Here is a 121,896-nt window from a genome sequence, read left to right on the forward strand (position 1 = left end):
TTCTGTCTGGGTGGTCTCCAACCTTATGGTATGAACATCGATTTCTCATACTGATAAAAAAAATTCCAGCCCCCTTCCTCTATTCCCCGTTCTGACCTTTTACATGCTGTCTGACCTGTTGAGTTCCTCCAGCATTTTGCGTGTAAACCTTTTAAAGCAGCCGCGTTTTAAAATAGTAGGCATATTTCATAAGGCCACTTTCACATTTAAAGTTGGAATTTGCATACAGTTTGGATCTATCCTCACTTTTACAGCAAGCTTTTCCAGAATCACTGTTCACCAGCTTCACTCCTACCAAAGGAACTTGGAATTCTTTTCACATGTTCTGCAGAAAGTTTTCCAGTAAATGTCACTACAGTGACAGCTACAAGTGCAAACACCTAGTTCTTGAATTTTTTTTCGCAGTTCAATTGTTGATTTGTGATTATTTTATCTCTGCCTTACACATTATATATTTGTCCAGCCCATTGAATTTCACATTTCCTCTGGGGATCAATTACATTACTCCATGTCAAGAGGTATTTGTTTCGCAAATCTAAACTGATTAAAAGGGAGTGGGGACAAACCAGACCAGATTAACACATTCCTGTGTGAGCCATGGAAAGAATTTAGATACAGTCTTGACCCTCTACAGTCACATAATGCTAATGTCATTAGAAATAAATATTTTGCTGACAGAATCATTGGGTTCTCTCTCTTCTCTACATCCAGGACATATACCATAAGACCATAAGAAGCAAGAGCAGAATTAGGCCATTCAGCCCATTGAGTCTGCTCCATCATTCCATCATGGCTGATGCCAGAGCCCACTTAACCCTAAACAGCTGCCTTCTTGCCATATCCTTTGATGCCCTGACCGATCTAGAAGCAATTAACTTCCGTCTTAAGTATACCCACAGACTTGGCTTCCACCACAGTCTGTGGCAGAGCATTCCACAGATTCCCTACTCTCTGGCTAAAAAAAAAATCCTCCTTACCTCTGTTCTAAAAAGTCATCCCTCAATTTTCAGTCTGTGCCCTCAAGTTCTGGATACTCCCACCATAGGAAATATCCTCTCCACATCCACCTTATCTAGTCCTTTCAATGTTCGGTAGGTTTCAATGAGACCCCCCCCCCCCACATCCTTCTAAATTCCAGTGAATACAGGCCCAAAGCTGCTAAGCGCTCCTTATATGTTAATCCCTTCATTTCCAGAATCATCCTTATGAACCTCCTCTGGACTCTATCCAATGACAACACTTCCTTTCTGAGATACAGGCCCCAAAACTGTTGACAATACTCCAAGTGTAGCCTGACTAGTGCCTTATAAAGATTCAGCATTATCTCCTTGTTTTTACATCTATTCCTCTTGAAATAAATGTCAAAATTGCATTTTCCTTCTTTACTACAGACTTGGCCTATAAATTAACCTTCTGGGAATCTCGCTCGAGGGCTCCCAAGTCCCTCTGCACCTCTGATGTTTGAATCTTCTCCCCATTTAGATAATAGTCCACACTATTGTTCTTTTTACCAAAATGCATTATCATACATTCCCAACACTGTTTTCCATCTGCCACCTTTTTGCCTAGTCTTCCAATTTGTCTACCCCTCCACCTATCTTCGTATCATCCACAAACTTTGCCACAAGGCCATCAATTCCTTTATCCAAATCATTGACAAACAATGTGAAAAGTAGTGGTCCCAATACTGACCCGCGAGGAACACCATTAGTTACTGGCAGCCAACCAGAAAAGGTCCCTTTATTCCCATTCCCTTCCTCCTGCCTATCTGCCAGTCCTCTATCCATGCCAGTATCGTTCCTGTAACGCCATAGGATTTTATCTTGTTATGCAGTTTCATGTGGTACCTTATCAAATGCCTTCTGAAAATCCAAGTAAATGACATTCACTGCCTCTCCTTTGTCCATCCTGCTTGTTACTACCTTGAAGGACTCTAATAGATTTGTCAAGTAAGATTTCCCTTTACAGAAACCATGCTGAGTTTGACTTATTTTATCATTAGCCCCCAAATACCCCGAAACCTCATCCTTAATAGAAGACTTCCACACTCTCCCAACCACTGAGGTTAGGCTAACTGGCCTATAATTTCTTTTCTTTTGCCTTCGTCCCTTCTTAAAGAGTGGAGTGATGAAGTGATTCTTGAATGATCACAACCAATGCATCTGTTTTCTCTTCAGCAACCTCTGTCAGAACTTTGGGATGTAGTCCATCTGGTCCAGGTGACTTATCCACCTTAAGACTTTTTCCTTTGTAATAGCAAAGGCAATCACTCCTGCTCCCTGACACTCAGAGACCTCTGGCACACTGCTCGTGTCTTCCACAGTGAAGACTGATGCAAAGTACCAATTAAATTCATTTACCTTACCAGAAATGCTGTGTTCAATGTGGCCACAGCATTGTCAAGGACTGCTCCCCTCCATCCCACAATCTCTTTGATCTCCTACCATCAGGCAGAAGGTATCATAATCTAACAACAAGGACTGTTAGGCTGGGTAGCAGCTTCTTCCCCAGACTGTGAGACTTCTGAGAAGGGTCTCAGCCCAAAACGTTGACTGCCTATTCATTTTCAGAGATGCTACCTGATATGCTGAGTTCCTCCAGCATTTTGTGTGTGTTGCTCCCACCCAGTACACATAACTTATGATTTATACTGTTTACATATTTAACCATATGTTGTATTTACACTTTATGTTTGTGTGTACATCTACAGAATGTTTTTTATTACCTGTTAATATTATTTTATTAGAATCAGAACCCAAATCTTGTTAATTATCACTGGCATATGTCATGAAATTTGTTCTTATGTAACAGTAGTACATTGCAATACATAATATAAAAACTGTAAATTACAGTGAGAAATATATATATGGATAAATAGATGATAGATAGATATATATAAGGTTAGATTAAATGAGTAGTATGAAAACAGAAATAAAAAAGTAGTGAGGTGGTGTTCATGGGTTCAATGTCCATTCAGAAATCTAATGCCAGACAGGAAGAAGCTGTTCCTGAAACGTTGAGTGTGTGCCTTCAGGCTCTTGTACCTCCTCCCTGATAGTAGCAATGAGAAGAGGGCAATATATGATATACGTACTATGTTTTGCACCCTGGTCCTCAAGGAGAGGAGTGTTGCTTTGTTTAGCTGTATACATGTGTATGGTTGAATGGCAAATAAACTTGAACTTGAACCTGAACTTCTTAAGGCGTCATTGTGATAATCTTCCACAATGATTATTCAGACGTGCTAGAGATTGGCAGCAAATTTGCACACATTAATTCCTCATCTGGAAAGGCTTTTAACTGAAACTTATTTTGCTCTTTCTTTAAGAAGCAGATCATTGGCAGGAGTTGGAGAAAGCCACCTTCCTGACTCCTGGCTATGAAATGATGTCTTCAATAAGGAAAGAAAAAGGGGAAGGAAGAAAGTAAAAATGAAAATAGCAAATGAAAAGTAAAATTACAGGGAGGAGAAGCCACGATGGAATGGCAGAGCAGACTCGATGGGCTGAATGGCCTAGTACGACTCCTATGTCTCATGGTCTTGCGGAAAAAAATGTTAAGGCCAACAAAAGCCAACTCAAAACGGTTTATAAAATACTGGAAGGAATGAAATATGAGTATTAGTTGATGGAATAATGGTTCCTCTTACTTTAAAAGTTGATACAGTATAACAAAAATATATTTTCAATTCCACTGTTCGGCTCTAAGTACTTGCATGCATTTGATGTTGACTTTTCATAACAGAATGCTAACATTGCGCAAGTGTTTAATTTGCATACAATGCATGAAGTGCTTCTATGCACATGCTGAGAGTATAGTAGAAATTTTCAAGGCATAGAGAGACATTTATGTTATGAAAAGGCTTTTATTGAAAGCCAACGTGAGGATAAATTAGACAACGTAACTAATTCAGGTTAGTAGCTGTAATGAAAAGAAACCAGTGAGAAACAGTAGCTGTTTAATGTTAAAGAAATGGCTTTTACTTTATTGTGACATTAGCTAAACTTAAAGGTTGGGCTTCTTCCTGAACCACTTCTGTTCTGCTACAATACCTCAGCGGAAATGTGACCGTTTACTTTCTAACATATCCATGGAGAAGTTTTGATCATGGACGTCAGAGAAAATCCAAGGAAATACTTGATCGATTAAGTGACTGATCAAGATATTGAGTCCAAGTCCACAAAACTAGAGTTGTAGTCATAGAACACTACAGCACAAGAAACAAGCCCATCAGCCAATCCAGTCTATGCCAAACTATTATTCTGCCTAGTCCCATCAACCTGCTCCAACCATGGACCCTCCATATAACACCCACCCCCATCCATGTACCTATCCAAATTTCCCTTAAATGTTGAAATCAAACCTGCAGCCACCACCTCTGCTGGCAGCTCGTTCCACACTCTCACAAGACTGAGTCAAGAAGTACCCCTTTATGTTCCCTTAAACATTTCACTTTTCACCTTTAACCCATGACCTCTCGTTCTAATCTCCTTGAACATCAGTGAAAAAAATCTGCTTGCATTTAGCCTCATTTACCCCTCTTAATTTTACATACCCCTATCAAACCCCCCCCCTCATTCTTCTATACTCTAAGGAATAAAGTTCTAACCTATTCAGCCTGTCCCTGTAAATTAAGTCTTGAAGTCCTGGCAATGTTCTTGTAAATTTTGTCTGCTCTCTTTCAATATTATGAAAATCTTTCCTGTAGGTAGGTGAGCTGAACTGCGCACAACATTCCAAATTAGGCCTCACCAATGTCTTATACAACTTCAAGATACCATTCTGCACTCTGTACTTTGATTTATGAAGGCTAATGTGCCAAAAACTCTCTTTATGACCCTTTCTGCCTATGATGCTACTTTCAAGAAACAGCGGATCTGTATTCTGTTCCACTGTGCTCCTCAGCGATTATACCACTCACTGTGACAGTTCTACCCTGGTTTCTCCTTTCGAAGTGCAACACCCAACACTTGTCTACGTTGACTTCGGTCCGCTATTTTTCAGCCCATTTTTCCAGCTGGTCCAAGCTATAACTTTGAGCACCTTATAAAAAGCCTCATAAAATTTTGAAGTTACAGAACTTTGCACGCAGTCGCCTTCCTGCTCTCTTAGTGAACACCCAGCATTTTGTGACCCCTTCTTTTGCTAGGTGCTGCCAATCATGTCTAAGTCATGCTGAAGTCTTTAGAGATATGATTGTGGTTGAACATCAAGATTCAAGTTTAAGTTTATTGAAACATACAGTGAAATCTGTCATTTGCATCAATAACCAACACACCCGAGGGCATACTCCAAGTGTTGCCACACATTGCAACACCGACCTAGCATGCCCACAACGATGAAGGGTCTCGGCCGACAATGATGAAGGGCATTCAGGACAATGATGAAATGTCGACTCTTTATTCCTCTCCACAGATGCTGCCTGACCTGCTGAGTTTCCCCAGCATTTTGTGCATGAGCCCAGTGCTCATCTGAACAACGTAGAAGACAACAAGCAACAGAACACCACCATCCCGTTCCTCCATCCCTCCCACGCACACCCATACACGGTCCTCTAACCTCAAGCCTGGCCGTCTTCTTTGTTCACCAACCTCCACTGAGCTCGGATTCAGATTTGGACACACAGAAATTGGACCTTTGGCTACCACAGCAGATTCGTAGGGATTCGCAGACCTGGGTCTCCTGACAGCCTGCCTCAGTTTCTAGGGCTTGAACAGAGACAAGTGTTAGATTCCCAACATGGCAGCTGGGATATTTAATTTCAAATTATTAATTAAACAAATTCTGGATTTTCAACTAAAAATTGAGCCTTGATAATCAGGCTTAGAACTATTTTGGTCTAAACCCCTCTGGTCTGCTAAAGTCCTTCAGAAAAGGACTTTACATTCCTGCCCTAAGTCTGACTCAGGTCCATTAATGTGTTACTTTTTAACTACATGGGTGTTTTAAAAAAATATATACTGTAATCATAATATACTTGGCAAATATAACAGGGACATGCCTGGCTCTGTGCTCATTGTACTATCAGTTTATTATTGTCTCTTGAAATGTGTCAGCACCAACTCACTCTTCCTCCTTCAACAGGTAAAGATAAAGATTAGCTTTATCTGTCACGTACATTGAAGCAGACAGTGAAACAGGTTGTATTGGTGCAAGCAGAGCTTGCCCACAACTCACAGACCTAACCCGTACGTCTCTGGAATGTGGGAGGAAACTGGAACATCATGAGTGGTCATGGGGACAACACATGAACTCATTACGGACAGCAAATCATAAACATGAGCGGTTCTGCAGATGCTGGAAATCCAGAGCAACGCACACAAAATGCTGGAGGAACTCAGCAGGTCAGGCAGCACCTATGGAAGTGAATAAACAGTGGACATTTCGGGTCGAGACCCTTCATCAGGACTGGAAAGCAGGGCCAGAATAAAAAGGTGGGGGGGAGGGGGAGGAGGATAGCTAGAAAGTGATAGGTGAAGCCTAGGTATAACAAGGATGTCTCGAAGAGATACCTACGTAAACAGTCAGAAGATAGAAATCACAAGATCACAAGACAAAGGAGCAGAAGCAGGCCATTCGGCCCATCGAGTCTGCTCTGCCACTCCACCATGAGCTATACTATTCTCCCATCTAGTTCCAATTTCTGGCTTTTTCCCCATATCCCTTGACACCCTGACTAATTAGATACCTATCAATCTCCTCCTTAAACACCCTCAATGATCGGGCCTCCACAGCTGTATATGGCAATGAATTCCATAAATCCACAACCCTCTGGCTAAAAAAATTTCTCCTCATCTCAGTTTTAAATGGGTACCCCCTAATTCTAAGACTGTGGCCTCTTGTCCTGGACTCACCCACCAAGGGAAACAGCCTTTCCACATCTACTCTGTCCAGCCCTTTCAACGTTCGAAATACAGGCTTATGACCACAAAGGGATCACAATGCAGACAAAGGTGAATTCTAAATGAGGCCTTTTGAATCAGGCTTTACCAAGGAAGAGAATGCTCTCAAAATCTCATTGGTGTCCACATAGCTTGGATAGTGTGTGGGTGAAAATTGTTTAGGAAGAGGTATTAGAAACACCTTGAGTTTTTTATATTCATTGAGACACAGTGCAGAATAGGCCCCTCTGATCCTTTGAACCACACCACGCAACAATCCCCTGATTTAATCCTAGCCTAATCACAGGACAATTTACAATGACCAATCAACCTACCAACCGGTATGTCTTTGGACTGTGGGAGGAAACCAGAGCAAGCCGGAGGAAACCTAAGCGGTCACGAGGAGAACGTACCAACTCCTTGAAGGCAGCAGCAGGAATTGAACCCAGGTCGCCTGCATTGTAAAGCTCTGTGCTCACCGCTATACTACCGTGCCACCACAAAAAACTGTCACGAAAACTCTTACGGATTTCTATGGTGGGAAGCGTTCTGACTGGTTGCATCACAGGCTGGCATAGAGGCTCCAACGCACAGGATTGAAAGGGGCTGCAGAGGGTGATGGCTCAACCAGACCCACCATGGGCACAACCCTCCCCACCACTGAGGAGATGGCCAAGAGGTGGTGTCTCAGTAAGGGAGTATCCATCATTATCAACCCTCACCATCCAGAACGTGCCTGTTCTCATTACTACCATTGGGGAGGAGATACAAAGACCCATACTCATTGAGTCAGGAACATTTTCTTTCCTCTGCCCTCAGATTTCTGAATGGTCCATGAACCCCAAGAACATTACTTCAGTGTGAAACCTGCGAACACAACCTCGTTACTCCTTTATTTTGCACTATTCATTTACTTTTGTTATTTATAGTAATGTTATATTTTTACTCTGTTATTGTCGCTAACAAAAAATGGGTTAAGTGGCAGCACGAGTAAAAATAGACTAAAAGAGGGAAATCATGGTAAAACATTGTATTTGACAGGCAGCGGTGTTTCGCAGGGATCTGTGCTGGCACCAGTGCAGTTATTTACACATAAAAGATACAGTGCATCCATAATTTTGCAGATGTTACAAATTTGTGAGCAGGTAAACAGCAGACTGCAAAAGGACACAGATCAGCAGAACATGGGAGATGGAAGTTAGTACAGAAAAGTATGAGATATAATGTCATTAAAAAAAATAGAAGTAGGCCATTTGGCCCATTCACATTTACCTAAGTCCTTCTGCAATAACCGACCCTCTACTTATCTTTGCAAACTAAGTACAATATATTTGACGAATTGGCTTCGACTGTTTTCTGTTGTAGAGAATTCCACAGGTTTACCAGTGATTGAGAAAAGAAAGTTCTGCTCATCTTAATCTTTTTTAAAATCTTATTTAAAATAGGAGGAGGAGTAGGTCACCTTGCAGGCATTCGCAGTTAAGACAAAGAAACACAATAGAACCAATATAAAGATGCACACAGAGACAGACAATCACCATGCAGAAAACAACAAACTGTGCAAATACAGAAAGAAAACAAAAGCCCAAAATAATTATAAATTATTAAGTAATAGATATGGAGAACGTGAGTAGCAGAGTCCTTGAAATTGAGTCCATAAACCGTAAAATCAGTTCATTGTGGGGGTGAGTGAAGTGAAGTTATCCACTCTGGCTGAGGACCCTGATAGCTCAGGGGTAATAACTGTTCCTGAACCTGCTAATGTGAGGCTCCTGTACCACTTTCCTGACGACAGCAGCAAGAAGAGAGCGTGGTTAGGATGGTGGAGGTCCCTGATGACGGATACTGCTTTCCTCCCACAGTACTCTATGTAGATGTGCTCAGTGGTGGAGAGGGTTTTCCTGTGATGGGCTGGGCTGTATCCACCACCTTTTGTAGGCTTTAAGCTTGTCCCTAGCAAGAATCATCCCTACCAATACTACAGTATATGCTTCTGCCTACGCCAGATCCAAGCCTTATTCTTTCATAATTCTAGAGTAATACAAAGGATAAAGAGACATAGCAGCATAGGACATTGAATTGTACATAGGACATTTACTTTACAAATTAGTTTAAAATGATCATGTACGAGAGGTATGTATTTTTAGATATATAATGGGGTCTTTTGCAAGCCTGTAATACTTGTGATGTATCATATTTCTGAGTTTGTTGCTGGGATTTGAGAACATGAGTTATAGGGAAACGATTAATAAGCTAGGACTTTATTCCCTGAGGCATAGAAGAATGAGGTGAGAATTGATAGAGAAATATAAAGTTATGAGGGGTTTATATAGGGTAAATGCAAGCAGGCTTTTTCCACTGAGGTTGGGAGATACTAGAATTAGAGATCATGGGTTAAAGGTGAAACATAGAAACATAGAAATTAGGTGCAGGAGTAGGCCATTCGGCCCTTTGAACCTATACCGCCATTCAGTATGATCATGGCTGATCATCCAACTCAGAACCCTGTACCATCCTTCCCTCCATATTTAAAGGAAACATGTGGGGAAACTTCTTCACTCAGAGGATAGTGAGCATGAAGAGAAAGCTGGCAGAAGTGGTGGACACGGGTTCAATTTCAGAAGTTTGGACACGCACGGGGATGGGAGAAGTATGGAGGGCTATGGTCCAGGTGCAGGTCGATGGGAGTAGGCAGATCAATAGATTGGCATTGATAAGTTGGGCTGCAGGTTCTGTTTCTGTGCTGCGGTGCTCTATGACTTTAAGTAGTTCAAGCAAAGTAATATAATTTAAAACATGAGACACTTTTCCCACTGTGATCTAATTTCTGTATCTTTTTTTTTGGTAGAAGAACGGTACAGAGCTGCACTGAACTGAAATGCTGCTGTCACATGTGATCTAGACTGAAACTAAACAATTACGTGAAATACACATAGGTATTTGTTTAAATCTGTTAGTTTAACACACACTATATTGATGCAGGATAATGTGACTACTGAACCATGAATCAAATTTTGGAACTCTTTCCAGTCTAGACTGAAAATACAAATGGGGATAAAACTAAGTCTCAAAGGGAAATGGATGTTTCTGAGGTGTGATGTCATCATGCAACCAGTACTGCCTTCCTAATTCATTGCATTCAAAATGACGGATCAAGTAATGTAAAGTTTGGAACTGCGTCTATTTGTCCAATTTTGATTTTCAAATGTAACATGCACACTGTTGGGAAGGACAATATTGAATTAGGCTTATGAATTGCTTCCAGAGGTATGAAGCTGTTTTGTGTTTCTCATTCCCAAAGGTTAAGGTTGGAGTCGAATTGATGGAAGGCCGACTTCAATAACATGCAACAGGACCTGGCAAAAGCAGACTGGGAACCCTAGCCAGGGGGAAAGACAACATCTGATAAGCGGGAGATATTTAAAAGCAAAGTTGGTTTAAAGTCGTCACATGTACAGAGGCGCAGTGAAAATCTTGATTTTCCATGCCATCTGTAGAGATCATTTCACAGCATTAGTACACTGAGGTTGTACAAGGGAAAAGTAATAACAGGGTACAGAATACAGTCACAGTTACAGGAGAAAGTCCAGTGCAGACAGACAATAAGGCTCAATTTCATGATACAGCTTGATATTTTTACTTTATTAAAAGTGCTGTTGTTAAATTGGACCAGTGGGGTGGAGTTACATCTCCACCAAAGGAGGTGTGAGGTGCTCCCTCCCTCCGTTTGCCTGCAGGTCACCCTTGGGCAAGGTGTAGCACCTGCTTAGCCTTCCCGATCAGGGTCACATGTCCTGGTTACGTGATCACTGACACCAAGCAGACAGTCTCTGAAGAGGATTAATAATGGTGAGCATGAAGAGGGAGCTGGCAGTCTCACTCGTCTTGTAAAGGCACTGCCCAGGAGAAGGCAATGGCAAGCCACTTCGGTAGAAAAATTTGCCAAGAGCAATCATGGTCATGTAAAGACTAGGATGGCCCACGTCATACGACATGGCACACTATGAATGAATGATTGTTAAATATCTCAGTTCCTGTATTAAAATGATGGACAACTAGTCCATCAACAGGGCAAATAGAACTGATGTAAATCCATGTTTCTTCGGGCATTCAGCTTTTAAAAATAATATATGGAAGGTGTGTATTTGACAAAGCCAATACTTATCGTCTATCCGTAAGTACCTTCAACTCTGCCATGGACGGTCCCAAGCCCGGCTGTGAAGGGAGGAGGGTTAGACGTGGGCTAGCAACCCTGTCCTGTAAAAACCCAGAAAGGCCAACAGAAGCTCTAAAGACCTCATCCCTGGGAGAGGAAGGATACACCAAGAAGATGGGCTGCACCTGGGAAAACTTGAAAGATGAGCAAAGAGCAGAGGACACTGGTGAGCTGCCCTCAGTGGCCTACGCCCCAGTAGGGATAATTGGCTTAAGAAGAAGAATGAGTACCCTTGAAAAGGAGGTGGTGAAATGCTGCTCTCCTGGTGAAGGTTCCTTTACGATGTTATTGGATAGACATTTAGATCCAGTAGCAATGAGGATATATTTCCAAGCCAGTCCTGCAGAATGGTGCTGTTCCTACATACAGCTGCTGTTTTCCTGAATGACATCAAATTCCCTGAATGTTGTTGGAGCCGCATGCATCTGGGCAGGCAAGAACATTCAAGAGAAAATCTGCAGATGCTGGAAATCCAAGTAACACACACAAAATGCTGGAGTAACTCATCAGGCCAGGCAGCATCTAGGAAAAGAGTACATTCAACGTTTCAGAATCAACGCTTCGGGCCAAGATCCTTCGTCAGGACTGGGAAAAAAGATGAGAAGTCAGAGTAAAGTGTTCTTCCTTCGTATGATGTATGACATCAAATATTTCTCTTTAATGCCCGGTCACTTCAACGTTACTGCCGCTTTGTTTCCACAAAGTGACAAATGCTAATGTTGTTAATGTTCCTGCTACATTTTGTTTGTGGGAACAGGGACTTTGAAAGCTTATACTGGGGTAGGCAACCTACGGCCCGCGGGCCAGATCCGGCCTGCGAGCAAATATTGGGATACTACGCTTATACGGCCTGTGAGCGATTTTTCCTTATTCTGAGTGTTTCATGCGATCACACTGATGGACATGCATGGCGTCTTGTTACACTGGCCTCAGGTTCCGTTTTGTTCCAAACCAAACACTGGTATATACGAATGACGGGAAGGCAGACTACCTTACTAATATGTAATAGATAATCTCCACGCACGCGCAGGTTTTCAGATGGGATCGTTCAACTTTGTAAACAGAAACAGTGTCACTGTGTCTTAATAAGAAATCCATGCAGATATTTACATGTGCTACGATACTTGTTGAATAACTCGCGTTTCGAAATAAAATCGAAGAAAAAAAATTCCAATGGCAATGAATGCAAAACGCAGGAAAGTAGACACTGAGTGCTGAAATTTCCAAGACACTTGGACACTAGATTAGTTCTTCATTGAGCAAGATGGGAAACCAGTTTGTTTCATTTGCCTAGAAAATGAGACAAAGGTCTAAGAATTGAGAAAAGAGTTTTCATCTCATTTTGCTGATTTTCGCTTGCATGCAAATGAGTTCAAGCTGTTTGCTACTCCATTTGATGTGGAAGTGGACACTGCATCAGAAATTTTTCAAATGGAATTGATTGAGATACAGTGTGATGACATATTGAGATCGAAATTTCATTCTGAAGATGTGTCAGTGCTTGACTTCTATAGAAAATATATTCATCCAAGTGGGAAATATCCTAACCTAGTGGACCATACAAAAAAGATGGCATCGTTGTTTGGCAATGTGTGAGCAATTATTTTCAAAAATGAAGCACAGCAAGAACCATTTGAGAACAAGATTGACTGATGCCCATCTGGATAATGTCTTGCTCTTGGCATCAACAAGTCTGACGCCCAATATTGAGAAGCTTTCAAGCGACAAACGGCATCAAGTTTCACATTGACTTATCGACTGCTTGCATTAAAATTTTCTTTTTCATTATACTTAATTTACCACCATTCAATGCATCATGTTCATACATTTTATGTTTAAAGATTCTTTGTGTTCTTTTAATAGATTCAAAAGATGCCTTGATTGAAACAAATTGCAACTAAACTGAGTTCTTTGATTACTAATTGGCATCCTTGGTTAAGCACAAATTATTTTCTAGCATGTGTTATTCATTAACTTGAGGCAAAACATAACTAGATGTACTTAAATGGATAATTCCCAAAATTCAAGTTTTTTATGGCATTTATCTGGGCTACCATCCGCTCATTAATACGCAATCTGGCCCACAGAAGCAAAAAGGTTGCCAACCCCTGGTGTATACAATGCTGCAAGTATTCTGGTAGTACTTATCACTAGACTCAAGGAGATCTTCTACCCACTGGTATAACACTATTGAATGAGAAGGAGGATCCTTGACCTTACGATCTACCTCATTATGATCTTGCAGTTTATTATCTATCTGCACTGCACTTTGTAGATATTCCGCATTCTTGTATTGTTTTGCCTTCTGCTACCTCAATGCACTGTTGTAATGAATTGATCTGTATATGTAACAACCATAAGTAATTCCAAGTTCAGAGAACATATTAAACATAAGTATTGCCATTATAGTATTACTTATCCCATCACCCCACAAGACCATAAGACATAGGAGCAAATTAGGCCATTTGGCCCATCAAGGCCGCTCTGCCATTCAATCATGGCTGATTTATTATTCCTTTCAACCCGACCTTCCTCCTACTATAAGGATGAAATGTACACTCAGTGGCTGCTTTATTAGGTACACCAGTACACCTGCTTGTTTATCCAAATATCTAATCAGCCAATCATGTGGCAGCAACTCCATGCATAAGAGCATGCAGACATGGTCAAGAGGTTCAGTTGTTGTTCACACCAAACATCAGAATGGGGAAGAAATGTGATCTAAGTGACTTTGACCCTGGAGTGATTGTTGATGTCAGACGGGGTCGTGTGAGTATCCCAGAAACTGCTGATCTCCTGGGGTTTTCACACACAGCAGTCTCTGAAGTTTCCAGAGAATGGTATGAAAAGCCTAGAATATCCAGTCAGTGGCAGTTCTGTGGACGAACAATGCCTTGTTAATGAGAGAGGTCAGAGGAAAATAGACAGAATGGTTCAAACTGACAGGAACGCAATAGCAACGCAAAGAACCACGTGTTACAACAGTGCTGTGCAGAGGACAACCTCTGAACGCACAACACGTCGTACCACAGCAGAAGACCATGAACTCAGTAAGTCCAGGAGGTACCTAATAAAGTGGCCACTGAGTGTACTACAGTGAGTCATTGCCATGTTTGGGAAGACCAGTTAAGTCTTACCACAGCATTAGGATTATTGACTTGTATTGTCCAGACCTTACAGTCAGAGATGGAATGAATGTATTGTGGTTTTAAAAAAAAGTTTAGCAAAACTATCCGCTGCGTTAAAAGTGCTGATGCTCGATTACAGTTGCATTTTCACTCATGTCACAGTCCCAAACAATGGTGCCAAGTGACAGCCCGCAGCTGTCTGCGACACCCGCGTTAGCTGACAGATAGACGCACACACAGCACACATTGATCCAGGTTCGACGCCACAACCGCTGATTCTCTCTCTCTATTCTCCCAAGTGACCGGGGTTGCGTTTGAAATCTCCCTCTCGTGTTATTCACGTACTCGATTACCACCACTATTTCCTCCGCCTCTTTAATTGGGACCCGAATTAGCACCGGGATCCGGCAGTCCGCTGCGGACACTTTCGCTAGCCGGCCCCTGTGTAAGAGCTCACGGGCCGCTCGGATTGTACGTTTTTATATTTTGCGAGAGGACTTAAATCGATTTTTTTTCTCTCTCTCTCCGTCTGGCAAGCTTCACTGACGTCAGGAGTCGGAAGCCTCCGAGTGGACCCGGGCTTGTGGATATATATAAATATAATCTCGGTCCGGTGACCGGAGATCGCGGCGTGTGCCGGACGGGGTCAGCGGTGTCGGTGTGGTCGGTCAGCAACTAAACGCTGACAAAGGGAGAGTAAAGTTCACCGCCTCCAGTCCCGGGCTACCGGTTCAGCTCGCCACTAGTTTCTTTGTTGTCCGGCTCGAAAGAACTATGAATAAATCGCGCTGTCTGCTTCCCGCTTTGGGTCGGCTGCCAACGCAGTAATAAATCATGTAAGTTATAGAGGCAGACCTGCCGATGGACGGTGGTTTATTTTGCGTGTGTGTGTTGACTGAGCCCCGATCGATGCAAAACTAAAATCAAGGCTGTGTGGCTGGATGTCAGGGGACGGGAGCACAAAGCCCCGGCCGGCCGGCCGGCTGCCCGGCTGGCTGCCCGCGGCGCGGTGCACCGCAGTGTCTACTGGCTTGGTGTTGGTTCCGCTCACTCCCTGTAACCTCTTCGCTCCTGCAGGTCGGTTCGTATCGTGGCGCTGGGGAACGAGAAAGGGGGATTTGACGAGAGTCTCCAGCAGCCGGATCTGATCACCACCTATTTCGGCAGGCATGCGATCGTCCGGCACACCGAGGAGAGGCGGCTACTGAGCTTTGCTACCCACCTCACCTTCCCTGCGTTCGTCGAGTACCAAGCGTACGTCTTCGGCAGAGTCAGGGTGCTGATTCACGACTGCCCAAGTTGGGTAAGGAGGCAAGGAGTACCGAACGGGACTCGTTTAGTGTCATCTGAAACCCGGGAGGGTTGTGTACGAACGTCCCGTGGAATAATTTCTGCTCACCTTCCCTGAACCCCTCCACATCCCACCCTACCACTAAAGTTCACTATTTCCCTTGTTCCACTGTAGGAGTCCATTTGACCATCCACTTACCTGAGTTTGCAACAGTTTTGAAGTTTGCAGTGTCAAAATGTGATTTTTTTAGGGCCTGCCTGGTTAATTGTGAGAACCGCAGACATTGTCTTTTTTAACCATCTGGGAAACTGGCTGTTCGGCCCATCTAACTCGTGCTGTGCCTGTCCTTGCCTTTTTTGAAACATTATTTTACGCTATTTCTCCAGTCTTATTTACCATTCAGTTCACATCACTCACAAACACGGAAGTCTTGTGCCCACCCCCACAGTCTAGATGTCACAAGTGTCAAAGCAACGAGAGATGGGTATAGGGCCTGGTTCCCCATCTGTCCCCACGGAGGGGGGGGGTTACCCCCTTCATTAAGATCATGACTGATCTATTTTCACCCCGGCACTGCAAAATGCACTAACTCCATATTCATTGAGTTTCCTAATATCTATGAAATATGAAATCCCCATTCTGAAAGAGCTCTTGCACCTGTGTTTCCACGCAATCATTTTAGATAGACAAATTGGTAAGGTTTACTACCCTTTGAGTGGAAAAAAATCTCATCTCCGACTGAAATACTGACTCCTTATTTCCCTCTGTTTATAGACGCCACAGCCAGAGGAGTCAACTCCACATCAGCCCAGCCAAGCCCCTTACGATGTTTGTATCTTTTCTGAGATCTTCTCTCAACCTTCCAAACTCCTGAGAGTAAAGGGAGAGTCTGCTTAAACTTTTCACATTCTAACATAAATCATAAAACAATGTGTTATCAAGACCCATATGACATTGGAGCAGAATTAGGCCATCTGGCCCATTACGTCTCCTCCGCCATTTCATCATGGTTGATACATTTCCCTCTCTCCTGCCTTCTGCCTGTAACCTTTCATCCTTGATTAGTCAAGAACCTATCAACCAAATATTCCCAATGACCTCCACAGCTGCTTGTGGCAATGAATTCCACAGATTCACTACCGTCTGACTAAAGAAATTCCTCTTCTGTTCTAAAGTGATGTCCCTCTATTCTGAGGCTGTGCCCTCTGCTCCAAAACTCTCCCACCTTAGGAAGCATCCTCTCCACATCCACTCGATCTAGGCTTTTCAACATTTGATAGGTTTCAATGAGATTCCCCCTCGTTCTTCTAAATTCCAGTGAGTACAGTCCAGAGCCATCAAACACTCCTCATATTCAATCCTGGAATCATTTTTGTGAACCTCCTGTGAACTCTCCCAAATATCAGCACATCCTTTCTAAATAAGGAGCCCTAAACTGCTCACAGTACTCCAAGTGTGGCCTCACCAGTGCTTTATAAAGCCATATTTAGAGAGAAGATTTGAAAAACAGTTATTTCAAATCTTCAATGGAAGATGCTCTCTCACTGCTCCCCCTCTGTGGTGTCTGCTGCTGTCTGACTCTTTGACCTCTTAGTTTATACTCCTTCCCCTCCCCTCATCTTCTTATTCTGGCTTCTTCCCCTGTCCTTTCCTGTCCTGATGAAGGGTCTTGTCTCAAAACGTTGACTCCTCATTCCTTTCTCGAGATGCTACCTAACCTGCTGAGTTCCACCAGCATTTTGTGTATGTTACTCTGGACTTCCAGTATCTGTAGAATCTCGTGTGTTTATTATTTTATACCTTTTCTGATTTTATTTCTTCCAAAATAACATTTATAAGGGCTGCAACTCTTAAGAAGCTCCCCTTTATAATTTCCAAAGTTCAAAGTAAGTAATTTATTATCAAATTTGTTACATGTATGTCACCATATAAATGCTTTTTCTTGTGGGCATACTCAATAAATTCAATAACCAGATTAGAATCAATCAATCAATCAATCAATGACCGCATCAACAGGGTAGACAACCAGTGTGGAAAAGCAAACTGTGCAAATTCAAAAGGAAAGAAATAATAACAGATAAATAAATAAGTGATAAATATCAAGAACATGAGATGAAGAGTCCCTGAAAGTGAGTCCATAGGTTGTGGGAACATCTCAATAATTGAAATCGAGTGAAGGTATCCCCTTTGGTTCAAGAGCCTTCTGGTTGAGAGGTAATAACTGTTCCTGAACCTGGAGGTGTGAGTCCTGAGGCTCCTGTACCTCCTTCCCGATGACAGCAGCAAGAAGAGAGCATGCCCTGGGTGGTGGAGGTCCCTGATGATGGATGCTGCTTTTCAAGGCAATGCTTGTGTAGATGTGCTCAATGGTGGGGAACACCAGTGCCATGATGGACTGGGCCGTATCCACTACTTTCTTTGTAGGATTTTCCTTTCAAGGGCATTGGTATTTCCATTCCAGGCTGTGATACAGCCAGTCAATATACTCTGCACGTAACGAACATGGAAGTTTGTTAAAGTTAGTCATTAGTTGCCTTTGTACATTACTCAGCCTCCACTTCCTATCAAGATATCGTCTGGTGACATTAAAGAGTTATGCCTGGATTAGCCACTCCTTTTAAAGATAAGTAGCACAAACATGCTGGGAAGAACACATTGGAAAATCAACATTTGCTATTATAATACGTAATCATACTTAATTACTTACCACCTGTTAGGCCACTGGTGTTTGGGGCAGCCATGAAGATCCTCCATCTCTGGTGGTGTTCAGGGCTTCCTTCATTATGTCAGTAGCTTCCTCTCAGTTTTCACTACTGTCAGTCACGCAGATCCCAGGTTGAGACTCAGGAATACTGTCGTACTCACGTAGTGGGATTCTTCTTGACTGTTTCGGTCACAATTTTGTTTCACCAGTCAGGGTTGTTAGCCCTGAGCTGAACCCCTGAACCTGCAGGGCACACAATCATAACACACATCTTTAGAAGAACCAGATTTGGCTACTGAAATTTTGATTAAGGGAGTAAGGAATTAATTAAAAGACAACTAAAGAATTTTCAAATTGTCATCCAGAATTTATTGAAATAAAAATATTGGTTTTGGCTACATAACGATAAGATGTAGTCAAAACACAAGTTTTTGCTTATCTATATTCATGTTAGGTGTTTAAATATCCAGGGGAAGAAATGGTACATATAATATTTTAGTAACTATAGAGCAGACGGTGCTACTTAATATCCAGGTCACTTTTCTTGGGTAGTAATTATTTAGAAGTAAGTCAATCAGAATGTACTGTACCATTTGGAGAATTGCTGGGGCAGCTATTATTAGCTTGTGCAACTGAGGTATAAGTTGCACGTAACAAACAACAGGATTATAACAGTAACTGAGAAAGTTTATTGTTCCCTTGACATAGCTAATACTGACAGTGTTCATTCTTTCCACCAAAAGGGAAGAGTACAAATATTAAGGGCAATATGTGAATAGATTATTGTGTTTGGTGCATCACTGGTGCCTGGCAATTGGTACACTGGTGCCTATCAGCTCTGACGCTGTCACTCAGGATGATGGGCAGCACAGAATTCTGTTCACAAGACCTTCCATGGCACAGTTGAGCCAGACACTCAATGACATATGTGATCATGGTGACCATGATTGTCCTTGGGAAATTTTTCTACAGAAATGGTTTGCCATTGCCTTCTTCTAAGATGAACTATAAATGACAAGATATATATATATATATATATACACACACAGCTGCTTATTTGGGACGACACTTAAAGAACAAAAACTAATCGGGAAAATGGCAAGAATTCCCTTTGTTTATTTGGGACAGGAGACTCTCGCCATACAGTTTCTAATGAGCGTCAGTTGCATGCCCTTGCTTGGCGGTTAGATACTACACTATGCTTTGTGCAAACAGTTTTTAAACGGTGTCAGTTGCATGTGTTTGTGTTCAAGAAACAGTCCTGCCGAAGGGTTTCGGCCCAGAACGTCGGCTGTACTTTCTCCCGTAGATGCTGCCTGGCCTGCTGAGTTTCTCCAGCATCTTCCGTGTGTTGCTCTGATTTCCAGCATCTGCAGATTTTCTCTTGTTAGTGATTTTCGTCACTGTTTGTTGGCAAGAAGTAAGTAATAACACAATTCAGAACTGTTTGGCATGCTGCAGTTTCAAGCATTCAGGGTTGGACATGCCAGAAATGGCCCGGAGTGAAAATGAAACAATTTCACTGCCTCAACACATAAGGAACTATGAAGAATTTGAGGGCATCAGCAATCATATTGAATGTTACAATGAAAATGAAGAATTAGAGGATGTAATCATTGAACCCATTGTGTGATGGCAGTCAATTATTTGCCCAGGTGTCTGCACTGACTTTGTTCATTTACAGTCAATCAAAAGGACACGGCAGCATACACTGAATTAATTCCTCCATCAATAATTATTAGGAACTAATACAGTTTGTAGCACTGTAGGTTCAATAGGTACATTTAATGTTAGAGAAATGTATACAATATACATCCTGAAAATCTTTTTCTTTGCATTCTAATTTGTTATGTATTTCATTTAAATACTTCATTTGTTGCTCTGTTAAGTGGTAAATTGTCTTTGTTATACCTTTTTAATTATTTCCATAAAACTTCAGCTAATTGAAACAGTTGCTTAATTGAGCCAAAATGTACTGATTCCAATTAACCAGAATCTATCTATGTATTCATCCATCTGTACAGTATATGAAAAAAGAGTCTCTGCTACTGCTGTCATACAATCAGTTTAGGGCCCCTTTGATCCTCTGAACCCTCTGGATGGGTCTGTAGCCACCAGTCCTCTGCCTTTTGCCTGCTGTGCACCCAATCAATTCAATTCCAAGTTGCACATCTTTGCTACTGAGATCCTCTATTGTTCCTCGTTGAAATACTGGTTGGAGAACTGCAACCATCTTACATTTTCCTTTGAATGGATTAATCTTAGAGATTAGCTGCTGTTTGATTGCTTTGTTGGCATTTCTTCAAAATTTAATAGATCTGTATGTGAACTTCCAAACTCAAGGGTGGTAAAAGTTTCTTCAACGAATTTTAAATTCATATCAAATTAATGCCCCAAGCTCAAAGATGCTTCTTTAAAACATACAAGTCTGATATCAGGCCTTTGTGACTTATTTTTTCTCTCCGTAGCTAGCACATCTTCCCTGTGGAATGGACTTGTCAGAATAAATTGATAATAACATTTTTAAAAGTTATGAAAAGGATGTGTTCTTATTACAAGCATGAAGCAGGAATGTTCACACAACTGGGTGACTGTGAGTTTGTTTATTTTGAATCCTCGGGCGAGGTTGTCAAACTCAATAATCTTTATAATAAAAATACTGTTAGAACTTCAAAATAGAAACAGAAAAATCTGAAAATCACAGCCTGGTCAATTATATGGAGGAAGAATATTATTAGATTATAATAATAAGGTATTAGAAAACAACTATTTTTAACCTTTCTATTATTTGCACGATCCGTCTTCTTTTACACGTTGGTTATTTGGCTGTCTTTGTTATTTATAGTTTTTCATAAATGCTGTAGTATTTCTTTATTTTCCTGTGAATGCCTGCAAGAAAATGAATCTCAATGTATTTTATGGTGACTTATTCATAGTTTGATAATAAATTTACTTTGAACTTGGGATAATGACCTATAATATTAAGGTTTGCCATGAGCAGATTTAATGACGTTTGCCGATGGGTTGGTCAGCACAACACGTATTCTTATATACCAGTGCATCATTTAGAAGTAGTTCACTCAAAAAATCGTACAACTTTTGGTCATTTTTAAATTGCAGTATTAAAGAAGTAAATACGAATTTTAATATGAAAAGTTACGTACATAAAAATAAAACTGCCATTTAATGCAATCAAAAGAGAATTCCTAACAGGCAGCCCTTGGTAGCACTAGGAATTAATTCAATATGATTTGTGAGTCCATTAGATGACTCACATTTAATTTTCCAATGTGTACAGGCTTTACAGAAGGGAATTATAACCATGGTACAGACACAACCACTACTCTGAATCTGGTGACATGCTCATAAAGAGTTAGAATCATTTCTCATCCTGTACGTCCTTAGCTTTGCTTGGTAATGTAGATCTGTAGGGCCATCTATAAGAGGTAGGTTTCAATGAGAAAGCTATCGAATATTGAAAGGCCCAGATAGAGTGGACATGGACAGGATGTTTCTTATAATGGGGGGAGTCTAGGACCAGAGGGAACAGCCTCAGAATACAAGGGCAAAACTTCAGAACAGAGGTGAGAAGAAACTTTTTAGCTAGAGGGTGATGAACTTGTGGAATTCATGACCACAGACGGCTGTGGAGACCACATCATTGGGTATATTTAAACTGGAAGTTGATGGGTTCTTGTTTAGTTGGGGTGTCAAAAGTTACGGGCTGAAGCAGGAAAATGGGGTTGAGAGCGAGAATCAGCCATGATGGAACGGTGGAGCAGACTCGATGGGCTGAATGGCCTAAACCTGCTTCATTGTTTCATGGAGTTAACGTATGGTGCTGGTTGTGCTACGGTGTGGAACGTTGTTTTGGGTTTGAACAATACACGGGGAAAATTCTGACGACTCAATTTTGACTTCTGGGTGCCAATGAAAATTCTCAACATTTCTTTGTCAGGAATTATTCGACAACGACTGGTATCAGTCACGGAATATAGTTGGGCTGGCAGACATCATTGTTCTCAAATACTCTGTCAATGACAAAACTTCGTTTCAAGAAGTGAAGGATAACTATGTCCCTATGATCAAGAGGATACTGAACCAGTGGACAGTTGCAGTCATTGTTGCTGCTATTGGTACAAGAGAAAATGGTAAGTGAGAAAGCTGTGCACATTTCTCCTGAGTAGACGAGGTAACGGCCACTCTGGAAATAGAATGATCTTTAGTTAATTGAAAATGGAAGAAAACACCTCATCATTATTTTCAGCTAGTGAAATCTACTTTATTACGTAACAGTCTGAAATGCTCAACAGATTCAAGGTGCATTATTATCAAAGTATGCGTGCAATTTACAACCCTGAGGTTCGTCTTCCCCACAGACAACTGCAAAACAAAGAAACACCATGGAACCTGTTCAAAGAAAACACCAAATCCCCGAATCGCAAGAATAAGAACAAATCGTGCAAACAACAAAAAAATGAGTGAGGCACTGAGCATATGAGTCATATCAAGTCAGAATCAGAATCGGGTTTTTTATAACCGACATGTGTCGTGAAATTTTTTTAGCATAGCAGCAGCAGTTCAATGCAATACATAATATAGAAGAGGGAAAAATAATAAAAATAATAATAGTAATAAATAAATAAGTAAATCAATTACAGTATACGTATATTGAATAGATTAAAAATCATGCAAAGAAACAGAAATAATATATACTAAAAAAGTGAGCTGGTGTTCACGGGTTCATTGTCCATTTAGGAATTGGATGGCAGAGGGGAAGAAGCTGTTCCCGAATTGCTGAGTGTGTGCCTTCAGTCAAGTCTATTGTCAATAACTATATACATGCATACCATCAAATGAGATGAGGTTTCTCCGAACACAACACTCAGAGCACATAATAACTTATGAAAGTTTAAGGATGAAATCTACAGATGGATTACACATAAATAAACAAACTAGAGTGCATAACTTAAATGTTGTGAGGTACAGAACAGACTATCCAGTGACATTTTGAATGTGATGTGGCAGGGTGTTCAGAAGCCTAATGGCCTGAGGGAAGAAACTATTTCCCATTCTGACTGTTCTTGTTTTTATGCATCGGAGTCTGCGGCCTGATGGTAGAAAGTCAAAGAGGATGCTGGCTGGATGGGTAGAATCGTTATAATACGAAGGGCCCTGCCTATGTAGTGCTCCTGATAGATGTCCCCAGTGGATGGTAGGGAGACCTCTCTGGTCCTCTCAATCCTCTACAGGGACATCCAGTCCGGTGTTCAAGTTTATTGTATGAAACACCAAAGCACAAGGACGTCAAACAGTACAGGCATATTCAGTTCATCTCAGTTTAGTTTAATCTAGCGCTGTGTTGTTCTTTAACTTCAGGCTGCAGAACCAGTCTGCCCCGACCAAAATTGCATGAAATAGCAGCTAAAAAGGATTGACCAGAAACCAGGAACGAATCATAACATAAACTATGGTCCAAACCACAATCATGTCGATTAGACTTTGCTCAACACCTCAAATAAAACAAGGCGTGTTTCCATTGATTGTTCACAAACCAAACGTTACGCGACAGAGCAAAATGATTCCTGGTTTGATGTCAGGCGTAATGAGTTAGCTGAACTCTGCCGACATAGTGGTGAGGGTTAATGGTGGAAAGGAAGTCACAGAGGTTGTTTGTTTCTCGTTGCTGTCAGTTGTCCTACGATTCCTGTTGGAAAGAATAATGTATGTCATCTGGTATAGAGGGGCCACTGCACAGGATCAGAAAAAGCTGCGGAAAAAACTGTCAACTCAGCCATGAGCACTAGGCTCCCCAGCATCAAGGACTTATTAAAAGACGATGCCTCAAAAATGTGGCATCAGTCATTCAGGACCCCCATCAGCCAGGACGTGGCCCCCTTCTCATTGCTACCATCAGGGAGGAGGTACAGGAGCCTGAAGACACACGCTCAATGTTTCAGGAACAGCTTCTTCCCCTCCACCATCAGGTTTCTAAATGCACAATGAACCATGTACTCAAATATTTTTTCTTTTTTTGCACCCTTTTTACACTACTTATTTAACTTATATTTTTTGTACATATTTCTTATTGTAATTTATAGATTTATTGATCATGTATTCCAGTGCGCCGCTGCCACAGAACAACATATTTCATGTCATATGCCTGTGATATTAAACCTGATTCTGAATTCTGGGCAACAGCTTCCTCCTGCAGGCTGTAGATTTTTTTAACACCTTGCTGGCAGAAGGACACACGTACACCCTGTCTGAACACCCTGCCACCACATCACCCCCTCTCCACTCCCCAACTCACAGACGCACTCTCATCCTGCACCGGTCGCTTTTCATCTTTTATTGCTGCTGTTTCACACATTCATACGACTCCTTGTTTTTTAATAATGGTGCCAGTAACATTATATTGTCTTACGTAATCACATACCTCACACTCTGTCAACCTGTCAATCTTCAGGCCATGTCACTTAGGGACTTGCACTAATATTATATTGTGACTGGATCATAACTATATGTACTGTGTGTGACTGTATGTGCTGTGTGTGATTGTATATGCTGTGTGTAACTATACTGTGTGTAACTGTATGTGCTGTGTGTGATTATATTTAATGTGTCTGACTGTATGTGCAGTGTGTGCCTGTATGTGCTGTGTGTGACTAAATGTGTTGTGTGTGACTATTTGTGCTGTGTGTGATTATATTTACTGTGTCTGACTGTATGTGCAGTGTGTGACTGTATGTACTATGTGCTGTGTGTGACTAAATGTGTTGTGTGTGACTGATTGTGCTGTGTGTGATTATATTTACCGTGTGTGACTGTATGTGAGGTGTCCGACTGTATGTACTGTGCTTTGCAACTTGGCCCCAGAGGAACAATGTTTTGTTTAGCTATATACATGTATATGGTTGAATGACAGGAAATCTGAACTTGAACTTGAAGTATGTGTATTGGAAGTAACACGTGACCTTATTTAAACAGGCCATGTTAGACCTAGTGTTGAGTAATAAATTTGAATTAGTTATTTATCTGACAGTAAAGAAACAGCCAGGTAACAGTGAATTAAATTGAATTTGATTTTGGATTTGAAAAGAAAAGGAATGAGTCACCAAACAGGGCTGACATTGGAGGGGCGTGGCCGGTAATAGCCCTGATAGATAAGCAAACAACACACTGTAGCCACTTTATTATCTCTGCTCCTGTACACCCGCTCGTTAATGCAAATATATAATCAGCCGATCATGTGGCAGCAACTCAATGCATAAAAGCATGCAGACATGATCAGTTGTTGTTCAGACCAAACATCAGAATGGGGAAGAAATGTGATCTAAGTGACTTTGACTGTGGAATGATTGTTGGTGCCAGATGGGCTGGTTTGAGTATCTCAGAGACCGCTGATCTCCTGGGATTTTCATGCACAATGGAATCTGAAGTTTGCAGTGTGACAGTATATTGACTGATAGCTCGTGCCTTGTGCCTTGTGCTCTGTGTGACTATTGGTGCTGTGTTTTGCATTTTGGCCCTGGAGAAATGCTGGTTGGTTTGGCTGTGTTCATGGGTATTCATGTCTGGCTGAATGACAATTAAACGCAAACTTGAACATGAATACTGTATATAATTATTGGTTGTCCTGCGAGAAATTGGGGAATAAATCGTAACAAAAGCGCTGAATTGAAATAATTTAAAAATGATAGAAAAACACAACATAATGCTGCACTTTATTGAAATGTGCTGAGGTCTATTTATTTTTCTAATTAACTCTCTTCTGTGAGAACAAGTTAGCTGGTTTGACAGTAAATTATAGAACATAGAATGTTACAGCACAGTGCAAGCCCTTCGGCCCACCGTGTTGTGCCAGACTTTTAATCTACTCAAAGATCAATCTAACCCTTCCCTCCTACATAGCTTTCCATTTTTATTTCATCCATGTGCTTGTCTAAGATCCTCTTAATTGGGCCTAATATATCTGCCTCTAGCAACACCCCTGGCAGGGTACTGCAGGCACGCACCACCCCTTGTGTAAAAAAACCTCCCTCTGATATTTCCCCCCATTCTTTCCTCCAGTCACCTTCAAATTACACCTCCTCTAATTTTTCGTAAATTTATATTAAATTTGTTTCTGTTTTGTGCCATGAATAGAAGCTTTACCAGTGGCTTAATTTGGAATGAAACAAGTGTTTCAAGGACTGTTAATGTTTAAATGGCACTGTGGTTTAGGTGGCGGGTTGGAGATATTTCTCCACCAAGGAAGGTGTAAGGCATTCCTTCCCTGCCTTGGGCAAGGTGTAGCACCTGCTTAGCCCCCGGATCAGGGTCATGTGAAGCCATGGGAGCAGGTGGTGGATGGTCGTACGAGCAGCCGGTGCACATCACAAGTCCTGGTCATGTGACCACTGACACCAGGTAGACAATCTCTGAAGAGCATTGATAATGGCTGGGGTCACCCATCTTGTAAAGACACTGCCCAGAAGAAAGCAACAGCAAACCACTTCTGTAGAAAAATTTGCCAAGAACAATCAACGTCATGAGACCATGATCACCCATGTCATACAACATGGCACATAACTATCGTTAACATTTGTTCTCCAACACACAGATCAGGTGATGGCTATTTATGATGGAGATATCTTAAATAAGCTAATTTAAATATTTGAGTCATAAATCTGCAAATTCAGGTTTAATAATTACTAACAAAATTGCCAACAAATATATACTCAGTGGCCACTTTATTAGGTACCTCCTGTAACTAATAATGTGGTCTCTGAGTGTACATTTGTGGTTTCTGCTGCTGTAGTCCATCCATTTCAAGGTTTGACGTGTTGTGTGTTCACAGATGCTCTTCTGCGCATCACTGTTGTAATATGTGGTTATTTGATTTACTGTTGCCTTCCTGTCAGCTAGAACCATTCTGGCCATTGTCCTCCAACCTCTTTCATTAACAAGGTGTTTTCACCTACAGAACTGCCACTTCACTGGATGTTTTTGTTTTTTGAAACATTCTCTGTAAACTCTAGAGACTGTTGTGCATGAAAATCCCAGGAGATCAACAGTTTCTGAGATACTCAAACCACCTTGTCTAGCACCAACAACCAATCTACGGTCAAAGTCACTTAGATCACATTTCTTCCCCATTCTGATGTTTAGGTCTGAACAACAACTGAACCTCTTCACCATGTCTGCATGCTTCTTATGTTTTGAGTTGCTGCCAGATGATTGAATGATTAAGTATTTCCATTAACGAGCAGGTATACTAATAAAGTGGTATAAGGGATCCTAATACTATGAACATCCATTTACCAATGTTCTGCTCTATCTGTTTTCACTACTAAACGCCAAGCAGTATGCTTCCTGAAAGTATGTTTATTGTTTGAGTCAAGTACCTTGTGAAAGGTACTCGAAGTTTGTGAAATCAAGTACCTTGAGCTCTCAGCTATTACCCTTACTAACCTTTCACCAACTTCATGATTTGCATGTAACTGAATGGCAAAACTCTAGTGCCTTAGTTACCTCTCATCTTTAAGTTTAGCAGAATATGTTTTAAAAATAATCCATAATAATAGACAAACAAAGCAACCACATTCAATGCTGCTGTACTCTTAACATCCCAAATAAATTCACTATTGATCAGAACAAGTTCATTTAGGTTATGAAGACACGCAGTCCTCTTTTATTGTCATTTAGTAATGCATGCATTAAGAAATAATACATTATTTCCTCCGGTGTGATATCACAAAACACAGGACAGACCAAGACTGAAAAAAACTAACAAAACCACATAATTATAACCTATAGTTACAACAGTGCAACAATACCATAACTTGATGTAGAAGTCCATGAGCACAGTAAAAAGTTCAAAGTCTCTCAAATGTCCCACATCTCACGCAGAAGGGAGAAGGAAGAGAAACTCTCCCTGCCATACCCGACCACGGTCCGACTCTGAGTCATCCGAAAACTTCGAGCTCTGATCAGCTCTCCGACACTGAGTACTGAGCGCCATCTCTATCCGAACGATTCAACCTCCATCTCGGTCGCCAACAGCAGGCAAAGCCGGGGATTTTGAGGCCTTCCCTCCGAAAGATTCCCGATCACGCAGTAACAACAGCAGCGAACTGGCGTTTCAGAAAATTTTCCAGATGTTCCTCTGTGCTTTCACATCCATCTCCATCAAATCAGAATTGTCCATGGCCCCTATTTAACGGATACAGTATCATTTTTCACTGGAGGGCTGCGCACCATGATAAAGTGATTAGTGAAAAACCTAATAAAATTCCACATTCGGAGCACACTCAATGATCACTTTATTAGGTACACCGGTATACCTGCTCATTAATTCAAATATCTAATCAGCCAATCATGTGGCACCAACTCAATGCATAAGAGGTTCAAAAGGTTCAGTTGTTGTTCACACTAAATAGTAGAATGGGGTAAGAAATGTGTTCTAAGTGACTTTGACTGTGGAATGATTGGTACCAGATGGGGTGTTTAGTATATCTTAGAAATTGCTGATTTCCTGGAATTTTCACATACAGCAGTCACCAAAATTTATAGAGAATGGTGTGATAAAAAACATCCAGTTAGTGCCGTTTCTGTGGGCAAATACAGCTTGTTAATGAGGGAGGTCAGGAGAGAATGGCCAGACTGATTCAAGCTGACAGGAAGACAACAGTAACTCAAATAACCACATGTTACAACAGTGGTGTTCAGAAGGGCATCTCTGAACATACAACACGTCGAGCCTTGAAGTGGACGGGCTATAGCAGCATAAGACATAGGAACAGAATTAGGCCATTCAGCCCATTGAATCTGCTCCACTGTTCCATCATGGCTGATCCTGGATCCCACTCAACCCCACACACCAGCCTTCTTGCCATATCCTTTGATATCTGACTGATCAGGAAACTATCAACTTCGGCCTTAAATATACCCACAGACTTGGCCTCCATCGCGGTCTGAGGCAGAGCATTCCACAGATTTACTACTCTCTAGCTAAAAAACATTCCTCCTTACCTCTGTTCTAAAGGGTTGCCCCTCAATTTTGAGGCTGTGCCCTCTAGTTCTGGATACGAAACATCCTCTCCACATCCACCCTATCTAGTCCTTTCAACATTTGGTTGGTTTCAGTGAGATCCCGCCACATTTTCTAAATTCCAGTGAGTATAGGCCCAAAACTGTCAAACGCTCCTCATATGTTAACCCCTTCATTCCTGGAATCATCCTCGTGAACCTCTGCTTGACTCTCTCCAATGACAACACATTCTTTCTGATATATGGGGCCCAAAACTGTTGACAATACTCCAAGTGTGGACTGACTAGTGTCTTCTAAGGACTCAGCATCATCTCCTTGTTTTTATATTCTATTCCCCTTGAAGTAAATGCCAACATAGCACTTGCCTTCTTTACCACAGACTCAACATGTAAATTAACCTTCTGGGAGTCTTGCACAAAGACTCCTAAGTCCCTCTGCACCTCTGATGTTTGAATCTTCTCCCCATTTAGATAATAGTCTGCACTATTGTTCCTTTTACCAAAGTGTATTATCATGCATTTCCCAACACTGTATTCCATCTGCCACTTTTTTGCCCATTCTTCCAATTTGTCTAAGCCCTGCCACAAATGCATTGCTTCCTCAGCACTATCTTCGTATCATCTGCAAACTTTGCCACAAATCCATCAATTCCATTATCTAAATCATTGACAAGCAATGTGAAAAGCTGCGGTCCCAATACTGACCCCTGAGGAACATGGCTAGTCACTGGCAGCCAACCAGAAAAGACCCCCTTTTATTCCCAATAGCTGCCTCCTGCCTGTCAGCCATTCCTATATCCATGCCAGTATCTGTCCTGTAACACCATAGGATTTTATCTTGTTAAGCAGCCTCATGTGTGGCACCTTATCAAACGCCTTCTAAGATCTAAGTTAATGACATCTACTGCCTCTCCTTTGTCCACCCTGCTTGTTACTTCCTTGAAGAACTCTAACAGATTTGTCAGGCAAGATCTGGCTTTACATAAACCATACTGACTTTGGCTTATTTTATCATTAGTCTCCAAGCACCTCAAAACCTCATTCTTAATAATACACTCCAACACTTTCCTAACCACTGAGGTTAGGATAATTGGCCTATAATTTCCTTTCTTTTGTCTTCCTCCCTTCTTAAAGAGTGGAGTGACATTTGCAATTTTCCAGTCCTCTAGGACCATACCAGAATAAAGTGATTCTTGAAAGATGATAACCAATGCATCCATTATCCCTTCAGCAACCTCTCTCAGGGTTCTGGAACGTAGTCCATCTGGTCCAGGTGACTTTTCGACCTTAAGACCTTTGAGCTTGCCTAGCATTTTTTCATTTGTAATAGCAATGGTACTTGCTCCTGCTCCCTGACACTCACTGACCACTGGCACACTGCTAGTGTCTTCCACAGTGAAGACTTGATGTTCCCATGATGTTCATGTGCCATTTACTCTTTATATAACTGAAAAAAAAATTTGGTATCCTGCAGTATATTATTGGCTAGCCTGCCTTCATCTTTAATCTCTTCCCTTTTTATAGCTTTTTTTGTTGCCTTTTGTTGGATTTAAAAAGCTTCCTAATCATCCAACTTCCCACTCACTTTTCTACCTTATATGTCCTTTGCTTGGCTTTTATGCGGTCCTTAACCTCCTTTGTCAGCCACAGTTGCCTACCCCTGCCATTTAAGAACTTCTTCCTCTGTGGGACCTATCTGTCCTGCACCTTGTGAACAATCCCAGAAACTTCAATGGTCTCTGTTCTGCCATTAATCCTTGCCAGTATTCTCCTCCAGTCCACCTGGGCAATCTCCTCTCTTATGCCTCTGTAATTCCCTATATTCCATTGTGATACTGATACATCTGACTTGTGCTTCTCCCTCTCAAACTGTAGTATGAATTCAATCATATTGTGATCAGTGCCTCCTTAGAGTTCCTTTATGTTAAACTCCCTAATGAGATCTGGGTTTTCACACAACACACAATCAAAGATAGATTGACCATGGACATACACTCAGTGGCCACTTTATTAGGTACAGGAGGTATTGTTTATTTCAATATAGCTTTCAAGAGCAGAATATGACTGAAGTGTTATAATAATGAGTACAGTAATATTTTCCCAATAGTTGCAATGATACACAAAATGCTCTGTACCTTTATTTTTTATTCTCATCCCTTTATTTCAGGCATTCCTTTAAATAATGTTTGAATCCTTTTCTTTTGGAGCATTACATAGAGCACAGAAACAGACCCTTCAGCCCTTCTAGTCTCTGCTAAACTGTTGTTCTGCCTAATTCCCATCAACCCGCTCTCTGAACCCCGTATATGAAACATTTACAGGAAAGAAATGCCAAGAGGATGAAAGTGGTATGGGATTTTGATTCTTAGAAACTATCAGAGAAATGGAGAAAACAAGTATGTGATGAGCTTTGATAACCCTTGATTACAGCTATTGTTAAATCAGTAGCTGGGAGGCAGGGCCACAACACCTTTAAAATATAGGTGCAGAATTAGGCCATTTGGCCCATTGAGTCTGTTTTGCCATTCGTTTATAGCTGATTTATTTTCCGTCTCGGCACCATTCTCCTGTTTTCTCCGTCTGACCTTTGACACCCCTACTAATTAAGAACTCATCCACTTTCAATATACTCAAAGACTGGGCCTCTACAGCCGTCTGGCAATGAATTCCACAGATTCAGCACCCTCTGGCTAAAGGAATTTCTCTTCATCTCTGTTCTAAAGGGACATCCTTCTATTCCAAGGCAGTGCCTTCCGGTCCTTCTCTCCCCCACTATAGGAAACATCCTCTCCACATCCACTCTATCTGGGCCTTTCAATATTCAGCAGCTTTCAATGAGATCCCTGTCAGGCTTCTAAACTCCAGATAACGCAGGCACAGAGCCATCAAACACTTTTAACGCTTTCATTTCTGGGATCAGTCTCGTGAACCTCCTCAGGACCCTCTGGAGAATTATTCAGGCATTTAATTTTTCTTTTAATAAATCCTTTGAATAAATATTTCATGAATAAGATACAAGGGAGAATAAAGGCAACAACACTTAATAGGTACATCATTCATCCAGCTGGTATCAAAGACTGAATGGCGTTGTTCTCTGCTCAGCTGCACTGTTAAATGGTGCTGAATCTACAGAGTGGAGCAGACAGCCTACTGAATGCTGTGGGCAGTACTGAGTGGTGCTGACTGAGCTTGAAGTGTCAAATTAATCAAATTGAAAGCTGCTTGGAAATTCAGTACCTTTGAAGTAAATATGTCTTGTTATGTGTATGTAATTGTGCAAAAAGCCTGAGGCACGTATATATACTGTAGCTAGGGGTGCTGCAGACTTTTGCACGGTACTGTGAATGTCAAGGTGGCACGGAGAGTGAGTTTGTAAATTGGTGGGAGCAAACAGTGTTGGGAATGGAGAGGGTGGAATGCTGTGGGATGGGTGTGGGACAGTTGGCAGAGAAGGAGTGTCAGGGCTGCTGGGTTGGTGGTTGGTGCAGGTGCAGACACACCCAGCCTGAGACACCGGGCAAGGACATTTGATTCCAAATAATTGGCATATTGATCATTACAGAATGTGTCTCTGGTGCTTCTCACTCCCTTCCCTCTCCCTTCCCCCTTTTCCCAACCATGATTTCCCTCTCTCTGCCCCCTTCCCTCTTTCAGTCCACAATAAAGACTCATTGTCAGAATCAGGTTTATCATCACTTACATATGTCATGAAATTTTTTTTGTGCCAGCAGGACAGTGCAATACATAAAATTACTACAGTCCTGTACAAAAGTCTCAGGCACAATAGCTGTATGTATGTTCCTAAGACTTTTTGCACAGTACAGTATATCCTGATGTACACATAGATAACCTTCACCATTATATACTGCACCTGCAACGTTCATGTCATTCACAGATTTACCATTCATACCTCCCATGTACACATGAAAATCATTAATGTATGTATCAGAATCATAGTCACAGTCAGAATCAAGTTTATTATCACAGATACAGGGGATTCTGCAGGTGATGGAAGTCCAGAGCAACACACACAAAATGCTGGAGGAACTCAGCAGGTCAGGTAGTATTTATGGAAAAGAATAACCAATGTTTTGGACGATATCCCTTCATCAGGACTGGAAAGGAAGAGGGAAGAAGTGAAAATTTGACGTGTGGTGTGAGATTTGTTGTTTTAAGGCAGCATTACAGTACTATACATAAAACCATTACCTCAAGGTTCAATAAGATAGATAAAAAGAGTGCAAAGAGAGAGCGACGTAGTGAGATAGCGGCCGTGGGTTTGATGGCGGAGGGGGAAGAAGCTGTCCCTAAAACATGCAGTGTGTGTCTTCAAGCTCCTGGACCTCTGGTGTGATGGTAGTGATGAGAAAAGGGTGTGCCCAGGGTGGTGAGTTTCCTGAATGATGGGTGCTGCCTTCCTAAGGGTGTCCTGGATGCTGGGGAGGCTGGTGTCCATGATGGAGCTGGCTGAGTTTACAACTCTCTGCAGCCTTTTCCGATCCTGTGCATCACCCCTCCCCCCGTACCCGACAGTGATGCAACCAATTACAATGCCCTCCATGGAACACCTGCAGAAACTTGGTGACATATCCAATGTTCTGAGACTCCACAAGAAATACAACTGCTCGTGTGCCTCCTTCATCAGTGCATCAAATGTTGACACGTTTTATATATCAAGGACATCCAGCAGTAATCCCTGTAATACATCAGTGGTAACAAACTTCAGACAGAAACACGTCCTTGCACAACACTCTGGCTTCTATCACCAAGCTGTTTTGGGATCCATTTGGACAAGCCTACCATGCAAGACCTTATCAAGTGCCTTACTGATGTCCATATAGATAATGTGTATAATCCTGACTTCATCTATTTTCTTTGTTACCTTCTCAAAGCACTCAAATCAGATCAGAGTTGGAGGAGTTCTCCTGCACAAACCCATGCTGATTATTCCTGTCTTTCCAAGCATACCATGCCCTGTCCCTTTGGATTTACTCCAGTAATTCCCTTCAACCCGCCAGAAGGCTCAATGTCCTTTCACTACTGTCCTTCTTAAATAAGGGAACAATATTAGCTTTCCTCAGTCTTCTCGCAATCACCAGTGGCTAACAAATACAGGTTTCCCCCGCCATCCGAAGGTAGAGCGTTCCTATGAAACGGTTCGTAAGCCGAAATGTCGTAAATCAAAGAAGCAATTACCATTTATTTATATGAGAAAATTTTGTGAGCGTTCGCAGACCCAAAAATAACCTACCAAATCCTGACAAATAACACATAAAACCTAAAATAACAGTAACATATAGTAAAAGCAGGAGTGATATGATAAATACACAGCCTATATAAAGTAGAAATACTTCTCTACAATGATTGCCTGCACTGATCTCCATAGCGGAAATCTCACGCAAGCGCTGTTGGCATAAATGCGTTCTCCAGTAACCTTTAAACTATGAGGCTGCCAAATCTACCAAATAACACGTAAAAATACACAGCCTATGTAAAGTAGAAATAATGTATGTACAGTGTAGTATCACTTACCGGAATTGGGAAGACAGCTTGCCGAGCAAACTGATGATGGTGTGTTAGGCTGAGTCGTCGCAGGTTGGGTGGTGCAGTGGCCCCCACCCTCTGGGCCACCGACCCGATACATTGCCGCGAAGAACGCAGCAGTAGTCGGGAGGCACACAGCACATCTTTAAGATAAAAGTCGAAATAAACATGCTAATTAATTAGGTGCCGCCGACACGTAATTGTCGGCCCAGATCAGAGGCGATGCAATTGGAAATTGGCACTGATCTGGGCCGACAATTACGTGTCGGCGGCACCTAATTAATTAGCTTGTTTATTTCGGCTTTTTTCTTAAAGATGTGCTGTGTGCCTCCCGGCTACTGCTGCACTCTCTGCAAAACGGTACAGTATCTGTCCGGGGCCCGGGTGTTAGGGTGGTGTGTCACGGGGTGTGTCATCTCATCGTCGATCAGGGCAGGCAGCTCATCTTCTCCTAATACTGCTCGCCTCGATGTCGAAGATCGAGGTTCATCGTCTGCTGTGGCTGATGTGGAAGGCTTGCTTGACTGCTGAGCCTCACGCATTTTTCTATCATACAGTTGTTTGTAAGGACTCAAACCATCCTGCAAATATCCCCTAAACCTACGTACCCTTTCAAAATTAAAGTCGTACTTTATCATTGCAGTGAAAATCTCACGCAGTTGCTTCACGTTCAGTTCGCTACTGCATTCGGTTTCAATTGTTATCCTTTCCTCTTCCAATTGCATCAGCTCTTCATCTATCAGTTCTTGGTGATGGGATGCCAAAACCTCTTCAACATCATCTTTGTCAGCTTCCACAAGCCAAACTCACTTTGTCCTTGCTTCGTTCACCATGATCGAAACACTTAATTATGTCTAGTTTTACGCTAAGTGTAACACCCTTACGAGCTCTTTTAGGCTTTTCCAATACCTCAGAACTCATCTTGCTAACGGCTGCTCACAGGCGCGTGTTTAAGCAATGCCGTTCCGAATCCGGGGAGGGCGGCTGCTCGGGACGCGCGCTGCCTTTTATCGCGCGCTGATTTTTATTGCGCGCTGCCTTTCTTCGTAACAGTGAAAACACCTTCTGAAAGTGAAAACAGCGTACTAATGTAGGTCTTTCGTAACAGTGCGGTTTCGTAAAGTGAACGTTTGAAAAGCGGGGGACACCTGTATGTAAAAATCTCCAGTTCTCTTCCCCTTAGTTTCCCATAGCAATGTAGGATTCATCTTATTGGATCCTGGGAAATTATCAACACTTATGGAATCTAACACCTTCTCTTTCTTAATACTGACCTGCTCTGGATTATCCATGCATCCCTGACTGAACTCATTATCTCCCACATCCTTCTCCTTGGTGAATGTACAGTACTGTAAAAAAGTCTTAGGCACCCGAGATTTTCTATATGGTTTCAGATGGTATGGCCTTCATAGAGCCCTGATCTCAACATCATCGAGGCTGCCTGGGATTACCCAGACAGACAGAAGCAAGTAAGACAGCCTGCAGAAGAACTGTGACAAGTTCTTCAAGATATTTGAACCAACCTATCAGCCAATTTTCTTATAAACCTGCATGACAGTGTACCTAAGGGAATTGATACAGTTTTAAAGGCAAGGGATGGGTCACAACAAATATTGCTTTGATCTAGTTTGTTACCGTTTACTGCTCTTTAGAATAGTTTTTAAAATATATTTCTAAACAATTAATTTCATTATTTTTGAAAGCATCTTTGCTTTATAGAATTTCTTTATATATGCCTAAGACTTTTGCACAATTTAGAATGGTGGTGAATACTCACAGCCGTTGATATTGTGGTGTTCACTGAGCTTGCAGACGTTTCATTACCAGTGGAGGTGACACCCTCAGTGCGCAGTTGTTGGTGTTTCTTTCTGGGGGTGGTCACGTTTATATAGCCGCCCCACCCCCGGTTTGCTTGCGTCAGTCCTGATTGGCTACCCCTTCAGCTGATCTTTGAATTCTCTTGCCTTGCATCTCTTTGGCTCTTGGGGATTTGTAGATGGCGTTTGTTTCGATATGCTTATTTACGGAGTTATCAGAAAACCACGCTTCTAAAAATTCTCGTGCCTGCACCAGAACCACTGCGGTGTCCCGGTTAAAGTGCTGTCCTCCATGGTCTTCATGTAGCGAGATCAGAGATACTGTAGCGGATCATGTCTCCGTACTGCCAGTTTGTATTCTAAGTGAGTTTAAGTCCTGCCTAGTCGATGTAGTTCCTGTTGCAGTCTCCACGGGTGATTCTACACACCACATTGGTTGTGTCAGTTTCTTTACTGATACCTTGGTTCTAGAGACAAGCTTCCTTAAAGTATCCGTTGGTTTATGAGCGATTGTGATGGCCATGGAATTCGAGCAGTCAAGCTGTCATTCTGAGATATTCTTGATGTAGAGCAAGGTTGTATGTTTCAATGTGTGTTGAGTAAAGTCTGCGCGACTTCCTCTCTGTAGGAGAATGGACAACGAAGTGGCAGATGGAATACAGTGTCAGGAAGTGTATGGTCATGCACTTTGATAGAAGAAGTGAAAGGGTTGACTATTTTCTAAATGGACAGAAAATACATAAATCTGAGGTGGAAGGGGACTTGGGAGTCCTTGTGCAGGATTCCCTAAACATTAATTTGCAGTTTGAGTCTGTGGGGAGGAAGGCAAATGCAATGTTAGCATTAATTTTGAGAGGACCAAAATATAAAAGCAAGGACGTAATGTTGAGACTTTATTGGGCACCGGTGAGGCATCACTTGGAGTATTGTGAGCAGTTTCAAAGGTACATTTAATGTCAGAGAAATGTATACTATATACATCCTGAAATGTTTTGGGCCCCTTATCATAGAAATTATGTGAAACCTGAGAGGGTTCAAAGGAGGTTCCAGGATTGAACAGCTTAGCATATGAAGAGTGTTTGATGGCTGTGGGCCTTTATTTACTGGAACTTAGAAGAATGAGGGGTGACTTAATTGAAACCTGTCGAACGGTGAAAGACCTTGATAGAGTGGAAGAGGAGATGATGTATCTTATGGTGAGAGAGTCTAAGGCCAGAGGACATAGGCTGAGAATAGAGGGGTGTCCTTTTAGAACGGAGATGAGGAGGAATTTCTTTAGCCAGAGAGTGGTGAATCTGTGGAATTATTTACCACAGGCAGGTGTGGAGGCCAAATCTTTATTTAAGGCAGAGGTTGATAGATTCTTGATTGGTCAGGGCATGAAGTGATATGGGGGGGGGGTGTGGGGGGAATTCTGTGGGAAACTGTTATTCTAAAACAGTTTGAATAAGTACTTATTTTCCCTGGTCTGACATTCGTTGGTGCTGCAGTGTGTTTGTGCTCCCTTAAATATGGAATGCAGTTTGGGTGGTTGCTGTGATAGTTCAATTCTTGGTCCGTGTGTGTACCCTTCCAATAGACGGATATCTTCAATGTACCGCCTGTCCTTCCTGTGACAAGTAGATTCACGAATGCTCAGTACTGGGGTGAGAGGTATTCAATTTGGACCTTACCCGCATGGCCACATTCCACACATTGTTTACTTCTCCGGCTGACAAGGTTCTATTTTGTCCACTACAGAATAAAAGCTAAATTTTACAAGTAATTTGCTGTGAAATGCTTTGAAAGGTGAGGAAGATGTGAAATGTATTCTATAATTACAAGGTCACCCATTCTTTTCTTTATTTGGAACAAAACTATCATTTTAGTAAGATGTAGTTATCACATCAACTGCCGAAGGTAATTGGGCCACGCGAGACTGGAAATCTTGAGCAACACACACAAAATGCTGGAGGAACTCAGCAAGTCAGGCAGCATCTGTGGAGGGGAATAAACTGTCAACGTTTCAGGCCAAGACCCTTCATCAGGACTGGAAAGGAAGGGGGAAGAAGGCAAAATAAGTTGGGGGAGGGGAAGGAGAACAAGCTGGCAGGTGATGGGTGATAGGTGACAGGAGATTGTTTTGGCTTAGTACTTGATCACAGAAAATGCATCAGTTCACCAGAGAGTAGACATGGTAAAAACAAACTGACAATACTAAGAATTTATTTTGATAAGGCTGTCAACATCCATGTGAAACAATTTTCTTTAAATGTACAGTCTGCGATGGAAATAGTGTCTCAGAGTGGAGAAAGAGCATTTGGAATGTATTGAGAACCTCAGGGTCATGAACCAGGAGGATACAGAAACCCACCTCATAAACTACCAACACACCTGCTCCATTCACTGCAGAAGAAATACTTAGAGAATAATTGGATAACAGGAGAAACCTTAATTTCTTGACCTGGAATTTGGTTTTAGACAGTACTATGCAAAAGTCTGAGGCACAAATATAGCTAGGGTGCTTAAGATTTTTGCACAGTACTGTATTTGTCAATGTGGAGTAGAGAGCGAGTCTGGTGGGAGCAAAAGGTGTTGAGAATGGTGAAGGTGGGAGGGGAGTGGGGCAGATGGCAGATAAGGAGTGCCAGGGGCAGGGGTTGGCATGGGTGCAGACTCACCCAGCTGTGACACACCAGGCAAGGTCATTTAATTCCATTTGAAGGCTTATTGATCATTACGGAATGTCTCCCTGGTGCTTCCTGCTCCCTCCCCTCTCCCTTCCCCTTTTCCCAACTATGATTCCTCTCTCCCTATACACTGAGTACTTACGCAGTCAATTATTTTGTGTTTTATATTTGTAATTAATTTAGATCACTTTGTAGTGATCTATTTTCATTTTGACACGAAAGAGTCCTTTTCTGTTGATCAGTGTTAAAAAAGCCAAATTAAATCCAGTGTGGTTCAATGTTGTAAATCAATAAAACATGAAAATTTCCAAGGGGGGAGGGGGGGTGAAGACATTTTATAGGCACAGTATGTGTCTAAGACTTTTGCAACAGGGCTGTCCATTTACTTTCTACAAAACCACACACGTAAGCACGTTGTATTTTGTTAGAAGAAGAATCTTTAGATCCTAAACTCCTGGTTTTCCTAGCTCTGTGTACAAATAGGCATGTCAAGTTCATGAAAGAATGATCGACAAGTATCCAGGGGTGGGGGGGGGCAGAGTCTGGCTGTCCACTCCTCAAAGTGTGTGCAAGGTTCCCCATTGATCTCTGACCTGAGCCCATATCCAACTGGCCTGTCAAGTTGGAACTTTAATGAGTATGCCTGGCTGTTATCCCAGTGTGTCCGGGTTCCTTTCATTCTAACATTTGGGTGTAAATCCCCGAGTAGATGGTGCGGAAGCTGGAAGGAATTTGTAAAGTCGTGTTCAACTATTTGTGTAGAACAAGTCACTCTGAGGCAGGAGGTTGGTGGAGCTTTTCCTTCTGGTGGTATCTTCCATGGGGTGGGGTCAGTCCCAACAGATCATCTTTGGCAGATTCAGATTCAGGCGTATTTATCACGTGTGTGGGCACGTGGCCAAGTGATTAAGGCATTGGACTAGCAATCTGAAGGTCGTGAGTTCAAGCCCCAGCCAAGGCAGCGTGTTGTGTCCTTGAGCAAGGCACTTAACCACACAGTGCTCTGCGACGACACTGGTGCCAAGCTGTATCGGCCCTTGCCCTTCCCTTGGACAACATCGGTGTCGTGGAGAGGGGAGACTTGCAGCATGGGCAACTGCTGGTCTTCCATACAACCTTGCCCAGGCCAGCGCCCTGGAGGGTGATGACTTTCCAGGCGCAGATCTGTGGTCTCACAAGACTAACGGATGCCTTATTTTATTTTTTTTATCGAAACATACAGTGTGGTGAGGTGCTCCATTTGTGTTAACAACCAATACACCTGAAAATATGCTGGGGGCAGCCCCCAAGTATCACCACACATTCCAGCACCATTGTCGCAGGCCCACAGTGTTTGGCAGAGCAACACAGAACACAAGAAAACTGGGCACACTAAGTGACAAAACAACAGTAGCAAAACACAACCCATTCCTTCCTCCTACCCACTGTCCTCCAATCCAACAGGCTGGCTTCAGCCTCAAGCCTCCAGCGGACATTGCTTTATCTGGTGTCCCTTCCCTGTTGATTTGGCTTGGGCAATTAAAATACTGAAGAAGTTCTGTATCTGCAATGTGTAGAAACAAAAATGTCCAGAGATTTCCCACTAGCACACCGCCCCAAACAAAAACCAGTAGTTCTCCATAAGAGTGACAGTGAATCAGCCATATTGCCAAGGTTGTATTAGCATTACAAGAAATCAGAATCAGGTTTATTATCTCTGATGTATGCCATGGAATTAGTTGTGTAACAGTACAGTGTAATCCATAAAAATAATATGAGATGGTACAGTAAGAAATAAAATTAGTCGTGCAAAAAGAGCGCAAAATCATGAGGTAGTGTTCATGGGTTCTTGGATTGCCCAAAAATTTGATAGTGGAGGGGTGTTCCTGAAACATTGATTGTGTGTCTTCGGGCTTCTGTAGCATCTCCCTGATGGCAGTAATGAGAAGAGGGCATGTCCTGGGCAACGATGGTCCTTACTGATGGGTGGCGCCTTCCTGAGGCGCCATCTTTTGAAGATGTCCTCGATACTGGTGGAAATGATGCAAAAGCTCTATATGAAGATTTGTGGCCGAATTATCCATAGCAATGCCAGCATTATTGTCCCACATTGAGATATTGTATGCCTTCTGCCCTTGAACACCCAGAGGCTTACGAAGATGGCAAGCAGTATGGGACGATCATGAGGAAAATGGCCCTGCACTTCAATGCAAGGAATACCTTATTGTCTGAAATTGTTGCTTTCTTGCTTCTTTTTGTGAGAGATACTTAACGCTAAGGAATGAGCTTAACTCTCTTATTGTGGACCTATTTCAAAATTGCTAATGTAGGCTTGAAATATATGACATTTGTGAGCTGTTTAACAGCATCTTCAAACAAAAAACCACTTGTCTGCAGAAACTGGTGAGATGAATATAAATGTAATGTGTCTGTATTCTTTGTCGAGAACTTTGTCACTAAGCGTGACTTTCCCACGGGAAAGTATTCTTAAAAGCTTGTTTTCTTACAATACAGAGCCAGGACCACATATTTCTTCCAAACAGTTCTCCCAGAATAGGGAAAAAAAAATTCTTCAATCCTGAGGCACATACATGCATTTTCCAGGCCATCCTGGACAGTCCTCATGACAAGACTTTAATGAGTTTCTTGCACCTTCTAGGAAGATGTACAGATTGCCTTCTGTACATCTGGACCAGTCTAAGGAGCAATGTGTCCAGAGGCTAAGATTTTCACAAGCAAGGGCACGGAAGATCTGTCATATTCTGCAGATGAGGCTTTGTGACTGATTTCTCTGCTTGTAGAAGTGAAGGTTGCTGTCACCCCGTGCTTTGTACTATTTAGATTGTGTCGGCCAATGATGACTGATATGTGTCATGTCTCAGAGCTTTCAGTTTACTGCTGCATGAAAAGCATCTCAAATGCTCTTTACATAACAATATAGACTTCAGATCTGTCTCTTCAAATGGAAATCAACAAGGAGTCTGGGTACGTAGATTGTCTGGACTTCCATCACTTTACAGATGGTTGAGAGTAGTCCAAATGGACGGGAATTAGCTGGATTTATCTTGTCTTTTATGGATGGGAATTACCTGGTCAACATTCTGTGCCTTTGCCACATTAATGGTCGTTGGGTATATTTAGGGCGGAGGTTGATGGGTTCTTGATTGGTAGGGATGGGTGGGTGGGGGAAGGCAAGAGAATGGTGTTGAGGAGGATAATGAAATAGCAGAGCAGACTCAGTGGGCTGAAAGCCTAATTCTGCTGCTATGTCTTCCGGTCTTAATGGTTTCCTGAAGGTGCTAGAAGAGCATGAACTGAGGGCGGTGGTAGTGGAAGGCAGGAGGCCGTGTCCTTGGGTCATGGTGTCAAGTGTTCAGCTCTCTGCTCACCTTTTCTACATTGGCACAATATTTTGTCGCTCAGTGACTTCCTGGTTCCTCAAGCATATGGGAGTGCTCTCCAGGTAACTCTACATTACCTGGGGCTGCAATAGAACGGGGCGTCTGCCTCCAGCTCATTCTCCAAGCTCCTGTGTTTATTTGACTGTGTCCTCACATCCCCTTTAAGAAGTGCAGGCATACCATGAACTACTGCAGGTTACATAAGAACATAAGAAATAGGAGCAGGAGTAGGCCATCCGACCCATCAAGCCTGCCCCGCCATTCAAGAAGATCATGGCTGATCTGTCCGTAAACTCAGCTCCATCTACCCGCCTTTTCCCCATAACCCTTAATTCCCTTATTATGTAGAAACCTATCTAACTGTTTCTTAAATATATTTAGTGAGGAAGCCTCAACTACTTCCCTGGGCGGAGAATTCCACAGATTCACCACTCTCTGGGAAAAACAGTTTCTCCTCACCTCCGTCCTAAATCTTCTCCCCTGAATTTTGAGGCAATGTCCCCTAGTTCTAGTCTCACCTACCAATGGAAACAACTTTTCCACTTCTATCTTATATATCTTTCAAAATTTTGTACATCTAGTGCATCAATGATCTACTTATGCCTTATCACCCCCACTGAGGCATAGGCCGCCAACGGCAGCTTTCTAGAGTCCTCTGTCCTGGGCAGTCTTACATGTTGTCTCCAGATGTAGCCTATCTTTAAAGATCTTTCCTCTCCCAGCAATGAAGTCTTTGGAGCTTCTGTAGGTGTTTCTGTAGCTCTGGATTTTTACGTGATAGGATTGCTAAACTGACTGAGCTCAACTATGGTAAAGTTTTGGTGATTTCATCTTGTGTATAAAGTCCTCCACCAGACTTCAAACTGTGCTTTGCTGAGTCTGTTAGCTGCAAAATCAGCTCCTGCTGCTTCATTTTGATTTCCTTTCACTTTACCAGTGATTTATTTCTCCCTCTGGCTGTTAATTATTTTGAGTTGTATAAAAAGGTGCAAAAATGCTTCCTCTCCTTTTCTACAGGTGTTTCCTTTTATGTAGCTTTGTCTCTCTTAAATTGTGCTTGAACTTGTATTTTGTTTCCAGTCCCTCAATGAATCTCCCTTACTCTTCAAGGCCAAGATGTACATGAGCTAATTGTATACAGTACTGTGCAAGAAGTCATATAGCTTTACACGTGGTTAAGACTTTTGCACAGTCCTGTAGGAGACATGATCCATGGGTAATTCTTTAAATTCACATTCCTGCATGATGCCCTGAAGCCCCTTTTCTCCACATCCTCCCAATTGAACATTTTTAAGAATATTAACAGCGTCTTCTTAAGCCCATCACTCCTACCGCCAACAGCAGTTCACCGGAGTTCTCTGTACTGGGCCAGTCTCTCAAATTGTCCCCAGATGTAGCTGATCTTTGAAGATCATTCCCCTCCCAGGGATGAGGTCTTTGGGGTTTCTGTACCACTGGGTTTTTGTGAGATGGGGTTGCTAGCCTCATGTTAGCCTCCTTTCACAATCAGGCTTGGGACCGTCCATAGCGGAGTTATCTGGTGCATGGTATTCCTGAAATTATCAGTGCTTTATTATTTATTTATGGTTCCACACCACCCAGCAACCCCTGACTTAACCCTTGCCAAATCATGGGACCATTTCAATGACCAATTAACTGTCTGTGGACTGTGGGAGGAAACTGGAACACCCGGAGGAAACCCACGCAGTCACGGGGAGAACATATAAACTCCTTACAGGCAGCGGCGGGAATTGAACCTGGGTCACTGGTACTGTAAACCATTGTGCTAACCACTATGCTACCGTGCCGTTCCATTAATGTGTTTAATAGGTTAAACACAATGATTGGCCATCTTTGGATCTCCCCCTCCCCCTCCAACTCTCAAATCCCTTACTCACTCTTCCTTCAGTTAGTCCTGACGAAGGGTCTCGGCCTGAAACGCCGACTGCACCTCTTCCTAGAGATGCTGCCTGGCCTGCTGCGTTCACCAGCAACTTTTATGTGTGTTGCTTGAATTTCCAGCATCTGCAGAATTCCTGTTGATTGGCCATCTTGCTAGGAGGTTTCTCTCTGTTCACCCAACAAGCCAAACTGACGTGTTTCTGCCATGCATCAGCCTTTCAGTGCATGATTTTGGGGGAAATGGCAGAAGTCTGTGACCTTTGCTCTGTTTTATTAGAGGTTTCCCCCAGACGGCAGCACCAAATTGATTCCAGGGCAGTAAATGTTCATGCTATCCATTAGCTTTTGTGTACTTACGCTTTGGTCCCAGAATTCATTCCATTGATTGCAGGGAGATAATGCCACCCTGTACTCTTAGTGGCCACTTTACTAGGTGGAGGAGTGGAACTGGTTTGGTCTTTAGTTAGTATAGTCCATCCACATCAAGGTTCGACATGTTGTGCATTCAGAGATGCTGTTCTGCACACCACTGTTGTAACACGTGGTTATCTGAGTTACTGTCGCTTTCCTGTCAGCTTCAACCAGTCTGAATATTCTGACCTCTCTCATTAACGAGGTGCTTCCCTCCACAGAACTGTTGCTTACTGGATGTTTATGTTTTTCAAACCATTCTCTGTAAACTCTAGAACAGAGGTTCCCAGCAGTCCATGGACCCCTTGGTTAATGGTCGGGGTCCATGGCATAAAAATGTTAGGCAGCTCTGCTCTGGAGACTGTTGAGCGTGAAAATCCCAGGAGAAACTCAAACCACCCCGTCTAGCACCAGCAATCATTCCACAGTCAAAGTCACTTGGATCACATTCCTCCCCCATTTAGTCTGAACAATAACTGAACCTCTTGATCATGTCGGCATGCTCCTATGCATTGATTTGCTGCCTGGTGATTGGCTGATTAGGTATTTGCAGGTGTACCTAATAAAGTGGCCACTGAGTATCGTGTGCAATACATACCAACCCAGGACGAATTCGTCAGCAGCAAGAGAATGCCACATCTCTGAACTTTCCGAGATTAGATCTCCAGAGACTATACTCAGTAAGCATTGTCACATTTCAGGCTGATATTTCTCAGGGAGGAAGGGAGGCAGGCAGCCAAAGAAGCTAGTTGTTGAGGAAGGATGTGTGTGTGTGTGTGTCATTGTCTGGTATTGCTGAGTCATTTTGTGGTGGTAATTCATCCTCGAGGTTGACTGCACAATGACACTCGGTTCATCCACCATTCAGATCGTGACACAAGCAGATTTGACATTTTCAATATCATGGGACAAAAAGGAACAATGTTAGGTGGTACTTGACTCAGTACATCCCTCCACTTTCCCTTTTTACCATTCCACATTCTGTCCCCCCGTTTTTACCCCTTCCCTTCTCCTCACCTGCCCATCTAGTGCCCCTCCTCTTTCCCCTTCTTCCCGTGGTCCACTCTCTCTTCCTACCAGGTTCCTCCTGCTACAGCCCCTTACCTTTTACACTTATCACCTCCCAGTTTCACACTTCACCTCCCCTCCCTCACCCACCCACCATCCCCAACTCCTGGTCTCAGCTATCCCCCTGCCTCCCCCCCCACCACCTTCTTATTCTGGCTTCGATCCCATTTCCAGTCCCCAAAAAAAATCGACTGTTTACCCTCTTCCATAGATGCTGCCTGACTTGCTGAGTTCCTCCAGTGCTTTGTGTGTGTGTGTGTGTTACTGCAGATTTTCAGCATCTGCAGGATCTCTTGTGTTTAAGCTTCCAACTTACTTTTGCTCAATTGTTGATCATTACCGTATTCCTGAACAAGCACAACAATATCAGCAAGATTACATTAATTCTGTATGCCAGGTCATATTTATTCATCTGATCAAGGCAACCAGGATAGAAACATGAACCAATTAGTCTTGTGCATCGCTGGTCTTCCACTTGGCATTGACTGCCTGCCCTCCTACCGCTACACAAAGCTCTCCCAGCCACCATCGCTTGGCTGGCAGAGGACTCTCCGCTTACTGAAGAGGTCAACCATCTCGTACTGTGGGGCGCCACGGTAGCGTAGTGGTTAGCATGACGCTATTACAGCTCAGGGCGTTAAGAGTTCGGAATGCAGTCTGGTGTCCTCTGTAAGGAACTGGTACACGTAGGTTTAGTCTGGTTTCCTCCTACAATCCACAGACATACCGATGATTAGGCTAGGGTGGGTTGCTGGGCAGTTTGGCTCATTGAGCTAGAAGAACCTGCTCCACAATGTATCTCGAAATTAAAAAAACTTCTTAAAAATCACCATTGCATTTTGTGAGGGCAGTGACCTAGGCCCATCCACTTTCAGCTGTTTCTTTAATGACTTTCCCTGTAGCATAAGATCAGAAGTGGGAATTCCGTTGATAATCCCTCAGCAGTGAGGCAATCTATACCTGTCTATAACAAGACCCAGGTAATATTTAGACTAGGGTTGATTAGTAACTTTTTCAAATACCAGTTGTTACTTAGCAGAGCAAGACAGACAATGGGGCAGCAGGGCTGAACGTTCTTACTGAGTTTTTACATGCTGGGCAGCGTAGAGTGCGGAAAGAACGAACGAGGCCCATATACAGTGCGGGAGGGACTGAACCAGACCTGCCAAGCGGAAAAACGTGGACTAGAAGCCTGTGCCAAAGGAGAGAGCCCCCCCCCCATGCGTAGGAGGCCCAGTTGATCCACCACACGATCAATCTGCCACATGTGCACTTGTCACATTTTCACAATTGACCTGATACGGTCAGCAGGCAGTGATCAGCTTCAGCAGGAAAGAGTCTGACCAGCTACCTTTAATATTTAGTGCCATTACTGTGGATAGTCCTCCACAATCGACACTCAGGAGAATACATTTACTCTGCCACTGGTAATGTACACTGACTATAGCTGCTCACTTAGATTGGTTTGGCAATGCCTCTCAACCCCATGATCTTTACCACCAAGAAGGTGTTATAAGAGTCTACCCCTTAGTAACAATGATCAGAGAGAATCTGTACTTACTGAGAAGTAACCTTTATCGCCTCAACTAAAGAGCACGTGGGTTCACAAACTAACTAGCTGTGTGCACCCCCACTAGAATTCGCTGACCCTCCATGAACAATCAATGAAGAGAAACGATATTACCTGGGAAAGGAGTCTACACTAGCCAGGCATTCCTTGTGGTCCTGATCTCCATGTGTCCATGGGGTCTTCCTCATCCATGATGGTTGGTCTCTGGTTGCTGAGGAGTCATCATTGTAATGTATTTGGAGCTCCTGTCTCTTCTAGTGTTCCTCATCAATTGAACCATTGGAACTCCTTCCCATTGGCTCAAGGTCGCCTGACCTACCTGGGTCATCATCTTACTGGCTCTAGTCCAGGGCTACAACCAACATTGTTTCATGGCTTCTACCACCCAACCTTGCTCCTTTCAACTCTGACTAGTTCAAACTAATCAAAACTAGGTGACCCAGACACGGAATCTAACGAGATTACAGATCACCTCTCCAGCAAGTCTGCCACTTTACATGACATATGGCTACTTGTCTGAGAATGGACTCAGGTTTAGCAGGTCGTGACCTGAAGCTCCTTGAGTCCACATTCAATTGCTCTGATTGGATTATCCCAGAGCAAGAATCAATTCAGAGTTCACAAAATGGGGGGAAATAAAGACACACATCAAAGTTGCTGGTGAACGCAGCAGGCCAGGCAGCATCTCTAGGAAGAGGTACAGTTGACGTTTCAAGCCGAGACCCTTCATCAGGACTCTGCAGAATTCCTGTTGGAAACAAAGACAAATAGTTTCTCTGCTCCCCCTGTCCTTGATTTATCCAAATCCACTGATTTGTTTGACTGTAGTTCTTTTTGTCTGCTTCTCCTGTGCTTGATTTATCTGAATCCACTAATTTGTAGACTGCAGTTCCTTCTGGCTAACAAAGGACAAGGGTTTCAGGCACCTGGGAGGACTGTCACACAGCAGCCTCTGTCCTGACGTGGAAATATTATATTACTCCTTCATTGCCATTTGACCTGAATGCTGGCATTCTCTGTACAAAAGCGTAATAGGAGAACCGTCACCAGAAGGACTGCAGCGGTTTAATGCTGTGGTTCACTGCCACCTTCTTGAGGGCATTTATGGAGGGGTATTAAATTCTGGCCTGGCCAGTGATCAGCCACCCGGGGACGGAGGTGCAGAGGTGGTGTGGGAGAGAACAGAGGCACAGAGTGTGTGCTGAAATCCGCACGGGACTTGGGGCTGGCCCCTGCAGGCTGGCTCACCCATTGGTGCTGCTCTCCAGCGCTTGCTCCCTGGAAGACATTGCTGGATTGCCTTCATCTGCGGCTGACTCAGTGCGAGATGAGGAACTGCTGCGTACATGTTCTTGTGGAAACGTGGCTTCAGAACGACATCGTAGGCATCATCACTCTCCTGGCCATTCCACTCACGGACTTGTGTCGATATTAATCTGTGACTCTTTAAGTACTTTGACCCAGGGGGATAATGTTTCATTTAGCTGTATACATGTGTATGGTTCAATGACAATTAAACTTGAACTGGATGCCCACATCCTGATGAATAAATAAATAAATATAAAATATTCTGACTCGCCATATTCTTTCAGATGACAAACTCTTGGCTTATTATCAGTTCAAAGTACTGTATACTAACAGCAAAATTCCTCTGTCAAATATAATTTGATTTAATGGTCTAAATAAAATTAAGCTGAATTTATTTGATTGAACTTGATATTCCCACACTGCACATCAATCACTATTGCATAAATTCAAATTAATGTTATTTATGTTAATAGATTGAAGAGGCTGGGCTTGTTCTTGGAATAGAAGAGGTGGTAAAGAGATCTAATAGAGGCATTTTAACCAGTTGCATCTGGTATGGAGAGGCCACTGTGCAGGATTGGAAAAAACTGCAGAAATTTGTAGACGCAGCCAGCTCCATTATGAGCAGGAGTCTCCCTTCAAATAGAGATGCCTTAAAACAGTGGCATCCATAATTAAGGACCCCCATCATCCATAGCATGCTGGATGTTACCATCAGGGAGGAAGTTCCGGAGCCTGAAGTCTCACACTCAATGATTCAGGAACAGCTTCTTTCCCTCTGCAATCAGATATCTGAATGGACAATGAACCCGCCCATGAACACTACCTCACTATTTTTGCATATGAATATCATCATTATCATTATGTGCCATGTTTTATGATGTGGGCGATCATGGAGATCATGATTGTCCATGGCAAATTTCTGGACTGGAGAGGTTTGCCATTGCCTTCGTCTGGGCAGTGTCTTTACAAGACGGGTGACCCCGGCCATTATCAATACTCTTCGGAGATTGTCTGCCTGGCATCAGCGGTCACATAACCAGGACTTGTGATATGCACCAGCTGCTCGTACGATTATCCACCACCTGATCCTATGGCTACACGTGAAACTGATTGGGGGGTGCTGAGCAGGTGATACACCTTGCCCAAGGGTGAGAAGGAGTACCTTATACTTCTTCTGCTAGAGATGTATAAAAAATAAAAAAAATAGACATCCGTTAGTCTTGTGAGACCATGGATCTGCGCCTGGAAAGTCTTCACTCTCCAGGGCGCAGGCCTGGGCAAGGTTGTATGGAAGACCAGCAGTTGCCCATGCTGCAAGTCTCCCCTCTCCACGACACCAATGTTGTCCAAGGGAAGAGCACTAGGACCCATACAGCTTGGCACTAGTGTCATTGCAGAGCAATGTGTGATTGTGCCTTGCTCAAGGACACAACACGTTCCCTCGGCTGGGGCTCGAACTCACGACCTTCAGGTCGCTAGTCCAATGCTTTAAGCATCTGGCCACGTGCCCATAGAGATGTATACGTATATATATATCTTATTGAAATTTATAGTTTTTTTAATGTATCGTACTGTACTGCTGCTGCAAAACAACAAATTTCACAACATACTATGTCAATGGTAATAATCCTGATTCTGATTCTATTTAACGTCATAGAACATAGAACAGTACAGCACAGTACAGGCCCTTCGGCTCACAATGTTGTGACAACCTTTTAACCCACTCCAAGAACAATCTAACCCTTCACTCCCACATGGCCCTCCATTTCTCCATCATCCAGGTGCCTTTTCTTTCACCAAGGTTTGCCGAAAACTATCATTCCTTAACAGTAAGTGTCTTACATAATGTGTTACACATCCTTTTGCTTTTTGTAAAAATGAAGTATGAAATCACTGTCAGAAATCATATAGCTGTAAAAGCCCTTTGAACAAACTTGTTTGCTCTCTTTCCACAGAACTAAGTAAGCAAATTTGATCCTCAATCTCCAGTTTCAAACTGTCTCAGATCTTAGAAGCTCACTCCAATGCTTTGTGCTTTACTCATATACCTCAGCAGTTATGACACCACAGCATTAAATAATGACATTGACAGGAATCACAAGCAGTTAGATCAATGAAGGGTAAAGACAGGGAGGAACAGTTCCCATTGCCCGGGGGAGCAGAAGGAAGGGTCAGGAACCTCGGACATAGGATAAAGGTAATTGACTAACGAGCTAAATGTGATACAAGTAAAATTTATTTTTAAACCCAGCAGATTGTTGCAAATTGGAATTCAGTGCTTCAATTAGTAAAGGATGAAAATCAACTGCAGTGTTCAAATGGGAGTTGGATAGATATCTGAAAGGAAAGGATTTGCAAGGTTATGAGGATGCAGTTCGGGAGTGGGATTAGTGGTACACACAAATTGGCCCCTCTCCACTCTGCAACCAGCTTGTGAATCTGTGAAATTTTTGTGAGTCTCAACAGTGGGAATGATACTCAAATTTTTCTCACAGTGGATCAGAGATTCCCCTCGTAATTCTGATTAACACTTGTCACTTGGTTAACATCGGCAAAATCAGATTATTTATTTTTTCACCTTTTTGCTACTTGCTAGATTTTACTGTGCATTTAAATAATTGGAGTGAAGTGCTGTGACAGAATTGATAAGATACTCTATAAATCAACTGAAGTTGTTATATAATAAAGGTTGAGTTTCCCGCAGAGATGTAAATTACAGAAAGTGTATCGGACATGACATTATTCTATTTATTTTTGGAATTTGTATAATACTTAGAGCAATATTTTTAAATTAAATTCATGACATTTTGAACTTCTCAACAGAAGAGAGTCCAGCTTGTTCATGTCCACTGTGTGCATCAGATAAAGGGAGCTGTGTGCCTTTCTATGAGGGGTTGGAACTGTCAAAAGAAATTGGAGCAGCCTACTTGGAACTTCAGAGTCTCAACGATTTCAATGTGGGGAAATATTTCGGCGGAGTGGTGAGCAAGATTGTTATGCTTTCACAACATAGTTATTTCCTATAATATAATACTTTAAGATTATATGTCATTTGCTTCGCAATCTACTGTAAAACCAAATAATTATAGAGAGACTGATTTTGGAAATTATTACCCAGCATTTGGCTTCTTTTTGTTTACAATTGAAGATGAATGTGCACCACTGTAGCATAGCGGTTAGCGTGAAGCTATTACAGCTTGGGGCGTTGGAGTCTGGATTTCAGTCCCGGCGTTCTCTGTAAGAAGTTTGTTCATCCTTCCCATGAGCACATGGGTTTCCTCCAGGTGCTCCAGTTTCCTCCCATGGTCCAAAGATGGACCGGTTAGTAGGTTAAGTGGTCATTGTAACTTGTCGTGAGATTAGGTTATAGTTAAATAGTTAGGTTCCTGGCTCTAGGTGGGCCGAGATGGCCTGTTCCATGCAGTATCTATAAATAAATAAATAGATATGTTGGTCAGAAAGAACTACAATCGGTGAACAGGAAGGGATTTGACCATTTTGTGAGACTGTCCTTGCAGCTGCCATTTTGTGAACTTTTTGATGAACCGATTCTTGCTCTGGGGTAACTTAGTCAGAGCAATTGAACGTGGGCATGAGGAGCTTCTGTTAATGATCTGCTAAAACTGAGATCAGAAGCAGTTTATTGTGTAAAATAGCAGGTTTGCAGAAGCAGTCTTGTTATCTGGGCCCAGTGTCTGGCTGACCCAGTTTGACTGGTTTGAACCAGTCAGAGTTGAATAGAATAAATATCACCACCTCAGGCATGAGGTTGAAGGCAAAGGGCATAAAACAATACTACTTGTAGCCGTGGGCTACATCCAATGAGAACAGATGCAGGTCAGTCAGGTGATCTTGAGCCAATGAAATTGAAACATCAGTGATCAATCTGATAGGGGAATGAATAAGAATGAAAGATTTTGGGAGCTGAGGCAGCAACAATTTTCCAGGGCCCAACCAGCACGTATGTGGAGGACACCACATTGGACATATGGAGATCATATTGGGACCACGAGGAATGCCTGGCCAATGTAGACTATTTCCTGAGTATCACATTTTCTATTCTTTGACTGTTCATGGAGGGTCAGCAACACCTAGTGGATATGCACACAGTTAATGAACCCGTATACTTTTTAGTTGAGACAATAAAGGTACTTATCAGTAAATGTAGATTCTCTCTGTGCCTCTCTGATCATTACTACTAAGGGGTAATTCTTGTAATGGTTGGATAGATAGGTGCTGTGTTGAACGATGTGGGTGATCACAGTCCATGACCATGATAGTTCTTGGTAATTTTCTCTCCAGAAGTGGTTTGCCGTTCATTGCCACCTTCTGGGCAGTGTCTTTACAAGATGGGTGCCCCCAGCCATGATCAATACTCTTCAGAGATTGTCTGCCCGGCATCAGTGGCCACATAACCAGGATTTGTGATAGGTACCAGTCGCTGATACGACCATCCACCACCTGTTCCCACAGCTTCACGTTACCTTGATCAGGTGGGGGGGGGGGTGCTAAGCAGGTGCTACACCTTGCCCAAGGGTGACCTGCAGGCTAGCGGAGGGAAGGAGCACCTTGCATTTCCTTGGGTAGAGACGTACAGTATCTCTACCTCGCCACCCCTGAAAAATAGATGACTACTGAGGGGGAGCATCTGCTATTGACATTGCTGGAGTCAAAGGCCTGAGCATGTTTATACCATTACAGACACAATTCAGAGCATCTACCCATGCAATTTGCTTTCATCTGTAAGAGTGCTGCTTTTGAGAATGAAACACCATTTACATAAAACCTTCGGTGGACCAAAAGAGTACTGAGAAAGTTTACAAGGATGTTGCTGGAAACTGCGAATCGGATTTATAGGGATAAGTTGAATAGGTTTGAATGTTATTCCCTAGAGTGTACAAAAATGCGGGGAGATTTGGTAGAGATATACAAAATTGTGAGGGTGTAGATAGGGAAAATACAAGCAGGCTTTTTCCACTGAGGTTGGGCGAAATTAGAACCGGAGGTCATGGGTGGAAGATGAAACGTGAGGGGGAATTTCTTCACTCCCCCTGGTGGTGGGAGTGTGGAAAGGGATGGCAGTGGAAGTGGTGGCTGCAGGTTCGTATCAGCATTTAAGAGAAGTTTTGGATAAGTATCTGGATGGGAAGGTTTGGAGGGCCATGGTCCAGGTTCAGGGTGATGGCACCAGGCAGAATAATAGTTCAGTACAGACTAGACGGGCCGAAGGGCATGTTTCTGTGCTGTAGTGTTCTACAGATTTCTGCCAGAACCTGAACAAATGGCCATTGCCACCATTCAGAATCAAATTCAATTCAAATCAAGTCAAATTCAGATTTAATTATCATTTAACCAAACATGAATATAGTTAAACGAAACACCGTTCCTCTGGGGCCAAGGTGCAAAGCGTGCACAGCACGTTCAAGATAGCGATCACATATACAGTCACGCAGAAAACCAATCTATATAGCCCAAGTCCCTGAATGACACGTCCTTCAAATTGATGGTGCAGTTCCCGCGAGTCCGTAGACAGACACACGCACACAGTCCAGCTTGTCATTCAACCAATTGAGCACTTGAGGGCAGCACTGATGGGAGAGGCCAGTCCCCAGTCGAGCATGGACGTTATGCTACACCGCCTCCAGCATCCCCTCTCCTGGGCTGCAGCAGCGGGAAAGCCCCTGGCTTGAGGCCTAGGTCTCACTACAGCCGATTCCACTCAGCACCCCTGCTGCATGTCGCGTCACCAAGCAAGGGAAATAGGCCTGTGGCATCTTACATTATCGATGTCCAGCAGGGTCTCAGGATTGCAAGAAAAACATCCAAGACAATCACCCACAGTTACACTGCCTGTCGTCTTTGCACACCAACTCTGAACCCTTCGATGCCTACCGTAGCAGGCAGCAACGCGGGCTGCACCAAGTTCAGCTCCACCACAAATGAGCAGCTTACTGATGGGGTCAACCTGCAGTACCCAGAGTTCTTGGAGTCCAGCGTTGTCTTGAGATCGTAAAAAAAAAAGACATTCAAAAAATAAAAAACACCTTTGGTTGACCCGTGAGAGGCCTCTGTGTTCGAGTGCGCCGCCATCTTACCAAACGATACTTTACCAATTAGCTCAGAAGGAATTTGTTTGCTGATAATGTTAAGGAGTCGAATACTGAGCAGATCCAATTATTGATCTTATATCTGGCCTTTCATAATTTACTTGCACTGGATTTCGAGAAAGTCTTCGTCACCATAAAATTGACTTGCAGTGTTAAAGGTCTCACCCATAATTACGCTCAACTTATTTGGACCTTGGAGGTAAATCTTACATCCCAAAGTTAATTTTTAACATAGAAGATAGGAAGAGAAACCTTAAATGGTGCAAGACTTAATTTGAAAGGCCGAAACAGCTAGCAGGCAGTCCTGCATTAATCTGAGCAATGTCAGGTTAATGTTTGAAGGAATGGAGGTTTAACGAAGGGCTGTAATTAAAATTTTAATAAGCATTTTCTTTTTTGAGAAACTCCCTGTGCAGCTTGCTCATAGTTTAAGATTTTAAAAAATATTCTTGGAGGTTTAGAGAAAAGGTTGGTAAGCTGACTTTTGTAAGCCTATTGAGACTCGACATATACAGTACACACGAGATTCTGCAGATGTTGGAAAATGCTGGATAAACGCTGTAGGGCAGGCATCATCTATGGAGAGGAATGAACAGTGGCTGTTTTGGGCCGAGACCCTTCATCGGGACTGGAAGAAGCCAAAATAAGAAGGTGGGGGAGAAGTACAAGCTGGAAAGTGATAGGTGAAGCCAGATGAGGAGGAAGGTAGGTGGTTGATAGAGAGGGGAATGAAGTAAAAAGCTGGGAGGTGATAAGTGCAGACATCCCACCGTGCAAAAGCTCATTTCTGGGAGGTAGCATCATCAATTTGCGGGATACTCCCGGAACTGCCGGGAGAGGTGGGATGTCTGCAATAGAGTAGCTCCTGAGCAGCTAGCCAGCTAGTTTAAATAACATTAGCTATACTAATGAATGAATGACACCTGTTAAAGTCACCTCAATGTGTCTTTTACAGTCTTAACCCACCATGGGCAATAGAAAAGTCACTGTTGCAAACAGTGCAGCAAGCAACACTGTCATTATTTTGACCCCTATTAGGCAGGGGTACACTTTAGTGTAGTCTGGGGTGACGTACGTTTTATATTTTCTTTTTTTGGAACACTGTGCCTTGGTCGCTCTCTTGCTCTCGCGCGCTCTCTCTCTCTCGTGGTCGCTATCACGCTTGCTCTCAAAAAACGTGATTTCTGGGACATTGTATATAATTTGCGGGCATCAAGGAGCCACTATCAATATGTGGGAGACTCCCGGAACTCCCAGGAAAGGTGGGAAGTCTGTAGGTGGAAGAGGTATAGGGCTGAATAAGAAGGAATCTGATAGGACAGGAGAGTTGATGATGGGAGAAGGGGAAGGAGAAGGGATGCCAGAGGGGGGTGATAAGCAGGTGAGAAGAAGAGAAGGGCTAAGAGGGGAGCCAGAGTCGGGAATGGAAAAGGAGAGAAGGTGAGGTTGGGGGTGGGGGGGGCAAATCACCGACTTCACCTAAGTCAAGAGTTTCGAACGAGGTGGCTTGGTTTGGCCGTCAATTCGTATTAATTGCCATTTAGTGTGTACAGCTGGAGGCTGCTGCTTCAGTTAGCTGTGCACTGGGAGCTTAGGAGGTGCTTGTGTCCCAAGCTTTCTGGCCATTTGTGCAGACTCCCTTGTAGTTAGAATGAAAAGTGTAGCATCACCCCTGACTCTGTTGCACACTTTCCAGCAACCACATGTTGAACCCACACCCCAGAGGCACGGGCTTGGGGCATTTTCGATAACGACTGCGGGGGAGAACGCAAAAGGTCATGTAGTGACAAGTGGGTGGATATTGGTGTCCATGATGCAGAAGGGTCCGATGGGCTGGAAGAGTCTACTCTGCACTGAAATGCTAACTAAATTAATTAATTAATTAGCTGATCAGGTCCATCGATTGCATTTCAAGGAGATATCATCGGGGCGGGGGGCAGGTTTAGAAATGTAGGTCACACTTGCACAATTCTGTGCTACTAAAAATATAAAATTAATGTTTGAGAACTATATTTCCTAGTAATATTTTTGGTACAACTTGGAAGAATTCTGCTTGGTTTCTGCTCAGAAGTATTATTCGTAAAGGCAGACATGGAGCATCATTTAAGCAGCATTCACAAGAAAAGTTTCTTTAAACACAATTTTTACAAGAAAGCACAATTGGAACAAAGAAATCGGTTTCAGTGTAAGGATCGAAGTGGTCATAGTGTTGTTACACTGTAATGATCAGGACTATGTCAGCTGCTGGTTCAAGAACCAAATGTTTGAAGGGAAGCAACTGTTATTGAACTTGGAGCTGTGGGACTTCAAGTTTCTGTACCTCCTGCCTAGGAGTTGGGTGAGGTTTGGAGTGGAGTTTGTGGCCCATAATTGACTATATTGCGTCACCCCATTTGAGGCATTGAGCAAGGTTACAGTGCAGGAGTCTGTTATAAGTTTAAGGCTTATGTTACAAGTGTTTCTGGATTCTGGTTTTTTTTCGCTGTTTTTGACTGGTTTGATTGAGGTGATCGATGCAGACTGGGGCACTTCGGGTGAAGAATAGCACCCCCCACCCCCGCCTGCAGTGGGCCAGCAGCACGGCGCTGGACTGAACTAAACTGAAGACTACTGGACTCCTTGTTTGATGTTGGGCATTCTACGTGCTGCTCGCTCGCTTTTTGCCATTCGCGAAGTTTGCTCTTTCTTTGCACGTTTGGTGTTTGATGTTGACTTGAGCGGGTTCCATGGTTCCACAGCTGCCTGTGGGAGGACGAATACCCACTTTGATAATCAATGTATTTGAGTCTTTGAGAAGAGGGCATGGCCCTGATGGTGAGGATCCTTAATGATGGATACTGCCTTCCTGAGACACCACATTTTGAAGATGTCCTTGGTGGAGAAGGTTGAGTGTGCAACCCTGTGTGGCCTCTGCGCATCGAGTTTCCGTACCAGATGGAATGCTCTCCACAAAACATCTGCAGAAGTTGAATCATTAAATGGTTACAATATAAAAGGAGCCATTTGGACCACATAAAAACATTTTCCTCATGTAATTTTTAATTATTTTCCATCCAGTTTACATCTGTGACTTCTTGTACTCTTGTCATCCATGAATAGGAGCAGCCTCTACCATCCACTCTTGACTAATCAGTTAAAAAGAGTGGAGCCAAGCCAAATCCTTCAGTCTGCCCACATCGGCCTGGCACTGACAAGACATTTTGGTGGTTGTAATCGCTTTCCTCATTTAAGCTTCATTGCTTTTATTCAATGAAGGCACTGTCAATCATATGTCAAAACTTGGATTGCAGTCAGAGACCTCCTTGGTGGCAGCAACAGCTTTAATAACTACAGAGAATACCAAAGAGGTTGCTCTCCAAACATCATCCAACCATCACCTTTTCAAACTCCCATTCTGTTTGCGACCGCACTGACAGGGAGCCCTGAAGAATTCGATCTAATGAGGTGAAACTGAACCCAGAGTTAGAAAGAGAAGAAAGAGGAAGATGAAGTTCAGCTCTATTTGCCAGATGTACTTCGAGAAACACAGTGAAAAGCGTCGCTTTGCATCAAGTCAGATCAGCGAGGGTTGGTCTCAGCAGCCCGCAGGTGTCACCGTGCTTCCTGTACCCGTTGCTTACCCTGACCGTACGCGCTTGGAGCGTGGGAGGAGATGGAGCACCCGGAGGAAACTCACGCGGTCACAGGGAGAACATGCGCACTTCTTACAGGCTGCGGCGGGAACTGAGCCCTGCTTGCAACTGCTGCCGCTGTAATCGTGTCGCACTGACCACGCTGACCCACAATATGGAATTTTATATGAACTCAATGAAAGGAATTTCTTTGCCGGTGAAGCAAACACAGTGAGATCATGATTGCACAAATTTTAAACAAAATTGTAGATTATTAAAACAATAAAATAGTTTCATGTGTATCTATAGCTGCTGAAACCATCATAACAGTGGGTTTATATTCAACAACAATGGCATTCTTTATGTCTACAGAGCAGAGCTTCCCACAAGCTCTGAGGGTTGACTTGAATGTTTTGTATATTTGCATATCGCCATGAGATTTCTCCCCTCTCTGTGGTCGTTTGTGGGCGTACCGCTGCATAGATATAAATGCCTGCATTCAGCGCTTTGTTAACTTGTCAGCTTTTGAAAGAAGTTCTCAAAGGAATTTATTGTGGAGGAAAAATTAGTGCCATGGCCAGCATTAATTGCCCAAGCCTAACTGCCCGTGATGAAGTGCTTGTGAGGCACTTTCTCGAACTGCTGCGTTCCTCCATGTTGAGGACTGTGGGCAGTGATTTTTAGGATTTGAACCCAGTGACAATGAAGGAATTTACCTCAGTATCTACTTTGTTACCTAATAACGTGGCCACTGAGTGTGTGTCCGTGGTCTTCTGCTGCTGTAGCCCATCCACTTCCAGCTTCAACATGATGTATGATCAGAGATGCTCTTCTGCACACCACTGTTGTAACACCCAGTTACTTAAGTTGCTGTCAACTTCCTGTCAGCTTCAACCAGTCTGGCTATTCCCATCTGACCTTTCTCATTAACAACTGTTTGCACCCACAGAACTGCCACTCACTGGATGTTTTTTTCCTGTTTTTTTTCACTATTTTCTGTAAACTCTGGAGACTGCCATGCATGAAAATCCCAGAAGATCGGCAGTTTCTAAGTTACTCAAACTACCCCATTTGGCTGCAATAATCATTCCTTTGGTCAAAGTCACTTAGGTCACATTTCTTCCCCCATTCTGATGTTTGGTCTGAACAACAACTGAACCTCTGACAACTGACCGTTTCTGCTTGCTTTTATACATTGAGTTGTGCCACGTGACTGGCTGATTAGATATAGGCATTACTGAGCAGGTGTACAGGTGTGCCTGATAGTGACTACTGAGTGTATCTCCACAATACTTGCCCTTCCAGCACTTCCTTCTTAAAAGCTGCTTTTAAATTTGAATTAACTCTCCTCGTTCCACTCCCCACCAGTCTCTCAAGCAGTGCATTCCAAATACTAATGATTAATGCAGAAGCAAGTATTCCTGCAAAAAGTTCTAAGTTTACAGTAAGATTTATTATCTGAGTATATACACGTGTAGCCCCTTGGTAAGCCTCAGGCTCGCTCAGCTCGCTTTCGTCTAGGGAGAGCAGCCTTTGGCTCCGCCAAACTGGGTAATCAAGTTTGTGTGGATGCTGTGTGATGGACCCCACCCCGCCAAATAACAGACAATACACCATATGCGATTAAATGATTACACTTTATAGATCTTACTGGAACTATGTAATTAATAGAGATACAATATAAAAGGAAAGTAAAAGGCGCCGAACTTATCAGAGTTCAACCACTTCGTGCACAACCGTTGTAGCTCAATGGACAGGGTCTTCTTTCCACCATGCGATCTCCTCCGACCCCCTCAACCCGCCGCCTGGGACCAGCCACGGTGGTCGGCCGGAGCGTGTCCAGCATGTCCTTCCTCTTCGGTTCTCCTCCCGAAAACCCTGGGCCTCAGACTCCCGCTCGGGGTCCGTTCCGTCGCCCAGCTTACAGCATCGTGTCTCCTCTGTCTGTCCCCATCACGCCTTCTCCCCCAACGCCTGCGAAAACAATAGCTTACAGTTACACAAGAAAGAATAGCATCTATCCCAATTGGTTAGCAAATGAATACAATTCTCAATATCAGTAATATAACCCAAACAAGCTGCTATAGAGAAGCACTTTCTCAGCAGTTAACATAACAAAGAAGCCATTTTTATTAGCCTTAGCAGTAACATAAAAGAAGAAACCCTTACACATGTCACCACAAATAATCTTGGGGTTCTTTTCTGCAGGCATGCTTAGCAAATCTATAGAACAGTAACTGTAAACAGGATTAATGGCCAATGAACTGTGCAAATGTAGATATAAATAAATAACAAGCATGAAGTAACAAGATAGAGTCCTTAAGTGAGTGTAGTTATTGCCTTTTGTTCAACAGTCCGACGGTTGAGGGTTAGTAATTGTTCTTGAACCTGGTGGTGCGAGTCCTGAGGCTCTTGTACCTTCTACCTGATGGCAGCAGCGAGAAAAGAGCATGGCCTATGTGGTGAGGATCTTTGATGATGGAAGCTGCTTTCCTCTGGCAATGTTTCATGTAGATGTGCTCAACGGTTGGGAGGGGTTTACTCGTGATTTACTGGGCTGAATCCATGACCTTTTGTGGGATTTTTCATTCAAAGACATTGGTGTTCCCATTCCAGGCCATAATGCAGCCAGTCAGAACACTTAACAACCCACATCTACAGACGTTTGCCAAGGTTTTTGATGACAAGCCGAACCTCCGCAGACTCCTGAGGAAGTAGAGGCACTGTCGTGCTTTCTTTACAATAATATTTATATAATATATTTATATTCAGGTCCTCTGAGATAGTGACACCCAGGAATTTAAAGTTACTGATCCTCTCTACCTCTGATCCTCCGATGATTACTAGCTCATGGATCTCTGGTTTCCCTCTCCTAAAGTCTACAATTTGTTCCTTAGTCTTATTGACCTTAAGTGGGAGTGTGTCATTACACCATTCGGCCAAGTTTTCAACCTCCCTCCTGTGTGCTGATTCATCACTGCATTTGATACAGCCCACAACAGTGGTGTCGTCAGCCAACTTGTATATAGTGTTGGAGTTGTATTTAGCCACACAGTCATAGGTGTAAAGTGAGTACAGCAGGGGGCTAAGTACACATCCGTGCGCTGCTCCTGTGCTGATGGAGGTGTGGAGAAGATCTTTTTGCCAATCCAAACTGACTGGGATCTACAAGTGAGGATATCTAGGGTCCAATTGCATGAGGGGGTATTGAGGCCCAAGTCTTGAGTTTACTGATTAGTTTTGAGGGGATGATGGTGTTAAATGCTGCGCGGTATTCGACAAAGAGCATCCTGATGTGTGCACTTTTGCTGTCCAGATGTTCCAGGGTTGTGTGAAGAGCCAATGAGGTAGCATCTGCTGTAGACCTGTTGCTTCGGTAGGTAAGTTGGAGTGGATCCAAGTCAGCATTCAGCCAGAAGCTGATATGTTTCAACACCAGCCTCTCAAAACACTTCATCACTGTGGATATAAGTGCCATAGGGCGATAGTCACTGAGGCAGATTACCACACTCTTCTTGGGCACAGTTTGATTGAAGCCTGCTTGAAGCTGGTGTGTACCATACACTGCTGGAACGAGAGATTGAAGATATCTTATGAATACACCAGCCAGTTGGTCAGCACAGGTCGTCAGTACTCGGCCAGGTACTCCGTCCAGACTGGATGCTTTCCTTGCATTCACTCTCTTAAAGGCAGCCCACACGTCACCTTCAGATACTGAGACCAAAGGGACATCGGGAGACATGGGGCTGTACGATGGTTCCTCCCTGCTCTGGTGATCAACGGGAGCATTGAGCACATCTGGAAACGGAGCTCTGCTGCCCCCTTTGTTGCAAGATTTAACTTTGTAGGAGGTTATGGCAATCAAACCCTGCCACAGCTGTCGAACATCCCTCGTTGATTCCAGTCTTGTCCAGAATCTCCACTTCACCCGAGAGATGGCTTTCCGGAGATCATACCTGCACCTCTTGTAGCATTCCTGATCTCCAAACTCGAATGCCTCTGATCTGGCTCTCAACAACTTCTGATTTCATTGGTCATCCAGGCCCTCTGATTGGGGAAAACCCTGAACAATTTCACGGAGATACACTCTTCTGTAGATGTTTTAATGAAGTCTGTAACGACCCTGGTGTAGTCATTCAGGTCCAATGAGTTCTTGAGCACAGTCCAGTCCACGACTCAAGGTGATCCTGTGACCGTTCCTCTGCCTCCCATGACCACCTCTTAGTTGTCTTGATCTCCAGAGCCTTGATCTTTAGGCTCTGTATGCAGGTAGCAGTACAGCCGAATGATCCGACGTCAAAATGCAGTCTCAGGAAGGAAAGGTAGGCATTCCTCATCGTAGTGTAGCAGTGATCGAGTGTGTTTGGACCTCTAGAAATAATGGGAAAATAAATTAAACCTGCCAGTACTGGAATCTGAAACAAAAACAGAAATACTGGAAGAACTTATGGATCAGGCAACATCTGTGGAAAGAGAAAAAGGTGAACTGTTTCGGTTTAAGATTTTTGCTGCTGCATTTTGAACAAGCTGCAGGCGATTTATATCTTTCTTGGGCAGGCCTGAGAAGCGTGCATTGCAGTAGTCTAATTGGCTAAAAACAAAAGTGTGTATCAATTTTTCTCCATCTTGAAATGTTTTAGGAAATTGAACTTTGCAATATTTGTTAAATGAAAGAATGCAGTCTTAGTAATATGGTTAAGTGATTTAAAGTTTAGCTCAGAGTCAATAATAATGCCTAAATCCTTTACTTCTAGCTTGACTTGTAAGATACTGGACCAGAGGGATAGAGCCTCGGGGTTGTCTTGTGTAATAGACAAATACAATTGTGTGTTGTCTGCATAGCTGTGGTAATTCACCTTGTGTTTTGAAATAATCTAACCTAATCGAGCATGTTGAGTGAAAATAACAATAGGCCAACAACTGGCCCTTGAGAAACACCAAACACAATAACATGGATTTTGGACATGCAATCTCTACAGCTAACAAAGAAATGTGCAGTTGTGAAACAATAAGCCATTTATGCATTGTTTAATTTACCCTAAGACATTGGAACAGAATTAGGCCATTTGGCCCATTAAGTCTGCTCTGCCATTTCATCATGGCTGATCCATTTTCCCTTCTCAGCCCTAGTCCCCTGCCTTCTCCCTGTATCCCTTCATGCTCTGACTAACCAAGAATCTATCAAACTCTGCCTTCAGTATACATAAAGACTTGGCCTTCTCAGACACTTGTGCCAACAAATTCCACAGATTCACCACTCTCTGGCTAAAAGAATTCTTCCTCATCTCCATTCTAAAAGGATGCCCCTCTATTCTGAGGTATGTCTTTTGGTCTTGGACTCTCCCACCGTAGGAAACATCCTATCTACATCCACACTTATTGAGACCGTTTGACGTGTGATAGGTTTCAATGAGGTCACCCCTGCAAAATATTCCATGACATTTTTGGAAAATGAAGTTAGTACTGTGTAACACAAATGGCTCATAGACTGTGGTCACCTCATAAGTGATCTATCCTCCTCAGGGTTAACTGCTTTGATTTAATCAGAGAGCATTTATGTGGAAGAATTGAGGGAAGTCTCATATTTAGCAACAGAATATGGATTGAGATGGGAAGGAATTTCCAAAATCTTTTCCCAAGAGGCCAGTCAAGTATGGTATTCTGAAACTTAGCCAAAACACTATATCATGAAGATTAATGGGTAAGATCTCTTCGATTTTGGTGCAGGGAAGAAAATGGATAAATATAGCAATGTTCAGCACACGCAACTCTCATGCACTTGGAGGGAATTGGATATATCGTTTGTACAAAGTGATTTTCACTTAATTTTTGAACTTCGTTCTCCAGCTAAACAACTGTGTGTGATTTTGATTTTTGTGCTTATGCTGTGCATAATTTTACAGTTGGAATACTTCATCGTCCAATGTTTAAAGCAGAAGTCTTCACAGAAAAAAAAGAAAAGGACAAGCAGAACACGTCTAATTCCACCACCTAGACTTAAAGAGCCTGGTAAGGGAAGATGACGAAGGAGTGTGTCTTTACTTGGTGTTGGTGGTGGTTTGTCAGTGTCACATTTTCCGAGGTACAGTGATACGCTTATCCTGCATGCTGTTCATACAGATCAAATCTTTACACAGTGCATTGAGGTAGAACAAGGTAAAAATAACAGTGCAAAATAAATTTCAAAGTAAATTTTATTATCAAAGTCCATATATGTTACCACAAACAACCCTGAGATTCATTTCCCTGTGGTCATACTCAATAAATCTATAGACTAGTAACTGCAACAGGATCAATGAAATATTAACCAGCGAGCAGAAGACAACAAACTGTGCAACTGCAAATATAAACAAATGGCGATAATTAACGAGAACATGAGATAATGTGATAAAGGGTCTTTAAAGTGAGATCATTGGTTGCAGGGACATTTCAATGATGGGACAAGAAAGGGTAGTTATCCCCTTTCATTCAAGAGCCTGATGACTGAGGGGTAGTATCTGTTCTTGAACCTGTCCTGAGGCAGGTGTATGTCCTGAGGCTCTTTTACCTTCTACCTGTTGGCAGCAGCAAGAGGAGAACATGACTTTGGGTGGTGGGGATCTCTAATGATGGATGCTGCTTTCCTATGACAGCATTTCATGTCAGATGTGCTGGGTGGTTGGGAGGGCTTTCTCGTGATGTAACGTAAAAGCTACAGGGAAAGTGCATGGCAGATAAACAATAAACCACAAGACCGTAACAAGGTAGGTTGTGAGACCAAGAGTGAGTCTTATCATACAAGAAATCCATTCAGTAGTCTGACAGCAGTGGGATAGAAGCTGTCCTTGAGCCCAGTGGTAGGTGCTGTCAGCATTTTGCCCGATGGGAGAGGGAAGAAAAGAGAACGTCCGGAGTGGGTAAGGTCTTTGATCATGCTGGCTTCTTATGATGTAGTGGGAATATGGAAAGCTCTCAAACTATCGATTAACACCAGGAAAATAAATTGTATTTACATTGTCAAAGATTCCATCACTAATATTTCATCATTAGATTTGAATGGTCACTCAGCGCAAGGGTCAGTCGTGGGAATAAGCACCAAAGTGTGTCACAGCATCATCTATTTCTGGAAGTTGGCGTGAATCCAATCCACTGAAAGACTCCTTCAGCTCACGGGAGGAGTGAAATAAACAGCCTAAGACAGGCACAGTCGTAATTGCCAGGCTGAGCTCCTCCAGCATTTTGTGTGCGTTGCTTGGATTTCCAGCATCTGCAGGTTTTCTCTTGTTTGCGACAATCATAGTTACTTAAGGCTCAGATTATAAAACTGTCTCTAAATTAGTAGTTTAAGAATTAATGATGTAATTTGTTAATGCATCTGTTAACATTATATTCCACTGTTTAAAAGGTGCTGTCCTTAGAAACAGTGAAATGGGATCAAGTGTGGAGTGGTGGGAAGCATGAGATTTATTCGTAGAGATACAGTATTGCGCAAAAGTCTTAAGCACATATATATAGCTAGGGTGCCTAAGACTTTTGCACAGTACCGTAATAATTTAATATATTGCACTGTACTGCTGCTGTAAAAGAAAAACTAATTTCATGGCATATTTGAATGATGATAAACCTGATTCTGATATGTGTCTGTTGTGGGAAGGGGGCAGGGAGAGGGGAATCATGGTTGGGAAAATGGGGAGGGAGCAGGAAGCACCAGAGAGACATTCTGTAATAATAAACCAATTGTTTGGAATCAAGTGACCTTGCCTGGTGTCTCACAGTTGGGTGTGTCTACACTTGTGCCACCCCAGCCCCGGCCCCCCTTCTCTGCCACCTGTCCCACACCCCTCCCACAGCACTCCACCCTTGCCATTCCCAACATCCTTTGCTCCCACTGGATCTACAAACTCACTCTCTGCTCCATGTTTGACAAGTAGAGTAGTCTGTGCAAAAGTCTTCAGCACCCTGGCTCTATATAGATACACACCTAAGACTTTTGCACTGTACTGCATAGCATGGTAACAGGTCCTTCTGGCCCAGAAGGGTTTAGGGAGGTGGTTGCGATCCAGTACAAGGCACTTACCAGAGATAGTGAATTTAGTGCGAGGTTTTAATGTCAATAGTTTTAGAGTGCAAGTCACTGTGAATGTAAAAGGACAAACCCCATTTTGCGTTCATGGAAGTTGTTAAAATGATCGACAGAGGTGACGTTCTGTTTGGGAGATGTAAGAGGAACAATCCAGAAATAGGTCGGTGTATAAGGCCAGAAGGAATCGATAATGGAACAGTTTTTGGAGAGTGTCAGAGAGGGCCTTCTTGATCAGTCGTCCTTCTGGCCTAATGAGGTAGATGGCATTGTTGCAGAATGAGCCAGGCCAGGTGGAGAGGGACAAGGAAGCTCAGCACGTTATTATAGAGATGAGCGATCAGAAAAAGGCAACAAGGAAAATGTAATTTATAAGACCATAAGGCACAGGAGCAGAATTGGTCCATTTAGCCCATCGAGTCCCATATTTAAGGTTGCCGACGACACCACTGTGTTGAATCAACGGTGGTGATGAACCAGCATGTGGGAGGGAGATTGAAAATCTGTCTGAGTGATGCCACCACAACAAACTCTTACACAGCATCAGAAAGACCAAGGAGCTGATTATTGACTTCAGGAGGAAACCAGAAGTCCATGAACCAGTCCTCATCAGGGGGTCAGAGGTGGAGCGGGTTAGCAACTTTAAATTCCTCAGTGTCATCATTTTGGAGGATCTGTGCTGGGCCCAGCACGTCAATGCCATTATGAAGAAAGCACAGCAGCACCCCTGCTTCCTTAGGGATTTGTGGAGATTTGGCATGGCATCTAAAACTTTGACAAACTTCGACAAACTTCTGTAGATGTTTGGTGATGGAAACACCAACACCCTTGATTCAAGATTCAGGATTCAAGGTACATTTATTATTAAAGTACAGTTTGTATCCAGTACACAACCCTGGGATTCACCTTCCGATAGACCACCAGGAAACAAAGAAAACCGTGGAACTCACTGAAAGAAAAAGGTCATACCCCAGTGCCTAAAAAAGCAACAAATTGCACAAACAGCAAAAAACATAACGCAGAATTTAAAGCATCAACCATAAAGTCAGCGGAACAATCCAGGAGTGTTCAGTTTGAGCTCAATTCAGTTCAGTCTAGTGCTGTGTTGTTCAGTGACTGCAGGCTGCAGAGCTACTCCACCCCAATCAAAATCACACAAATAGCAACAAAAACTGAGGAATCAGAAACCAGAAACACTTCATAACCCAAACTACAGAGTCCAATCCATAACCAGATCGATTAAACCTTGCCCAAGAGCCGGCACTATCCTTCAGCAGCAACGAGTGAGAAAGAGAGACAGAATGATCGAACGCAGTCAGAGCGGCAAATGGGAGGGAGAGGGGGAGACCAGGCACTCACAGGCAGACGGCACTGAACACCTGCTTGCCGTCCGCTCGTGTCCTTGTTGATTTCAGTCTAGCCTGAATGCTTTAATGGGTGAGAAATCGATCATGGGTTCGACTTCGTTGGCTCCAGGACTTTCGGCCTGCAGGCCGCACACTTCACTTGAAATCTCACCAAACTCCCTCAGAGACAGCAAAGTGCCAGATCACTCAATTGGCCCGTACACACCATCAAGCTGCAGATCACAGCCTCCGTTATCAACCGAATCATATTTGAAAGAAGAAGAAGTGAGGGAACGAAAGGAAGTAATTTTGTGAACTGTCTGAAGGATGATGCCTTTGGTCAGATTGTTTGCTGGCGCCATCTTCTCCAGAACTTGAGTGGAAAATGGTATTAAAAAGTAGTGGATGCAGTTCAGTCTGTCACGGGTAAGGCCCTCCCCACCATTGAGCATATTTACTCAGAGCGCTGTCACAGGAAAACAGCATCCATCATCAAGAACCCCCACCACCCAGGTCATGCTCTCTTCTCGCTACTACCATCAGGAAGAAGGTACAAGAGCCTCAGGACCCACACCACCAGGTTCAGGAACATTTATTACCCCTCAACCATCAAGCACTGGAACCAAAGGGGATAACTTCACTGAGCTTAACACTAAAGTGTTCCCACAACCAATGGACTTAAATTTCAAGGGCTTGTCATCTCATGTTCTCCCTATTTATTGCTTATTTATTAATTATTATTTTTTCTCGTTTGTATTTGTATGGTTTATTGTCTTATGCACGTTGGTTGTTTGTCCGTCCTGTTGTGCGCAGTCTTTCACTGATTCTGTTGTGTTCCTTTGATCTACTGTGAAGGTCCACAAGAAGACAAATCTCAGAGTTGTATATGGTGATATATATATGTACTTTGGTAAGAAATTTACTTTGAACTTTGAGTCTGCTCGGCCAAATATCTATTATCCCTCTCAGCTGCATCCTCCTGTCTTCTCACAGTCACCTTTGACACTGTTACTAACCAAGAGCCTGTCAACTTCTGCTTTAAATAGTTAGATGTTTGCATTGATGTACAGTAGACATCTGTTAGTCTCATGAGACCATGGATTTGTGCCTTGGAAGGTTTCCAGGGCACAGGCCTGGGCAAGGTTGTATGGAAGACCGGCAGTTGCCCATGCTGCAAGCCTCCCCTCTCCACGCCACCAATGGTGTCCAAGGGAAGGGCATTAGGACCCATACAGCTTGGCACTGGTGTCGTCGCAGAACAATGTGTGGTTAAGTGCCTTGCTCAAGGACACACACACTGCCTCAGCCAAGGCTCGAACTAGTGACCTTTAGATAACTAGAGGAACGCCTTAACCACTTGGCCACACAGCAACACATATATTTATATTTATACACATATAGCTAAGTGTGCTTGAGATTTTTGCACAATACTGTATTTGCCAACGTGGAGCAGAGAGTGAGTTTGTAAATCTGGCGGGAGCAGAGGGTGTTGGGAATGGGAGGGGTATTGGTCAAGTGGCAGAGAAGGAGTACCGGGGTGGGGGTGGTGCGGGTGCAGGCCCTGAGACACCAGGCAAGGTCAGATGATTCCAAACATTTTTTTTTTATCGAATATTTCTCCGGTGCTTCCCACTCCCTCCCCTCTCCCTTCCCCTTTTCCCAACCATGGCTCCCCTCTCCCTGCCCCGTTCCCACTCTCAGTCCACAATAGGGACCCATATCAGAATCAGGTTTGTGTCATGTTTACTCACGTATATCATGAAATTTGTTTATTTTTGCGGCAGCAGAGGGCGCAATATATAAAATTACAGTACTGTGTAAAAGTTTTAGGCACCCTGGCTGTAGGTGTCTAAGACTTTTACACAGTACTGTGTATAAATACACACAGATTTTTAGTCTTGTGTAGAAGTTGACAGTGATTATCGACTTTTGTTTTTCCTCTAGCCAAGCTGCCGTGTTTAAAGGTTGAGGTATCCCGGTACCACTGTGACTTGCTGAGGCTTTTCTCCAGCTCTCTGTGTGCTGATGTGGTCTTCTTCACCAGTGACGGACAAGAGGTGGCGAGGGCCCACAGGCTTGTGCTGTGCACGGCAAGCCACGTCTTCATGCTGCTGTTTGGTGTGGAGGTTCCTGGCCGCCCTGGAGAGTTACCTGGGAAGATTGCTCACCGTCTGTTTGTAATAGAAAAAGACTTTGCATTGAACTGCAGCCAAACTTTCCTTCAGAACAGCCAGCCAGTAAGGGTCATCATTTTAGACTCTGTGCTCTGTGCCTGCTTCTCAGAGGTCTTGAAGTTCATTTATGCAGGTATAGAACCTGTACTGCTGGAGAGTAACCGTGCAGCTTTACCTTCCCGGGAAGTTATACAGAGTAGCGTTGCTTAACACGCACAAAATGCTGGGAGGAACCCAACAGGTCAGGCAGCAGCCATGGAGAGGAATAAACAGTGGACGTTTCAGGCCGAGCCCCTTCATCAGGATTGCAAAGGGAGGGGGAAGAAGCCAGAATAAGTGGGTGGGGCAGAGGGGAAGTTTGTACCAGCTGAAACTTCTTCCCCTCCCCCCTGCATACCATCCCTGGTTTCTTTTCCCTTCCTCTCCAGTCCCGGAGTGTCTCGGCCCAAAACATCAACTATTTATTCCGCTCCCTAGATGCTGCCTGGCCTGCTGAGTTCCTCCAGCATTTTGTGTGTGCTGCTTTGGATTTCCGGCATCTGCACAATCACTTGTGTAATAATTTTGTTTAAATTGTTTTCTTGAATATCCATTCTGGAGCAGCTTGTGCATGGTCCCAAAGGATGAAATTAAAAAGAAATGTGATTACATTGTTATTGTGTATGCATGGGAAACCAGCGAAAGGTCACCGTACTAATTATGCACCTCTGGGACTCAGCCAAGACCAAATCAATTGTTTGCTCCTCCCATTAATGTACTACACAGGAAGGTGATGACTGTGATGGCAATACCTAGTCATGCCTCATATTGTAAACACAGGAGATTCTGCAGATGCTGGAAATCCAGAGGAACACACACACACACACACACACACACACACACAAAACGCTGGAGGAACTCAGCTGGTCAGGCAGCATCTATAAAGGGCAATAGACAGTCGATGCTTTGAGCTTAGACATCAGTCTTGATGAAGGGTCTCAGCCTGAAACATCGACTCTTTATTCCTTCTCCATAGAAGCTGCCTGATTTGCTGAGTTCCTCCATCATTTTGTGTGTGTACTTCTTAATATCCCCATTCTATTTCTGAGTCTAGACAAAGAAAAACCTTCTGCTCATTGTAACGTATTTTCCAATTCTCCAAACCTTTCTTCAGGCCACCTATTATTACCTGGCTTGTGGTATTTTTTTTGCAAACCCATTGTGCTCTTCCCCTTCTTCAATCTCTCCCAGTGTTCTTCTGAATATTGCACAAGATTGTGATGTTGATGCAATACCGGGAGTGCTCTAGCTGGGCTTAATTTGTGCAGTCACAGTGTTGCCCCCAGTTTTTAACTAGGACCTCAAAATGATATTCTGCTGTACATTATCAATATGAAAACTTAACTTTAGTAATGACTTCCAAATAGCATATCAGTGATTTAAAACGTTAACATCACCTAACACAACGTAACCTCATTTGTGCTCTGGTGGTTGTCCATCGTGTCCGGCGATGACAGAAAACCTGTGCAGGAGAGTTTTTAGAGTGGAATGGCTGTTACACTGGAGCAGTTGCACTATCTCAGCCTCAGAAGTCTGGGTCCCGTGGTACAAACAAGCATCACAAACTGGGGTCTTCCTTGTGAGTTCTGCATTAGATAAAATGGGAGAGCTCTGATTCAAATATCTTGTAAGGATTCCTGGTTTTTGTGACCTTTCAATCAATCTACTAACATGTGTGCTCTAAAGGAAGAGTATCAGGTTGCGAGGAGAAATTGTGTTGGCCCACCCTTCACTCTCCCAATAATGGTGCCCACTGAAAAAGCTGCACATTGACTTTGACCCGTATCTCAAACACACACCCACACATGCCTCCCAACTTTCCAAACTAGTATGTAAATGGTAGAGCCTATCTGAACCCTGTGCTTGAAGAATAATTTATACTTAACAAAAAAATTACAGCTTGCTTTTCATTCCAGCGTGCTGTGCCAAGACTTATGAATAATTTAGAAGATGTTTAATTTGTTTTAACAGTCACTAATTTCTGGTGGTTTAGAACAGGATAATAAAAATAAATCAGAATAAGGTTTAATATCACTAGCATAGAGTATGTCATGAAATTTGTTGTCTTTGTGGCAGCAGTACAATACATGATAATAGAGAAAAAAACACGAATTACATTAAGTGTATATACATACATATAATATTTATATATATTGAATAGTTAAATTAAGTAAGTAGGACAAACATTGATCTAAAAAGTAGTGAGGTAGAGTTCATGGGTTCAATGTCCATTCAGAAATCAGATGGCAATTTTGCTTTAAGAGCAATGATTTTAGCCCTAAGGGCTTAAAATTTATAAAATTAAGAAGTCAGTCAAAAATATGTATTAAATATTACAATTTGTAATTAGGTTTGGCAATGAGTTACTAAAGAGTTTTATCTGTGACTAGGGACTGACAGCTGGGATGAACTGAAATCGGTGCTCTGGAAGAAGTTAAACAACCTAGAAGAAATGAGGCAAGTGTTGGAAACACTCAGTCTCCTCTTCAAATGCAACTCCAAGGTATGTTAGTACAAATATATAGCCTGGAACTGAGACACTTACTTGTGATCTATTTTAGTATTCTTTATTTAAAATAATGGACTACTGGTACAGAAAGTGATAGCAAATAATATCTACTCCATAACCACGTGTTTCAATGTTCTAATTCTCTAATATTCAAGCTCGTCCTTTCCATACCCTTCGCCCTTTCTGCTCTCTCTTCTCTTCCACCCTATGGTAGGTCTTTTTGTTTTTTCATCCTTTTCTGCTTCTCTTCTCTGGTGTTCATATAAGACCTTTAACTGTTCCAAAGTTCACAGTAAATTTATTATCAATCTACGTTTATATCACTATATAATACCCTGAGATTCATTTTCTAGTGGGCATGCACAGTAAATACAAAGAAATGTAGTGGAAGTAATGAAAAACTACACACAATAAAGATGGACAAATAACCAATGTGCAAAATACAGCAAATTGTGCAAATACAGTACTGTACTGTGCACAAGTCTTATGCACATATACAGTATATAGCTACGGTGTCTAAGACTTTCACACAGTACTATATTTGACAATGTGGAGCAGAGAGTGAGTTTGTAAATCTGGGAGCGAAGGATGTTGGGAATGGCAAGGGTGAAGCGCCGTGGGAGAGGTGTTGGACAGGTGGCAGAGAAGGGGGGCCAGGGCAGTGCCACGGGTGTAAACACACCCAGCTCTGAGACACCTGACAAGGTTATTTGATACCAAACAAAAGGCTTTTTGATCATTACAGAATGTCGCTCTGGTGCTTCCTGCTCTCTCCCTTCTCCCTTCCCCTTTTCCCAACCATGATTCCCCTCTCCTTGACCCCTTCCCCACTCTCAGTCCACATTTGAGACCCATATCAGAATCAGACTTAGCATACATGAAATTTGTTTTTATTTTTGCAGCAGCACAGTGTAATACATAGAATTACTCCAGTACTGTGCAAAAATCTTTGGCACCCTAGCACTATATATTTGCCTAAGATTTTTGCACAGTAATGTGCAAAAAGAGAAAAATCTAAATTAATAATAAATAAATAAGCAATAAATATGGAGAACATGAGTCTTTGAATGTGATCCTCTACTGATAGAAAGTCATAGACCTGAATCGTTACTCTTTCTTCTCTCTACCAATGTTCCCTGACCTGAGCACTTTGGGCATGTTTTCTTTTTATTTCTGTTCTCTTTCCTTCAAGGAGGATGAGGGCGAGCGCCTTCGTCAGTCAGAGTTGGCCACGGATATTGTGTACTAGCTGTCTAGATACACAAGCCAGGGCAGTACAATGTGGAGAGCAAGCTGTTGCCCGTGTAGCAATCTCCCCCTCTCCATGCATCTGATGAAATTGTGCAGAAAATACGAAGAGCCTGCAGAGGGATATTGATAGGTTAAGTGAGTTGACAAGGGTCTGGCAGATGGAGTACAATGTTGGTAAATGAGAGGTCATCCACTTTGGAAGGAAAAGTGGAAGACCAGATTAGTATTTAAATGGTAAAAAAATTGTAGCATGCTGCTGTGCAGAGGGACTTGGGAGTGCTTGTGCATGAATCACAAAAGGTTGGTTTGCAGGTGCAGAGGCTATCTAGAAGAGAAATGGAATGTTGGCCTCATTGCTAGAGAGATTGAATTTAAGAGCAGGGAGGTTATGCTGCAACTGTACCGGTCTACTGGTGAGGCCGCACCTGGAGTACTGTGTGCAGGTCTGGTCTCTTTACTTGAGGAAGGATATACTAGCTTTGGAGGCGGTGGAGAGGAGGTTCACCAGGTTGATTCCAGAGATGAGGGGGTTAGACTATGAGGAGAGATTGAGTCATCTGGGACTGTACACGCTGGGATTCAGAAGAATGAGAGATCTTATAGAGACATATAAAGTTATGAAAGGGGTAGATAGGATAGAGGCAGGAAAGTTGTTTCCACTGGTAGGTCAGACTAGAACTAGGGGACATAGCCTCAGGATTCAGGGAGTAGATTTAGGACGGAGATGAGGAGGAACTGCTTTTCCCAGAGAGTGGTGGAATTCTCTGCCCAATGAAGCAGTGGAGGTTACCTCAGTAAATATACCTAAGATAAGGTTGGATAGATTTTTGCATAGTAGGGGAATTAAGAGTTATGGGGAAAAGGTAGGTAGGTGGAATCCATGGCCAGATCAGCCTCGACCGGTCAGATGGCCTACTCCTGCTCCTGTTTCTTATGTTCTTATGTTATGAAACCAATGGAATGGCAGAGACCAATACAGTTTGGTACCAGCAACTTCGTAGGAGTTGTCAGTCAGCATTGGACAGAATGTAGGATGGCCTTAGAGATTTCATCTCCAGATTTTTCCCTCGGGGTTTACTCCTGAAGCCTTCCCCATGAGTGGGTATAGCTGCAAGGCGGAGATTTGAGATAGGAGTTTTCCTTCCCATAGATGAGCTGCCAACCACGGCTGACGAGTCCAATCTGCCCATGGAGACTGGTTTTAAGGCACCAATAACCCACCTTTGCCCCGTCTCCTGTTAGCAGAAGCAGTTCCACTGGACTTAGTAGCTAAGCCACACTGGACAGGAGCTGGACTTGAGACTATTTGAGGCACACGTCATTGGGAGCATTTAATGGGTGGTGGGAGCTTGTCCCCATTACCGCCCCAGCTATAACAAACTCATGAAACCTCAAGGAGGGTATATAGAATGGAAAGATGGAAGGTGGACAAATCAACTTAAGCTGCTGTCTGTGTCCAGCTCTTGACATGCACCTGGCCTGGATGAGGACAGACATTCTGCCGATATTCTGAATTCCTGTACTGTTTTCCAGCTGCTTTTCCCAGCTAGCATCTTCCAAGTTGTAGTGCCAGGAGATAAAGCCTGCAACGGGACACTTGAGGAACTGGGAGTGCAACTAGACAGTCGGTGATTGAGAGTGCAAGAGAAATTAGTGGTCAGAAGCCCCAAATGGGATGGGAGACAGAGAGACAATGTGATAAGGAGAAGAAGAATGAGGCCGAGGTCAGGAGAGGAAGATTGCACTCAAAGAGCAAACTAAATTCTTCCATTGGGGATAGAGGCACTTCTGCTTTTGCTGGCACACAAGGGTTGCTCCTGCTTCCCCTTCCCTGCTCCGCGTAGAACATGGAACATCCCAGCACAGATCAGGCCTTTTGGCTGAAAGTGTTGTGCCAACCCTTTAACCTAACCTAAGATTAATCCAACCCTTACCTCCAACATAGTCATCCATTTTTTTATCATCCTTGTGCCTTTCTAGGGGTTTCCCAAATGTTCTTAACGCATCTGCCTCTACCACAACCCATGCACCCACCATTCTCTCTGTTTAAAAAAAACCTCTGATGTCCCCCCCTATTCTTTCCTCCAATCACCTAAAAATTATGCTCCTCATATTAGCCATTTCCACCGCGGGCTAAAGAACCTGATTATCTACTCAGTTTATGCCTCTTATCATCTTGTACACCTCTATCAAGTCACCTCTCATCCTCCTTCACTCCAAAGAGAAAAGCCCAAGCTTGCTCAACCTATCCTCATAAGGCATGTTCTCTATCCTAGGCAGTTTCCCGGTAAATACCTTGCACACCTTCTTGAAAGCTTTTACATCCTTCCTATAATGCGGTGATGAGAACGGAGCACAATATTCCAAGGGTAGTCTAACCAGGGTTTTATGGAGCTGCGACATTACCATATTGAAGGCCAACACACCATAGGCCTTCTCAACCACCCTGTCAACATGCACGATAACTTTGAGGGATCTATGGATGTGGATCCCAAGATTCCTCTGTTCCTTTATCTACAGAAACACCTGCACTGCAGCAAAAGGTTTTAGATAGGTCAGCCGATACAATACAGTAATGAGGAACAATCGGACTCCCTCACTTCTGCTACTGTAAGTTGGTAGCAGGTATTTTCATCGATCTGTATTAAAAAATTATCCAGCTATTTTCTAAATCGTAGGAAGTTTGAAACTTCTGCAGAATAAAGAGAATCAGGTGCTCAGGCACTGAAATTATTGAAGGGAGTGGGCAAGTGTGAAGAACAACTAAATGATTTCCTGGGTGGGCACCAAGAAAAAGTCTGTTTTGCTATTGATTGCCTTTGAATATAAGTTAATCATTTTAGCTCCAAAACATTTCTGTTAAATTTTGAAAGCCTCTGCATACATAAACTTTTCATATAGACAGTTGTTCCATGCAATGTTCAAACAATTTATTATCATACAGAATACTACAACTTTTCAATTTCAGGGGTATTCTGGCCAGTAGGTAAGGTTTCCTCATTTATTAATATACTTTATGCAAAGGCCCATGGTAAGCTCGACTTGTGCACCATTATGTCAGAAGAAGGTGAGAATGTAACTATTTTCTGTGTAACTTACAGTGAAGGATAAATTGGTCCTTCACCCCTCCAAAGCAAGAGTTAATAGGTAAAGTCTGCACACCCAGTACACTGTACTGATAATGTTTTCTCTGTTCTATAAACTCACACAATAGACACAATTGTATCACATCGACTTCCATTCAGTACCTCAATCACCAACTGGATCGAAATCAATAGTTCATTAATGTTCCCATTCAAAGCAATTATCTTCATCAGGGTACATGTACTGGTAATAATTTTTTCAGTTGTTTAAGCTCACACAATAGACACAATTGTATCGCATCAGCTTCCATTCAGTGCTTCATAATCACAAATTGGGTGGAAACCAATAATTTATTAATGTTCCCATTCAAAACAAATATACTTTCAAAAGATCTCCTCTTTTTGAGAATGACCTGCAAACAGTAAATTGATAAATGCAGATATTGAAACATTGGCTGTATGTCAGTTGGTTTGAATTTTAAATATTAAGAATTTGTCACCTCTCATTGTTAAGCACAGATTGCATCCCATGTGAATAAACTTCCAAATAGGATGCACTGGAGCAAGAAAAACAAATATTCAGAGTTCTATAATGATGCACATCAGAATCAAATTTAATATCACCAGCATATGTTGTGAAATACATTAACTTTAGGGCAGCAGTACAATGAAATACATGATAAATCAGTATAGAGAAAGAAAACTGAATTACAGTAAGTATATGTATGTCTATTAAATAGTTGAGTTAAAGTAATTAGTGGAAAGTAACAAATTAAGAAAGTAGTGAGGTAGTTTTCATGGGTTCAGTGTCCATTTAGAAATCAGATGGCAGAGGGGAAGAAGCTGTTCCTGAATCGCTGAGTGTGTGCCTTCAGGCTTCTGTATCTCCTACCTGATGGTAACAGTGAGAAGAGGGCATGCCCTGGGTGGTGGGGATCCTTAATGATGGACGCCACCTTCCTAAGGCACCACTCCTTGAAGATGTCTTGGATACTAGGGAGGCCGGTACCCATGATAGAGTTGACTAATTTTACAAGTTTCTGCAACTTATTTTGATCTTGTGCGGTAGCCATCCCATACCAGATGGTGATGCAGCCATTCAGAACGCTCTCTATCATACATTTGTAGAAGTTTTCAAGGGTTTTAGTTGACAAATCTAATCTCCTCAAACTCAAAGGTACATTTAATGTCAGAGAAATGCATACAATATACATCCTGAAATTGTTTTTCTTTGCAAACATCCACAAAAATAGAGGAATGCCCCTAAGAATGAATGACAGTTAAATGTTAGAACCCTAAAGTCTCCCCGCAACTCCCCCCACCCACGCATAAGCAGCAGCAGAGTATTGATGCCCCCCAGCAACAAAAAAGCATCAGCGCCCTTCACCAAACACTCAAGCATGCAGCAAAGCATCAATAAAGACACAGACTAGCAGTACTCCAAAGTACTAATTCACCCGGTATTCGACATACCACAGGCTCTCCCTCTCCGTCAATAAAGGAAAAAGAGGTGTCCCTGTTTCACAGTGAGAGGGGAGACATAACAAACAACTCGCTGATTTATGATGTTAAAAGTCTGTTGCATTGCTTTTTACGAGCTCTGTGCCCAAGGAACTCGGGTCTCTGGGCACACAGCCAGCAGCCAGCTTGCTGCTTTCGATCTTCCATCTCCCATGACACATCAGGCGGTGGCACCAACTTCGAATCCACCCGCCTCCAGAGCCACGAAATCCCGGAACCCTGAAGGCACACTATTTTCTAGGCCGCATCCTTGGCGTATCAAATAGCGGCCAGTCGTGAGACCCCGAGAGTGGGTCCCATTCCCGCAAAGAAATGAAGTCAGCATGTAACTCCAGGTCAGCGTCTTCAAAATAACCCTGAAAGGGAAAAATAGAGATATTAAAGACAAAAATAGAGCTGTTTCCGAAGATGCAAACAAAGGAGCCGCCATTAGGTGTCACCGTCCTCCTAAACTCCTAATGAAATAAAGCCGCTGTCTTGCCTTCTTTATAGCTGCATCAATATGTTGTGTCCAGGTTAGGTATCTGAGATATTGACACCCAGGAACTTGAAATTACTCACTTTGTCCACTTCTGATTCCTCGATGAGGATTGGTTTGTGTTCCCTCAACTTACCCTTTCTGAAATCCACAATCGGCTCTTTGGTCTTGCAGACATTGAGCGCAAGATTATTGCTGTGAAGTCACACAACTAACTGGAATATCTCACTCCTGTACACCCTTTTGTCACCATCTGAAATTCTGCCAGTGATGGTTGTATGGTCAGCAAATTTATAGATGCTGTTTGAGCTATGCCTAGCCAGCCAGTCATGGGTATAGAGAGAGTAGAGCAGTGGGCTAAGCACACATCCATGTGGAGCACCAGTGTTAATTGTCAGCAAGATGGAGATGTTATTTCCAATCAGCACAGATTGTGGTCTCCTGATTAGGAAGTCAAGGATCCAGTTGCAGAGGGAAGTTCTGAGGAACTGTAGGAATGATGGTTTTAAATGCTGTGCTATAGTCAATGAACAGCATCTTGGCATAGGTATTTGCATTGTCCAGGTGATCTAAGGCTGCATGGAGAGCCATTGAGATTGTGTCTGCTGTAGGCCTGTGTGGGATAGTTGTTGATTCTAGCCAAGCGGAGTGCTGATGTAATTCTGTCTTGTGTTTACTGCATATGGTGGAATCCCTAAACTATACAGTATTGTGCAAAAGTCTTAGGCACATATTGATAGCTAGAGTGCCTAAGACTTTTGTATGCTGCTGTATTTGTCAACACAGAGTGGACGGTGAGTTTGTAAATCTGGCCGGAGCAAAGGATGTTGGGAATGGTGAGGGTGGAGCGCCATGAGAGGGGTGTAGGATAGGTGGCAGAGAAGGAGTTCCAGGGCGGTGTGGCAGTGGGGGTGGGTGGCACAGGTGCAGACACACCTGGCCCTGAGACACCAGGCAGGGTCATTTGAATCCAGACAATTGGTTTATTGATCAGCGGCCCCCTTCCCACTCTCAGTCCACAATAGAGACCCATATTAGAATCAGGTTTATCATCACTCACGCGTCATGAAATTGTCTTTTTTTGTGTGGCAGTAGTACAATGCAAAACATAAAATTACCACAGTACTGTGCAAAGGTCTTAGGCAGCCTAGCTATACCTGTATATGTGTGCCTAAGTTATTTGCACAGTACTGTACATTAAAAAAAATCAAAATTATATTTGCCATATTTGGAACTGTGTGAGAAAGTGCAAATAATTAAAAACATTTAAATCATTTAAATTATTAGGTATATATTGATTTTTATCTTTCAGACGTCTTATTCCAGTGGGATTGACTACCCAACAGCAAAAGGAAAAGAACAATCTCAAAGCTGCTGTTGTTCCTTAAGTCTTTTCCTCAAAAACCCTGACTTGGCTGATGTCATCTTTAAAGTACAAGGTACAGATTAGTCTGAAGAGCAAACGATTGCAGATGAGACGCCTGCAGATTAAGGGTTCTTGGCCTGGAATGTTTTTGAGGTTTCTTGCGGACGCTGCCTGACCTGCTGAACTTCTGCTGGATTTTTTGTGTTTAGTATAGATTTCTTTGTTCACAAAGGAGGTGCTGATGCTCCATGGAATGCTGTTATCGGTCTTGGTTTGTGAATGCTTCTAATACTGCTCTTTGCACAGTAAAGAAGTGCTTCCAGTCACAGCAGTCATGTACTGTGAAGCATCAAATATAAAAACATTATTCTTGGATATATTAAAGAAACACATGAGAAACAGGAAATAATATTGTGGCGGTTAGCGCAGGATGTGGGAGTTCAGAGTTCAGCTCTGGTGTCCTCTGTAAGGAGTTTGTATGCCCTTCCTGTGAGTGCATGGGTTTTCCCTGCATCTCCAATTCTCTCTCACAGTCCAAACACGTGCCGGTTAGTAGGTAATTCTAAATTGCCCTGGGAATAAGCTAGTGTTACTTGGAAGTTTTGAGAGGAGGGGATTTCACTGAGGCCTGCTGCCGGAGTAGAAAAGTGAGCAGTGGGTTGCTACAATGAAGTAGAGCTTTGACCAGTGACCAGTCTGTGTTTGGGTTTGATTAGCAAGAACAAATTAAAGGAAGACAGGGAAAGCGCGGCGGCCATTGTCTTAAGTGTACAGAGTCAGAGTGGTGGCCTTGAGGTTTTAGCTCATTGATGTATCAGCAAAGAGAGACTTCAGTCAAAAGAAGCGAAGAAAAGAAAAGCTCAAGGTTAGGGTTTTTTTCCTCTTCTTTATATCTGCTCTGCTGGGACTGTAGGGAAGCATGGCAGGATAGTGGAATGCTCCTCTTGTGGTTTGCAGGAAGGCAGGGAAACTCCAGGGTCCCTGATGACTATAACTGTGAGGTGCATCCAGATGCAGCTTCTAACGAACCACGTTAAGAAGTTGAAACTGAAACTGGATGAACTCTGGATCATTCGGGAGGGTGAAGGGGTGATAGATAGGACATACAGAGAGGTAGTTACACCCAAAGTGCAGGACACAGGAAACTGGGTGACAGGAAGGAAGGGGAAAGGGGTTAAGGAGCCAGTGCAGAGTACCCCTGTGGCCATCCCCCTGAACAACAGGTATATCACTTTGGATACTGTCAGGGGAGTGACCTAACGGAGGAAAGTCAAAAGTGGTTGGGATTTTGGCACTGAGAATGGCTCTGTGATTCAGAAAAGAAGGCGGCGGGAGAAAAGGCATGCTGTGGTGATAGGGGATCCATTAGGGGAATGGACAGGAGTTTCGGTGGGCGAGAATGAGATTCCCAGATGGTAGGTTGCTTCTTGGGTGCCAGGGTCCAGAATATCTGGGATCGAGTCCTCATTATTCTTAAGTGGGAGGGTGCACAGCCAAAGGTCGTGGTCCATGTAAGTGCTAATGACATGAGTAGGGCGAGTGACGAGATTCTGCATAGGGAGTTCAGGGAGTTAGGTGCTATGTTAAAGGGCAGGACCTCCAGAGTTGGGATCTCAGGATTGCTACCTGTGCCATGCGCCAGCGAGGTCAGAACTAGGAAAGTTATACAGTTTATTACGTGGCTAAGGAGTTGGTGTAGGAGGGAGGGCATAAGATTTTTGGATCTTTGGGCTCTCTTCCAGGGAAGGTGGGACCTGTACAGAAGGGATGGTTTGCACCTGAACTGGAGCGGGACTAATATTGTAGCAGGGAGGTTTGTTAATGTTGCACGGTGGGGTTTAAACTAGAGTTGCAGGGGGGGTGGGAACCAGAATGCCAGACCAGTTAGAGGAGAGAGGCAGATGTTGGTAAGACCTCAGACAAAGTTAGGAATCAAAAGGTTGAGTGTCCTTTTTGAATGGAGATAAGGAGGATTTTTTTTAGCCAGTGAGTAGTGAATCTATGCAATTCTTTGCCACAGGTAGCTTTGGACACCATCTTTCTCTATATTTAAGGCAGTAGTTGATAGATTCTTGATTGGCCAGGCATGAAGGGAGATGGGGAGAAGGCAGGGGATTGGGGCTGAGAGGAAAATTGGATCAGCCATGAAGAAATGGTGGAGCAGACTCGATGGGCCACATGGCCTTTTTCTACTCCTATATCTTACGATCTTAACAGGTGGGATGCTGGGCAGTGTGGCTCATTGGGTCTGTTCCATGCAGCATCTCTAAATAAAATAAACATAGCAGAATTACACCTGTAATTTCATGGTTTTAGTATCTGCTATACTTTGTTCCCAACGTAATTGTGGCCAGCATTGCTGCAGCATGTTGTACATAACCTTCCCCCTGCTTTTGTTTGTCCCTGCTGTGACAAACAAATATTTACGTATTTTGCATAGCTTTGATTGAAAGTACAAAATGTTCTTTAATTTAGTTCGTTCTTCTTTATCTGGAGAATTTTTTAAGGGGACATTTACTGATGCTGGAAGTGGAAGGCAATTTATTGCTCCATCAAATGCCATCATCTATTAGTGCAAAATCGGGCATTCGTACCACCATGCTGGACAAACTCTTTCCAGGTTAAGCTCACTCCCTGACCTATTACTATACATGTAGGTACTGGAGGTACCTAATAAAGTGGCTACTTTCTGTATGTTCGTTGTCTTCTGCTACTGCAGCCACCCACTTCAAAGCTCAATGTGTTGTGCTTTCAGAGATGCCCTGCTGCACACCACCGTTGCAACACATGGTTATCTGAGTTACTGTCATCTTCCCATCAGCTTGGACCAGCCTAGCCATTCTTCTCTGACCGCTCTCATTAACCAGGCATCTTCACACACATAGCTGCCGTTCACTGGATGTTTTTTTTCTGTTTTTCACACCATTCTCTATAAACTCTAGGGACTGCTGTTCGTGAAGATCCCAGGAGACCATCAGTTTCTGAGATACTCAAAACCACCCCGTCAGACACCAACATTCCATAGTCCAAGTCTTTTTCTTCCCCACTCTGATGTTTGAGCTGAACTGCTCGACCATGTCTGCATGCTCATGCGTTGAGTTGGTGCCACGTGATTGGCTGATTAGATATTTGCATCAATGAGCAGGTGTACAGGTGCACCTAATAACGTGGCCACCAATTGTGCATCTTCACAACATTTTTCCCTTCGAGCACTTCCCCCTTCCAAGCTGCTTGTAAATTTGAATCAGCCCTCCCCGTTCCACTCCCCACCAGTCTCTCGAGCAGGCATTCCAAATACTAACGATTAATGCAGAAGGAAGTATTTCTGCAGTAATGGGAATATAAATAAACCTACCAATGCTGGAACCTGAAACAAAACAGAAATGTTGGAAGAGCTCATGGGTCAGGCAACATCTGTGGAGAGAGGAGTAAGTCAATATTTTGGGTCAGCGACCCGTGCTCAGAAATATTTCCTCATGTCTCTTCTGTTTATTTATTGTCTATGCCATCATGAACAATTATTTATTCTTTGTACCAATTGCATGAATTTAATAAAACCTAAAACTGGTATCACACTAGTAAATCTATTCTGCCCTCTCTTGAAAGCCTTTAAAGTTCGGTTCTCAGAATGATACAATCTCCTGTAAGTGCCAGGCCACTGTTTTCGGTACGCTTGGCTTGAAGTGCCACGTTTGGTACTCCATGCCACTATTTGTAAATGCCAGCTTCCCATATGGGGAACGAACATCTTTGTTAGCCAGTCCTCTCACCTTTAATGATACATCTTTTTCTGTCCCATTGCACCTCTCAAAGACAGCATCAAAAGCAGGCGTTCCCAGCCTTCTTTATGCCTTTGACCCACTACCATTAGCCGAGGAATCCGTGAACCACAGGGTAGGAACCCCTGAAGCGAGAGGAATAAACAGTCAACTTTTCGGGCATGATCCTTCATTTTTTTAAAATACCTCTCTGTGATCTTCATTCCAAGATATATGATCTCTGTGTTAAATTTAATTTCCCAAATGCCAGATCATTCTGCCAGTCTCCTTGCCTCCACGTTATATTACTGGTTTGTAAATGCCAGGTTTATCTTTTTCTCCAGTTTTTTTTTCTTGAGCAATACATGAAATCCTCATGTCATCTGTCACAGCTCTTGTGTCCAAGGAGGTTTGGATGAACACTTTGGAATCCTCTTTCCTTGTTTACCTAAATCAATGACATAGGTGCAGAAATAGGCCATTCAGCCCATTGAGTCTGTTCTGCCATTCATTCATGGCTGATTTATTATCCCTCTCGACCCCTTTCTTTGCCTTCTCCCCATAACCTTTGACACCCTTACTAAACAAGAATCTATCGACCTCTGCTTTAAGTATACCCTATGACTTGGCCTCCACATCTGTCTGTGGCAATGAGTTCCACGGATTTACCACACTAAAGAAATTCCTCCTCAGCACACACAAAATGCTGTATGAACTCAGAAGGCCAGGCAGCACCTATGATGTTTCAGGCTGAGACCCTTCATCAGGACTGGAGAAAAAAAAGATGAGGAGTCAGAGTAAGATGATGGGAGGAGGGGAGGAAGAAACACAAGGTGGTAGGTAAAACTGGGAGGGGGAGGGGTGAAGTAAAGAGCTGGGAAGTTGATTGGTGAAAGAGATACAAGGCTGGAGAAGGGGGAATAGGTGAGGACAGAAGGCCATGGAAGAAAGAAAAGGGGGAGGAGCACCAGAAGGAGGTGATGGACAGGTAAGGAGATAAGGTGAGAGAGGGAAAAGGGGATGGGGAGTGGTGAAGGAGAGGGGTTGGTGGGGAGGGGGGCATTACCGGAAGTTCAAGAAATCGATGTTCGTTCTATCAGGTTGGAGGCTACCAAGAAAGAATATGAGGTGTTGCTGCTTCAACCTGAGTGTGGCCTCATCGTGACAGTAGAGGAGGCCATGGACTGATGCGTCAGAATGGGAAGTGGAATTAAAATGGGTGGCTATTGGGAGATCCCGCTTTTTCTGGTGGACAGAGTGTAGGTGCTCGGTGATGCAGTCTCCCAGTCTGTGTCGGGTCTCACCGATATACAGGAGACCGCACCGGCAGCACCTGATATAATAGATGACCCCAACAAACTCACAGGTGAAATGTCACCTCACCTGGAAGGACTGTTTGGGACCCTGCATGGTCGTGAGGGAGGAGGTGTAGGGGCAGGTGTAGCACTTGTTCTGCTTGCAAGGATAAGTGCCAGGAGGGAGATCAGTGGGGAGCGACGAATGGATAAGGGAGTCGCTAGGGAGCGATACTGTGGAAAACAGAAAGTGGAGGGGCGGGAATGATATGCTTGGTGGTGGGATCCTGCTGGAGATGGCGGAGGTTATGGAGAATTATATACTGGACACGGAGGCTGGTGGGGTGGTAGGTGAGGACAAGAGGAACCCTATCACTGGTGGGGTGGCAGGAGGATGGGGTGAGGGCAGACGTGCGCGAAATGGAAGAGATGTGGTTGAGGGCAGCGTTGGTGGTGGAGGAAGGAAAGCGCCTTTCTTTGAATAAGGAAGACATCTTCTTCGTTCTCAATGAATAGCCTCATCCTGAGAGCAAATACAGTGGAGACGGAAGAATTGAGAGAAAGGGATGGCATTTTTACAAGTGACAGGGTGGGAACAGGTATAGTCCAGGTAGCTATGAGAATCAGTGGGTTTGTGATAGCTTATTTACTGATGTCTATCTCCAGAGATGGAGACAGAGGTCAAAAAGGGAGGGAGGTGGTGGAAATGGACCAGGTAAATTTGAGGGCAGGGTGGAAGTAGGAGACAAAGTGGATGAATACGTTGAGCCCCGCATGGGTGCAGAAAACAGCACCAATGCAGTCATCAATATAGTTTACGTAAAGTTGGGGAGCGATACCAGCATAGGCTTGGAACATAGTCGGTTCATTCCCATTCATTCTGACATGTCAATCCATGGCCTTCTCTACTGTTGTGATGAGGTCACTCTCAGGTTGGAGGAGCAAAACCTTATATTCTGTCTGGGTAGCCCCCAGCCTGATGGTATGAACATCGATTTCTTGAACTTCTGGTAATGTCCCCCACCCCCACTCCCCTTCACCATTTCCCATTCCCTTTTCCCTCTCTCACCTTATCTCCTTATCTGCCTATCACCTCCCTCTGGTGCTCCTCCCATTTTCTTTCTTCCATGGCCTTCTGTCCTCTCCTATCAGATTCCCCCTTCTCCAGTCCTGTATCTCTTTCACCAGTCAACTTTCCTGCTGTTTACATCACCCCTTCCCCCATCCCAGTTTCACCTATCACCTTGTTCCTTCCTCCCCTCCCCTCACCACCTTATTCTGACTCCTCATCTGTTTTTCCACTCCTGATGAAGGGTCTTGGTCTGAAACATTGACTATACTCATTTCCATTGATGCTGCCTGATCTGCTGAGTTCTTCCTGCACTTTGTGTGTGTTGCTTGGATTTCCAACATCTGCAGATTTTCTCTTGTTTGAAATTCCTCCTCTTCTCTGTTTTAAAGGAACATCCCTCTACTGAAACCATCTGGTCCTAGACTTCCCCACTGTAAGAAATATCCTCTCCACATCCACTCTATCTAGACCATAAGATCATAAGATTGTAGAGCAGAATTAGGCTATTTGGCCCATTGAAACTGTAAGGATGTGTTCATGGCTTCATTGTCTGCTCAAAAATCTGATAACAGAAGGGAAGAAGCTGTCCCAAAAATGTTGAGTATGTGCCTTCCGTCTCCTGTACCTCCTCCCTGATGGTAGCAATGAGAAGAGGGCATGTCCTGGGTGGTGGGGATCTTTAGTGATGGATGCTGCCTTTTGAAGATGTCTGGGATGATGGGGATTTTACAGTTTTGTTGTATTTACCCATGAGAAATCAGGATTATTTGTTCCATTTGTGGCATCAAAGTGAATGAAATAACATGTTCTTTAAATGTTTTTCTCAAGGTACCTGTATATATGCTCATAAAGCAGTGCTGGTGGCTCGGTGTGAGGTAATGGCTGCAATGTTCAGTGGAAACTACATTGAAACGCAAGCGTGTCATGTTCCTATTCATGGTGTTTCCAAGGAAACCTTTCTCTCTTTCTTGGAGTACTTGTATACGGATTCATGCTGCACAGGTGAGGAACCAGGTTGTACGGGTACAGGGACTGATAGTCAACATTTCTTCAAACTTCACCATTTTTTGAACTTTCTGAGACATTTACCTAATTACTGAATGGTGCAGCAGGTTAGAAATCAGGATCTCTGAATGTAGTTTTGTTCACCGATTGACAAGCTGTCGAATCAGAATTAGGTTTATTATCACTGATGTATGCCGTGAAATTTGTTGTTTTGTGGCAGCAGCACAGTGCAATACATAAAAATTATTATCGATTACAATAATCTATAATACCAGGCTAGATGCAGGAAGATTGTTCCCGATGTTGGGGAAGTCCAGATTGAGGGGTCACAGTCTGAGGATAAAGGGGAAGCCTTTAGGACCGAGATGAGGAAAAACTTCTTCACACAGAGAGTGGTGAATCTGTGGAATTCTCTGCCACAGGAAACAGTTGAGGCCAGTTCATTGGCTACATTTAAGAGGGAGTTAGATATGGCCCTTGTGGCTACAGGGGTCAGGGGGTATGGAGGGAAGGCTGGTACAGGGTTCTGAGTTGGATGATCAGCCATGATCATACTGAATGGCAGTGCAGGCTCAAAGGGCCGAATGGCCTACTCTTGTACCTATTTTCTATGTTTCAATGTTTAATAAGACTATATAAAAAATAAATAAATTAATACAAAAAGAGAGCAAAATAGTAAAGTGGTGTTCGTGAGTTCATGCTGTGCTCAGAAGTGTGATGGTGGATCATAAAACCATAAGACAAAGGAGCAGAATTAGGCCGTTTGGCCCACCGAGTCTGTTACACCATTCCATCTGTCTGACTTATTATCCCTCTCAACCCCATTCTCCTGCCTTCTCCCCGTAACCCTTGATGTCCTTACTATTCAAGAACATATCAACCTCCGCATTAAATATACCCCATGACTTGGCCTCCACAGCTGTCTGTGGCAATGAATTCCACAGATTCACCACCCTGGCCCTAAAGAAATTCCTCCTTATCTCTGTTCTAAAGGGACATCCTTGCATTCTGAGTCCTTCTGGTCCTAGACTCCCCTATTATACTTAACTTACTGTATGATCAATCTAACCCTTCCCTCCCATACAGCCCTCCATTTTCCTATCACTCATGCCTACCTGAAAGTCCCTTGAATGTCCCTAATGTATCTGCCTCTACCACTGTAATGTGAGGCAGTTTCGAAGGTACAATGAATGAAATAGAAATCACACATTTATAACGGGCACATTAACTATTTATTTATAAACAGACTGTGAAACACTAAACCGGGTGCCTAGCTAAACAAGAACTCTTCTAAGCTACCCAAAACTACACAGAACTACAATAATGAACATTCGGTCACCCGGTAACTTAACGGGTTAATTTGCAGGTTGGGTCAGTGGTGAGGGAGACAAATACAACGTTAGCATTCATTTCGAGAGGACTAGAATATAAAAGCAAGGATGTAATGTTGAGGCTTGATAAAGCACTGGTGAGGCCTCACTTGGAGTATTGTGAGCAGTTTTGGGCCCCTTATCTAAGAAAGGATGTAAGGCCCCTATCTAAAAAACCATTAACCTAACCATTCACCCCATCCGTTATTTATATACACACATTCTTTCTCTCACTCTCCTTTTTCTCCTTCTGTCCCTCTGACTATACCCCTTGCCCATCCTCTGGGCTTTTATCCCCCGCTTCCTTCTCCCTAGGCCTCCTGTCCCATGATCCTCTCATATCCCTTTTGCCAATCACCTGTCCAGCTCTTGGCTCCATCCCTCCCCCTCCTGTCTTCTCCTATCATTTTGGATCTCCCCCTCCCCCTCCAACTTTCAAATCCCTTACTAGCTCTTCCTTCAGTTAGTCCTGACGAAGGGTCTCGGCCTGAAACATCGACTGTCCCTCTTCCTAGAGATGCTGCCTGGCCTGCTGCGTTCACCAGCAACTTTGATGTGTGTTGCTTGAATTTCCAGCATCTGCAGAATTCCTCATATTAACCTAACTTAATGGTTGAATCTCCCCAGGTTTTACAACTGAAGAACTAAGCATGAGACAAAGGAATACTTCACTAAACAAACAGTGCAGGGGAGGGGGCAACACTCTTCCACAATGGTCCTTCAGCGCTGCTCGTGACTTCAGCCTGAAGCAGGCCCTGAAGACAAGAAAGAGGCCAAGCCCCCCACACATTCTATTCATGTACCCCTGAGGCATAAAAAAGTAATAATGGTTTAAAAAAATTGCAGCATGCTGCTGTTCAGAGGGACATAGAAACATAGAAACATAGAAAATAGGTGCAGGAGTAGGCCATTCGGCCCTTTGAGCCTGCACCACCATTCAGAATAATCATGGCTGATCATCCAACTCAGAACCCTGTACCAGCCTTCCCTCCATACCCCCTGATCCCTTTAGCCACAAGGGCCATATCTAATTCCCTCTTAAGTATAGCCAATGAACTGGCCTCAACTGTTTCCTGTGGCAGAGAATTCCACAGATTCACCACTCTCTGTGTGAAGAAGTTTTTCCTAATCTCGGTCCTAAAAGGCTTCCCCTTTATCCTCAAACTGTGACCCCTCGTTCTGGACTTCCCCAACATCGGGAACAATCTTTCTGCATCTAGCCTGTCCAATCCCTTTAGGATTTTATACGTTTCAATCAGATCCCCCCTCAATCTTCTAAATTCCAACGAGTATAAGCCTAGTTGATCCTGTCTTTCATCATATGAAAGTCCTGCCATCCCAGGAATCAATCTGGTGAACCTTCTTTGTACTCCCTCTATGGCAAGGATATCTTTCCTCAGGTTAGGGGACCAAAACCAAAAGGGGACTTGGAATGCTTGTGCATGAATCACAAAAGGTTGGTTTGCAGGTGCAGCAGGCTATCAAGAAGGCAAATGGAATGTTGGCCTTCATTGCTAGAGGGATTGAATTTAAGAGCAGGGAGGTTATGCTGCAACTGTACGGGGTACTGGTGAGGCCGCACCTGGACTACTGTGTGCAGTTCTGGTCTCTTATTTGAAGTAGGATATACTGGCTTTGGAGGTGATGGAGAGGGAAGTTCACCAGGTTGAATCCAGAGAGGAGGGGGTTAGACTATGAGGTGAGATTGAGTCGCCTGGGACTGTACTCACTGGAATTCAGAATAATGAGAAGAGATATTATAGAAATGTATAAAGTTATGAAAGGGATAGATAAGATAGAGGCAGGAAAGTTGTTTCCACCGGTAGGTCAGACTAGAACTAGAGGACATAGCCTCAGGATTCAGGGAGTAGATTTAGGGCCGAGATGAGGAGGAACTGCTTTTCCCGGAGAGTGGTGGAATTCTTTGCCCAGTGAAGCAGTGGAGGTTACCTCAGTAAATATATTTAAGACAAGGTTGGATAGATTTTTGCATAGTAGGGGAATTAAGGTTTATGAGGAAAAGGCAGGTAGGTGGAGATGAGTCCATGGCCAGATCAGCCATGGTTTTAATGAATGGCGGAGCAGGCTTGATGGGCTGGATGGCCGACTCCTGCTCCTATTTCTCATGTTCTTATGCTTGCGTCTGCTCTCTCTAGGCCTTTCAGTAAGACCATAGTCATAGTCATAGTCATAGTCATACTTTATTGATCCCGGGGGAAATTGGATTTTCGTTACAGTTGCACCATAAATAATAAATAGTAATAGAAATAGTAATAGTGATATTACTATTAGTAAATAGTAATAGTAATAGTCATAGAAATAATAAATAGTAATAGAAAAATAGTAATAAATAGTTAAATTGTAATATGTAAATTATGCCAGTAAATTATGAAATAAGTCCAGGACCAGCCTATCGGCTCAGGGTGTCTGACCCTCCAAGGGAGGAGTTGTAAAGTTTGACAGCCACAGGCAGGAATGACTTCCTATGACGCTCTGTGTTGCATCTCGGTGGAATGAGTCTCTGGCTGAATGTACTCCTGTGCCCACCCAGTACATTATGTAGTGGATGGGAGACATTGACCAAGATGGCATGCAACTTAGACAGCATCCTCTTTTCAGACACCACTGTCAGAGAGTCCAGTTCCATCCCCACAACATCACTGGCCTTACGAATGAGTTTGTTGATTCTGTTGGTGTCTGATATAGGAAGATATAGGAACCTTGGTCCAAATAGCGACAAGACAGCTGAATTTCAAAACAGAGGGTGAAAGTAACTGTACTTGAGATTTAAACAAGTAATTGGCCCAAACGCTACTTTAACTGTTCACATCATTCACATCCTCAAAAAATGCTGCAGCAATACAGCGTTAAGTTTCTGGTTAAGTATTACCGCAGTAGACCTAAATGCTTTTGAATATGAGTTGGTTAAGCTCTCTCTTGTTGAAGATGGTAATTTTTTTGGACTTTATCGATCTGCTTAAACCTGTTCACTTAAAGACACTGTCCAGAAGAAGGCAATGGCAAACCACCTCTATAGAAAAATTTGCCAAGAACAATCATGGTCATGGAATCCTGTTTGCCGATGTCATACGACACAGCACATAACGATGATGATGAATCTGCCAGAGCCATAATATCCTCTGCAGTGTTCATAACATGATGTTTCTAAGCTACAAGTGTTAAAACAACAAACTGAAACAATCAGTTGCATTAAGAAAACCAGAACAAGGAGCTGTGAAGTGAAATGGACCCATTGGCCAATCATCAGTGAACATTCCAAATTCTATGGTTGCAATTTGTTCCAAAGTGTGTTTTATACAGTTTGACCACTGGAGGGAGTGATAGACCATTAAGCAACTATCAGTGAACATTTGTTGCAAAATGTTCCAAAGATTTTCACCACTGAAGGAAGGGAAATGGACTGACTATTGACCGTCAGTGAACGTCCCAAATTCTATTGTTGCAAATTGTTCCAAAGTGTGTTTTGTACAGTTTGACTACTGAAGGGTCAATGGACCATTGAGCAACCATTAGCAAACATTCCAAATTCTGTTGTTGCAAAATGTTGCCAAACATATTTTCTACACCTTGACCACTCCAACCACATGCCCTTTGTACCTAGCAGTTGGGAGCTGCAGCATCTTTGTGATAAGAAATCCCAGGAGATACAAGTGATATGACCTGTTCAATTACTGCACGTCAAGATTGTGTACAATGATTATTGCTGCTTTTCTTAAAGAAAGGTATTTCTGTGTTTAGGCAGCATTCTCCAAGCGATGGCTCTACTGATATGTGCTGAAATGTATCAGATACAACGACTGCAGCAGATGTGTGAGGCGTACATTGTAACGCAGTTACAGAGCATGCCCAGCAGAGAACTTGTATCAATGAACCTCAGTATCGTCAACTTGTTCAACAAGGCAAAGGTATGTTCACATAAGCAAGTGTTTTTACCATTTACTATAGTAATATATTTATGAAACATACAGTGTAGTTTTCTGCTGCTGTCGCCCACTCACTTCGATGTGTTGTGCATTCTGAGATGCTCTTCTGCGCAGCCTTGTTGTAATGTGTGGTTATGACTTACTGTCGCCTGCCTGTCGGTCAGCTTGAACCAGTCAGGCCATTCTCCTCTGACCTCTCTCATTAACAAGGCATTTTCTCTCACACAACTGCCACTCACTGGATGTTTCTATTTGCTTTTTTGCTGTGAACTCCAGAGGTGTGAACTCCCAGGGGATCAGCAGTTTCTGAGATACTCTAACCACCCCGCAGGGCACCAACAATCATTCCATGGTCAAAGTCACTTACATCACATTTCTTCCCCATTCTGATGTTTGGTCTGAACAACACTGAACCTCCTGACCATGTCCGCATGCTTTTCTGCATTGAGGTGCTGCCACATGATTGGCTGGTTAGATATTTGCATTAATGAGCAGGTGTACAGGTGTACCTAATAAAGTGGCCACTGAGTGTAAGTATTGAAGCAAGCCATAGATAGACTGCAGGTGCTGGCAACCTGAAGAAACACACAAAATTCTGGAGGAGCTCAGAGGGTGAGGCAGCACCTATGAAGGGAAATGGACAGTGGATGTTTTGGGTGGAGACCCTTCTTCAGGAGTGGATAGAAAGAGGAGAGAATAATAATAATATGCATCGTTAGTCTCATGAGACCATGGATTTGTGCCTTGGAAGGTTTCCAGGGCGCAGGCCTGGGCAAGGTTGTGTGGAAGACCGGCAGTTGCCCATGCTGCAAGTCTCCCCTCTCCACGCCACAGATGTTGTCCAAGGGAAGGGCATTAGGACCCATACAGCTTGGCGCTGGTGTCGTCGCAGAGCGATGTGTGGTTAAGTGCCTTGCTCAAGGACACAACACATTCCCTCGGCTGAGGCTCGAACTAGCGGCCTTCAGGTCACTAGACGGCTTAACCACTTGGCCACACACCAACAGAAGGAGGAGAGATAGCCAATATCAAAGGGTGGAGGGAAGGGGTGAGGCAACAGCAGGTGGGTGAGAGGTGGATCCAGGTGAGGAGGGTGATAGGCAGGGGAGGGAGGGGGAAAACTGGGAATGATGTGAGAAGCCGGGGCTGATAGGCAGAAGTGACAAAGGGTTGCTAGGAGAGGACAGTGGAGCATGGAAGAATGGCGACTAGAACTGAACGCAATATTCCAAGTGTGGTCTAACCAGGGTTTTATAGAGCTGCAGCATTACCTCGTGATGAAAATGAATTGTTTATTTTATTCTTAATCTGATATTAAGTTGAACTTTAATATCAAATTTTATCCCTAGATTTCTGATTGAGTTTGCTATGGACTTTTACCCATTTTTTTTTTTGATGTACGTTAAGGAAGGGCTTCTGTGTTTACAATTCACAGCCCAGACACCATAACTTGATTATTGTGCCTGTTTCATGATTTCAATGGAAACTATTCTTTTTTTGTGCATGCATTTTAATCTGAAATATTTATTTTCAGTTCCACAACGCAACCAGATTGTCTAACTGGTTACTGCATTTCATTGCCAGCAACTACCTCATCTTCAGTCAGAAGCTGGAGTTTCAGGAGCTTTCTGGTAAGTGTGGCATCTACACGAACAGTGGAATGTAGGCACAAGGCAAACAGACAGGTTTACATTGCTGTAAAGAGCGATCTTTCCCGTGAGGTAAATCTGCTTTCCCTTGACACGGTGTCGCTACACGTACTGGAATTTCACTAGAGATATTAGTGACGGCTCTGTTCTGCACATTGTGAGCACTCAGGTATAGAGCTGGCATATTCTGATGCAGACCACACAATGCACCAGTATTCATGGACTCCTGAGAGATGCAGCCCATTTCACTCAGTGTCGGAATTCTACCCTACTGCAAGTCAGCAAATTATTGTTGCCACTCATACTAATTATATTTAGAGCATAGTACAGGCCCTTTATCCCACAATTTTGTGTCAACCTTTTAACCCCTTTTAAGATCAAGCTAGCCCTTCCCTCCCACATAGCCCTCCAGTTTTTCTTTCATCCATGTGCTTATCAAAGAGTCCCTTAAGTATCTCTCAATGTATCTGCCTCCACCAACTCCTGTGGTAGTGCCTTCCACGCACCCACCAGTCTCTGTGTAAAAGAGAAATTACCTCTGACATCCTCCCTATACTTTCCTCCAATCGCCTTAAATAAAGTACTTCAAGTTTCTTTCGAGCGCTGTTGTATCACTTGTATCGCCTATTTAACCATTGTATAAACAGAATCACAGCAACACACACAAAATGCTGGAGGAACTCAGCAGGCCAGGCAGCACCTGGGAAAAGCGGACACTCAGGCCGAAACCCCTTCGGCAGGGCTCTACTGTTGTCAACAGAATCAGCTGCCTTTTTACTGACACTCTGTGCTGACCGCAACCACTTACTTTTAGCGTTAATAAAATAGATCGTACAACATGGAACACAGAACATAGAACACTACAGTGCAGTACAGAGCCTTCAGCCCACAATGTTGTGCTGGCCTTTTAACCTACTCTAAAGTCAATCTAACCCTCTGCTCTCTCATGCATTTGGATTTTCTCATGAGCCCTCCATTTTTGATTTATTCCTCATTAAAGTGGGTTTTAATCTACCATTGGGTGCTAGGATAGAGATACGTCACTACCACAGGAGGTATAAGACACTCCTTCTCTTCACTAGCCTGCAGGGAGTCTACCTGCTTAGACTTCCCCCCCCGCCGCCCCGATCAGGGTCATGTGACGCCACGGGGGCAGGTGGTGGGCGATCGTATGAGCAGCCAGTGCACATCACAAGTCCCAGTTATGCGACCACTGACTCCAGACAGAAAATCTCTGAAGAGTATTGACAATGGCTGGGGGGTCACCCGTCTTGTAAAGACACTGCCCAGAAGAAGGCAATGGCAAACCACTTCTGTAGAAAAAAATTGCCGGGAACAATCATGGTCATGGAACCGTGATCACCTTCGTCATACGACACAGCACATAACGATGATGATGAATCTGCCATAGCCATAATATCCTCTGCAGTGCTCACAGCATGACGTTTCTAAGCTTGAAGTGTTAAAATAACAAATCGAAACGATCAGTTGCATTAAGGAAACGGAAGCCCGGCATCAATACACTGCCCCATATCAAAGTTATTTATCGTGCCCTTTCACTGCTGAGATAACGTATAACTGGTGCTGGTAATAAAAACTAGAACCTCATTGTGTAGAAATGTTTCTAACGATTAGCAGCAGCGGACTAATCAATAAAAATGAGCAAGGTCAGGAGTGATAGTGAGATAGTGAGGCTGTAGTCTGCTTCAGCTGCAGTGATGCCTGGCTTCGTGTCTTTCATAAAATTTCCATTCTGAATGCTGCTTGCTTACTTTAATTGTTTGCACAATTTGTGTTTTTCTCTCTCTCTCTGCATTTTGGTCATTTGACGTTCTTTTTAATGGGCTCTTTTGAGGTTTCTTTGTTAATAGAATCTATTTAAATCTTACATCCATCCCACAATGTGAGGGCGTAAAAATATTTGCGTAATGACTCTGTTGCAGTGTACAGACATGTGAATTCAAAAGTTTAATGGCTTGTAGAAAGAAGCTATGCTGTAGCCTGTTGATCCTGACTTTAATGCTGTGGTAGCGTTTGCCAGACGGAAGCAGCTGAAACAGTTTGTGGCTGCCTGTAAGGTTGTATGATGGATTCATACTTCGGTAATAAACGTATTTTGAACTTTGATAGTGCATGGTGCAAAAAATCTAGAACAGAGGTTTAAAAAGAAGGTATTTTACTAGCAGCTTTTTCCGATCTCTAACAGTGTGGATAACTAAGGAGATGAAAGGAGATATGGTTCTATTTTCATTCTGGAAGTCTGCCAAACAATTACCCTGGGATCAGAGAATTCCACATCATATTCTTGTAACAATACAGAAGGATGAGGCAACTGGAGAGGCCTTTACACTATTTTTTCCAAGGCTTCTGGTCTTGCAATAGGAGAACTAGAGTTTTGCCAACTCCTATTCAAGCAGTTTCATGAACAGTTTGAAACAATGGGCTATTCTGAAATTTAGGTGGATCTTTGTCAGGTGGCTAGACCGCACCAAAGCACAAAGTTCAAAGTAAATTTATTATTGAAGTATGTTTATGTCATTGTTTATGTCATTTTCTTGTGGGCATTCACAGTAAGATACAAAGGAGCTCAAGAAGATCGATAAGATCAAGGATGGACAAGAGCTACATACAAAGACAAACAAACAACCAATGTGCAAAAGGCAAACTGCAAATACAAAAAAGAGACAAATAATGAGTAATATTGAGAATGAGTTGTAAAGTCCTTGAAAGTGCGTCTATAGTAGGAGCCAGCTCAGTGTTGAGGTGAGTGAGGTGGTTCGGGAGCCCTATGGTTTAGGGCTGATAACTGTTCCTGATCCTGTGGTTTTGGACCAAAGTCTCCTCTAGCTTCTTCCCGATGGCAGCAGCGAGAAGAGAGCCTGGCCTGGATGGTGGGACTCTTTAATGATGGATATCCCCTATATCGGTGAGAACCTTCATCGAGTACCTCCGCACAGAGCACCACAAGTGGGACTTCCTGGTGGCCAAACATTTTAATTACGATTCCTGTTCTGACATTTTAGTCCATAGCCTCCTCTTGTGCCAAGATAAGGCCACTGTCGGGGTGGAGGAGCAACACCTTGTATTCCATCTGGCTCCTCCATTCTGATGGTATGAATATCAATTTCTTCTTACGGTGAACAACATTTCTCGACACACACACTCCTTTCCTCTATTCCACATTCTGACCTTTTACTTCTTCTCACCTGCCTACCCCTGGGTCTCCTCCTCCTCCTTCTCTTATGGTCCACTCTCCTTTCCGATCAAGATTTCTTCCTCTCCAGCCGGTTACTTTTCTGATACTCCTGGCTTCACCCATCACCTTCGAGTTTGTCCTCCTTCCGCTCCCCTCACCTTCTTGGTCTGACTTCTTCCACGCCCCCCCCACCCCCGTCCTTTTCAGTCCCGAAGGAGGGACTCAGCCCAAAATGTTGACTCTTTACTCATTTCCATAGACGCTGCCTGACCTCCAGCACTTTGTGTAGGCTGCTCGATGACAGGCATTGCTTTCTTGTGTTAGCACTCCTTGTAGATGTGCTCAGTGGTGGGGATATGTCCACCTCTCTTTGTAGACTTTTCCATTCATGGGCATTTTCTGTTCAGCTGATGCATTACTAATTGCCTGAAGTAATATTCATAAATCGAGCTTGGATTCGGAATGCTTGGCGCTGTCTGGGGGTTGGCCACTTGGTGGAAGTTAGAAATTTAGGGCCGAGCCAGGCCAGGGGTGGGTTTTGGCAGCGAACATGGTTGTGTACGTGATTAAGTCCAAGTGTTTATATGACCGAGTGTTTATTAGTCCTTAAGATCAGAACAAAAAGCTTTCACACTTCTCATTTATGGATCATTTGTTTTTGATCTTGAAAGTGAAACAAACGATACAACATAGTGTTCAGAAGGTTTAGAAGTAGTGCTATATTGCTTCCAGATTCAAGTTTGTTTATCCTGTGTACATCAAAAACTACAGTGAAATGTGCCGTTTGCTTTAACAACCAACACACCCGAAGGGGTGCTGGGGGCAGCCCGCAAGTGACAGCACACATTCCGGCGTCAACATAGCGTGTCCACAATGCTTGGCAAAGCAATACAGTACACAAGCAGCAGCAGAACAAGCCCCGTTCCTCCCTCCCACGCACTCCCATACGCAGACCTCTAACCCCAGGCCAGGCTGTCAGACTCCGATTCAGAATTGCAATCCTTCAGCTACCCCAACGGGCTCTCTTTCTATTGTAAACCCATCAATTTCATATTGAATCCATGCAAGAGGAATTTAGCTCATCCATCTTCTTTGGCATCCATTATTTTCCTCCTTTTAAGTATGTCTCCAGTTCTAAAGGTTCGAAGTACATTTATTATCAAAGTGTGTATACAGTATACAATGCAAACACGAAGAATTCTGCAGATGCTGGAGATTCAAGCAACACACATCAAAGTTGCTGGTGAATGCAGCAGGCCAGGCAGCATCTCCAGGAAGAGGTACAGTCGACGTTTCGGGCCGAGACCCTTCGTCAGGACTAACTGAAAGAAGAGCTAGTAAGAGATTTGAAAGCGGGAGGGGGAGGGGGAGATCCAAAATGATAGGAGAAGACAGCAGGGGAAGGGATGGAGCCAAGAGCTGGACAGTTGATTGGCAAAAGGGATATCAGAGGATCATGGGACAGGAGGCCTAGGGAGAAAGAAAAGGGGGAGGGGGGAAAACCCAGAGGGTGGGCAAGGGGTATAGTGAGAGGGACAGAGGGAGAAAAAGGAGAGAGAAAGAATGTGTGTATATAAATAAATAACGGATGGGGTATGAGGGGGAGGTGGGGCATTAGCGGAAGTTAGAGAAGTCAATGTTCATGCCATCAGGTTGGAGGCTACCCAGACGGAATATAAGGTGTTGTTCCTCCAACCTGAGTGTGGCTTCATCTTTACAGTAGAGGAGGCCGTGGATAGACATGTCAGAATGGGAATGGGATGTGGAATTAAAATGTGTGGCCACTGGGAGATCCTGCTTTCTGTGGCGGACAGAGCGTAGGTGTTCAGCGAAACAATCTCCCAGTCTGCGTCGGGTCTCGCCAATATATAGAAGGCCACATCGGGAGCACCGGACGCAGTATATCACCCCAGCCGATTCACAGGTGAAGTGTCGCCTCACCTGGAAGGACTGTCTGGGGCCCTGAATGGTGGTAAGGGAGGAAGTGTAGGGGCATGTGTAGCAGTTGTTCCACTTACAAGGATAAGTGCCAGGAGGGAGATCAGTGGGGAGGGATGTGGGGGGGATGAATGGACAAGGGAGTCGCGTAGGGAGCGATCCCTGCTGAAAGCAGTGGCGGGGGGGGGAGAAAGATGTACTTAGTGGTTGGATCCCGTTGGAGGTGGCGGAAGTTACGGAGAATAATATGTTGGACCTGGAGGCTGGTGGGGTAGTAGGTGAGGACCAGGGGAACCCTATTTCTAGTGGGGTGGTGGGAGGATGGAGTGAGAGCAGATGTGCGTGAAATGGGGGAGATGCGTTTGAGAGCAGAGTTGATGGTGGAGGAAGGGAAGCCCCTTTCTTTAAAAAAGGACATCGCCCTTGTCCTGGAATGAAAAGCCTCATCCTGAGAGCAGATGCGGCGGAGACGGAGGAATTGCGAGAATGGGTTGGCATTTTTGCAAGAGACAAGGTGAGAAGAGGAATAGTCCAGATAGCTGTGAGAGTCAGTAGGCTTATAGTAGACATCAGTGGGTAAGCTGTCTCCAGAGATAGAGACAGAATGATCTAGAAAGGGGAGGGAGGTGTCGGAAATGAACCAGGTAAACTTGAGGGCAGGCTGAAAGTTGGAGGCCAAGTTAATAAAGTCAACGAGCTCAGCATGCGTGCAGGAAGCAGCGCCAATGCAGTCGTCAAAGTAGCAAAGGAAAAGTAGGGGACAGATACCAGTATAGGTACAGAACATAGATTGTTCCACAAAGCCAACAAAAAGGCAGGCATAGCTAGGACCCATACGGGTGCCCATAGCTACACCTTTAGTTTGGAGGAAGTGGGAGGAGCCAAAGGAGAAATTATTAAGAGTAAGGACTAATTCCGCTAGACGGAGCAGACTGGTGGTAGAGGGGAACTGATTAGGTCTGGAATCCAAAAAGAAGCGGAAAGCTTTGAGACCTTCCTGATGGGGGATGGAAGTATATAGGGACTGGACATCCATGGTGAAAATAAAGCGGTGGGGGCCAGGGAACTTAAAATCATTGAAAAGTTTAAGAGTGTGAGAAATGTCACGAACATAGGTAGGAAGGGATTGAACAAGGGGGGATAAAACCGTGTCAAGGTATGCAGAAACAAGTTCGGTGGGGCAGGAGCAAGCTGAGACAATGGGTCTGCCAGGACAGGCAGGTTTGTGGATCTTGGGTGGGAGGTAGAAGCGGGAAGTGCGAAGTGTGAAGTAGTAGTTTTTCATGAACTATCTGCAGGACGTCACTGTTAGTCGCATTGGTTGCTGGCACCATCTTGGACTTTGTGGTTTGCTTCTAAGAACTACAATTGATTATGTCTCCACTGCCCTATCCAGGAACCATTCTGGATTCTAACCACTCATTGGTAAAATGTTTCTTCTCAAATCTCTTTTGGTTCTTTGGCCAGCCTCTTATTCAAGAACTTCATTTATTTGGCCCTTCCACCAAGTTTTTCTCTATCTTCTACAGATAGCCATAAAATACTGAAAACCATTGAAGTAGTTGAAAGAAGGACATCAATTCCGCCCCCCAGAATGAAAGGAAACAAAAACTCGCAAACCTCAACCCCTCCCTCGCACAGAAACAGATCACATTGCCCAAGAACATCAAACCCCAAACCCACCAATCAGCAACAAGAATGGGCTAGAATATGGGAAAAAAATATAGAACTAAAAGAGGCCAATATGAACTACAGTCCAATCCACAAATCCCAGAAATGCAATAACATCTGAGAGTTATTAGGCTCCTGTTTTAAACTAAAAATCTAAGGAGAACAACCTTGAGCTTCCCCTGTCTACCAACACAACTAAAGGTCCTCAGCTCTGGATCTCCTTTGTAGCCTTTCTAAAGGATAAATGTGGTGGAACATGGTTTGTGTAACAATGTTACAGCACCAGCAGCTCAGGTTCAATTCCTTTGGTGTCTGTGAGGAATTTGTACGTACACCCTGTGAGCTCATGGACTTCTTTTGGGAGGGGAGGGGGTCTGGTTTCCTCCCACATTCCAAAGACGACTGAGTTGTAGGTTAATGGGTTGCACAGGTGTAGTTGGGCAGCGCAGACTCATTGGGCTGGGTCAGTTACTGTACTGCATCTCTCCAAATAAAAAATAGTAGAAGTCTACCTAAAACATGGTGAGCATAGTTCTCTACCTGTGTCTGAATCAGCTTTTTTTTTCATCATTTTAAACTTTCCTGCATTTGTACGCGGTGTCTCCGTTTATAACACCCGGGATCCTGTGAGCCTTTTAAACTGCCCTTAAATACAAAAGTGAATTCATAGAAAAGTACAGCACAAAAACAGGCCCTTTAGCCCATCTAGTCCGTGCTGACCCATTTAATTCCCGCAGTTTAAAAAATTTAATGAATTGATGCAAAATTCCAGTAATTATTTGTTATGGTATGTTTTTTGGATATTGAGAAAACTTAGCAATTTCCTGAAATTGTGTGGTCCTAACGTAACCTCTTTGGTGAACTGAGAGTTTTAGGAATGCACGTCATAGAATTATGTTGTCTATGCATCATAGAATTATGTCCGTCAAGCCTTTTTATTATTTTTTAATTTATTGAGATACAGCATGGAATAGGCTCTTTGAGCTGTGCTGCCCAATTTGACCCTAGCCTAATCACAGGACAATTTACAGTAACCAATTAACCTACCAACTGGTATGTCTTTGGACTGTGGGGAAAACCGGGGCACCCAAACAAAACTCACAAGGTCATGGGGAGAACGTACAAACTCCTTACAGACAGTAGCGGGAAATGAACCTGGGTCACCTGTACTGTAAAGCGTTGCGCTATCCACTACGCCACCGTGACGCGTTGAACTATTTCCGAGGGAGTTTCCAACAGAGCGGACCTTAGAAGAAGATCATAAATAAAAGATCAAACAGTTAATTAAAGTAAGTCAGGTGACAACAGCATTATTAATTGGAGTCTCTTTATTACATTTATATGCAGATGAAGAACAAGCGTTTGTGGAAAGCCATAGATGGCCGTCAAGTTCGTACTTGCAGAAATTGACTGAGTACAGACACCACGTTCACTCTGGAAGATCTCGTTGTATTCTCATGTAACAGGTTGTTGAACTGTCTGTCCTTGGCACCTATTGAGGCTAAAAAATCAGAAAGTTAGAAAACCTGGTCCTATTGTAACAAAACCAGACCGAAATCAACTGAATCTCACAAACCCAATGGACAACTTTAAGCTTGGAAGAAACTGCTGAGTATGAAGATTCATCGTTTTTTTTAATGCCACATTAATCTTCTCTCTGTAGGTAAGAAGCTCTTGTGACAGCCCAATCATATCCTGGAATACACGCTAATTTTAAGACATCTCTAACCTTACTCAGTGATGGATTTATTGGCCCTGCCCATCAAATGTGAAGAAAGGCATTTTGCATACCTTCTTATTCAACTTTCTGGTAGGAATTAGATAGGTATAAAGAATGATACATATCAAAAAACATATCCAGTTTTAATTATTGAAGAGAAGTAGTTTATGTTCATGTCAGAACTCCACACCTTGTAGAGTACTATAGCACAGAAATAGGCCCTTTGGTTCATCTAGTTTGTACCAATCTGTTATGTTGCCCACACAAGGGTCACAGCCCTCCCATCCACATCCTTATCCAAATGTCTCTTAAATATTGAAATCAAACCAGTGTCCAATACTTCCACTGGTAGCTCATTCCACACTTGCTCTGCCCTCCAAGTGAAGAAGTTCCCCTTCAGGTTCTCCTTAAATATCTCACCTTTCACCCTTTAACCCATGACCTCTAGTTCCCAATCTCAGTGGAAAATGCCTGCTTGTATTTACCCTAAGTAGGCCCTTCATACTTTTGTATAGCTCTATCAAATCTCCCTTCATATTCCCTATGAACTAGATCAGACAACAGGAAGCTCATTCTGAAAAATGAGTGTTATAGTGTTAATGTTTACAACAGAGGTTCCCAGCCTCTTTTATGCCATGGCCCCCTACCATTAACCGAGAGGTTCCTGGAAACCTCCTGGTTTATACCACAGCTAGAATTACATTACAATTATATTGAGATATAACATTCATTAGGATTAACTCTCGGCAGGCATCCAGGTATTGATTTTAACCAACGTTTCAATGACAAACTCTGCCATCTTCATCGGGGATGATGCCGGGTCACATCTAGTGAAGATGGCAGAGTATGTAACTGAAACATCGGTTAAAATCGATAGCCTTGTATCAAGATACAAGACAGCCAGCGTCTTTATACCCAGGGTGGAAATAGCTAATTTGAGAGGGCATAATTTTACAGTACTGTAGGGGGTATGTCAGAGGCAAGTCCCCCCCGCCCCCACAGAGTGTTGGGAGCATGGAACGTGCTGCCAGGGGTGGTGATACATTAGGGACATTTAGGAGACTCTTGGATAGGCACATGGACGATAAGCCATGTGGGGGTGGGGGGGGTGGAGAGACACAAAATGCTGGAGGAAATCAGCATCTTGGGCACCATTGATGGAGGGGAAAGACAGCTGATGTTTCAGGCCAAGTCCCTTCATCCAGACGAGGGAGAGAGAGAGAAGGGTTAGATTAATTTAGGGTACATCAAAAGGTCAGCACAATATTGTGGGCCGAAGGGCCTGTACTGTGTTGTATTGTTCTATATTCACTGAAGAGAAGAGAAGAGAAATTGCCTTTAAACTCACAAGAGAGCACAGGCCATCAACTTTTTGCTGTTGATGTTTCTGTAGCAGGCAATTTATTTTTTATGAGGTCAAGTTGCTAGCTCAACGCTCAACCCAGCACGGATGGGAGGCGTGCCTTGGGAGCCGGCTGGGTTCGAACTCGGGAGCCTTCGCTCTGAAGTCTGGCGCTGATGCCACTACACCACCAGCCAGCTTCTATATTCACTGACCTGCACCTAATTTTTAAGTCTAGTTTGACGGCCCCAATCGGGTGAATGGGTTTTGCTTCTAACTTCGATGCATCTGTCCATTGTGATTCATTGGATTGATAGAGGGGTAAATGTGCAGACAACTGACCTGCTCATCTCAGATTTTGATGTTACAAAGTTCAGATGTCAGAGATAGCTACCAACATTGAGGATGTCGCCTTGGAATCATTTTCACCCAGTGGTTTACAGAATTTTACTTTGGCTAGAGGAAACTCTCTTTACCAGAAATGAAAACCCCCTCCATTTCCATTATCAACGACAATCCCCTCAAATCGGTTCTTGTTCGTGTAGTATTACAGTGATGGTTTAGTGTTTAAAGTTAGGTCACAGTTCGAGGACTGTGTACATTTCTGGTCTCCACTCTATTGCGTAAATGCGATAGGTGGGGACCGATGCTGAAGAGGGATATGCATGTTGCCAGGGCTGGAGAATCAGTGACATGGACAAGAGGATGGATGGGCTGTGTGTTGTACTCTTCAGAACAAAGAAATCAGAGCGGACCTTTTACTGAGGGATAATGAACGAGGAGACTCCGAAAGGTCCTAGATCCCTTATTGAGGAGGTCAGTCACTCAGGGCCATATATTCAAAGTTAATTGGCACAAGGATTAAGAAAGGGATCAGGTGGGTGGAATCTGGACTCACTGTCTTAAGAGGCTGATGGAAGTGAAATGCTCGTTACATTTAAAAGTGCCCAAAGAGCCATAGACCAAGGACTGAGAAGTGGAATTAATGTAAAGTTTACTTCTGGCTAGCATGACCACAATGAGCACGTGGCTCTCTTCGCTGTAAGTTTATGCATTTCTGCATCCTTGTTGAGGAAGTATCAAACTATTGCTGCAGAAAAGCAACCGCAAGCAGGCATACACACTGCTGGAGGAACTGGGCAAGTGTGGCACCGTCTGTGGAGGGGAATAAACAGTCGCTATCTCAAACTGAGACCCTTCATCAGGTTTTCAGGTGAAGCGTCTCGGCTCAAAATGTTGGTTGTTTATCCTGTCCTGCTGAGATCCTCCAGCACTCTGTGTGTGTGTGTGTGTGTGTGTGTGTCTGAGATCCTCCAGCACACTGTGTGTGTGTGTGTGTGTGTGTGTGTGTGTGTGTGTGTGTGTGTGTGTGTGTGTGTGTTCTTTCTATCGCACTCCATCTCCTCTGTGAGAGGAACTCAGTGGGGTTTAGCAGCATCTGTTAACGACTCAGGGGTTCTAGACCTGGGGTCCTTGGACCATTTACTTAATGGTATTGGTCCATGGCATAAAAGTTGGGAACCCCTTCGGGCTATGACCCTCCATCAGGACTGAGAGTCTGAAGGGATGATAGCCAGTGTAGAGAGGCGCTGGAGATTGAAACAGGCTGGGAGGTGATGGGTGGAACCTGCTGAGGTGGGGGTGAGAGGTGGAGGCAAGAGCCTGGAGGGAGTTAAGAGGAATAATCCTGATGAAGGGTCTCAGCCCAAGACGTTGACTGTTTATTCCCCTCCACACATGCTGCCAGACCTGCCAAGTTTCTCCAGCAGTTTGAGTGTATTGCTCAAGATTTCCAGTATTTGTAGAATCTCGTGTTTACAATCCTGCTGTCATTGGAATAATAGAAATCAGCCAGTTTGTTAAAATAAAATAGAAATGCATAGATTAGTTCTAGGTCAAGGATTCAAATAAAAAATGTTAATGTTTCAAATATATGGTCTATAGAAGACTATAGACTATAAATAGGCTATATGTTTATGTTTCAAATATATAGTCAACAGAAGACCTCAGAAAGGGATTACAAACTAAACATTAGACTAAACTAAATTTAAACTAAACACTAGTCTAGAGGGACCAGATTCAAAGCATTAATTTATTTTTTTCTTTGATTTGATGTGTACTGAGTAATTGGAACTTCTGGAATACAAAGTTAATACAGAATAAGGAGTATTTTTTTCTCTTTGAGGGGATCTACAACCAGGGATTTTCAATAAAATTCCTCAGGAATGAGAAGGTTTAGAATAAGTTTTACATAATGCAGTGGCTTTTGGAGCATAGATTCCTTTAGGAAGTGTTTGCATTAGGAGAGAATTAAACTTTTAAAGATAATCTGGAAACAAGAGGGAAGAGATGTGAGATGTGAACTGTTCTGGCAAAGATTAAACTGGAGAATGAGTTAGAAACTAATCTTTAGTTGCTAATGTGAAGGAGAGTATTGGTGGCCTGCTGAATATCTCTGATTCCTGGAGAGTATAGGAGCATGATTCCAACAGGCAAGCAGTACAAACCCTCAGTTAACATTAGTTGCCAAACATTGTATTTCTGTCTGTTCTCTCCTCCATATTTCAATGGTTTTGTAATTGGAAAAACAATTAAAATACTGTGCATCACCACCACCCACCTGAACTATGAACACACCGATTTTAAACAGCCAATTATGTTTCACTCACCATAGTATGTTATGCAGAGAATGTTAATAACACTTGTGGTGTGACATTATAGGAAATTGTATATTTGTTGAGTTGAACTTTGCAGTATTTTGAAAAGAGAAATTGTTTTCCTCCAGTAAAGTAATTGGGAACATCTCTTTGTTAAGGGGTTTCTTAGTTTTTTTTTGGCATTAGAGTCGTGAACAATACAATGAAGAGAAAATTCATTCCTGCTATACAACATATTCGATGGCCTGGAATTTCCTCAAAACAGTGACCCACTCAGCTACTTGTTTCACTTGTTTATCTTGAGCACATCTTCAACCCAGTGATGTGCTGCAGGTCCCTTATTCTTCATTGTGTATATTAATGATTTGGATAGGGCTTTAGATGCAACAACTTGTAAGTTGCAGTTGACACCAAAATTGGTGGTGTGGTGGAGCTTGAAGAAGGTTGACTAGGATTTCAACAGGATCCAGATTAACTGGGAAGAAGGGCAAAGGAATGGCAGATGGAAGTCAACTTGGAGAAGTGTAAAGTGACGCATTCTTGGACAGGACATACACAGTGAATGCAGAGCCCTGGGGAATGCTGTAGGACAGAGAGACCAAGTATATCATTCCTTGAAAATGGTAAAACAGGTAAAGAGAATGGTAAGGCAGCACACAGTGTGCTTGTCTTTATCAGCCGAGGCTTTCCAGTATAACAGGTGGGATGTCTCGTTACATCTGGGTCAGGCAGCGTCTGTAGAGAGGAATAAACAGTTGACATTTCGGGCTGAGAAACTTCATCAGGACTCAGGTGGTTGTCGCTCTGTATTTCCAGCATCTGCACAATCTCTTGTGTTCACCTGGAAGGGCCTGTTTAGATCACAGGATGGTGAAAGGGAAGGGCAAGAAAGGATAAGTGAGGCAGTTCTGCTGGTGTGCATTTCCGCTGGTGTGCATTTCCAGCATTTTCTGTGTTTTTTAGATTACCAGCATCTGCATTTTTGGTTTGGAATTTTCAGTATGTATGGGGGTAGTGTCATAAAAAGGGTAATGGCTGCTGAAGAATGAAAGGCTGGCCACAAAATTGGGAAGGGAATATGCCCTTCATCTCCAGAATGCTGAAGGTGATTCTTAAAGGCTTAAAGAACAGTGCCTCACCTTCTATAATAAGACATCCAAGCCTTCCACATCCAGTATTGAATTCAACAAGTAACTTGTTTGTACCATGACTATCCAGTTCTGCACTAAAAAACCATCTGTCACAGTGACTCAGTTTTTCTGTCCATTAACACTGACTACTGCACCATCCAAATTCCTTGGCTTGTGTTTCCTTTAACTGCCCATATCTCGCAGATCTTGTACTAATTCTAACTGCCCACATTAACACACCCACCAGGTTGCTTCATCAGCAGCTTATCTCTGTGGCAACCATGACCTTATTCTAGAGATACTCCTTTTGTCCTATCCATTCCTTCATCAGCAGCTTATCCCCATGGCAACCACGACCTCATTCTAGAGATACTCCTTTTGTCCTATCCATTCCTTTATCAGCAGCTTATCTCCGTGGCAACCATGACCTCATGCTAGAGATATTTCTTTTGTCCTATCCATTCCTTCCCAGCCCCTTCTCCAACCTTCAACGAACTTATTTTCTTATTCCCCATCTAATGAAGGGTCTTCAATTGAAATGCTAATCCCCTCACTCCACAAAATTGTTCCCAGTATTTTCTGGTTTTATTTCGGACTTTCAGCAACTGCAGCTTTATTTCGATTTTCCTGCACAATGTCAAAGTTCAAAGTAAATTTATCCTTGAAGTAAGTGGATGTCACCATATACTATCTTGAGATTCACTTTCTTACAGGCATTTACAGGAAAGTAAAGAAATATAATTTATAAAAATCTATACATAAGACTAACAACCAATGTGCAAATAACAGCAAATTGTACATAGCTAACTAACTAAATAGATAGATAACTAGATAGAACTGAGAACACGGGTTGCTGCAAATTAGATCTAGGTAACTAAAAGTCCTTGAGCAAATTTCCTATTGCTATATTAGTAAAATGCAGGAAATTCATGATCCACCAGTGTAGTTCAGGTAGAGACCAACTACTAAGACTAGTTTGTAATGTTAAGGCATTGGTCCAACTGCACTTGGGAGTATTGTGAACAATTTTGGGCCCCTTATCTGAGAAAGGATGTGTTGGCGTTGTAAAGGGTCGAGGGGAAGTTCATGAGAATGATCCTGGGAATCAAAGCATTAATGTATGAGGAGTGTTTGATGATTCTGGGCCTGTCCTTGCTGGAGTTTAGAAGAACGTGGGGGTGGGGGGAGGGAAATCTCATTGAAACTTGTCAAAAATTGGAAAGCCTAGATTGACTGGACAGGGAGAGGATGTTTCCAATTGTGGGGGAGTCTAGGACGAGTCAGAATACAAGGACATCCTTTAGAACAGAGATAAGAAGGAACTTCTTTAGCCAGAGGGTGGTGAATCTGTGGATTTCATTGCCACAGACTGCTATGGAGGCTAGATCTTTGGGTATATTTAAAGTGGAGATTGCTAGATTCCTGATTAGCAAGGGCAACAAAGGTTACAAAAGGCAGGAGAATGGGGATGAAAGGGGAATAAAGCAGACATGATTGAATGTCAAGGAGACTCAATGAACCGAATATCCCAATTCCACTCCTATGTCTAATGGTCTTAATTATTGTAGAAACATCTGGGGTTGGATCTGTAATTGCATAAGATTTTCAAACTTTCTGACTGCTGCAGATTCAGGTTCATTAATAGCATGTGGAGAGGGTCCTGAGGAGGTTCATGAGAATCATTCCAGGAATGAAAGGGTTAACATGTGAGGAGCATTTGAGGTCATATAGTTTTATTCCAGTGGCCTGAAACTGTGTTCTTTCATTGATTATATTATGGTTAAATATTCTATTATGGATTTGTCGAACATGAAAATTAATCTCAGGTGACATATATGTGATCATAAATTTACTTTGAACATTTACATCAAAGCATAGTGAAATGCATCATTTGCATTAACAAGCGGCACGCCCATGTTCTTACTGGGTGCAGCACACCCATGTACTGGGTGTCGCCCGCAATTGTCGCCACACATTCCAGTGCCAAAACAACATGGCCACCATGCATGGAACTACCAGTTTTGCAAATGGAAACTTCAAGCCATTGGAATAAGATCATACATCAAACACTCTTCATATGTTAACCCTTTAAGACCCAGGATACTTCTCGTGATTCTTCTCTGGAGCTTCCCCACATCCTTTCCCAGGTAAGGGGCCTAAGACTGCTCACAAGCCGCCAACTGGAGTCTGACCAAGGCCTTACAAAGCCTTAGTCCTCAATCTTACCTCGGACGATAAGGCACCGATGGCAATGAGCTTCTCCTTCAGCGCTCCAGACTCGTGGAGCTGCTTAACGTCAGAACCACCTCCCACACACTTAGTCCCAATGAATACACGGGGCACCTGTAATAAGATCAGAACTGTTATATTTAATCAGAAATACCTGTACACAGCGAATACAGTCTTGATTCTATTTGGCTCTCCTGTCAAACAGTAGCAATCAGTATTATTCAGACTGGTACAATTACTAATGCTGTCGGAGATTAAAGACAGATTAGCTCTACATGTGACAAGTACATCGAAGCATACAGTTAAATGTGTCCTTTGCTTCTATGACCAGCACTGTCCAAATATGTACTGCAGGCAGCCCACAGGTGTCGTCATACTCAAAATGGTAAGGGTCAAACTGACTATGGTTAAAATGTAATAAATGGTCCAACAAATGGTAAATAACTGATAATAAATCTGATCAGAATCGGGTTTATTATTGCCAACATACGATGCAAAATTGTTATTTTGTGGCAGCAGTGAAATGCAAAGACATAAAAATCTATGCATGACAAAAATAGAAGTACTAAAATCAGAATAGCCAGGTAATATTCATGCCTTCATGGACAGTCCAGAAATCTGATGGTGGAGGGAAAGAAGCTGTTCCTAAATTGTTGAGTGAGAGTCTTGGCCTCCTGTACTTCCTCCCCTATGGTATTAATGGTCCTGGACGATGAGGGTCCTTAGTGATGGTTTCATCGTCTTGAGGCACATCTCTTGATGTCCACAAAGATGTGGACCAACATTAAGGGGGAGAGAAGACTTCAGTGAGCCCCTCAACCATAAACTCAAGAGATTGAATGGACATTTTCCTCAAATGGAATATAGCACATGTAATTCTTATTTTAAAAAGAGATGGGAACAGAGCTGGGAAACTACGGGCTTAACCATCACATGCTTTAAGGGATCCCTGGAACATCCACATTGAACAGTGAGTGAGAGAAGGTGCTACTCACAAAACTCAGCACAGCTATTAATAATTATCTTGTAGCTGTTCCTCAATGTCAGCAGACAAAGGAGATGGTTATCAACTTCAGGAGAACTCACTGCACCCATACTCCACTCCACATCGGTGGCACAGCAGTGGAAACTGCAAGCAGTTTCAAACTCCTGCGAGTGCAGATCTCACACAACCTCTCGTGGTCCCAGAACATGTCTGCACAATCAGGAAAGCCCACCAATGCCTCTACTTTCTGAAGCGGCTGAAGAGAGCTGGACTATGCACATCCATATTCATGTCATTCTACAGCTGCACAGTAAAGAGCATCTTAACAAACTGCATCACTACTTGGTATAAAAACTGCACTATAGCAGACAGGGAGGCTCTACGATGAGTAGTCAAAACTGCCCAATGCATCACTAGCACCAGCCTACCTGCCATCAAGGACATATATACAGAAACGTGCTGGAAATGGGTCAGTAACATCATGAAGGATCCCACCCACCCTGCTCATGAACTGCTTGCCCCACAGGGAGGACCACACAACTCAAGGACAGTTACTTTCCCTAAGCAGTAAGGCTGTTCAACACCTCCACCCACAAACCCACCCCTCCAACACTACTACTTCATCATTTCTTGTCACTCACCTTATGTACAGACACTCCTGTGCTTGGAATCACTTTATGGACATACAATTTATGTATAGAAGCTATTTTACGCATTTATGTAACACACATCAAAGTTGCTTGAAATTCCGGCATCTGCAGAATTCTTCGTGTTATGCATGTATGTGTTTTTTTTTTGTTATTATTGTGTTTTTTATCTTATTGGATTTTTTTTGTGCTGCATGGGACCTGGAGTAACAATCATTTTGTCCTCCTTTACAACTGTGTACAGGAAATGACATTAAACAATCTTGAACAATAAAACTACAAAACTAATTTAAGTTTTGTTACAAGGAAGCCATGAGATTAATGAGTGAAGGGAACCCAATAAACTGTTCCAACGGGACTTTCAGAAAGCCTTTGATGAAAGGACTAACACATCAGAATCTGGTTTAATATCGTCAGCATACGTCATGAAATTTGTTCTGTGGCAGCAGTACATTGCAATACGTAATAAAAACTAATATATATATAATATTAGTGCAAAAGGAAAAAAAAAAGTAGTGAGGTAGTATTCATGGGTTCAATGTCCATTCAGAAACCTGATGGCAGAGGGAAAGAAGCTGTTCCTGAATTGCACAGAAGGCTCCTGTATCTCCTTCCTGGTGGGGTGATAGGGGTCCTTCATGATGGATGCCACATTTTTGTGGCATTGCTCCTTGAAGATGTCCTGGATGCTGGTGAGCCTAGAGCTCATGATGGAGCTGACCGAGTTTACATCTTTCTACAGCTTATTTCAACCCTGTGCAGTAGCCCCCACCAATTCCACTCCCCCCCCCCCAAACAAGGTGGTGATGCAGCCAGTTAGAATTCTCTCTACGGTTCACCTGTAGAAATTTGCAAAACAACATCAGGTTGTTTCTAAAGACAGAGCCCCATGTGACACTGGTACCGGTTGGAATTTGACAGAAAATGCTGGAAATACTCAACGGGTCAGCAACCACGAAAAGAGCAACACGGCTGATGTTTTCGGTCAACGATCTTTCATCATAATTTCATCAACGGAGCTTGGAGCAGCTTCCATTATTAATGCTAAACCACTGTGGGCGCTCTGGAATATATTCCCAGTTAGTGCAAGATGAACGGCACATGGTTCATTGGGCAGAATTAGTTTTGGACTGGGGAAGATGCTAGTGCATCATGTTGGAAGCAGAGATGACATGTTTTGAACATTATTACCCTGGGCTTGTTACCTCTCCTTGTGGCTTCAGAGGTAAGGGGGGAGTTGGAAGGGCAGGTTTCTGGAGTCACGAGGTCAGAAGGAGACATGAGGGGCCTGGGTCATAGGGGTCGGAGGACAAAACCAGCTTGGGATGAAATCCGAGCTTGGAGGTGGGATGCCAGCAAGTCTGAGATTCCAGAGCCAAGGAGTGGAGGCCCGGAGGCGGTCTGCTCTGGGGTCAGTGGCTTACCTGGATGTTTGAGGGTGTGGGCTGGTGTGGGCAGGGGGAAAGGGGCTTATTTTACTTCTGTTTTGTTTTTTGGCTTTGCTGTTGCTTGCGTTGTTCTGTGAAACATTGCGGGCATGTTATGTTGGCACCGGAATGTGTGGCAACATTTGTGGGCTGCCCCCAGCACACCCTTGGGTGTGCTGGTTGTTAATGCAAATGGCACATTTCACTGGGTGTTTCAATGTACATGTGATAAATTAATTAATCTGAATCTGAATCGTCTGCCGCAGTGCTTGCTGTATCCTTCAGTGGTTCCTGCCTCCCACATTCTTGTATCAAAGTTGATCTGCGTTTACACTGCAAAGAATGGCTCCCAGAGACCACCACTGACAGAATTCATTGTTTCTAAATGTTATTTCCATGGAGAGAGACAAGAGATCTGAGTATCTCTTGCAATTTTGATTTTTTATTTCAGGATTTCCAGCATCTGCGAGTTTTTTGTTTTGTTTTTCAACCGACTTTCATTTGGTGAATCCCAGTGCAATTTGCTAAAGCAGCCAGCAAGGGTGTCAAGCAAAAACAATGGCCCTGATTTACCAACACCTTTTCCTGCCGTTCTAATCACAGTATCTCACAGGCAACACAAGCATTAAATCAGGAGAAAGGGGCTATCGTTCTGTGGTTTGTGGTTATCTTAAAGCTTTTCTGATGATGCTTGATATTTAATGCCATGGATTAAACATTTGACTTAATGAAACAATTGTTGAGTTGTCTCTTTTAGGCATTATCTATTTAGAGATACAGTATTCGGTGGAAGGGTGGAGATATATCTCTACCAAAGGAGGTGCGAGGCACTCCTTCCCTCTGCTAGTCTAGAGGTCACCCTTGGGCAAGGTGTAGCACCTGCTTAGCCCCCTCCACCCAATCAGAGTCACGTGAAGCCATGGCTGCAGGTGGTGGATGGTCAGATGAGCAGCCGGTGCACATCACAAGTCCTGGTTATGCAACCACTGACAATCAGACAATCTGTTGAGAGAGTTGATGACCGGGGTCACTCATCTTGTAAATGCACTGACCAGAATAAGGCAAACCACTTCTGTAGAGAAATTTTCCAAGAACAACGATGGGGATGAAAAGACTATGATTGCCAGAAGACTATACAACATGACACATAACAAAGGTAATTAAACAACAAGGGTAGTGGTACCAACACTTTTTTTTAGAACGAGCATTTGGAAATAGTGTTAGGGAGATTGCCAAAGCCATTTTAGTGCCAGAAAAAACAGACCATTTTCCTGACCCAGGTGAGTAAATACCATGGCATATCCCAGTCAGAAATGCACATCAACAAGATCTACTGTACATTAGATTGACCTGAAGCCAATCATTTACACCACAATCATCTCCCATGCCAAAAGTCTGCATTTCCCTGAGAAACACCAGCATGTCCCAACACAATTGTGAAAATGTTCAGAACTCCTGCACGAACGGGCAAGGCCTGAAAAATCCAGGACGATTCCTGCCCTGATGTTTGCTGACTGTAAACCGATCCGAAACTCCTCATGAACCCCAGTTGGGTACGGTCTGGGAGAAGTTTGACAACTACTTGTTGTAACCATGTGGAGACACGGGAAAAGCACATGTCTCAGGTAATTTAAAAAAAATTATTGGATTATTTGACTATTTAAGATTCTGATTTGTACCTTTTGAAATTTCTGTTAATTTAATAATGTACGTTTGGCAGCACTGACTGTTAGAACATAGAAAAGTACCGCACAGTACAGGGTCTTTGGCCCACAATGTTGTGCAACATTTTATCCTACTCTGAGTCCTTTCTCCACGATGGACGGTTCCACGCCCAGCTGTGAGAGGAGGACTGGACATGGGCCTAGCAACCCCCGGCAAAAACCCAGAGCTACAGATACACTAACAGAAGCTCCAAAGACCTCATCGCTGGAAGAGGAAGGACACACAAAGAAGATGGGCCACACCTGGGAAAACTTGAAAGATTGCCCCAGGACTGAGGACTGCCAGCTGCTGTCAGTGGCCTATGCCCCAGTAGGGGTGATGGGCTGAAGAAGCAGTCTCTATCTGAAATGTCTCTAATGTATCTATCTCTTACACTAGCCCTAGCAGCACATGTCACACCCCTACCATTCTGGGTAAAGAAAACTACCTCTGATATTCCCCCCTACACCTTAAGGTTCTACCCTCTTGAATTAACCATTTTCCTTCCTGAGTATAAAGTCTCTGCTGTCCACTCTATCTCTGCCTATTATCATCTTGTACACCTCTATCAAGTGTGGCGCGTGGCCAAGTGGTTAGGGCGTTGGACTAGTGATCTGAAGGTTATGGGTTCGAGCCTCGGCTGGGGTAGAGTGTGTGTCCTTGAGCAAGGTACTTACCCACACAATGCTCCAGTCTACCCAGCTGAGAATGGGTACCGGCAAATGCTGGAGGTTAACCTCACGATAGACTGGCATCCCATCTGGGGGGGGGGGGGGGGGCGGAGTCTCGTACTCTCAGTTGCTTCACGCCACAGAAACCGGCATAAGCACCAGCCTGATGGGCCACAAGGCTCGTGACAGACTTTTAATTTAAAAACACCTCTACCAAGTCACCTTTCATCCTCCTTCTCTCCAAAGAGAAAATCCTAGCTCGCTCAACCTATCCTCACAAAACAGGCTCTCTAATCCAGGCAGCATCCTGTTAAATCTCCTCTGAGATTTAGATCGTCTTTAAAACTTCCGCATCTTTTCCATAATGGGGCAACCACAAAGGAACACAGTACTGCAAGTGACTATCAGATGGCCTGTCATTTAAGGTGCTTTGACAGATGTTTCAGCTTTGCCATGGCATACCCGACTGCTGTCAAAGGATTTCAGTAGAATTGGAATTGGCAGGATCTAGTTGGTACTGGGTTTGGAGACCAATTTGCTACAAGATCTGATTCAGCTGCAGATAGAATCTGAACTACCCAATGTAGTGACAAGCACAGCACAGGACAACAGTAATACGTGCAGTGATAAGTTCTAGTGGTCCGCCAGTCATCCAGGCTTGGGGGTTCAGCTCAGGGCTAACAGCCCTGACTGGTCAAACAAAACTGTTCCAGAAACTGCAATGAAGAATCCTTCTATGTCTGTGTGTGATGGATGGCCAAAGGGAGACGGAGATGGAGACCTTTCATTGCTGCAGGTGTAACGTGCATTTAACTAATGAAAGTAACGATGAGTACCTCCACAGGATAACAGTAATGACAAAGGGCTTCGGCCTGAAACCTCGACTGTGCTCTTTTCCATAGATACTGCCTGGCCTGCTGAGTTCCTCCAGCATTTTGTCTGTGCGTTTAACAGTGATAAGTGTATGCCAATTAGCTGAATAGGTGCTCGCCTGGAGAACCAGCCTCGGTAGCACCAAATCTGCTATAAATTTCAGAGACAGACACAACCGATTGACGTGGCTGTGTAGAATGTCTTAAATGCTGCCAACTAGGGGTGAGTTACTAGACAATTAGTTCATAATAGATAAGGTTAGTTTTATTTGCCACATGTACATCGACACATTGAAACAAACAGTGAAATGTGTCACTTGCGTCAATGACGCAGCCAGTCCAGAGATGTGCGGGGGGGGGCAATCTGCGCATGTCACCATGTTTCCATGCCAACAGAGCATGCCCAGAAATTACTCACTCCTGCCTTTTTGGAATGTGGGAGGAAACAAGAATGCCCAGAGGAAACCCACATGGTCATCGAGAGGACGTACAAATTCCTTTCAGACAGTGGCAGGAATTGAACCCCAGTTGCCAATGCTGTAAAGCGTTGTGCTAACCACTGAGATTTAGAGGAAGAAGGCAAGGTTTTGAGAGATCAGCTAATTGAGGACTCTGGGGGAAGTAGCAGAGAGGTGAAGTGAGGCCTGGGGCAGATTAGCCGTGACTATATTGAATGGCAAGGCAGGGTCAGAAGGCCTGCTCTTGCTCTTATCAGTTCACGTTTTAAGTCATTGACAGAGATATTGCCTTCTGGTGAAATACCAGGCCACAACGTTATCTGAATAAGCTGTAACAGTATCTGAATGGCACGTTCCACCATTCTAGCAATAAAAAGGCAACTTGTAGCTGATAAGCAAATCATTTTCACTACAATGTATCTTAGAAGGAACTGCATAGTGGCAACCCCTTTCACATACAAGTGTAAAAGGATACTGCTGAAGGGTCTTGGCCCGAAACGTCCTCCAGCATTTTGTGTGAGTTACTTGGATTTCCAGCATCTGCAGATTTTCTCTTGTTTGTGATTGGATTACACAAAAGACTAATGAGTCCTGAAGAAAGTTCTCAGCCTGACACGTCGACTGTTTATTCACTCCCATAGATGTTGCCTGACTTGCTGAGTTTCTCCAGCATTTTGTGTGTGTGTTGCTTTGGATTTCCAGCATCTGCAGAATCTCTTGTGTGTGCAATGAATTTATTTATTTATTATTTTATTTAGAGGTACAGGGGGGAACAGACCCTCCCAGCCCTTCGAGTCTGCAAACCAGCAACCTCTGATTTAACCCTAGTCCTAACATGGGGACAATTTACAATGACCAATCAACCTGCCCACTGGTACATCTTTGGCCTGTGGGTGGAAACCCACGTGGCCAAGGGGAGAACGTGCAAACTCCTCACAGGCAGTGGCAGGAATTGAACCGGCATCGCTGGTACTGTAAAGTGCTGTGCGAACCACTACACTACCATGCCGGCTGTTCACATAGTTACGGAGTCATACAGCCCGGTTTCAGGTCCCTCGGCCCAAATTGTCCATGCTATGTTGCCCAGCGAGCTAGTCCCACCTGCCCACGGTTGGCCAAAGGCCAGTTGCCCTCTACACCTCTCCTGTTCATGTACTTCATACAAAGTGCCGGAGGAACTCAGCATCTCTGGAAATGAAAACAGTCAATGTTTTGGGCTGAGACCTTCATCTTACCTACATAACTTTTAAATGTTGCTATGGTGCTCAACTACCATTTCTGGTAGCTTGTTCCAAACAGAAACCACACTTTGCAACCCTTTTAAATCTCTCACCTTTGACCTTCAACCTCCACTCTTTTTTGTCTTAGCAACCTGATCCCTGGGAAAAGGACTGTGCTTTCACCCTGCCTGTTGCCCCTCGCGATCTTTAATATCTCTATCAGGTCACCCCTCGATCTCCTACATTCTGGGGAATAAACTCCCTTGTAACTCAAGACTCCCAAGTTGAGGCAACATCCAAGTAAACCTTTCCTGCACGCTTAACATTGTTTCTTTAACAGGGTGACCAAAATTATGCACAGAACTCCAAGTGCAGCCTCACCAACATCCTAAATACCTGCAAGGTAATCTCTCAACTCCTGTACTGAGTGATGAAATCCACCATGCCAAATGTGTTCTTATTCTTTAGTTAGAGTTAACATATTGAGGTTAATATCTCATCTTATGTTCTTAATTTGATTTATTGAGATACAGCAAGGAGCAGACCCTCCCAGCCCTTTGAGCTGCACCACCCAACAACCCCCGATTTGTCGAAGGATGTCTTACGATGCCCAGCTGCTACATCTTTGGACTGTGATTATGAGAGGCATAGATAGGGTGGATAGCCAGTACCTGTTTCCCAGGGCATGAACAGCAAACACCAGAAGGCATATGTACAAAGTTAAGGGAGGGAAGTTTAGGGGAGACATCAGGGGTAACTTTTTTTTACACACAGAGGGTTGGGGGTGCCTGGAATGTCTTGCCAGGGATGGTGGTGAAGGCTAAAACATTAGGGGTATTTAAGAGCCTCTTGGACAGGCACATGGATGAAAGAAAAATAGAGGGTTACGGGGTAGTGTGGGTTTAGTACGTTTTTTTTAAGGAATATATGGGTCGGCACAACATCGAGGGACGAAGAGCCTGTGCTGTGCTGTAGTATTCTACTCTCTAGTGAGAACAACCTATGAGAAGGTTTGGACTTTGGGAGGAAACTGGAGACACGGGGAGAAAGTACAAACTCCTTGCTGGCAGTGGCAGGAATTGAACCTGGGTCTCTGGTACTGTAGAGCATTGCTCTAACCACTACGCTACTGTGCCCCCTCTGGGTGTCTTCCCCCAGATGCCACTTTCACTAAACTATGCATTTGCACTCCTCTGTTCCATAACACTCCCCAGTGCCCTGCCATTCACTGTACAAGTCCTACCCTGGGTTGATCCCCAAAATGCCAGACCTCACATTTCCCCTTTGCCAATCCTCAGCCCACATACCGAGCTGATCAAGATTCCCCTGTAACTTTTTCACTACCTTCTACACCGCCCATTTCTAACCCCGCCTTGTACATTTCAAGCGCCTAAATTCAATGTGTGGTTAAGCAAGTTATTTTAGATTCGCCTCCGGCGTCACTTCCAGTCCCGACTCACGAGTTACTAAGACACGCGTCTGGTTGATAACGAAGTGACAGTGCAAAAAGATCTCGAGTTGGAGTCTGGACTGATGGCCCGAAACGACGACTCTTTATGCATCTCCTGACCTGTTGTGTTCCTCCAGCATTTTATGTGTGTTGCTTTAGAGCAGGGCTTCCCAAAGTGGGGGTCCGCAGACCCTTCGGTTAATGGCAGGGGGCACACGGCATTAAAAAGGTTGGGAACCCCTGCTTCAGAGAATTTCAGAGTTAATGGTGTCCACACTAGAAAGATTGACTGGCAGGGGGGAGGATTCAAGCAGCACGACCGGAGAAGCCGTCCACTGGTAGCTGAGGGACGGGAACCCGGTACCAAGGGGTGAGCGAACCGTGAGAAGCCCACCCAGTCCTGAGTCGCCCTTCCGACGAACTCTCCCCCCCGGCAGCAGTATCTCCAAATGCGACAGGAAATCAGATCGCAGTCTCAGACAGGATTCTACGCCGACTATCGAGATCCGTGTGCCTCGGCTCGCTCTGTGATTCGCCTTACAGATTTCCTACTGCTTTAAAAACCGGGTTGAAATTGCAAGTCGTTTCTCAGAGGATGAAAGGCATGGAGATAAAGTGGGCCGGGCAGTGGTTACTCCAGCCTACTGACGATCGCTGTTGACCGGGATCCCCCGTCTGTCTCCAAATGGCAACTCGCCATTTGCCGTTTTCACTCATTATGCTGCATAATGATACTGAAGGCCCGAAGAACAGCTTACAGCTTCCTTTAACCATACTAGAAAATAAAATGAAGATGAGAAACGTAAACCCGAAGTGAGCGAAAAGACGGCGTTTTTTTAATTAAAGAAATAAACTCACCGTCCTGGCTCCGGTTATACTTTCCAAGTAATTTTGAATCTCCTTCATCTCGGCATGGTCCGCAATGTCGTAAATCTGTAGCCTGTCTTTTTTGAACTCAAAATTTCCAAACACGTTCTTCGCTAGATCACAGTAAGGACAGGACTTTTTGATAAAAAGGACCACTTTGTCCGCCTGGATTTTTGCGTCCACGTATGCTTGAGCCATGGTCCGCTTCCAGTGAGTCAGCGCCGAGCACAGACGCTTCTCCTCCTCAGCCCTTCAGAAGTGGAGGAGTGGCGTTTGTTGAAATCATTTGACGCGAGAGGGAGGAGTAGATTTCTTTTAATGCTTTGCCGTACCTAGTATTATTACTCGTATTATTGTACTGGAAATCGCGACGTTTCTATTTGTTTCCGTGTAAAGAGTTTCTATAAATAAAATCTAACTTCAATATCTATTTATTCCACCAATTATATAAGGCGATGGATTAGAATTATGTTGTTTAGCAAGTTACCAATAAAATGCGCTTTGAAAATAAAAATTCATACATTACAGTTAATATAGTTCTCTTTAACTGGATGTATATCCATTTAAGTAAGGCGTCATCCATCACTAAGGACTCTCTTCACCCTCTTCTCATTGCTACCATCAAGGAGGAGGTACAGGAGCCTGAACGATTCAGGAACAGCTTCTTCCCCTCCCATCCGATTTCTGAACGGACTTTGATCCCATGAACACTACCTCAATACCTTTTTTGTTTCTATTTTTGCACTACTTATTTAATTTACTTTTAAAATGTATATTTCATGACATATGCCAATAATATTAAACCTGATTCTGGTTCTGAAACTCTACTTGTGCATGATGTGTGAATTTAATTCACTTCAGTCAGAGTCAGAATGAAAGTTGAAAGGCTTCAGAATAAGACCATAAACGGTAGGATTAGATCTACATGAATTAGTCCATTCGGCCCATCGAGTCTGCACTGTCATTTGATCGTGGCTGATCCATTTCCCTCTCAAACCCATTCGCCTGCCTTCTCCCCATAACCTTTCACACCCTACCTAATCAAGAACCTATCAACCTCCACCTTAAATACACTCAATGACTTGGCCTCCACTGCCGCCTGTGGCAACAAATTCCACAGATTCACCACCAACTGGCTAAAGAAATTCC

At 43.4% G+C, this 121,896-nt stretch overlaps 2 protein-coding genes across 4 annotated transcripts; one reads left to right on the plus strand and one right to left on the minus strand.

Moving 5' to 3' along the window:
- Positions 1-14,579: 14,579 nt before the first annotated feature.
- rhobtb3 (Rho related BTB domain containing 3) lies at positions 14,580-102,831 on the plus strand. Of its 3 annotated transcripts, none has more exons than XM_063068575.1 (12): positions 14,580-15,061; positions 15,303-15,528; positions 16,291-16,344; positions 22,179-22,371; positions 51,750-51,907; positions 64,548-64,653; positions 69,994-70,356; positions 72,653-72,765; positions 80,417-80,543; positions 87,424-87,597; positions 92,730-92,896; positions 94,449-95,925. In XM_063068575.1, coding segments are annotated over exons 1-12 (1,815 nt in total). In that variant the 5' UTR covers positions 14,580-15,059; the 3' UTR covers positions 94,581-95,925. The 3 variants fall into 3 exon arrangements, with proteins under 3 accessions (XP_062924645.1, XP_062924648.1, XP_062924646.1); XM_063068578.1 differs by lacking the exon at positions 16,291-16,344 and adding an exon at positions 102,716-102,831 and having other exon boundaries at positions 14,584-15,061; positions 94,449-94,545; XM_063068576.1 differs by lacking the exons at positions 14,580-15,061; positions 15,303-15,528; positions 16,291-16,344 and adding an exon at positions 19,982-20,813.
- On the minus strand, positions 102,679-121,012 carry glrx (glutaredoxin (thioltransferase)). The gene is made up of 3 exons (XM_063068579.1): positions 120,739-121,012; positions 110,444-110,560; positions 102,679-102,869 (listed from the first exon to the last, which is right to left on the minus strand). Exons 1-3 carry the CDS (start codon positions 120,943-120,945, stop codon positions 102,861-102,863), a joined length of 333 nt encoding a protein of 110 aa, XP_062924649.1. The 5' UTR covers positions 120,946-121,012; the 3' UTR covers positions 102,679-102,860.
- Positions 121,013-121,896: the final 884 nt, after the last annotated feature.

Source organism: Mobula hypostoma, chromosome 16 (genome assembly GCF_963921235.1).
Source record: "Mobula hypostoma chromosome 16, sMobHyp1.1, whole genome shotgun sequence".
Lineage (NCBI taxonomy): Eukaryota > Metazoa > Chordata > Chondrichthyes > Myliobatiformes > Myliobatidae > Mobula > Mobula hypostoma.

Bases quoted from the DNA above. Each gene is read 5' to 3' on its own strand.
- rhobtb3 (XM_063068578.1), top strand. The intron at 22,372-51,749 runs GTAAGTGAGAAA...ACTTCTCAACAG, and splicing joins TATTGGTACAAGAGAAAATG to AAGAGAGTCCAGCTTGTTCA. The intron at 72,766-80,416 runs GTATGTTAGTAC...TTTATCTTTCAG, and splicing joins TCTTCAAATGCAACTCCAAG to ACGTCTTATTCCAGTGGGAT.
- glrx (XM_063068579.1), bottom strand. From the start codon at position 120,945: ATGGCTCAAGCATACGTGGACGCAAAAATCCAGGCGGACAAAGTGGTC. The intron at 110,561-120,738 runs GTGAGTTTATTT...ATCTTATTACAG, and splicing joins GTATAACCGGAGCCAGGACG to GTGCCCCGTGTATTCATTGG.